The 134133-nt window shown below is 39.7% G+C and overlaps 3 protein-coding genes across 6 annotated transcripts; all 3 read right to left on the reverse strand.

Annotated features, from left to right (window-relative positions):
- Positions 1-12813: 12813 nt before the first annotated feature.
- eng (endoglin) lies at positions 12814-63482 on the reverse strand. Its single transcript, XM_071900893.2, has 14 exons — positions 63425-63482; positions 62073-62256; positions 49365-49507; positions 38133-38246; positions 33087-33261; positions 29609-29789; positions 28499-28604; positions 28007-28202; positions 27168-27319; positions 26582-26812; positions 19385-19451; positions 16366-16476; positions 16211-16258; positions 12814-16116 (listed from the first exon to the last, which is right to left on the reverse strand). Exons 2-14 carry the CDS (start codon positions 62128-62130, stop codon positions 15995-15997), a joined length of 1704 nt encoding a protein of 567 aa, XP_071756994.1. The 5' UTR covers positions 62131-62256; positions 63425-63482; the 3' UTR covers positions 12814-15994.
- Positions 63483-71808: 8326 nt separating this feature from the next.
- Positions 71809-79918, reverse strand: ak1 (adenylate kinase 1). 2 transcript variants are annotated; one of them, XM_071900895.2, is made up of 7 exons: positions 79812-79918; positions 74191-74229; positions 73357-73392; positions 72989-73152; positions 72437-72553; positions 72004-72195; positions 71809-71896 (listed from the first exon to the last, which is right to left on the reverse strand). In XM_071900895.2, exons 2-7 carry the CDS (start codon positions 74195-74197, stop codon positions 71831-71833), a joined length of 582 nt encoding a protein of 193 aa, XP_071756996.1. In that variant the 5' UTR covers positions 74198-74229; positions 79812-79918; the 3' UTR covers positions 71809-71830. The 2 variants fall into 2 exon arrangements, with proteins under 2 accessions (XP_071756996.1, XP_071756995.1); XM_071900894.2 differs by lacking the exon at positions 79812-79918 and adding an exon at positions 75236-75271.
- Positions 79919-80928: 1010 nt separating this feature from the next.
- Positions 80929-121167, reverse strand: gpsm1b (G protein signaling modulator 1b). Of its 3 annotated transcripts, none has more exons than XM_071900890.2 (14): positions 120951-121167; positions 101569-101790; positions 100638-100773; positions 99039-99181; positions 96705-96828; positions 96339-96454; positions 95865-96020; positions 95620-95728; positions 95286-95400; positions 92438-92508; positions 92133-92303; positions 85841-86000; positions 85324-85529; positions 80929-82857 (listed from the first exon to the last, which is right to left on the reverse strand). In XM_071900890.2, exons 1-14 carry the CDS (start codon positions 121010-121012, stop codon positions 82657-82659), a joined length of 1992 nt encoding a protein of 663 aa, XP_071756991.1. In that variant the 5' UTR covers positions 121013-121167; the 3' UTR covers positions 80929-82656. The 3 variants fall into 3 exon arrangements, with proteins under 3 accessions (XP_071756991.1, XP_071756992.1, XP_071756990.1); XM_071900891.2 differs by having other exon boundaries at positions 85880-86003; XM_071900889.2 differs by having other exon boundaries at positions 85841-86003.
- Positions 121168-134133: the final 12966 nt, after the last annotated feature.

Below are 134133 nucleotides of genomic sequence, written 5' to 3' on the forward strand. Positions count from 1 at the left end.
GCAAACATGAAGATGTCAGGGGATTTGCTTAAGAGCCAAACAGGAATGTGCAAATTGCTGTGAAGATGAATGCGAATGATCCCCCATTGTAATGCATCTCAGTGACTGTTCTCTACAAGACCTTCTAAATGATGAACCCTTTTAGTGAAATCAGATTTAGCCCTAATTATGTGAATGACAGGTTCAGATTGGACTCCCTAAGGACAGTGATACATAGAGCTTGTGTAGCTCAAACCAGATATTATGGGACTGTAGTTTGAAACACTCTGCAACATACCTCCCACTGGATTCAAAATGCAATTTGACACGATCACATTAGGATTGCCCGGAAGAGAATGCAGGAAAATGCATGATAAAGACATGATCGAGCCTAAGATCAGATAGGTGTAAGTTTTAACTTAATTTAAAGGATAACACTGGTGTAACTTTACTTTTTTCCTCTCGCCATCATTGCCCATGAAAAGTCTAAACCCACCGATGTACTGTATTTGCCACAGTCAGAAGCTACTACTGTCTGTTCTACTACAGGTTTGCCGTACATATTTGGTCCAATAATTTGGGACATAAATAGTCCTTGTCACTTGTTACTTGGACACATTGGTATTAATTGGCCCATAGGGGGCTATAGTAAGCCCTCAAAGTTTAAGGCTCAGCCCTGCCACATTGTGAGTCGTAGAGATGTGAAACTTGTATTTGGACATATTGAAACATTTTTGCCTCTAGGACCCATAATGTTCACCTATAATATTCAGCTGTCATTTTGCACTTTTTTAAAAACCATTAAAAATGTTCTCATGAACTGCAGGTCAGACGAAATTTGGCAGGTATATTCATTGGGACTACCTTTACTTAGTTTGCAAAAAGCTAAGGGATCGGTCCAGAATTGGCCAATTTATTAACCTATCAATTTTTTTAAAATTGCACAAAAAGTTCCTCTGACAGAGGACAGAGTAATCAATCCACTTGACATTCTACATCAGATACAGAAACATCATGTCAAAGATATCTGCCAAGCCACATTTTGATATGTTGAGATTTGAAGAAAATACAACCATTTGGACTTCTGTTATGTTGTGGTAATTCACAATTCAAAACTTTATCTGTCAAGAGAAACAGTCCCTCTGGAAAGGTGGCAGTGAGAACTTTACTTGTAAGGGCTTAGTATTACTATACTATCAGACCGAGGTACTATTAGTGGGTACTAACTTTTCCTAATATAATTTGTAATTAGGTAACCTGCAGTCTAAGAAAAGGTTAATCTAGTTTGCATATTGAAAGATCTATAGACTGTACGACACCATTCACACTGCCTTTAGTAAGCCATCAATCTGCCAGTTTTTACCCTTTCACACACAATCACTACTGATTTTGTTGCTAAGCAATGCAGGATATGTGCAAGTGTTTGTTTACACTGATCAGCTGTTAAAGATGGCGCCGACTATAGAAGAAGTTATGTTTCCAATATTTTTTTGGTTTGAAAGCGCACTGCGGCAATGGAAGTTATATCTACAGCTACTAGTAATGTAGATCAGTCACAGGCTGTGTTCACACATAGCGTTTTCTTCCCAACTGCCAGCGCAGTCCCATGAAAGTAATGGGAAGCGTCTGCAAGGGGCACAAAAGGCGGCTGTTCCCAAAAAAGCGCTGTGCCTGGCGTTTTTTTTGTTTTTTTTTTGCAGAGTGGAGCGCTTTCAGAAGTTGAAAAATTTTTAACTTTTCAGAAAAGCGGCAGGTGAGGTGTACCGCTTTTTTCTCAGGCAACCAATCACGATGAATGAGAGGCTCGCCGTTTCCCATAACAACAAAGATAGAGGAAGTCAAAGTGCCGGTGGAGAAATTGGCCGTTGTAATAAGTGAATTTCCGTTACCGCAACACCGATCATAAAGGCAGTATGGGATTATACAGGATGTGTGTTGGGAATATCTAGTAAACCTTTGTTTGTTTCACAACACTGTTCTGTCTACTAGAAGTCCTAACCAGCTGGTTAGTGAGCTAGCAGCTGCTCAGCTAACGTCATCTGACGTTATCGTGATCTGCTTTTTATTGCTCCTCACAAAAAGCGCTCCAGGCAGCACTTTTTCCACACAAAAAAACCCTATGTATGAACGCAGCCTTAATCAATCTAAAGTACTTGACCACAGCCAGGAGAAGATATGCAAAAACGAGTCTTCAACTGCACCAGGATCTATAGGCATAGGCTAGTAAGTAAGTAAACATAGGCTACTTGATGGCATATGGTAGTTTAATGGAAAGGTATTTATTTTTATACTGTAGTTTTTGAACATTTTAACAATGACAAAGAGCCTGGTGATATGTGTCTATTTGGTATGCATTTTGTGACTACTCTAGATGATTGATGATTGATTAAAGCTGCATTCCATTGTACTCGGAACTCAAAAAATGACTTCCAACACGGAAAAGTGCAAAGGAACGGTCGTTCAAGTCGGAAAGTCGGACAAAATTATTTCCGCGTTGTCCGACATAAACACAGCTGACGTCACCGCATCAATTTGTACTTAATAAAACTTGATTTTACTTGATATGTAGTTTTTGTTTTATGAAAACGTGTTGTAACAACTTTGTGGTTTCCATTTGTAACGTAATTCAGTTGACTTGCGCTTCGTTAGTAGATAGAAGTCTTTGCTGTATGAACTCGCCTGCTAACATAACTAGAGCTGTCAGATAGCTACCATTAACATTAATGGGTCAAGGCTGTTGCGTCCATGTTTTCCCGAGAAGACGCACTGGAACGCATTTTGATCGGAGGTGGGCCTTGAAGTAGAAAAGGTTGAGAACCCCTGATCTATCTAATGGTGCATTCCATTGGAAGTCGGAGGTCGGTACTTCCGAGTTGGAACCAAATTGTTTTAATATTTATTTATGCAAAACAGTGGTTACTTAAACCTGCAATAAGCGATTTCAGACCCTGTAGCCAATCCTGAAACTAACGTGTGCTACGTGGAGATTTCCGTGAGACGTAATGATATAAACAAATAGCCCCACACACGGACCAGGGGCCTATACTACGAAGCAGGATTTGGGGTTAGCGAGCTAGCTTTGCGTTTAACCCTGGCTTTTCGGTCTCACAAAGGTGGTTCACTTTTAACCGGGGTAAATCACCATGGTAACTTATGCTGGACGGCTAACCTGCTCCGGAGCAGGTTAAGTTCAGGGTATCGGATCAAAACGTATGAAAGGCCCGCCTTCTGACCAATCAGCTCTCTGGAAACAGGGAGTCACCATTCCTACAGGATCCCGATATGGACAAATATACAAATGAAAATCCCAATAAAAAACTGAAACCTGTTATTTTTGAATGAACAGACAGTAAGAAGTGCTGTTCGCAGGGCGACGTGTTTACAGACCAGTAGAATCACGTTGTCTTCCATGATAACTTATTATATCGGAGATATAGCAGGTAGGCTACTTAATTGACCATATTATTGATGGATTAAAGTTACTGTTGCATATATTAATTGCGCTGACTTTATTTAATTTGTTTCCAACAGTGTTTGGTTCAATGTCGGCTATTCATATTCCATTACCGCAGCCCCGAAGAACATGAGGCCGACTTTATGAATAGAAAATCTTTTTACAGCCTCAATGTGTCCACAAGCTATTTTATCAATGAAAAATATGCCCACTGTGTCCTAATGACGGGGCAGTTCCTCCAGTAATCCTCTCTAGCCTTGGAAGCAGAAACAACTTTTACTTTTCGCGGTTATGTTTTGTAATGCTGACAGTTATTCATTATAAGACTTTGTTCTTCTTGAGAGAAGAACCCAATGTTAGTAGCTATCCATTTCTTTCTGATACCCATGTGTTGAAAATGTCAGCAGGAAATATTAGGGCTTATATCATCCTATAATTAGGTCTATTATTTATGGCTTTTATTGTTTGATTAGCCTATTTTATTATTTTCGCCTATTTTTAGGCTATTACTTATTTTTATAGTTTTGCGCTTATATTCTATGTCCTTTTCCCCACTGAATCATATTACTTTTGCTGCACAACTATCTAATTTCCCCACGGGGATCAGTAGTTTCATCTTATCTTATCCGAATTGTCTGATCTGGATCTGTCCATGTTGCATGTGATTGGCTATTTGTTACAAACCCCACCTCTTTCATGTGAACGTGCTCATAGCTGGATAGGTAAATCCTGGGTTGACAGAGCCAGTTGATAACCAGCTACGTGAGACCGGTTATCTGGATCGCCAATGTTAGGTTTAGTGAAGCCGGCTAACTCAAACATACCCTGACTTTGTTGAACTTCCTTCGTAGTATAGGCCCCAGTTTTGTTCTGTGTGTTTACAAATGTGTTGCGGTTTCTGTCACCCTCTAGTGGTCGGAAAATCGCTTAGTGTAACTTTATATAAAAAACAAGGTAATGTTCAGATGTAGGCTTTCAGGGAATGCTGGCTGTATTTCTTACAGCTTTTTTGATGGCAATATTTCTCCGTATGTACGTTTATTTTAGCCATTAGCCTTTATGGCTTGTGGAAAAATCCCATGTGAATCACATGGGCAATATGTGGAAGTGCTTTATTTAAACAAATCTACTGAGGTGTACATTTTGTTCCCCTTGTTAATTTTCCTTAGAGTTGTTTCATTTTAATATCTGCCACAGGGATAATTAAATATATATCACTTGCCGAGAGCAAATACTGAATATGGATTTGTCTGCTGTTTCAGATGTTGCTCAGATAGCATGGAAATACTCAGACCAATCCAAGAAAGAGAAGTAGACAAAGACAGACAGAAAGAGGCAGAGAGAGGCAAACAGGCAGGCTTTGCTTAAAGTAATGATTCGTTGATTAAAAAGAACATTTTGCCTTCCTTGACAAAAATGTGATAGAAGAAACACAAAAGGCAAATCCTTCTGCATCTATATGATTGATTGGCTAATACTGTGGGCTCAGTTCCAATAACCTAAAAAGGCCTTTTCAGCAGGAATCACGATGGTCTATCATTGTGTCCAAATCTAGACAAACCAAATCCAAAGACCAAACTTTTGGAGCTATGTGTCTGGTTTGGTGCTTGTGTTTTTTACTGAGCATTTAAAATGCTAGTATATTATTGTGGATGAGAGTGAATGACTTCAATTTATATCATGTTAAAACTACGATTTATGATGAGTATATGAGTTACACATGTAAAGAAAGAAGATACTATGGATGTCTTTAGTCTCTAATTTTGCTCCAATGTTGACCTGCCATGCTACATATGATTAGTGTGTGTGTGTGTGTGTGTGTGTGTGTGTGTGTGTGTGTGTGTGCACGTGCATGCGTGCGTGCGTGTGCACATTTCTGTGAGTGGATTCTTGCTGCAGAGTAAATCAGTTAGAGGGAAATGTTATGCAGTGCATCCTCCCACTGGTTGACCTGTCAATTGCTGGAGCACAAAATGAGGCATCTTTTTAAGGAGGAAGAGCTTCAAGCCTATGTTCAAGGCTAAAAGCTCTTTTCTCCTCCTTTCTCTCTTCTCATTTTTCCATGGCGCTTCTGTGCTTCCGTTCAGGCTGTTGTCCTTCCAGTTATCTGTTTGATATAATATAGGGTCCAAATGTGCCACCCCAAGCTCTCATTGTAGAATAGCTCTTGCCACAAACGTCAATAATTGCTATACATTGAATGATGGGCATTGTAAAGAATTCTATCTAGAGCTAAAAAGTTTGAATAAGAAATTGAATTTAAAAAAAAAATCATTTCTGTATCTGAGTGCATCTATCATGATGCTACATCTTTATCATCTTTATAATGTACTGTATAAGGCAATTTAGTGCAGCAATTTAATAATCAGTGACACAGTATCTTCAATTTTCTAACAAACCATGTATGTTACATTGTTCTTGTCATGCCCACTGAGAAAACTGAAAAATGATGTGAATGCTAAGTAGATGTATTTTGCCACCATTAATTAATTATACAGTACAGGTAGGGTATGTTACCACATTACCATAAATATTCACATATCCAGCCTGTATAGTGTGATGTGTGTCTTATAATAACTAGAGACATTATAAATATTATTGTACCATGAGCCAGAACATCAAAGTTTAATGACCCATGTCCAATAGCTATAGGAAGTGTGAGAAATCAAAGTGACTCCCATTTCGTCCAGGGAGGAGTGAAATGACTGGAGGAAAAGGAGGAGAAAACAGAAAAGAAGAAAAAGCTATGTTGTATCAATCCTGAAGTGTTTGGGTCACACATCAACTCCAGAGGTCTCTGTATTTTTGAAGGAATGGGATTTGCTTCAAGCACTCAGCACAGCCTATAAGTTAGAGGATTACCTTGGTCCGGATGTGGGTGCTCGGTGAGGTGTGGGCGAGTGTATAGATGTATGTGAGTGAGTGAATGTGAGTGTGTGTGTGTGTGTGTGTGTGTGTGTGACTCTGAACACAATCTCAAATGTGTGTAAACAACCTTGTGTGTAGCACACTGCCTCAGGGTGTGAAATTCTCAGGGAGAGGCAGATTAGTCCAAGTAGCTACAGTTATGCGCACATGTAGCTTCCTGAATTCAAAGTGCCCTCAAGGCTTTATAGGCTCCACAGGCCAGGAACAGTCACAGATTTGTTAACCTGTTATTAGAGCAGTATGTAAATATGTAATCAAATCAAAAAATTTAATCAAATCATTATTTTGTATTGTTTACCAACAATGCTATGGCTCTAGTTACCCAACACTTTCAGGATTTTTTTTTTATATATATACATATATATATATATATATATATATATACACATACATATATTATTTTTTGGCATTTTCACCTTTATTGGACAGATCAAAGTAGAAAGAGACAGGAAGGATAGGGGAAAGAGGCGGATGACATGCAACAAAGGTCCTGGACCGGATTCAAACCCAGGATGTCGCAATTACATGCTACGCGTCTTAGACCACTATAAGCCACCAGGATGCCCCAGTATGTATGTATGTGTTACAGTTTATGTGGAAAAACAGTCAGTACACAAATGTATATTGTGAGGTCTGACTATATGAATATGTCTTGGTGGCTGGACAAAGCAGTCTCTGTGTTGAATTCTCGTAAATGTGGTTTCTGGAAAGGGAAGAGGCTGACGTCAAAATTACATAATGATTCAGCGCATTCTCACCTTCAAAATAAAAGCACCAAAATTGAGTCTTGACAATAGGAATTTCAATATGAATTATTCAGGGAACATATGATTTCAAATGTGTGTGTGAAACCATAATGCATCATTATTTTACAACCTTGTGACATCCAGTCCAATTGCTTAACATCTTGAATTTGTCGCAATTTTTTGGGACAAATTGGGGCTCTGCTAAAACACTGTAATGCACTTAATTGAGACTAATTCACACCATATGAGCCTATAATGAAATATTATTATTAGAGGGCTTTCTAATTTGATGTTGAGTAGGCCTGGAAAATATCTGAATATAAAGCCCATTTTTGATTTATTTCACTACTTTGCCATTGAAGTCACCATTTCCCACTGTCACTTCCCATGCGTAGAGGTTTCTGTAGCAGTACGCACATTCTCAAGACAAGTTAGTTTTAATAAATCCGTCAATCTGCATGAAGAGTACACACTTTTCAGGCTAGTGTTGGGCACACGCAATGTTTCCTGGACAAATACCAGGGAGACAGCATTATAAATCAATACCTTTAACATAAAAAATTACACCTGTGATCATATTCACACATCAATTGGTGCTAAAGTGAAATTATAGCATACAAAAAAAAGTATCACAGCTGGTTACCTTATGCACTTTACAAGACAACTCTAAGGAAAATATGAGGTAGACTCTGTATTTAGCACTTTTTGAATTTGCATGGCAATTCATAGGGGTCTGGACACAAGCCTATCACAAGCCTAGCCTATTTGGACGCAAGCTGATCGTGGATCAGCTTGCGTCCAAACCCCTATGAATCGTCATGCAAATTCAAAAAGTGCTAAAGACTGCGATTCATGAGGGCTGGACACCAAGCAAGCAAAACACAGCTCTGCTAGATCAATCTAGTTGTAACTAAAACATTCGCCAGCAAAAATAATTTTTGTTAGCATAGATTAGGCTAGTTACAAACACACATTTCTACAAACCTTGGTCAAGCAAAGCGCACTCCACACTGGAGAAAGAGAGAAAATAAACAGATTGTAAATTATGGTGGTGTTGGGAATATACCTTTTAAGGCCATATAGAAATTACTCTATTAACAATCTAAAGGTAAGCAGCCTAGGCCCATAAAGTGGTGAACGACCGACAGTGCCATCCTTAGAGCCCCTAAAAAGGGCTAAAAAAAGGTATTATGGATTATTACAAGTTGCGCTCCTATTTTCATACTGGCAATCCCTGGCCAGCAACTTGTTCAGCTGTTGAGGGTGCTCATTCCCTGTTGCGCTTGTGCAATTGGTGTAACTCTGCGTAACGCCATTTCAGGGAGATTTTGCTACCACAAAATATAGTGTTCGCGGATAACTCAAGATGGAAGGCAAGTGTCGGATTGTAAAAAAGTATTTCGAGTCAGCAGGGCTAGACAGCACCACTTCTCGGAGCTTGTGGAATATTCAGTTCACCGCAGGTTGTCTTCAAAATCCTCCCAATGAAAGTGCTCGCACACACACTTGCACATTTTTCAACTTCTCCCTAACGGGATCCGTGATATTCGCTGTTTCCAGTTGCTGTCAGCCATTTTTATCGAAGATCGCTCTTTCTAGACAGACGGTGAAAAAATTTTCTCTATCTCATCTATGTTTGAGCCTTACAGTCTGGCACACAACAATGAGTTGGCATTTTGTTGCTTGGTGGAATACAGTAACCAACTCAACAGAGTTCCTCTTGTTTGGATACATATCCTAGGTTTTTCTCTCCATCTCTCCTGCCAGGTGTAAACAAACACACCCTCTTCCGCCCTTGCTGGGGGGGGGGGGGGCGGGGGTCATGTGCCATCCAGCTACAGACTCACTGAACGGAACGCGCCCCTGGCTGGACAGGCCTCCGGCAGGAAGCAGGAGTCTCCGGCTGCGCGGAAACTCTGTCTGGCTAACTCTCTGTCCCCTTTTGGCTCTGACACCCCCACACGACCTAAACCTTTCTCAAGGTAGAGGAGAACTTGTGAACTTGTGAAGGTAGAGGAGAACTTGTGAAGGTAGAGGAGAACTTGTGAAGGTAGAGGAGAACTTGTGAAGGTAGAGGAGAGCTTGTGAAGGTAGAGGAGAGCTTGTGAACTCTCGGAGACACATGCACCTTGCTCTTTAACCTCTTTTTTTCCTTACCACAAAAATATACCCACAAATACTGCTACTATTCTGTGACACAGAGGGAAGGTCCGCGGTGGAATGATTCAAAATCCGATTATTGAGTTACCTGCCTCGATGCAGAATCGTTCATGAATGAATTGACTGTTTTTCCACATAAACCGTAACATATGTATGTGTATGTAAGTATGTATGCTTTTATTTATTCTGATAATAAGCCTATGTATACAGATTTGTGTTATCCATCATTCTTCTTACACACGGTTTCCTCTCCCTTCCCAAGGTTATGTAGAGAAAATTGCACACCGGGCATCAATATTTCCATATGGGTATAACATTTAAAGATGCGTGGCGGAAAAATGTATCTGGTAAATGCAGCAACATGATGTTTTTAAAGACTAAATTCAGTGTATTTCAGAGCAACCTTGTGGGTACTTTGACAAAAAGGCTCATTGTCTTTTTCTGGTCATAAATAGAAACCATACATACAGAGAAAATAAAAAATGTGGCAGCATCTGGTGGTGGTCAAGGGAACTACATTTATCAAATTCATTGAATATAATAATTAGACATTTCCCTACAACCTCTCCTCACACCATATCACCAGCAAATCTAACACCATAATGAAAGCTGGGTTGGGATATCTTATCTTTTTAATTTGATCATTGTCACCAGTCAGGTGCAATCAATTGACAGCAGGGACGTGCAGAGAGTTCTTCAGGGGCAGGTGCTCAAATGAAAAAAGGAGCATCTACAGTGTCAAACAGTCTGTGGAAGAATCTCTGTGTTTTAGGAGTGCAGCAATGCGGTGTTGTTATATCCCTTTACTTTACTCATCTGTTACATTTGCTTTCATCTCTTGTCTTTCTGTCTCACTGTCCTCTTCTTCATCCCCCTCATCTCTCTGCATTTCTGTCTGCCTGTGCTAAATATTAAATAAAATATCTTAGTGATTAATCCTGTATTATCTTATTATATTTCTATCATAATAGTACAAGCTGAAGACTCTAAACAAAATTTAACAATCTTCATTGGATAGATTTTAAGATAAAGTCACTAAATCTATTTTTTTCCTTGCATGGTGAATATGAAGGTAAGAGAAAGGGGCAATGCACTGTGCCAACAATCTCATTTGTGTTTTGCAGTTGCTCAAATAGTTTTGCTCGTATCGCTACAATTTATTAACTGGAAAATGCCTAAAATAAAATTATACATTTATATTTCACGTCAGATAGAGAATTTTATATCCATGTAACAGCACAATATGGATAACTAATGGCATACATACTATTGAACATCATGAATAACAAAAGAATGATTCTAAGAACATTCAATTGAAAAAGACCTTGAACACTCAAAGACTCATAGTCATAAGGGGGTGGGCTTAAGCCTTGTGATTTTCTTTAAATGAACATTAATATTCTCCTGAGGTTGAACATATATTAAGCTCAATTTAGTTCACTGAAAAAAGCTGTTGGATTCTCAGTGGTCTATTGCTAAATACTAATCTTTAGTGAATTAGCTGCCCTTGAAAACCTAGCAACACACTATGAGGTACTGTAATTCCTCTAATACTGGCCCGGGCCTTTATTTACCTCAACTGCAGAGGGTACCAGGCCTTTATTGGAAGCAGGCTTATATTAGAGACAGGCCTTTATTTCTAACTCCCTCTGTTTGATAAGTATATTTGCTCATATTTTAGTACGAAGCCTCCTTGTTTTCTGATCTGCTTCTGTTGGGGTACGTTAGGTAGCTGTTTTTTTGTTGTTGCCGATGCGTCACCGGGCGTCCGGGGCTTGGATCGGGAGGATCAATGCGGGCCGTGGGCGCGGTGGAGAGGACAGCGGCGGAGAGAGGAGACGGACACGGTGCAGCCATATACTAGGTTTTGACCTAGTCTTGTTTCCTTTGTTTTTTTCCCCGGCCTGTATTTGAGGCCGGCCTTTATTTGTTCGTGTCGACCACGGCCCCGGCCATTATCGGAGACCCGGCTTTTAATTAAGGAAATACGGTATACAGTTGACCACCAACTCTTTGGCAACGACCAGGCAGGTGTTCCACAGGAAATATGGCGTTTACATTCAGTTTGCAGACGCTCAGAACAGAGAATGCACAGCATGTTTTCAGACGAAATGTTCAAAGTGGAGTGCACATAGCTCTGAACAGTACTAACTGCTGATTTCTACATTCACATGTAAACACATACAGACCATATGACAGCATCAAGAAAAAAAGGTTGTCTTTCTTTCTCAAACACACAAAAAACACCTTCATTTTATGCATACTTTACATGTAGGTGAGAACGCTGGTTCGTGCCCTTAAGTTCATTCCTGCATGCTTTTTATGTAGATACACAGATAATACACATAATACACACACTTGTAGGCAGGCACAATTTTGCTGTAACAAGGCGCAGATTTATCAAGAGAACTAAAAAACCTGGAGAAACACACACAAATAGACACACTCTCACATGCACACAAACACAAACACACACATGCGTACAATGGGTCCTGTGCAAGGCCAAACATCTCTATGGTCATATTCGGAGCTCAAGGCAGCTTTATCTGCAAACAGAGAAAACAACCAAAAGGCAGTCCATAAACATGCATTGTGTGTCTCACCCCCATCTCTGAAAACAAGACTGAATTTGTATGTAAGGAGGAAGACTTGATAACCCACTAAAAAATGTAGACTCATACATGGCTCACATCCATAATAATATAATGTTTTCTTGCACAAAAATTCAGTGGTTTCATCGTTTTATGCCAGTCATGAATCAAGCTGTCCTATTGGTCCTAATGTGTATTGTGCTGTGGTATTTTAGAGAAAGTATAACAACTGTGCACAGTCAGCTATGCCAAGCACTGAATCAGATAAAAGACCTACATCATTTTCTGCATGATTAGATGATGTTAATTTAACAAATGATTTCACAAAAGAGAACAAGTGCCACTTTCAATTCAAACCAAATCATCCGTTAGAAAGTGTAATTAAGATGTTGAAATACTAAAAAACACAACTATGATTAAAGATATTTTATCAGCTCTGAATGGAACTATGTTATGCCACTGGCTGCATTTTACATCTCCTATCCTACAATTTCAGCTAAAAAGCTCAAGCTGTGCCTATGTACATGACTTCTGCATGAGGTGAGGTAATGACTCCTATGTAATGTAGATGTATCACCACAAAGGGGCAGAAAAGTCAACATAGTAGCACTAGCCAAGGCAAGGCCTGTCATCAGCTGAAAACACCTGTTTAACATACAGTAGTTGTACCAGGCAAGACCCGTCATCAGCTAACAATTTGACAGCCTGTGTTTAAAAATACACTCCTCTCAGCCCCTGTGGCTCATACAGCTTAAATACATTAACCATCAATGCTAATTTTCCCTGCTCTGATCATAAGTGTTATAGTTAGTATAGACTAAAAGAATGTTGCTGGATTTTTTTGTTTTGTGTGGGAGAGGACTGATATTGTTTGCAGTTTGTTTCTTCCAACATAAGGCTGCAAAAAATATTCAATAACAATCTTATTAATACCAGAAAGAGCATGTTTGTCTTATTCACTTTATTAAGATAATTTCAGACAAAACATATATTTCTTCAAAGAAACAACATAGAAATATGACATCATTTGAATATTGTCTCAACCCAAACGCACATTTTAAATTGTAAAAGGTGCCCCCCTATCTAGTACTACAAGAACACTGCATCTACCACACAGTGTAAAATCAAAACAGCCATTTTCAACAAAATCTGCACATTGTTATCGATCTTGAGCATTCACATCCTTTGTAGATCCATTATACCCACACAATCAAGGTAAGTAAAAATCATGGAGAACCCACTGGAATAATTATAGAGGTGCTTTCTGTTTCACATCTACACATAGATGCACACAGGTGTGTACACACACACACACACACATACATACACACACACACACACACACACACACATTCCATGAGCTGGGTGTGGAATTACTGGCTTGAGTTTATCTCCGAGGAGGAAGCTGTCAGTGGTTGGGCAGGGATCCGCAGGGTTAACAAATGAATTAAATGACAGGCCGTCTGATTTTCCCAGTTTTCTGTCAGTGCTCAGACAGAGCCTGGCAGTCACTGAGGCTGGATTTATACAGGTAGAGAATATAGGATATTTAAAAAACTGAATATGTCAGATATTGCAGGCCTTTCCTCCAAACTTACTAATGTAAATGAATAACCTTTCAGCACTCACAAACCACCACATATTCACCATTCTGAGTTTGCATGGTTCCAGCAAACTAGGTGAGTGTTGCATATAAAAGAACGATGCTATTACGCCAGTCAATCCCCAATCCAATTAAAACTGTTGGAAAAAAAATGTTGAAAGATTCAGCCATTTATAATGTACTTCCCCCATCACACCAACTGAGGATAATACAATGAGTACAACACAATGTCAGGATGTCTGGTGTCAGATTGACAGACAGATTGTGTTATTGGACAGCAGGGGAATCTTGAGGGTGAGGGCAAAAGTCAAGGGGTAAAACCAACCAATGAATGTATTGTCTGTGACATGATCAGTTTACAAAGCATACAGTTTAAACTCAAATCTAAAAGATAGAAATAACCATCTGGTTAGAAAAAAAATACACAAAACAAATGTTCATGTGCATTTGATAAGTGCCTTAATGAGGAATTGTCCCACTTCTTTGAACATAGAAAAGAACAAAACGGATAAGAAAATGGTTAAAAGTAAGAATTTAAACACTTTTACAAAATAAACTACATATAGACATTACATACAAGTTTACCTCATAATATTGCACAAATACTCAAGTGGCAACTGCTCTTGTCCCTCTCTCTCAATTTTTTTCTCTCTCACAGACACATTAAAAAAAATCAGGCATACATGAGTGAGAGACCGAGAGAGAGAATAAACTACATAATTCAAATACAGACAATGGGGAAACATGGTCATTTTACAAATATAGTGTTGGTTTGGAAATGCTGTCATATTCAGTATTTTTGGTATTAAATTTGAAAATTAATAAATTATTTAAAAAAATCCAGATTGGAAGGTGTTTAACTAATTGGAATGTGATTATACAATGAATCAGTAAAAGTAACTCAGTGTATCAAATGTATATAAGAAAACCTTAATCACAATTTCAGTGCTTGTCTTCAGAGCTAAGGCTGTGCTTACAAATGGATTTTTTTGCCCGCCTACTTATACCACATGGCTTGCTGTGTAATGGGAATATTTTAAGAGGTAAAAGAGAGGCAATAAAAATATAAAATACATTTACATTTGTACAGTGAAACAAATAATGGGTTCACACTTACGGATCAACCGTCAATCTACAGTTGTAGCAATCATAGAAGTCCCCATCATGCATCTACCCTGCTTCTATCCAGCATTAGCGCTGCAGTGGCTGATGCAGCCTATCAAATGTAGGAAGCAGTAGTTCATAATTTTAACACAAAAATCATGTCTCTCAAATGACTAGTTCCAGATCATTACTCATGCCTTCTGACAGCTAATAATAAAACTAGATTTTAATTTATTTAACGATATTCCTCATTTGGTTGACTAATGCACTTGCAGTGCATGCAATAAAAAGTGGTACTTACACCATCGTTTCTTCTGTAGTCCTAATTCCTCTGTATGTGGTACTAATTATTCCTCTATTTTAGGTTACAATAATAATTTCTGAGCTCACATGAATAAAATTACTGCTTTTCCTCATGAATCCTAATTCATCGCTACATTTGGGTCATCATTTTGATTGGTCTTGTTTAGTAATGAGGAATGAAAAATACATTTCTCTGTAACTTCCAATAAACATTGAGAAAAAAAAAATACTTTGACGTCAAGGCCTTGATATAGCTATTGGATAGCATGAAAATGGAGTCTTAACTTCTTCTTGTGAGTTAAAAAATGACCTGGAGCAAAACTATATGATGCAACTCAAGTGAAACAGAATAAAAAATGAAAAAAGCAGAAAATAAGATAAGTTCACCAGAGGAATCTAGTGTTAAGTTCAAACTCAACTCCAGACTTCTAAATAATAGGAGGTAGCCTTTACCCATTCTCCTGTAACTCCAATTAAGACAAATACCCCTTGGAGTGAGCATTTTGTTGATTTGTTGGGAAATCCTAAAATGGTAAGCCTTTTAGTCCCCACAATGCTGCTGATGATACCAAACTTATTGGACTGACCTAACCAAGAGCCCTTTGCATTCTTAAGCATGGAGTTGAATGCAAAACTGTCTCTCTTCTAATGTTTTTCAAAGTCAATCTTTCGACTGGTTTGTCTCCTGACTAACTCTTATTGTGCTGCCATCACATAAGCACAATTCATTGAAAGGAATGCAGTGAATTTCCTGTTAGTTCTTGGGGGATATGCTTTGTTTTTCCTGTTGCTGGGAGCCAATGTATTTTTTCTCTTGCCCTCTTTAACTTCCTGTCTGGGAGCTTGGCTGTACAGGGAGGCTGGAGAGGTGAGTGTCAGGAGCCATTGATAAGACTACTGCTGTTCCTCACCGAATCCTTTCTCCCCCACCATTCCAAGTCCCCAGATCACACCCTTTTCAGGCTTGGTGTGTCACAGATGAGGGTTGTGCTTTTTTTTAATGAGAATTTAGGGGCCAGGAAGGGGAGAAATGCTTCTTAAAGCATTACTAAAGAAAACCCAAAGCACAAAACTCATATAAGTGACTTTGAATGGAGATGGTGGTGCTGCTGGTGGTGGATCTCTCTCATGCCATGCTGCTGGTTGGTGTGCTTTGGGTGCTGCCAATGCTAGCATTGGCGCTACTGTTCTCGGAAGGGGAAGGGTTGGTGGAGACAGGTTGTCGCTTTGTCACTGAGCAGGGACATCCTGGAAAACGAGGAGAGAAAAAAACCCAATAAGAATAAGATGAAAAGAAAAGAAAAGAAAAAAAACAGAAAAGAAAAAAAGAAGCATTTCTCACCAGAAAGATTTGCTGCAGTTGAGCTCATGTCCAGTCCGGTTGGGTATCCTGAATCCCATAAAACAGATTGAGAAAATTTCAAATCTAGAGAAATATTATCCCAATTCATAATCTATTTTAGAATGGAAAGATTACATCTTTAGGCAGAAGCTTACCTGTTTTAATTTTGATAAACCACAGAGCTCCAATAAGCAGTACTCCAATCAGGAACCCTCCAAATGCAATGCCCAACACAGCAGGTAGGCCATAATCAAAGCATGGCGGTGCTGAAATATACACATGTGAAAAATGAATGTATGCAAGCCTCACCTAAACATAATGCCACAGAGCTGATTAACTAAAGAGTGATGCTCTTTAATTTTCATTTTGTAACTCATTTGTAATTTTTATTTCCCTACCACAAAGGTACAAGCAAACCTCTGTACAGTAAACATAACAATTTCATTAATTTTGCTGTGGTAGTTCACAGCCTAATTGAGGGCAAAAGTGAATTTGTGAAAATAAAATGACTATCTGTCTCTCTTTTAAAATTAAACAATCCAAATTTGACTTTACAGTAAAGCCCAGAATTGGCAGTGCCCCTTGGGCAAGCTGTGTGCTGATTTACCCCACACAAGCTGTTTCAGTGATTACAGTGATTAGAAAATAAAACAACTTTGGAGCCAGCAGCAAAGGAAAAATCACTCTCCCTCAAAGGAGGTCAGATATCAGTACTGCTGACGAGTAAGAAAACAGACAAACTCTAAAACACGTTCAGGCCTCAGACGTACACATACACACATGCACAAACACAACATTGTCTGAAAACAAGCAGATAAGCAGTGCAATGTTAAGACAGACACACAGTTTCACAGCTTCCTTTCCTCTGCTTCCTGGGGAGATCCTCCAACAGGAATCCTGAACATCTGGGAAGAAGCCAATCATGAGCCTTCTCTCAGCTGCCTCTGCTGCCTCCTGCATCCTGTGCAACTGGGCAACATGCTAGCCTAGGTACTATGCTGGGCTTCATACAATACAGCTCTATTTTCCTGAAGTACAGGAAAGACAGGATACAAGACGGACAGAGGACTGCGTTCTGTTTGTTTGGCAGAACCTTTTGCCACCAGCCATGTGCATTTACATGATCGTTGTTGTTAGGTTGTATTGAAGGTGTTTAAAGTGCCTCTGCAGGGAGGGCAGATGGAATAAGTATTAATGCTGGTGTCAATACATTTTACTGAATGGTATCGACATATGAAGTGGCTGATATAGTACAAATTACTCCACAAGATGTCATTTAAATTATGAAATTATTGAGAGACTAAATTTAAATATTGGCATGCTATTTAAGAGTAATAAGACCAAGGATCCTGGTCCAGCTGGAGCCTTGGCCTAGTGGAACAGCTGAATTAAACTGGAACCAGAGCACTGAAAAATTGTGACATCCCAGAGAGCCAAAAAATGGAACTCAGTTAATTAGTCATTTACTCAGTGAACAACATTCATTTCACTAGGCTTGAACCTAAATGGACCAGAAAAATCACAGTGTATCAAGCAGGCTTTCTATTGAGATTAAAAAAAAACAACCAAAACATCTATAATCAGTTGACGTGGTAGTTTGCGTATGTGCAGCTTTGACAGCAAAGCTGAATAAACAGGGGCAGGAAGCAGAAGCTCCAGTGCAGGTGGAGAGGAGGAGACAGACAGCAGGCCTGTGCTGTGACTCCCAGGAGCCCCCTGTAGGGAAACTACCAAACAGGAAGGATTGCTGAATGAGGAACTCCAGTCACAGGGCGCAAGGCTCCCAGCAGCAAGCGTTCAGCCAGTCTTGCTGATATAACAACCTGTAAGCTCCAACACTGGCAACTGAATAGGACTTCCTAACTTAAGCAATAGAACTGAGAGAGCTGGCATCGATTGATGATGTTTGCAGTTACTTGGTGGGCAAGGAACTTTTATGTCAATGAGCAGTTGCCTGAGTTTAATGGGAGGAAGCGTGTTCCCTTACTACTAGTTCCCTTCCTCTATTTGAACAGGTCCCAGAGTCTCTCCACAAACTTGAATTTCTTGTATTTGACTTTGACATTTGCCAAAATGAACTCAAACAGGACAGGAAAGCATGAATTGATGCACCTACTGTATATCTTTCTCCTCTCATGTGAAATGGAGGAAAAGGGAAGCTTATGGAACAAACAAATCTTTTGTCAATCTGGCAGACAAGTGTGCCAAACCATAGCATGAGTCTCAGGTTCATCAACATTTTCTTTCATTGTCCTTTTGCCAAGAAGTGGCTCCCCCCTGGATGACATGCACTGAGGAATGTGAGATTGGTTCCTGTCTCATCTGTGTGGAGAATGTCCTTTCTTTGAAGAGACACCTTTCCTTGTTTGAGTTCAATGTGTTGAATTCTCTGACAATAGCTCTCGGCCCCATGCCTGTGTTTGGACAGCGATGCAGTCAGACTCCCTTGGAAACAAAAAAGGACCTCACCCCCCTCCCTTGGGGGTCATTACTCCTGATTGTGGCCACAAGGTCAGACTGCAGACCTTCCTAAAGGAGGAGGCCCTGCCCCGCACCCCCTTACTGGCTTCACTCCATATCCTGACCTCATTGCCATGACAACAGCCTGTGCAGCATTCGTTGTGGATGGAAAGCAACAATAGGAATGAAAACAAGAAAGAGCCAGCATCCTGGTATGTGATTTGTAACTGAAAATAAGTGGATTCCATTCCAAAATCTGAATTGTTGGGAGTTGTATGAAGACAATGTAATGAGTCCACCATTTTAATGCTTAACAGAAGTGAGTTTAAATTATTTCATTATTTTGTCTTGTTTGAAAGAGGAGAAAGTGCACTGTACAGTGAAGGCAGAAGTTCATAAAAATACTGATGGTTGAAGGTTGGATGTGAAAATGACCTCATCATAAAATTTCCCAAGACAATATGAATATAAATCTAGTCCTCTGATGGGCAAAAATAACATCTGCCCAAGTCTGATGCCAAAGCTAATTGGACCTTGGTAACAGGACACTGGGTTGGTGAGGCTGGACTAAGTGAACAACTCAATGGGGATGCGCGCTTTGTAATAATTGCAAATTAAGTTGGTCTGCACGGGATTGAAATCACTGAATCACTCCAGTAAACATGAGCACAAATGGAGCACAAATCATGGATTGTAGCTTTAAACTGAACTCACTTGATGGTGGCATATACGGCTGGGTAACCTCCAGATTCCTCTTCACTCTTCCTCCATCGCCACATTTCTAGTGAGAAGGTCAAAGAAAAAATAAACATTACATTTTCTTGGCAGCACATCAACAAAGCTTGAAGGTTACAATGTAAAAAGTTTATAAAGGAAAAGTATATATATATATATATATATATATATATATATATAATATAAGGAACACTAAACTCTAAATGTGGTTAACTTTACTTAACATTCAAATTGTTTTGTGAAAACAATAGTGGGATTGTTGACATGCTGTACATGGTTGTTCAACATCTTAAATTATAAAAACATAAACAATACAGTTGGATGTAATAACATAGCATGTAATTTAGTGATTGAGTAAAATGTGGTGAATTTAGAATAATTTGGTCAGAGCAGACTTTGAGCTTGCATTTAAAAGATGCTGTGAGGATGAAATCAAAAACCAAAAAAAGATAATTATCTGTTTAGTTCATTTCCAACATCTTATGCAGCCATGATAAAAAAAAAAATGCAACTTCTTCATTATTCAACATCTCTGAAATACAGACGACCTAGTTGGTAAGTGCTTTATTTTGTCATTTGCCATCATTTTGCCAACCAAATACTTAAGTTACCTACTATACTGAAACTATTACAATTTGTGTATTTTGTGCTACCATCATGTTATAGGTGTCACTTCAGTGTGGGACCATGATCCGCCTACCTCTGGCATTTTGTTTATAACCTGAATAGAGAAGGCTGATCAATTCCCTACACCACTGCCTTGACATAGGTGAGCTTTTTTTGAGATTTCACAACTGTTTGTTGGGTTGTTGTTTAACATGATACATGCCATTCTTGTATAGAGAGATCGCTATGCTAAACTGTATTAAAAGATTTGGCAATTTCATTTGCTCGGTTTCCGGCAAAGGTACATACACCGTAAAATGTGACTCAAGACCTTTTCTGAATCGTCAGGAGCCTTTCTTCAATCCAGGATACATATAATCCACCATGCATCACTTTATATTAATAAAATGACAACTTTTAGAAATTGTTCACACTGTTCGCTACCGCCACCCACGATGCATTTTTTTTGGGAGAAGATAGTGGGATTAACAGGCAAACCAATTTGAAACACATTGTTGAAATAAATTGCTGCATGGTGGATTATACATATGCCAAGATTCAGAAAATACAGATGTACCTGTGCCAGACACCAGTACCAACATACTCACAAATGGACTATACCACACTGCTATCTAATTTTTACCTTGTCTGTCATTCAACCACACTAGTTCTCATATACTGGCCTGAATAAAACATTTTTATAAATATGCATGCAAGAATCAAATATTGATCTGGTTGAGTGAGAGAGGGTGAACGTGCGCAGGAGTCCTTAGATTCATTAGAAGCTGTTTCCATAGACACTCCAGGGAGATGCAGTAACACATGGTGTAACAGACTGCTGTAACACATTAACAATGAGTCTCATCTACAGTATCATTATTTATTTCCATGACAACATCATGAACATTTCTCTGGAATGGACTAGCACAGTTTAGTCATGTTTAGTCAGTTTATGTCATCTAACTGGAAGCTGTGCTATACTTTGTGGAACAATGAATGAGTTTTATATTCTAATAACGCAACAGCTCTGAACCCACACATAAATCCCTTAATAAAGCTCAAATGACAAATGCCTGGGTCCACAAAGACAGTATCCTGTTCATTGTCTATGAAGCAGCTTTGGCTTTCCCGTCCAGAATATGAAACTGTCCTAGGCCACTGGAATAACATGGGAATTCTGCGACTCAGTGGGACAATTGTGTATTAGTAAAATGACCACTCAAAAATGTGTATATCCATGGGATTGCCTCTTGCATTGATTATTAGCTCTGTCCTGATGTGTATTAACAAATATTTGTATTGATTTGTATGTATTGCATCTTTATTCCAAATCAAAAGGAAAAGAAATGACAAATAAAATGGATTTACAGAGCACACTCAGCACATTGTTTTTGTTTTACTTATACCTCTGAACTGAAGGAAGAAATAAATCAAATTAGAATTGTGATTCAATGTAAATTTGTTACTGCTTAGAATAGACCTATCTGAAAATGTAAAGGGTAACAAGTGAAAACTAGCTTTGTGCTAGTAAGACGCTTGTCACCTGTGGCCTTATGCTGGTCATGATTTGTAAATTGAAACGTCACATAGCTGATGATTAAATGTGTATTGTGAGCATTACAGTGTGCAAACTAATTAATTAACTTCATTTGTTTCAGATGTGCGTGTCTATTAGTACTCAACGTGAGCATACACACAGAAGCCCAATTCAGCTGATAAAGAAATGGTGTACCCACTGCAAATAGTTGACCGTGCAACATGCCGAGGTTGCTAACAAATATTCCTGAATGTTATCAACGGTTGGACAGTTGATAACATTTAAGTTTCATGTGTGACTTGCAGGAGAGTAAAGTTATTCTGTAATTCCAGTGCTACTAGATCGCAGAGTTTGACTGTAAAGAATAATTCCTGCTGACAGATCTACCAATTGGCCACATTAAATAACATGAGGGGAGCCAGTTAACCAGCTAGACTGGCTAGTTGGTTATACACTGATTATTAATATTTACTCATGAGATAAATGGCAGTTGCAATAGTAATAATAATTTTAGGAGCATGGCCGTGCCCTACTACCTAAGTAGTATTTCCACTATTTGCTCTTGTTTTAAATGACATATAAATAAAATTAAAGGGATGAAACAGACACCAATGACAAGGTTTAACATTTTATTTAAATTGTGAGATAAAAGTTGCATATAACCAATCTGAAGGGTATTTAAACCACAGTGTTTCCACTATGCGGAGGCTATTATGTCACTTGTACTTATCAAGTGGAATAATCCAGATATATTAATACTGACTGAGTGCAACCTTATCTTGTATGGAAACATATTTTTAAGTATGCCACTATCTATAGGGGTCAGAGTTGTCCCATATGGCTGTCATCGACCAATCTCGATTGGGATTGCCCAGCATGCATCACAACGGGCTGCCAATCACGAGGCAATTTGATTGACACATGGTGAAACTGCTATTGAATCAAATGAAGTGGCGTTGAAAGCAGCATCAAATTAAACGCGGTAGTGAAAGCATGAATGAATTTAATGAAGCAGTGGCGATTGGAAATGCAGTAAATTGAATTGTTTAAATTGCTTGTAAAATAAATAATGTCATGGTGATCAAATACAATGATGATTTGTAAATAATTAAATTTCACTGTGCAATCATTTAATTTGGTAGTGTTTTAACACTTTAATATTAATTTTAAATGCATTTTATTTGATGTAACATTTAATTATATTTATTTTATTTAATATGATAGCATTTTATTCAATCCACCATTTATTTTGATAGCTATTTAATTGATCCAGTGTTTAATTTATAATTTTTGCTATTCAGAGCATCAGCAGCATTTTCTTGACCAACGAAATAGCGAAATTCTTGAAGATTACAGTCTCTTGAATTGACAAAATGATAAGCCACACTTATAGCTGAGTTTGTGATGAAAAGAACGATATGTGGTATCGTGGTAAACAGAAATAGCAAAATTGCAAAAATGACCTTATACTCCAGTGGGTTTTTAATGAAGATGTTAATTGTGTATATTAAGGAAAACAGTCTCATTACAAACGTGACTACAGGGTAAATTTGATTGGAATAACTGCAGCCAGCAGGCAGCTCTCTGGGTGCGTTCCATTTGGCCAAAATGCGTCTTATCCTCCATCCTCCTGTCCTCGTCTCCTCGCTGACTTGGCATCCAAAAATTAGCTGCTGTCATTAAGGATGTTCCAAATGGTTAAATGACGCATGAAGGAGCCTTCATATCTCCTCGCCTCTGTCCTCTAATGAGCCGTGGCCGGAGGATACACAGGTGTATCCTGATGATGAGACATGTGGCACATGCCTATATAAGCCCACCTCCATACCATCAGAAATGTGTAGAAAAAATAAAAGATAAAATCCACAGTTCTAAGTAGCCCAAAGTATAATGTTATATATTCTCCAAAGAGTAATAGGTTTTAAATCTTAGCGTAACTTTTGTTAAGTGTTATGTTAACTGTTCATATGCTGACAGCTCTGTTTGATTTGTAGGATATAAAACTTTGCCGGTATAGGCAGAAGTAACAGATTGGTCACTTAAGGCTTAAGGCTTGTGAATGTGATTATAGGAACAGAGGAGGAGACGCAGCAGCTGATTAATCTCCAGACTGAAAATCTCCTCTTGGTGACCGGTTTGCTGCATTTGAAAACCTTGATGCGTCTTTCATTCTGTATTAATCACTTGTGAGTGTTTGTGTTGGTTGCCATGGAATTTCCCTTCGGGGATAATACATTTTTACTAAGCCTCATTAACAGCCTTTCATTTTGCACATTATGTTCTTACAGCTAGATCTATGGTCATTTAGGGGTATAAAAAGAATAAAACTTTGGTCCATTGCTAGTGAGATGTCAAATAGCCTATATGATGATCATTGCCTAACCCAAGTCGCAAAAAGGATAAAAGTTTGACAGTAACACACATCAGCTTAATTAATTTCTGTTAGGTGTTGCAAATTTCTTTTAGGTGGTCTACCTCTATGAGGTAGACAAGGCTCATGTGGGGTTAACATAGTTTAGATGAATCCCACATTAATCTTAACTTTGTGAAACGTTTCTATGTGGATAAAATATGAGCCTTAGAATAATTCGACAGCTGTCATCCGTGGAGTGTACGGGAATCCTGCGGGAGGAGCCTCAAACGCCACGCTTCAAATGTCACTTCAATATGTACATTCCAATTCACAGGACACAGTTCACTCGCTTCCTCTCCTCCTCGCATCTTCTCCTCATTTCCCCTGTGACCTTTCACCGAGGAGTCGAGGAGGAGACGAGGATGAGGCGAGGAGAAATCTTTGGGTGCGTCCTGTTTGTCTTCACTACTGCTCGTTTCCTCTCCTCCCTCACTACCACTTCTCTCCTACCAGGAGGTAACTTGGAGAAGTGAACAGAATAGGGACAGCTGTTTCCTTCTGTCATCATAAAAGTCTGAGTCCATTGTAGATGAAGTAGCCCCATCACAAACAAAAATCCTATAGCCAATCACTATTGTTTTATTGCACTATGATAAAGATTATATTAAACAAAATTCTGTCACTAAACCTAGTCTGCATCTAATAAGTAGGATTACATAGCGTAAACTACTGTATGTCGGCCATAGTCTACAAACATTTTATGGAGTTTAGCATTACGCCTACAGGCTAGCCTACATAAATGTTTTCAAGTAAAGAAATGTAATACTCAAAAATATCTAGCCTATAATCTGCAAGCCTATCATTATTAGCCTGTGATATTCTTGCAAGATAATCCTGTCCATATTGTCTTTGTTGCTGATGCTTAAAATTTAGTTGGGAGGGTCTGGGGTGTGGCATGTGAAAATACTTCCTGAAAGAATACTCTGGTGATGGCAAGATGGTGGGGCAAACATCAGCCCCTGGGTCACAAAGGACAGTAGGATGTAGTTGAGGAAAGGAGGAAGGAATTTCTACGGTAGCGGGACGCACCCTTTATGTAATGGAATGCACTCTCTCTCTCCTCCTCAGTGTGCTTGCTCACTCTGTGTGTGATGGTGTGTGTGTGTGTGTGTGTGTGTCCTCATTGGCTGTCACCAGGTTACGGAGTCATGAGCAGGGGAGTGGTGGGAGTCAGACTGATATTTAAAAATGGCCTCTTCCCCTTCTTCAAGCCCTCCTGTCAAATGCAACACATTGTAAAAATATTGCTGTGAATGTGAAGCCTTTTTATTTCATTTAGAAGGAAGTGCAATTATAAAAAATATTTGTGCATTACTGCTGCATTAAAAACTTCATAGTGAAGAGAGGCTGATATGTTGGTAGAGAAAGATCATATGATGTCCCTCTGGAGTTGAACCCAGGATGCCACAGTTACAAGGTGAGCACCTTAGCCAACGAAGCCAACAGCTTGTTTCTCTGTGAGTTCATCCCTACTCTTGTCAGAATCTGTGCACACTGCTTATCTGCTGTATCTGCCAAAGTTTCTCTCTGGCTTTGTTTGTGGTGATGGTGTTGCCTTTTTTTTGCTATAATATTTTATTCATCGTACTATTTGATTAATATTTGCTGCACCACGACCGTGAACCTCGCAACTCTCTAAGAGTTCTTCTTCTTCTTCTTCTTCTTCTTCTTCTTCTTCTTCTGCTTCTAAAAATAATCTTCAATTATATTGGCTTAATGTAATTGGACCCCGCTGATTGCTTGCGGCTGTATTTATTATTTCAAATTATGTACTATGCTGCAGTGCATGATGATCCATACTTGACATCTCGGGTCTGTGTTTTAAAGTTGTGAACACACCAGGCTTGAATTCGCCTGATTATATTAGCTGGAAGTTGGTTGTTGGTTATTAGTTGGAAGTTGGATTAAATCCCAGATTGATTTGTTAGGTTATCTCAAGCTTCCCATCCTCTCAAAACAATACATTAGATAAAACATTGAAACTTAACTGACTCCTCTCTGATCAGTAGTTACTGCAGTGGGATATTGTTTTGAGAAGATGTGCTGTAGCTCTGATTACCTCAATTTAACATGTAGTTTGAGCCTACTGCAGTCATGGTGCTGAAATTTACACAGGTGAAAAATAATCAACTGTTAAAATTCAAGAAAACAGAATTAACTCGCAAGCATTATGCACCAGTCCTGTCTCCACTCTCCAGACAGAAGTAAAACAAAAAAGTGAGGCATACAATATGGCCTGGACTGACACGTAGCCTATTTGCATATTATCATCATAATCCTATCTTAATTGGAACCCTATTTCTATGAAAGGATACATAGTAGCTTACACTAGTCTCTATATCTATAATGATAGATCATATATGATTGATTAAACATCCAGCAAATATGCCTCTTTTCATTTCAACACAGCCCGTGTAGCATTGTCAACTGACTTTAAAGGGAGTGTTCACTCAATGGCCGACACCTGATGGCAATGCCTGACACCCAATGGCTGCAGTGTAGCTGGGCAGAAAGCATCTCATATTCTGTATGTATGTGAGAGGTAAACTATGTGTACATACGCAAGGTAAAGTTTGAATTAGGCTATGTCCTATACGGCAACTCATACATGAATTCCTACCTCACTGTAGCAAAGTTTGACAGTGCATTCCAGGTCCCAGGTGGTGGAGGCCAGCTCTTGAAGCTGATCCAAAGAGAAGCTGACTCGGGTACTGTTGGGACAGACTTTTGTGGAGCAGGCCTCAGGGATGAAGGGCATCTCTTTCACCACGGGGCATGAGCCCTTGGAGCGCACAAAGCAGCTGATCACCTTGATGGTCAGGACAATCTCCCCTAAAGTGTGCCCTGAGATCTATAGGAGACAGAGGAGGACAGAACATAATTTGAGAAATGGAAATGACTTACATCTGTGGGCATCATGCTGGTGCCCTGACAAGAACGTAGCAGATGTGTTCCATCATTTGTGCCCACAGTTATTTCAACAAAGTCATATTACTTTGCTGGATTGATGCACCTGATCTGTCAGTTGATGGCCCTGTAGCTCTACCAACACATTCTCTTTTTACTGTGAATCCATCATAATGTAACTATTGTAGAAGATTGCAAATGTATTTTGAACTTTTATTGAGCAGGAGGTGAGGTGGGAGACTGGTGAGATACAGACAAGAAACGGAAAAGGGTGGCTCTAGGGTGAATGGGGTTCTCACCTCTGCATAAATCCTCTTGTCACTCTGCACCTTAGTGTTGGGGTCCAGGGGAGAACGGTAGTCTGGGGAGGAGTACAGCTCCATCAGCAGGGGCATCTGATGAGGGGCGCTTGTTGTAGTGGAGATGACTGGTTTTTGTGCTGTTTCTGTAACTGAGACAAAAAAAAAAAGCTAATATAATATACAGTATATATACAGTATATATAGGTGCATTACATTATATTATATATATGTAACTTGTTTTTAAAATGAATAAATAAATATATATACCTGTAAATAAAAAAAAATATATATATATATATATACGTATATATGCATGAACGAATAAAAAACATAACAAAAAAACTAAAATCCTCAGAGGTAATTTGCATTGCAGCATAGAACATAATTTGAAATAATAAATACAGCTGCAAGCAATCAGCGGGGTCCAATTACATTAAGCCAATATGATTGAAGATGACTTTTAGAAGCAGAAGAAGGAGAAGGAGAAGGAGAAAAAAAAGGAAACACTATCCTAACCTATTGTTCTTGGTAGTTTATGATTCAAAAAAGACAGGCCAGGGTTTGATCCCACAATCCTGAGCTTGAAAGGCAGGTGCTTTACCTACATACTGAACCAAACACTTCTGATTGAACTCTTGAGGAGAAAATAACTAGAAAGAGAAGTACTGTCATACTGCAGCCTATGATTGAAAGGGTTTAGAACTCTAATAGAGCTCCCCATTAATCAAATTCATCGTGGCCTTGCAAGCATCATCTTGAGAGTACTGCATCTACAACAGTTATAGAGCATCTGTCAAAGATTGTGAACACAACTTCTCCACCTTTCTTCATCTTACCTGAAGGGTTATCTTTTTTTCCCAGCACCAGTGAAACCATGGAGACGTCTAGACTGATTTCAGTGTAGCTGGTGAAAGTATTGGCTTTAAAATGATCCAAAGCCTTCTTCTGCACATCCTCTGCACTGTCACTGTTCAATGTAAGTGAAGGCATGAGTCTATGTGTGATGCTGGTCAGTAGGATTTCATTGTTGGACTGTAGGAAGGGAAGAAAAGTAAAAATAAATCAGTTATGAGTGACATTGATCTAGGGCTGGAATTAATATTAAGTACAGTTTCACTGCCATGGAAAAGCTTATTGTGTGTCAGAGACTGTTTCATCAAGTTATGAAGTGAGTTAGTATATACTGTATATACTGTATAGTGACAGAATGGAAAGTCTTTGACCCCTTAATAAATCCTAAGATATTAAAAATATGTACAGTGGGGTCCTGTTGTGGTTGTGGGACAATAAATATGATGACTATAACTACTGTGTGTAGTGTTGCTTACACCAAACTTTGTGTGTCGTGGGTTATGGAAGCTCCACGTGGTTCCCTGAGGGCCTCGCAGGAACACACTGATTATCTTCTCTGTATCCACATGAACTGATACATAGCTGGAACACAAAGAATTAAAAATTACAAGGCTGCCCATAAATGACTCTCTATACAGTAGTTATATGTTGTCCTGGCGCTAAGGTCAAGGATAATATATTACTTCAACTTATTCTTGACCTTAGTGCCACATTTGACAATCATAGCATCTTAACTGACCATCTCAGAAATTGTGTGGGAATTATAGGTTCTATTTTGAAATGGCTTAAATCTTATGTCTCAAACTTCTCATTTCTCTGTTGTCTTGGGTAGTGGCATGCCTAAATGTTCCACATTGGGTCGCATTTTTGTCTCTATAGATGTTTCATTTAGGTCACGTTATTTGTGAAAATATTTATATTGATAGTTATGCTGATGATACCCAACTTTATATACCTGTAAAACCCAATAATTCAAGTTGTCTAGCAACTTTAAATGACTCGGTCAAACATTAAAGCTGTACTAGGCAAGATTTTTATGGGAAAATACACCCGTCTTATTAGCCTATGTTATGAACACACATAGCCTTACATCAGCAGGCAAGTCCAATTTGAAAATGAAAGCTGATCAGGTTTTGCATTGTTCCCCGGGCTGTTATAGCTCGCCTGATGACATTACATTGGTAGACTAAGTTTGTCTTATATAAACTTACCTTTCATTGTTATATATATTTGTAGATCCATTGTTTTATGATATGTAATATCTAATCTTAATAAGTTACTGATTCATTACCTGTCTCACTGTAGATGTATGTGTATTTTAGTATTTCCTCAAAATTGTATGAATTAAACATTGATTTGTTTCATATTATTGCAATAATTTGATTAACAATAAAACTAAATCCTAAAAAACAAAACAAAAAAAAACTGATGAGATGATACTTGAAAAATTGTGTTGTGTTAGTAAGTCATAAATTGCTAATGTACAGATGCACTGCATTGCAGCTATTAGACATTTTGTCAACAACCATAGCAAAGCCATACTATAATACCATATGATGCTAAGTTTTGCAAATGTCAAGGCTTACCGAATGGTGGCATTCTCTGGGATGTTTATGATGTGAAGCTCCGTTTCATCACTGGGGTTCTGATGTTGCATGGAGCAAGATTTGAATGAAGAAGCTAAGGGTATTGTTTCAAACTCTATAAAGTGCTTAATTGATGGATCTTCATTTTCAAGTGTGCAGTCACTAGAGCCAAGTTTGGTTCCTGTAAAACCACAAATCAAAAAATCAGCATTATAAGTCAATATAATTATACCTGTATGAAAAACCCCACATAGTGAGGAAGACGGTAACTCCCAAGAATGGACTGCCACCACAATCTTCCTTCCTTTATTGTTTAAAACTGACACATTTTGTTATTGAGTCTTTGTCAAAGCTTGCACAGTTTGAATTACCTACTTTTCTTCTCTCTTAGAAAATCAAAGTCAGGTGTGCCAATCACGCTTCAGCAATGGAGATCAATAATATAGAATCACCATTTATTCAAAAGCACATACAACACTAGTTTGAAAATATGGGTTACACAATCTTACATGTCACATACATATACAAACAGTGACAGTGCTCCCGTCATGAAGGCACAGTGGGTATACTTTCCATTGATACAATATTGTGTCATTACATTGAGACTGTGAAAATGTTTTTTATTCTCAAAGTCCTCATGTTCCCCAGGGCTGTGGTGATGGAATATGGGTGCAACATATTGCTTTAATCACTCTCGGGACACCTACGAAAGAATTTCAGTGCACTTAATATGCAACAGTAGATTTCGTAAATAATTGATTACTATAGTCAACTAATTTAAGCTAGCTGCTATTTGATAGAATTCATCTTTTATATCCGGAGTGGGCGGATAGCCTGGAAACACTACAAACATTTATAATATCTCTGATATAATACCCCACTCTCTGTAGCCCTCTGTTACACATTCAGCTAATTAGCTGAGCACTCTTGCTAGTTGTTAGCTTAGTATATTTGATCCAGTTCTTCTAGAGTGGCAGTCTTCCCACACAAAGACTAGCCATAACAGACATAAAGCGTTGAGGCGGCCTATCTTCACTCCACTGGCTCCCATTGGCTTCAACCTTGACCCCTTTTTACTTCACTTTTCTTGTTTAATATGGCACTCTGAATTATCTGGCTACTTACCCTGTTGATGCTTGAGGAATGTTCATTTATGCACTAATTGTAAGTTGCTCTGGATAAGAGTGTCTGCTAAATGCCTATATTGTAATTGTAAATGACTTGGAAGTAGTCAATTTTGGCAATTTGTGTCCCAAGGAAAGAGTCCAAAAAAAAGGGGGGATGAGTTTGTTCAAAATAGGGAGGGAGTGAATGTTTATCAGCAGGTCAAAAATAGTAGTAGATGCTCTCCTGCTTTTGCAAACAAATGGATAAGTAAAACTCCCTAAAAATACAAGGATGTACAATATTCACTATTCCCTCCCACCATATCTGGCATAGGAGGCATTGGCCATTGCACTCTTTTTTTTGGTAACCATTTTCTGCAAACTTCCAGCATATTTGGCAAATGCACGTGATGTGCTTAGTTGCCTGAAATCATTAAGTCATTACATTTTGGCAACTTTTCTTTTAGTGGGAATCATACTTGGAATCAAAACCAGAAGGATATTGCACCCACTGTTCAAATATCTGACACAGCTAGTTCATCTCATACCGCCATACAGGCCAAAAGATAAAACTAAACAGCTTTGTAAACTGTTCCACTGCCAAAGTAATTTACAGTATATCCTCATCTGCTCATATGGACTAATATAGGGAGATCAGACCAAATGTTCCCTAAAATTAAGAGTGGCTGAACACAAAACTTCAATTAGAACCGGCAATGTGCAACATGCCATCACCAGGCATTATAAGAAAGCAAACCATGGCCCCTATATTTTCAAACTAGTGTCGTGTGTACTTTTGCATACATGAAATGGTGACAGTAATTAATCTCTATTGCTGAACCATTCTGCATAATTTATATGTTGTGGTGATTGGCACACCTGACTGTCTATCCACAGGAGAGAAAAATAGTGCGTCCAAATTCAAACTATGCAATCTTTGACAAAGACACAATGTCGAAATACATCAGTTATAGTGAGCGTTATGTATTAAAAAGGAAGATTGTGGTGGCAGTCCATTCTTGGGAGTTGCTGTCTTTCTCACTATGAGGGATTTTTCATACAGATTTGACAGATTTTTGACAACCACCCTATCCCACAAAAAGCTGTTTTGTTGCACCAAACTCAATATAATTATAGTTATGAGTTATAAACTACTGGTTGTAAAGTGCTATACAGTATTGAATATGAAATGATACTATCAGAAACAAACAACACAGATTTGTTTGCTTTGACAACAAATGAGAAAATAAAACGTATAGCAAGATATGCAAACACACATTCATTAATTATTCCGTTCTATATACACAAAATATCTAGCATTTATCTGTATGTGTGTATTCATTGGTTGAGAAATTAGACCATGTGTGGCATTATTCTATCATTAACAGCCAATGTATAACAAATGTACTTTAGTACTCCTTTTCCTGCCAAATTGCGATGGGGCACATTACTGTAAAGTGGAGATGACATAATGGAATTACTTGCTATGAAAATTAAATGCAATAAAAAGAGGAGAAGTTATGTAGATGTAGGGCTAAGCTTAAAATTATGTTCAAAGGCTTTTTAATGCAATGTGACCCTATTCAAGTTATTTTGCCAGTATTTTCATCAGAGAGGGATTTTATTATGCACATTGGGTAAGAGCAGGTAACTGATCAATTTTATAGAGAGAGAGTCTGGAAACAACCATGTGCCCTTTGACTCTGCTCACTGCTGAGATGCAAGCCTGAGCCACAGATAGTGTTCAACACATTCAATATAAAAATCATACTACATGTATTTGCTGATTAACACATTTGACCGGGGACTACTGACAAGGCTAATGAATCAGAAATGCAATGATAGACCTTGACAATATTGTGATGACTGTGGTGATCTGATGTAATCTCAGAATGCTAAACCATTAGAAAGTTTTCATATTGTACAGGCAGTGGGCAGACATATTGGTAATTCATTTTGATGCATTTTGATCATATGCTTCTGCATTGAGAAACCGGTGCATTACAACTAACTGTTGCCAGCTGTGGCCTTCACTAAATCGCTCCACAACCTGCCCAAAATTTGTTTGTTACATTATGTATCTAGTGCTCGTAACCATTACAATTTTGTTTTTTTTGTTGGATTGGTTTGTCACAAAAAGAAACTTGCCACAGGAAGTTTAGCTGTTACCATGACAATGTGAAAAGGGCCTATTAGTCTAGAATTACTGTAATTCCATTCCCATTCTTTCTGAGAACCCATACCTCTACCATCAAGCCAGAAAATTGCCTCCTGAAATGAATTGTTATCACATCTCAAGCACAGCGTCTCTGTTAACACTTCATAACCATATGTAAGTACACTGTGTGCTGGGTTTCACAAATAATTCTCACCCTCTCTTCCAGTAGAGAAGATTGTTTTTGGTGTTCGGACCGTGGTGAATGAGGTCACACCCCCAAACCTCTGTGTCGCCCACTTGACCAGCTCCTCGTTTTCAGTAGGGAAGTCTTGCTTGTGGACATTGTCTCCATGTTCACCATATAAGGTAAGTGTAGAGTCATTGTTTACCTGGAAAGTATAACAAAAATCCTGTTGATTAGCCTCATTAACCCTACAATTAACAGAAAAAGCCCAGAATCAGTCAGAATCACTGTTATTGGAAAGCTATCTAGGAAATGTCCTTAAGGATATAAAAGAATGCAATTAAAACTATTCATCCAGCCACAAGCCTGTCTGTCAACTTATTGCTACCAAAGTATTGAGTGAGTCAGCTTTTTTTTTATAGAACTTTACCTCATGTTTGCTCATTTTTTGTCACAACAAACACGTTTGCCCATCCCTCTCACTCTCTCATTTCTCTGTCACTATGTCTTACCCCCACCCTCCTCTTTCCCTATTCTCTTAGCAGGCTTCTGTTGAAAAGAAATGTTTATTATGGTAAAGTGTCCACGAGCCCAGTTGCACAACCCTGTTGGAGCCAAGGTCTTTCCTTTGCTTCCTGAGTGGGGCCAGGAAATGGGACCTTTTTTAACTTTGTGCGTCAGCAGAGTCGGCTGGAATCTGGCTCTATACAGGGTATAAATATATACATCCATCCCATCGACCAGACGCTCTGCTGTTTCCTTGTCTGGGCCAATGGGAAATAATGGACTTTACATGAATGAGAAGATAGCGGTGGGGGTTGGGAATGAAGGAGGGGGGCCTGTCTACTGGCAGAGTAGACTACTACTTGTTTGTACATAGCTAAACACTCCTATTTACACTCATGAAAAATTAATTTTCCTGAGGGAAACTCTAGTTTTATACAGCACAATTATATCATTAGACCAAACAGAAAGTTTAAGAAAGCAGTGTCCTTTAATATATACGCAGCAGATGAATAAAGTGACTCTTATTGGATTCTGACTCAACAATGACTTTATTTTCTACGTCCCATCAATGTTTTCAACATTATTACCCACTGCATTCCAACTAGTATGCACATCGACATCTTATTTTTGGACCAGGGGTGACCACAAACCACAGGGGTTTTATGTTTTATGACTGGTATTTCACAAAAATGGAGGGTATGCAAAAAACAAGTAATACAAAGCTACATTGCACAAATTCATGGGTGTGCTCTGTGCTATTCCCTGTTCGTTTAGGGTGAAAATAGTGGGATGGTAGTGTGCTGGGAAGATAAACTATTGTATTTTCTTTCTATTTTCTGTATTTTCTTTTCTTTATTGTATTAGTTTTTATCAAGGGTGTGTGTGTGTTTGAGTGACTGAAAGCTCTCTCCTGAGTGGCTTAATGTGGGTGACTATTTGTGTTTATCTGAGTGTATGTGTGTGTGTGTGTGTGTGTGTGTGTGTGTGTGCATGCTCATGTCACGTAGCTGCACGTAGTAGCACGATAGAAAAATGTTGAAAGGGGAGTGGTAGGTCTTTCTACGTTAATATTTTATTTAGGTTGGATCAAAATAGAGTGTGGGGAAACTACAGAATTGAATCACTTTAGAACCAGAAAGAGGCTGAAGGGTTGGAAAAGAGGAGGGAAATAATTACTGTGGAAAATTACAAACTATCTGACATTAGACTCCAGAATCAGTTTGACGTTGTGCAGCCTCACAGTAAAGTTCAAGGATCCCAAGGATATAGTCAGAGCAAGGAGCATCAGTGTCTACCGGAGATTCCAGAAATTTCTGATTAGACTTCCTTCCCCTCAGTATGAGCTGGAATGGGTGGATAAGCTTCAGACAGTAGGCTCCGTGCCTTTCCTCCTTTCTCCTCTCATCTATCATTTACCTTGCATTGACCCTTCCATGACAGTTAGGTGCCATAACCCTGATGACCAGACACCATTATCATGACCCTCACATTTTAGTATTATCTATTCTGAGCTCACAGTTGTCACAGAATACAAGAGTCAGGGAAACAAAAGTCACTTTTATGGCTATGTGTGAGCCTTTTGGAAAAACTTCAAAAATCCAAAAAAGATTAGTATAGGCGTTAAAGCCATTTCTGTGTCTGGTGGTCTATTGCTTTAGTGTGGAATACATCCTGATATATTTCTACTGAGGTATTTGAGAGACTAAGCCAGGCCATAGCATATTATAAAATGTGGGAATTAAGTCAGTTGCATGAAGGTGAAAAATGTGCCATTCATTTTGAGATTCAAAATAAACTGACAAAGTATATTGAAAAAGAGCTATGAGGCCCTACAAGATTGTAAGAAATTGCAAAAATATGCTGATGGCCTTTTTGAATCCGACCCTATGCACTCAGGTTGCCTTTGGGACTCTAAGGAGAATTGTGACTATCACAGCTTTTTTTTTGCCTTTATTAGAGAGTTTCAAAGTAGAGACAGACAGGAAAAGACTGGGAGAGAGGGGGGGGTGGCATGCAACAAAGGTCCTGGGCCGGACTCAAATCCAGGACGTCGCATTTACATGGTACGTGCCTTAGACCACTGAGCCACCACCAGGACACCCGTGACTATCACAGCTTGATAGCGCACTGGGTATGTCCTCAGCCAAGCTGTCAAGCTGGTGACGTACTTCCTCAGACACAGAACAGATGCTGTTGTTCTCAATCTGCCTGCAGTAAAACACTATTACTCCCCCAGTGATACTGCTCATCCCACGAAAACATCCCGTAGTCAGAGGCAATGTTATCCAGGCCCTCAACAGGACATGATACAGGATATGGTATCAAACTGCTGTCAGCACATCAGTAACTGCTGACATTCCTGTAAACATTTCGTCATCCTCACTGGTTTGTGGTGTGTGAAAACAATTCTTCTAAATGAAGTTTAGGCAATCTCACTTATTTAGACCCCTCAATCCTATCAGACCAAGACATGAATTTGTCCTTCGAAACCAAATTGAGGAACTCATTGGGTTGTTGCAATAATAATAGATATTTTTATGCTTGAATCACCTTCATAACCTTATTAGGATGATCACAGATGCCTATTTAAAATATAAAAAAAAAATAAAAAAAATTACTTCAATACAGCACAACTATCAAAATGTAACAGTTGTAGAAGTATTTGTCCTCAATTTAATTAGAAACTCTACTCAAGCAAATGAGAAAAAGTATTGTTTGTGGTTTCCCTGCATTCAACTCACCAGATATAATTTGACAACAGTGTGTAAAAGTCAAAATCTCCAATCTCATTGGAACATAAATGTTACAATAGATGCCATTAGCCCTTCTCATTGCTGACCACTCAAGCACTCATTTTTTGGCCACTTTACCCAGTTTATTGTGTGCAGCAATAAAACGCAAACTCTCTCACAGAGAAGCCATTGGGGAGTGTCAAGAGTAAACAAGGTTAATTGTTTCTCCAAACTGGCCCAGTGGGCTACACATCTGTGATTAGGGTTGGGGTTTGAAAGCATTTTGTTGAATCTGAATTCAGTATCGAATCTGCTTATGGAATACAAATCTTATCAAACCTTTTTACATAATTTATTGGGGAAAAACAACAAAGACAGCTGCTTTTATTGAATTCTGTAGTAGCAACATATTCCTCACTATTCTGCATATTGTTATTCACTGAGCACCTCTGTTCTTTTTCAGTAATGCCCTGCTTTACACTCACACAATTAATTAAAATAAAATATGAACTTATATATAACTTGAAACTAAATACTGAAATGACGGTGGGAGACTGAGCAGGAGGTGCAGTCGCTACCTCGTTACCTGATGGTGAAATGGCTGCACTCGCATCAGGTTGTTAAAAACATGGCACTCATTAACTTTTATGTGATGCTGTGTTAATAAATGCTTACTGTGTGTGTACCCCCACTTAGTCGACAGGGCTGTGCCACAAATAATGTATTTCGCTGTATTCTCACTGAATTTTGGCTAGATGGTGGCACTATAACAAGCAACTTTACATTTTGGCCAATAACTTGGAAACTGATTGAAATTCTTTTTTTTCCACAGATTCCTTGGATCTAGCCTAATGTGCACTTTTCTGAATAACCTATTTTTGCAAACTCCTCCTAGACCGTTGATCCAATATTCCCCAAATTTGGCATGCAGCATCTCTGAACTCACAAGTCTAAAAGTTACCAAAAGATTGTTGGTACCCCAAATTGTTTGGCTGCCATAAGCCAAGCAATTTTGGGAAGTGGCAAAATTAACAATAACTTGTGAACACAAACTTACTCATGAAACTAGGGTTGGGGTTAGGGTAACACCAAGGGGATTGGTGACCTCAATCTAGCCAGCAATCTCCAGAAACATCTGTAGCACAGCTTTAAAGCTACGATCTGCGTTTGATGAAATTGTGCCTCTATTGATATTGCATCGCCCCACTTCTGTGATTGTTTTGAAAACATTGTGTTGGAGAGAATGGTGGGGCGAAGTACAACAGCCACACCTTGAGGTGGCAAACGTTGGAGCTGGATTGAGGATGGATAGGTTCAAATTGGTAACTGACCATCTAAGATTATAGTTAGCAGTAATGATGTCAAACCCAGGACTGTCAGTACATCAACTGATCCTCCACCTACAACTAAGAAGCACTGGATCAATACTCACTAAAATAAAAGGACATGAAGGATGTACTGGAAATAAGCTGCCAGTGCTCAAATGCAGGGAAAGTGCATATATTATTGTAATTCCCTGCACAGCCATAAGTGCACTTGAGCACAAATCTGTGTGGCTCAAGTGGAACTCGATTTCCAACAAAAATTAACAATACTACAACAGAATAATGGCAGCAAAAACAACTTCTCTTGAAAAGTAGGTAGGTGGGTTGTTCCCAAGTTTAGGGGCCTGATTGCAAATGCTTATTGCATCTGCTTATTTTTTAGGTTGAATGTCAGACAGATCAGATTGTATTATTTAGTTTGACTATTCACATTTCTCATGATTTCTATTAAATGAAGTCAGTTAAGAAATGAAAAGACAACAGATAGATAAAACAAAAAAGACTGTACTCACGTAGATGTTAACATCTGTGTTAATGTAGTATGCTGCATAAGACATTTCTGGTGTTGTGAGGATAAGGTTCATTGGCTTGGCAGTGGTCATGTTGAGAGAGAACATCTTGGCATCCTGGGAACAGGGAGGGGGGTACGGGTGGGGGAGGGGGGTAGGGGTGGGGGAGGGGGGGAGGGGTGGGGTGGGGGAGGGGGGTGTCAAGAGAATAACATTTGTTACACGAAACGGACAAAAATAAAATTTTATTGAGATATTGCAAATTCAATTTTTAAAATAACTTTAAAAAATAAAATGTATTTAATTAATAGTGATGGGACGATATGCTTATCTCACAACACGATTCGATATGCGGTTCACGATTCGATACAACCACAATATAATGTAATAAATAAAAGTTCAATGACAAAGTATACAGAATTGTGCTTTTTTCTGAGCCGCAAATCTTTCTAGCAATGGTATTGACTTGCTAGAATGTAAACAACAATTTAAAAATGTCATTACAAAGTGTAAATAATATAATTTGGATGAAGAGCTTGATTCATTTTTCTGCTCCATGATCCGTATTGTCACATTTTTGTATTGCGACAAATTGAGTTTCGATATATCGTCCCAACCCTATTAATTAACTTTAAAATAACAGCGTAACAGGATGATGATGAGATGATAATGAGTTAATAACTGACTTGTGTGTTCATGTCAATTCTGATAGAAAGTTCGAAGAAAAAAAAACAGCATAAACAAAACATCTGAGGATACAATAATCATTATAATACACATCAGCATATCAACAAGGACCAAGAACTCAAAAACTGTGCCACACATGCTACATACAGTAGCTAGAGCAAGTAAGACAGCAAGTAATGTGCATATTAAAACAGGTAAAGAACAGTTACAAAAAAGCTTGCTTATAAAAGTGAGTTTTAAGAAGGGATTTGAAGGACGATACCAAGCCTGCTAGCCTGATCTCCAAGGGCAGGGTGTTCCAAAGTCTGGGGGCATTGATAGCAAAGGCCCGGTCCCTCTTTGTCCTTAGTCTATGAACTTTTTAGGAACTTAGTTTTTTGAATAGCCAGGAGGTTGTTACCCGAGGATCTCAGACTGCGCTCCTGCTCGTAGTGGGATAAAAGATCTGAAATGTAACTAGGGGAAATTCCTCACACTTTACAGGAGATGCTTGAACAGCAGAACCAGGAGGGGAGTGAACAACAGAGTTCTGGTTGGAAAAGAACTTTGCTCTTGCATCTTTAAACAGCCTTCTGGTATCTAATCATGAGATATCGTGGAAGACATGTAGCTTGTTTGACTTCTACCTCCGCTCAGCTTTCCTGCACTTTCTATTAAGGGCACAAATGTTCTCATCAACCCAGGCAGAAACATTAGGTTTAGCTTTTCAGTCCCTCCAGTATTTTGCGATTTCGCGATCGCAATAATTAACGCAAATTCAACCAATCCCTGCGAAATTTGCGTCAGCTTGCAATTTTGTCCAAACACCACAATATTCCCGCATAAAATGGTCAAAGTACACGTCACCAAACTTAGGCTACTTCCTTGTTTCTGGGTCTACGTATGCAGACAACACCGCACATTTCCCATTTACCAATGAAAATTTCTACTAAATTGTTTTGCACCCCGTGCAACATTGTGGTGGACCACAATCAAAAGTTGTCAATTGACAGCCGCTTCTCTACCGCAAAGCACACAGGAGAATGGCTGAAAGACCTAGACAACAGAGAAGGCAAATCACTGTGACAGAGGCTGCTACAACAAGCACTTAGCAAGCGCTAAAAGAACAAATGTGAGTGTTAAGATTCAATTTATCAGGTTCTTGGTAGTGTCAGTGTGTGTGTCTGTGTGTGTGACAGACTGCATGAGCGAGAAAGAGATAAAGTAAATAGTCCAGTGGTAAGAAGTTTGGTTAGATGGTGGGAGAGAGAGAGATACAAGCAAGAATGTGTGTGTGTGTGTGTGTGTGTGTGTGTGTGTGTGTGTGAGTGTGAGAGAGAGAGAGAGAGAGAGAGAGAGAGAGAGAGAGAGAGAGAGAAAACATTGCAAATTGCATTGAAATTTTGGAAAAAAGCCCCTGCAAAATCAAACACTTTAGGCTGCAATAATCAGAAAAAAAGTCTGCGAAATCCTGGTGGGACTGGCTTTTTTGAATTTATATATTATATATTATATTTAATACCATCAAGGATGATTGTGCACGTGCTATTGAAGGAATTTACTCCTTTACTCCTCTGTGCTCTGTGGGTGGATATCTGAGATGGTGACGGCCGATGACTGGAATGCCTCTGAAAATGTCTTTATTGTGAAAGAGGAAGAAGGGGCACATTATGTCAGGGGTGGGAGGGTACCACATTGAACTAATGTCTATGAGTCAGAATGTGTAGGCCCATAAAATTAAAAGACTCAATAAGATTCAATTTTTAAAAAAAAACAGTGGTAAGTGCATTGACACGGCAGCATTTGGGCATAATAATGGACAAGAGCTCATAAAAATCCTGAATAAAATCACCCTTCACCTTTGGTGGTCTGTAGATTAAAGCACAGAGCAGAAGGACTTTACTAGAAATTAGAAAACTCAGACCTTCAAAAGAGTTCAAAGTACCAAATGATACAGGTAAACATTTGAAACAAGCCCTGTGAAAAACTGCCAGTCCTCCACTGCAGCCAGATGGCCGAGGTAGGTGAAAATGATAAAAACCAGATGGTGTTGCCTCAATCAGGGGGGTGGAGTCTCCAAGACTCAGACAGGTTTCAGGAGCCATAAAGAAGTCTTGAGAGTTCTCCACAATAGTCTTTATAGATAAATGACTTATTTGAGAGAGTGATGGTCGAGAGACAGGTGGGTTTCAGAGGAACATGGATCAAGTTGTTGGTAATAGGGAACTGGGCAGTCACGTGCATAGCATGTTTGATTGGTCTATGGTTCACGATCACCAGGATGTGACTGAAGTAATGAGAGGACTTAGGTAAAAGTCAATTTTGTAGGTGTTTATCAATGTTAGCTGATAGCATTTGGGCTAGCATTCTGCCTCTTTAGAATCTCTGAGCCCTGGCGTGAGGAAACGTCATTAGTGCCGGCATGGATAACAACAAACAGGGGTAACTTCTAAGAAGACTAGGCAACAGCCTGCTAATGTAATCTAGGCGAGCCCCTGGGAAACACTCGACAGCGGCCTTGGTGGTTATTACTCGCCGCGCGATGGAGTTGCCAATGATGAAGGCAGCAGGACAGGGAGTCCCACCACAGTGGCGCAGGCCAAAAACACCAACATGTCCTTCTGTAAACAAGACTAACAAGTCTAACAGCCCTGCGACATTGAATTTTGTGGAAGTGTCTTTGTCGGGAATTGAACTCGGGTGTCCCGATTGAGAGTCTGCAATCTAACTCCCTGCACTTTCACCCACGTGACCAAAACTGGTGAACACAGCGACCGACCCACCGACATTGCGATCCATAGAGCCCCTGCTGTCTCGGGGCTACAAACATGACAAGTTTAGCTCTTCATTAAGACCAAAGGGCTTAAGTGTGTTAAGTGTATCGATCCAATATGCCTCTCTGCATAGTAATTTCTTGAAAATTAACTAACCCTAACCCAGAAAACTACAGATTTTCTTTTAATATAATGTTGTGCTATAGCATAATTGAGATTTTTTGTGCTAATTCTAATTTTATTAGAGAATTGTGATTCTTTCTTTTCACCATGACGTAGCAGCAAGAATGATGGGAAATTAGGCAGAGGTGATAGGTCATAGTATTCTCTTATGTTTGCAGACTTGGCACACTTGTGCAACCCCTAGCTCTATGGCTGCTAGCATCAGGTAGAAAGTTCATAGCCAGTTTGCCTGCCAGATAGTAATTATACTATTATACAGACACTGTTTCAACAACCTAGCCACACATTGCAGTCAAGTTAATGTTAATGTTAGTGCTACTTCCAGTTAAATGTTAGCTAGTTGATGTTACTTTTCTCCCTGATGATCTCTTACAATAAATTCATACTATCAATTAACTCCATATCAGTCCTGACTCCTTATCTGAAAAGCACTGCTGAATTAATTAACGGATGATGGCCATTCTGAAGGCAAAGATTTGTGTAGCAAATAGATCTCTGTGTTTGTGCACGGAAGGGGTGCTGCGCTGCACTATTTGTGCTCAGAAATTCTTGCACCTGGGTCCCCTGTGTATCAAATGAAGTGACTCCCAATAAGTTACGTCGCTGTTGCATAATGTGTTAGCTGGGTAATAGGTAGGGATGCACGATACCGTTTTTTTACTGCCGATCCGATAACGATACCAGAATTTTGAGTATCAACCGATACCGAGTACCGATCCGATATTGACCCCTTTTTTTCTTCTGTAATTACACAGCTGCATACAACATGTAAATAACATGGGAACAATAATTTTATTGTTAAAAAAAAGAAAAGCAGCAGGGCAAAAGAACTGACCAAAATAGGAATGACAGTTCCTAGGATATATAAAAGATTGCTGCAATATAGGGATACAGTGCAAAAAAACTCACAAAAGTGCAAAAGAGCAATAAACTGACCAGTGCATACTGCTACAAAACAATATTGAAACAACCATACAGCCTTTGCTTATATTTTTTTTCCTCTTCTTTAGTGTGAATAACTGACAGAAAAAATACTGCTACACATAGGCTTTTTCTGGGCATAACATCCAGTGTGTGCCAAGTCTAGTCTAGTTTTAATCACTTAAGGACAAGAGGCAGGTTTTTCTTCAGAAGCAGAAGCATCTCACCTCTCTCTGCTGTCAGCCTGCTCCTCCGTTCACTGACAGTGTTGACAGTCACTGACGCTGACGCACGCACAGGTCGCGTCAGCGTCATCAGCGCGGTAGCATTAGCTTTAGCCCCCATCTCCAAAAAGCTTCGTTTTGTGAAAACGGAAGACTTAATTGAAACCTTTATGGTGGCGTGTACATGATACTAAGCCCAAGGACACTCGATGTAAGTTTGAGCTAAGGAGCAGGCGTTTGGAAGGCGTCGCCAGATGAAGTTCTTGGTAAAGTGAGTTGGATAAAGATCTTTGGGACGCTAGTAATGGCATAGCCATCTAGCATCCCTTTGTGGCTAAAATAATTCCCAACCGCTGACATGTTTACATCAGCACATTGCCTGCACGCTGGCTTTCTTTTTCCAACTTCTTCACTCACTCGTGTCACGTCACGTGCAAACTCAGGCATGTTTTACGGCAGGCGACTACGCCCGTTTATTACTCCGGGGGCTCGAACTGATTGCTCTGGATCGGATCGGATCGGATTATAACGTTAGCTGCCACCGATGTCCGATCCAGCATTTTAGGCCAATATCGGCCCGATACCGATGCCAAGTATCGGATCGGTGCATCCCTAGTAATAGGTAAAGCAATAATATACAAACACTAATCCACACCAAACTGTGTCCCTGCCAGCACCTGTGGCTACCTGCTTAAGTCTTTTAAGTATAAACAAGTAAACAGTCCATTCCCTTGATAAGCCAGGTCTCCACTAATCAGTCCAACATTAGCAGAGCCAGGCAGGGTCTAAATCTCTCCTGCTGTGTGACTTAGCTCCCAGTAGGCAGAGAGAGGCTTACATCCAGATCCACTCCTATGGTTTCAGGTGACTGCTGGGTAAACATATCCACCGACTAGCCCCACCCACAGAGAATCACTGGGATGATGAATGGCAACATTTTCTTGGGGGGCTAGTAAGCCAGCATGTACTTCAGCCACCACAGTCAAGATTACAGGGTCTCCCATCTGTCTGGCTGTGCCCTGGACACATGCTTAGATTACAGAGTAGAGTGATGCTATAGATGAGTTTCTCTGCAGTGTCACAGCCAAAGTGCACACACAGACCTGGGGGCGGTAGATTCAATTGCCAAAGCAGGAATTCAATCAAATATTTTGTGTTACCCCTGTGTTTTTTTCATTGTATGTGCTCTATGGCAAAAACATGTAAGTATGTTTGTTTATGTTCCTAATGCTCACTGTCTTAGTGTTAGTCATTGTAATTTTAAGCCTATTTATCCTTGCTTCCCAATATGATACCTAGCATGCCATTTTAACATAATCAGAAATTACACATTATCTGTAAATGTAATAAACAAATTGGCTTGTAAGTAAATGATCAGCTAAGGGTGAGTCATTAAGCTAGTTAAGTTGGCAGGTTGGCCACAATTTCTGTGGCTGTATGGAAATATATGAGAAAAAGTCAAATCAGCCAGTTTGACGGATCGAAGATTACAGTGGAGAGCACAAAACAGTATGGGTAAGTACAAACTTCTCTGTCTTCATTTTACCAACAAATTTGTCAAAAACTGTAATATCCAAGTTATGAATTTTTTTATCGCAATATCTAGACACATAGTGAGTTAACCCTTTCATTTTGAGCCAGGAATGATTAGTCTGACATCCAACAGAGACATGATTTTTCATTTCAAATCTAACTCAATTCCAATAAATTCATATTTTTAGTGCCAATTTACGCTTCCATCCATCTGTGACACCTTTTGACTCCAAACACTTTATTCTGTTATATTCCCAATGCCTTGCTTATTTGAAGGTGGATTGTTTTCGCAGCTGGTTTTGTTGGAGAGACACTGAGCATGGCGGGGAAAAAGTGTGAATCGCTATTATTAAATTAATCTTGTTTCTACCTGCTGTTGTCAGTGTGTGATCCAAGAGAACTGTGATGAACTCAAGCCAGAGCTGTGGAAATTGTCAGGCCCATGCGGAGCAAATCAGGTGTAAGGAGACCACTGACAAACTTCAAGACACCAAATTGCCTACGTACAAACTGTAGACGCATTTTGATGCAGAAGCTCACGCACAGAGCCTATAATGGACAGATGGACACACACACACACACACACACACACACACACACACACACACACGCACGCATATATACAGTTACATAGTTGGCTTTGCATGATGGCTGTTGCATCTCACTGTGTTCCAGCATTTTCAAAATTACACTGATTGGCCCAAAGGGGGCACTACAATTACAGGTCAAAAAAAGGTGACACATTTGTTACTGACTGTCCCAGAAGAAGTCTGCATCATTCTGAGGGACAACATGTTTACTGTTGCCTTATTTTTTCTGATCATGATGATGGTCAATTACTTGCTTTGAATAAAAGGCAAGAGGGAATATAACCTTTAAAGCTATTGTATATTTCAGTGTTATGCAGTGTCCATCATAATCACATCAAACTTTTCTTCTCGTCTATCTGTTGCCTTGTCTGATGCAGAGATGAACCCACTCCTAATTAGTCTGGCAGAAAGGAAATTGTCAGAGCCAATCGACAAGGGGGCCAAAATAAAATTCATTCCATTGTGACCTGGGGTTGGCTTCCCTCACAGACTAGAACACAAGCTTAATTTGTGATAAGCTGCGACCTATTTGCCTCTATGAAACCAAATACAAACGCCTGATACAGTTTATAGGTTACTTAAAACAATGTATCCAGTTCCCATCACATAATTGTTAGCTCATACATTTATCGATGAAGTCCTGCATACTGGGTTCATCATAGTCATCCTTAATGCAACTTTGATATCAATTGACATAGACAATGAAAAACAGCCAATCAGGAAAGAGGGAAGGTCATTAATGACATCACCAACCAACAGGAGACTCTCTCTCGAGTCCAATGAGCTGCCACACACCTCAATGTGGTTTCAGAAGCAATAGATATAAACAATCAAAAGGGGAGAGGGGCTTACATGAAACAACCAGGGAACTCTGTTGCCGTCACACATCTTAATGTGAAAAACAGCCTATCAGAAAATGGGGAGGGGCTCAAATGACATCACCAATCAATAGGACAATCTGTCCTGAGTCCGACGAGCCGTCACTCATGTCAGCGTGACTTTGGAATCAGTAGAAATAGAAAATCAATAAGAAGCTCTGTCCTAAGTCCGACAAGCCATCACTCCTGTCAGTGCACGTTTGGGATTTATAGAAATAAACTATTAAACATCTCAGTGCAACTTGGGAGTCAACAGATATAGACAATCAAAATAAAGCCAATCAGGAAAGGGGGGTTTAAATGACATCACCAATTGATAGGAAACTCTTTCCTGAATCTGACGAACCATAACTCATGTCAATGTGACTTTCGGATCAACAGATATAGATGATGAAATCCATCAAAAATTTCCAATAAGCTATCACTCATGTCAATACAACTTGGGGATCAACAGATATAGTCGTGTGTGTGTGTGCGTGTGTGTGCGTGTGTGTGTGTGTGTGTGTGTGTGTCAGATAGAGCTGAGTGATCATTCTTAGTCCTTGGCCTATCACATCAGATTTTGATGAAAGACATTTGCTTTTTATCTTCAGTGCCATCTAAATACATGTATTATGAAAAGAACATAGACTAATTATAAAATGTGTCATGTTCATCATGGGAAGACTCATTCGGAATTGTAATTGGTAAAACACAGTGTCCTACCAGAAATGACAGTTATTTTCCAGCTGAAAATAGCTATTTGGTGTCTGGATTGGTTGGTGCAACACATTGTACGGCGCCCCAAGTGTTCTTACAACATGTTACGCATACGTTTACAGTAAATGAATGAATGTCATTTCCTACGAGTTCAATGTGATTCATACAAAGATAATTTTCTACGAACTCATTGACGTTTCCCTTAAATACTCTCCTCTAACTAGGTTAATTGTCTCTGTCGCTTTCTCTACTTTCCCTCCCCTCGTCCATCTGTGACTTCATTCTTTCATTCTGAACTCTGAAACATTAATGTTGCTGACCCTGATCACTCACCTTTGCTATTTTTGTTCCTGTGCTTTCAAGATACAATTGTTTTCCTTTTCAGACTTTTTTTCTCGAGAGCATTTTTTTGGAGGACCTTTGCTGATGCAGTTTCCAGTTATTCTTTTGGCTCTGTCCCTTAACTTGAGTTGGCTCCGCTGGTCCAGTCTCGGCCTTGTGCCAAGACCCTGACTACCCAAGCCAGTGTGTGACATCAATGGGCCCTGTACAAGCAGCTCCTCCCTTTGAATTCTCCTGCCCTGCGTCGCCCCTTGACTTTCCCTCTCTTTTTCTCTCTACTGTCAAACTGTGAGAGTCAACTGTCACCGGCAGGCCTTAAATCAGTATGAAAAACAAAGGGATGGGTAAGAAGGTGATGAGAAAGGGACAAAGGGAGAGGGAAGCAAGAGCAAGCCTCCCATCTAACTGAACAGTTTGGCAAGAAATGAAGACATTCCCCTTCCTCTGTGTTTACAAGAAAAATCTGTTCTAAACAGACAGTCTAAGGCAGATAAGGGAGCTGTGTTAAGAAATCTTATGTCCACTTGCTTCTTTCATTTCGTAAAACATCCACTCACAGTCCCACAGGAGAACAGGATATGCAAGCTCTGTGGAATGTCCATCGGCTCACACAGATCCCAAGCCAAACTCCTTTCGCAAACACCCACCAGCCCTTCCACTCTTCAAATCTACTACCATCTTTCCCATTTTATAAAACAACTGAAGAATATTTGTTCTCATGCACAACACATTTGAATATGCCTCTTCTGTGATGAAGGGCTATATAAATAAATTCACTTGAAGCCTAATAAAAGGACTTAAAGGAGCATTTCCCTCATATGTTTTAAATTTATCTTGTTATTACACAGATGTTTCTTCTGATGTCTGTCAATTACATGAGACTAAAGACTTATCAAAACCAATTACCCACTCTTTGAGGAGAGGAATGCTACCAAAATCTTCTGCTTTGCAAATGTTAGCACACTGACTCAAAATTAACATCATCTAGCATAGTATCTTTTAAAAGTAAGCATACACTTATCAACTTGAGAGCTGAGAGATTTGTCGTATGTAGTGATAGAAATATTTGTCTCATTCACCAAGTGTGCAATTTTCACACACCGTCTTAGGTGCTAATTCTGCTGGTTAGCTACATTGCTAAGAGTCTTTGTGGTGTATTCCTGTAACTTGACAACTACATTTCTAAAAATGTTTGGGGATATGCACATTTCATTAATTATTATTTTCAAACCAAATTAATGATGGATTGTATGCACGGGGGATATGTACAATGGGATATGTGCGATGAGGTACACACATTAAGTCAGCTTTGCTTATTGGTGGACTTTAAGAGAAAATATATGACAGCATTCAGAAGTAGGAGAGGACCTTGGGGCCTCAATGTGCCTTCATTAATTTCACAGAGGTGAGGGATTCAGTTAGGTGTCTTTGGGTACTGTATCATCCTGTGATGGTGTCTCGGCTGGTGCACATAGCACACTCGTTTACTCCCCTGCCCACAACCGCCACCCCCCACTAAATGAGAAAGAAAGACCAACAGACTGCAAAATAAAAAGAGAGAATAAATAAAAAGAAGTTGTTTAGAATAAGATATATGTGAAAATAGTGCTGGAAGAAGCCTAAGTAAGAAGAAAGAGAGGAAGTAAAGAAGCAGTGTGCACTGACAAAGAAATTACTAATATAATCTGACACAACAATAACAACGTAAAGATTAAGAGTTTACTAGTTAGTTTTCTGTGTCATTCCCTAATGCTAAACATTTTACAATTAAAGTGACCCAATCTGCAATCTACAATTAGGTTATATGTGTTTGTTTAGCTAAAAAATGTATTCTTTATATACACAGCTAGCAGTAGCTTAGTATACAAGCAAGGTTAGTATAAAAAAAAGTGGCCAGACGGGAGACCCAGTCTTTCTGTGATGTCTGGCATCTGTTAATGGTTAGCTAGCTATTAGGCTGATAGATGTTGGAGATGGAGATGTTCCTTGTGTTTACATTTCACCATATGGGGAAGCTAACTTATGCACTAGTTCTGCAGTCATATGGTTTCAATTCAATTTAGTTCTTGGGGAGCCAATAACAAAATATTGACTTGAGAGCTGGACCATTATTACAGTACATTTTATTCAATTGTTAATGCAAATTGAAAGATGAAAATGCAATCCCACAATAGGGGCATTTCCTCTTTGTTGTACCCGTCTCCTTATCATCATCATCATCATCATCATCATCATCATCATCATCATCATCATCTTCTGCCAGCTTTTCTTTTTTGTCATTTCTGCTTTATTTGGACAGTTTTTACAGGTCACAGTGGAGAGAGACAGGAAACACAGGGCAGACAGAGGGGATGACATGCAGCACGGGCCGGATTCAAACCCGTGCCGCTGCGATTAGCACTTTGCCTTAATGGTACTTGCTTACCATTGGGGTGAAGTGCAGGTTAAGGATGTGGACCTCTGTCTTGTCCTCTCCGAGGAAGCTGGTCCAACAGCCAATGGGCATCTCCCTCACCTGGACCCAAGGGTTGTCAGGAACCTCCACTGGGTCACATGTCTGACTGGAGGCTGAAAGAAATAAAGTGCAAATGCAGAGTCAGAAACATAGTATAAACATATGGTAACTCTACATCACTGAATGGGGAACCCAAGAACAAATGGACAATTTGGACGTAGTCTACTTTCTAATACTTTTATATAAACACAGGATCTTATACCTTTAGCAAACTCCCACTGCTTCTTTTGCTCTACATGTTGCCTACATTTGAGCAGCAAAACTGCTCACAACATTTGGGTCCCAGAGAGTAAACGACTAGAGTAGAGAATTAAGTATTCATATCAATTGTCAATTGTTTATTTTTAAGTCTAAAGGTTATGTACAACCTCTAATGTGTTCATAGGTTATGTACAACCTATGAACACATTAGAGATTTTATAACAATATCAGAGCACAATACTCACAAGCAATCACAACACACACATAGGCTACCACTACTAGAGCTTACAATTATGCAAAGTCTGAAATCAATGTTAATCAATGTCTCAGTCCACACTATGGACCTACAATAGGGTGTTGGTTTCCTGTTCTACCTCCTCAATACTCTTTTATCCTTCGCTTTGAGGCTGTCTGGGAGGGCTAAAAGTTATTGTTAGTCATTCTGAAAGCTTTGCCCTGTTCTCTTAATCAGGCTAGGGATGCTAAATGTGTGGGAAGGACTACATTGTTTAACAAACGGATCTACTGGGTCACATTTATCAGACATCTCAGAGTGTTGGGCTGCAGTCATCAATCAAGTTTGCTCATTCTACTCCCTGCTGGGAGGCTCCTGTTTAACCTGGGGATCTGTCACAGAGACTGGATTAATGGAGCTGAGGCTGTGCGGTCGTGAATGTCGTTGGGTACAAATGCCTCGTGTTTGACCTGGGCTAAGCGTGTGTGTGCGTGTATGTGTGTGGGTTTGGAGGTTGGGGATTGCCTGTAGGTAAGACTGAGTATGCATGTGTACATGTGCTCTCATATGGCTGAGGTTTATGAGTATTCTGCCTTGTCGGTTGTCACTAAATATTCTCCACCAATAAACTTCCTCCTTCCTTAAGAGGTACAGTGGAGACCAGGCCTTCGGGATCAGGCCTTAAAGTCTCCTAAACCCAGACTGTCTGTCTCTAGACACTGGGAGATTGGGCTCTGATGGGATCAGAGTCAGGATCTACTCTATCCTGTGCCTAATCACCAGACAGGCAGATCTAAGCTGAATACAATATGGACATGCCCCCACTATAAAGAAGTTGATATTATCATGTAGCCCCAAGCTAAAGAAAAACCATTGCAGTTCAGCAACGGCAATTACTCCATAGATAGCTCTTGTAAACAAAACATATGAAAAATGTATGAATATGATAATACAGTATCAGCTAGAGCAGGTATCTGTTCAGTAACAGCATTAATCACATTTGGAAAGATGGCAATTATGATATCAAAATGGATACACTTCAAAACCCCACTAGGTTTGCAAACAAAGGTTTATTTACTCAACAAGGGATAATCCCTCATAGAGAGCAGATGTGGAGTAAAATAGTGAGATGAAGAAGAAAGGAAGAGAGAGGAGAGGGTTAACAGGAAATTACAAAGTTTGTAAGGTCAACAGGATGTGCCATATTTAGATGGGGCACTAATCGTGACGAAGACCTTGGTTGATGCAATGTTTAGTGATGACATTGCCTCAACCAAGGTCTTTATCACAATGAAGGAGAAGGGACAGAGAGAAAGAGATAGAAAGAGATAAATAGATTGAACAAGAGGGGGGGAAAAAGAGGGGGAGCTACAAATGGTTACAAAATCAGCTCTTTCTCCTGTTTTTCCTCTTTTTTTTATTGTCCTCACAATTAAATCAGGGAGAGTACTATGGATTGGTCTCTTTCTGTTTGTTTAATCATTAATTCCCTCCATATGTGATGCACAATATATCTGATCGGTCAATATCTGCTAATGGGATTTGGATAAAACTTGATCTGTACTGCGTTCTGGCATTTTCAGAATTACATCCATTGACCCAAGAGGGTCACTACACCGCTTGTTTGTTCTCCATGTGCCATACACAATATCTGGGACACCACTGATCAGATTTTGCCAAAACTTGGGGACATGATGCATCTCACCAGTGCATTTTGGCATTTTTTAGCGCAGCGCCAGCAGGGGCTTTAAGGATCCCAATGTCGGTCGGTCGGTCTGTTCACCACTTTTGGTGGGTGAAAATGTGCAGCGAGAGTTAGATTGCAGACTCTCAATCTTCCACAAGATTCAATGTCATGGGGCTGTTAGATTATTAGTCTTGTTAAAATGACACCGATTAGCCCTAGGGGTTGCTATATTATTTGTTTGTCTGTCAATGTGTCATGCACAATATCTTAGATGATGCTAACTGAATTTTGACTAAACTTGTGGAAATGATGCATCTCAACACTGCGTTCTGGTATAACCAAAATTACATTGATTGGCTCAAGGCAGGTGCTATATTTGCAGGTCAAATCAAGGACATATATTTGGTACTGATTGGCCATGAGGGCGTTTGCATAATTAGTGGCACAACATCTTTACTGTTGCCTTGACTGTGCAATCGACTGTAGCTTTCTTTGCAAAGATGAGAGCCATCCTCCTTCTTTGTCATCGCTCTCTTCCTCCCCTAACCCGAAGGTCAAGGCCGGTTTCCTGTTATTCTGGCCCTGTGTGTTGCTCCATATCCATATCCATAAAGTTACTGGCCTCTTGTTCTGTTGAGACAGAGCCAACAGCCCATGACTGCAGTTGCTCGAGAGGTCTTGGTATAAATCACACTCAGTGTGTAAGTGCGTGTGTGTGTGTGTACATGCATGCCAGTGTGCATGTGTGTGATCATGCATATGTTTTCCAGTCACCATAGAATATAAACCATATTCATTCTGTCATCTTAACCCAGGAAATGCCAATGGCCTCACTAAGCGGTTTAGTGGTAAATGAGGTATAGAAGCACAGTTCCATTCCCTCTCCTCTTTATCTACTTTTATCAGTCCCCTCCATTTCCCATTCCATGAGAAGAATCCATTAGGATTTGAGGGGACAAATAATGGGCCTCATTCATGAAATGTGTGTATGATCAGATTTGATCTTAAACTCTTAAACTTATGATCATTTCCACAAATATTTCAGCATTCAGCCTTTCTTCATAATCCTTTCCTACCTGAATTTGTTCTTTGCTATGATCAAAATCTACGTGTGTTGGAAGCATGCGTGACAGCATACATGCTGAAGAGTCAATTTAAGTAGTTACAGACCTTACAACAAAATGTGTATCAAGGTATTTGTAAGCCTAAATAGGCTACTGATAATAACCAACAAATAACAAAGCTATATGAACAAATTCACAGCCATAACAGGCAATTCTATTAAATTGGAAACACATGTTTAGCTGAACGATGAAACACATTTGCTGTTACTGGAGCACCTTAAAGTCTGACCTAGCATGAATTTGGAGCCAATGAAGGGGGGTCAGGATGAATGTAATATGATCACATTTTCTAGTTCTGGTTAATATTTTAGTTGAAGGTTTTTAATGTAGTTAGGTAGGCCAGAAAATAAGACTACAGTATCTTTTCTCCCTGTGTCGTCATTTTCCACCCCCCGGAATAAAACAGAGTGACTTAACTGAGATCAAACCTAAAGCTTAGGTGTTATGTGGATGTTGTTGAGGACAGGCAGGATAGAGTTGAGATGAGACCGCCATTTGTCATTCAGCAATCGCCTGCCTCACCCCCTCCAGCGACTGGTGCACTCAGTTGAATTTAAATTTATTCTATGGTCAGAGGTAGATCTTAAGGATTTTGGGTACAAACCCACTGGACTAGTCCAAGGCAAATGTTCCCTTGGGGACACTTAAGTTTTTCCTGATCTTGATTTTGACTACTAGAGTGAAATTTATACTAGCCTGGACAAATCAGATCATGCTAAAATGATACATCATATTGCAATATATACATTATATTATAGTTATACTGGCAGGCTGAAAACTACACAGTGAATATACCGTATTTCCTCTAATAGTGGCCAATTAAAAGCCGGGTCTCCGATAATGGCCGGGGCCGTGGTCGACACGAACAAATAAAGGCCGGCCCCAAATACAGGCCGGGGAAAAAAACAAAGGAAACAAGACTAGGTCAAAACCTAGTATATGGCTGGACCGTGTCCGTCTCCTCTCTCCGCCGCTGCCTCTCCACCGCGCCCACGGCCCGTACCTATCGGGGACACCCGGTGACGCATCGGCGTCGGGACCCCGCCGAAATCTCGGCCGGATCACCAGGAACAAATCGGCGCCCAGCTATCGGCACTGGCCGGAACCGTGTCCCCGGGAAACTCGAAGCGTCGGCAGCTAATACATCCATGGTCGGCAGTAAGCCCTCGGCGCACCGAAACCTCCATGCCGCCGACAGAACAGAGGGCTGTCAGGTGGACTGAGCTCGCGCATCGAAATAAACGGCGATATGATATAACTGTATAGATTCTACTTTAGCTTCAGTTAGCTTCATCTTACATGCAAACAACGGTGGATACCGGTAAACTCCTGGCGCCTGTTATACATGTAACTGTAGTTTGTAGTAACATACAAGTGCCACAAGATGGCTCGGCCGGCGGAAGTCTCTGGAGCGTGCTGTCGTCGATTACCGTAATTATCGTAATGCATTGCAGTAACAAGAAAACGTCTACCTAACGTACCCCAACAGAAGCAGATCTGAAAACAAGGAGGCTTCGTACTAAAATATGAGCAAATATACTTATCAAACAGAGGAAATTAGAAATAAAGGCCTGTCTCTAATATAAGCCTGCTTCCAATAAAGGCCTGGTACCCTCTGCAGTTGAGGTAAATAAAGGCCCGGGCCAATATTAGAGGAAATACGGTAAGTGAGTTTATCTGTACATCGCCAGTGCCTACTGGTCTTCCAGCTCTCCACAAACACCCATACTATTTTTTTCCTTCATAATTTTTGGAGCACTGTTTCTTCTCTGGAGGTGGTGGTGGTACATTTGCAAAATATCGATACATTTCATTTTTGGATGAGGTTTGTTCCTAGTGCTGCTGCTGCTGGTGTTGTTCATGGACCAGAAGAAATAGAATACAGGCAACTGACTGAGAAGCAGTGAAAGCACCAATTTCACTCACCGATTGAGCTAGTGTTCCCTTTTCACTCGCCTCAGGTGAGCAGGCAAGCTGAATTTCATGCCCGGTCTATGGTTACTCTCATTGCTAATCAACTTCAATAAGAGCATCAGCTAAATGCCTAAAATGTAAGTGGAAATGCAAAATGACGTGACTTATGGCTCTCAAAGCTACACTGTATGCCTGTATTGTGGAAGAGAGAGGGGAAAAAACCAGCTGGGAAAACCCTGGCAGAGGGGAGCATCAAGACCAACTGTCTCCCTTGGTCCCTCAGGGTAGGGTAAACTGTTTGTGTCCAGGGTCGGGCGACGGAGTCATGAGGGGAAAGGGGAGGGAGGGGTCCGTGCTCCTATCAGAGTTAGTTGGAGAGGAGAGAGACGTGAGGGAGCAAGGGAAAGGGGGGCTTCAAGGCTGGTTCAAGTCTCTGTCGGCTAAACACACACACACACACACACACACACACACACACACACACCTATTGTCCCGGCGTTTCCGCAACTGCAGACTGAGGCCTGACCATCCACAGGAAGGTAAACAAGCTCTTATCAGTGCTCTGCAGGGGCCTGCACTGTCCCCTGGCCTCTCACCCCTGCATACTACACATTATGCACTGCATAGTACACACTAGCTTCCTCACCATCTCACCTCCCTCTCATAAGTCCTGAAGTCCCCAAATTCTATCAATTGCTGATTAGTCTTGTCAGTTTTATAGCCTGGGAGCGTGTGCGTGTGTGTGTGTGTGTGTGTGTGTGTGTGTGTGTTTGCGTGTTGAGTCTTGCCTCTAGTGTTTGCTGCAGAGGCACTGAGGATGTGATAGCTGGTCTGGAGACAGCTTGTCTTCACACTAGCTCTGTTTACACCTCTGGGAGCCATTTGTCAGTCGTCTCATCATGTCGGAAGTCGACGGAACAACAAGTCCAACGGTGCATGGAAGGCCTATGGCTCACTCACTCAGTCATTCACTCACTCACTTCATGCCCTGTCTGCTGCTAGTCATTAGGCATTCCACATTCTTTGATGCGGACAAATTTGCTTGTATGAGTTGTTCTTGTTCTGTGTAGACAGGCAGCGGAGTGTTTTGAAGACAGGGATGAAAAATATATCATCTTTTCATCTTGATGCTCACAAATACTCTCAAGTGATCTGATATATACCAGACATTCCGAGATCACCATCCATCTATGCATGATCAAGTCAAGGTAAAAGGAAGTTGAAACATGTTTAGCTTGGTGGTGAGTTGCTTAATGACACGTAAAGCTGGTAGGGGATAAAATTGTCACTTACAATCAACAAAGTAGTGTTGAGTTAAGAGCCGGGCTTTCAGTATAACGTAAGCCAACGTCAACAAAGCAGGAACGGGAGTATTGCGGCGTCCATCAATTACTTTGCGCTTTAAAAAGCTCACCAAAATGGCTGTAAACTAGTCCAAACAAAGTTAAAGTATTCCAGCTTTTCTTCTCATCAGTGTGTCTTCTAGTCATTGCGGGTTATGAATCGGAAGACATTTGATTTGATTATTTAGTTCCTGTTTGCTCATTCCCATCTGTACTGAGTAAATGGTTTCCAAGTATAGGCTAGGTGTAACAGACTAACCTATTACACTAAGTCCAATTTTTCAAAAGGCAGCTACTGTGAATTCTAGGCAAAACACTTTTTTCCACCATATTTAAATGTCTTTTTAATATAGAGTACAGACTTTGTTTTGCTGGACCAAAATAAAACCATTAATTATAGAATACTCATTTGATTTTCCTCATCCTTAGTGCTGTAATAATAAATTATGTATAAAATTGTTGTATCAAAAGCTCAAACCGTTGCATCCCTAGTTGTCATCAGTTTAGCCTAGATGCTGGGAATTATTGGACATTCTGAATGATTGATGTACTTGGGTTTGATACTTTAAGCTGTTATATTGGTCAGCGTCACAGACAAAACTAGCAAAACTAGTTAGTTTTCACTTGTTAGTCTTGTGTCTTCAGATTTCTACACCAATGTGAAGAATTTAATTTATTGCAAAATGAAGAAATATTCTGAAAGAGCACTAGCAAAACTAAATTAATCATCTGAGTGCTAATTAGCTGCGCCGTCTGTGGAAGTACAGACTAATTTAGCAAGCTTCATGCTAACTACGTGCCACCAAAGCAGATTAAGGCTTCAGAGATTCATTGCACACTGGTTGTTCCAAATCATTCAAGATTGATGTAGCTTTGCACAGCATATGCTTCTCATAGAACCAACAGAAATTACCTCGTTTTTTTCTTGACTGATTTTGCCTGTAAATATTAATGGTCTCCAATTTGAGGGTGGCATAGCAATGAAGGCTCTGGCATTTTTTTAAACACATTTGGAGTGAGTTAACTTAAGAAAGTTCTGAATAGTCAGAGATCAAGATAATGTGTGCCTACCCACAGTGTAAGATTTCATTTCAGTCTCCACATTTAAGTAATGGAAGTGTCTTGAGTGGGGACAATTGTTCGACAAGTGTGGCCTTATTCCCTCCAGAGTCTATAAAAAGATTATTAAGTACCCTGAGCCTGACTTTAGGGTTTGTTGTAGTTGTATTACCAGATGAAAAAAACTGTCAGACAATTCAAGGCCCTTTTTTGAGTCACATATTCTACTTTTTGACATATCACAGTAATAAGAGCAAATTAATGTAAATGACAGCTGAAAAGTTTTACTTCACATCCAGTGGGAATTCTCTCAAATTCTGTACTCTTCAGCATCAAATCAGAAACAGATACAGACACAGACACACACACACACACACACACACACACACACACACACACACACACACAGTCAGACATTTGAGAGAGATTTCAGCTCTCTGAATAGAGATTGACCGGTGCGGCACCTGAATCAACAGGAAAGTTACCCACCCAGTCCCAGAATCAAGAGGGCTCTGCCATTATACAGCACTGTGCACGGTACAGTACACTGTACAACACTGACCACTAGACAATTAACAAATTAGTATTTAAAATGGTATGAAGTGTTTCAGAACATAGAACAGATGGAAACACGGTGACGGTTGATTGACTTTTTCATGCCAAAAATATTACGACATGAGAACATTGGGGACCCTCATCAGAGAAGAAATAGCCTACTTTTGTTATCTAGTGAATTAAATGATAGTGAAATGAAGTGATATGAGATGAAATTAAACGATTTCCGATTTTGCTAGATCTCCTAGGAGCAGTCCTAGGGGTGTCTGAAACCTCCACATTCAGCACCTTCCAAACTCATAGGTAGGTCATCTGGCCAACCAAGAGTTTTCCCTCCAATTTATGTCCTAATACACAGGTACATTTCCTTTGTTTGTGCAGACCCCTGGGTCGACCATGGGCCGACGGATCCAGAGATAAGAGCACATAATGCCATGCCTTATCTGAGCAGACAGCAGGCATGTTGACATGGGCACAAGTGGTCGCCATGCTGTCGAGGCATTTATCTTACCCACTACTAATGAGCCGTTCAGTGCTCATGCCACTGCACACTGACAAGCCTGGGCCAGCGGGCACAAGACCTCATAGTCACCAAGAGACACCCATGGTTGGAAGTGTATCTGATGAAGACAGAGTTTCTGCTAAACTGATAAACTGCTAGTTTAGTCATTATTGTCACTCTTAGGGCTCTATTTTCGGCGGCGCATGGAGCATGGAGCATGGCACATGGCAAATGTGTTTGTGTTTGCGCCACCCGTCTGCTCAGACCAGGTCAACGGCGCATGGCCAATGCGCATGGCCACAGTCATGTTCTGTGCTATTTTCATGGCTTTATCAAGTGATGCATGAACAGATCCTATTTAAAAGCTTACCTACCGCTTCTGTGGATGATATGTTGGGCAATTTGACATTGATGTAAATCTCTCAAGCAGGAAAAAACGATATACACACACACACTAACTATATACACATGTGGAAGTGGTTTTAAATGATTGTCATCAAACATAGAACTGTCAGTATGTACTATGATGCCGCCAATTACTGTTTGGCTCTCCAGCTTATATCATGGAACTGTTTCCTACATTCGGCAATGGTTCTCCTAAGTTCAGAGCAACACGGTAACCAAATGTGTTTTCTCCTCCCAATCTAATTTAATTTAAGGCGCTAAATATTTGCTCGTGGCAGTTCTGCACCTCGCACACAAGGACATCAGTTTCCTCATGGGGGAAGCTTCTGTGGCCGATCCGCTCCAGACTGCTCTCTCCATCACAAAATTGTCAGAGCGCCACCGCTCTGACATGCCACTGCACGTGTGAAGGAAAACAGGTGATTTGATTTGTCATGACGACACCAGCATCTGCCACACCTACTGATAATGTATTCCTCATCAACATCAGTTGTCACGCCCTGTGTGCCTGCGCTGTACGCAGTTCACTGTGCTTTGCGCCATATGCCACTGATTCATGAAAATAGAGCTCTTAATGTTTGCCACTGAGATGACAATTAAAGCAGTGTTGAAGTGCTGCTGTTTGTTTGCCATTTAAAATATGCCATAACCAGGCCCAAATGCTCAAAGTGCAAAGTAATAGAAAAATCTCCTTAGGGAAAAATAATCTCTTTAGAGAAAAACAATGATTGCTTGTGTGGGAATAAAACTAAGAAAATAAGATTTTGTAGATATATTTTCAGGATTGAAATGAGCGTATAAGGCTATCATTAGGTAATGCATAACAGCCAATTATTTATTATGGGGTATATTGAATTATTTGTTACGGAGTGAGCGAAATGTGCTTTACACAGATTTGATATATGCCTTCTCATAGGAAGAGAATACCTTATTAGCATCATACATCATAATAACCACAAATCAAAACTGAAAATAGTCATACACTACACACCATTCTATTGCCATGGTTTTTCCAAAGACAAATTACAACACACAACATCATTCATAAGCCACATAACATGCTAGAACCATCTTTATACCAAATCAAGCGTTATCTAGTGTAAACCTTCTAGGGACAAACAACAGAGGAGAGGAACATAACACACTAGTGAGTCTCCTCCACACTGCACTCTGTATTCAAACAGAGGAAAAGCGCGGCGGTCAGAAATGGATTGTTATTTGGGAGGGGCATAACACTGAAGGAGATAGAAATCGGTCTGAGGGAGCGACAAGTGGTCGCGTCTCCCTGCCACCCAGTCTGACTGCAGGGAGGGCCGGCTCACTACAGCACAAGAGGGGAAGTCGATTATTTTGACTCGACGCCATTTTTAACATGAGTATTTTTTTTCTTTCCGTTTGTTCCTCTACAGGCCCTCTGAGGGGCCTTTCTGTCACTTTCCTTTTCTTGCTTTTTTATCTTTTATTTCTTCCATCTCCTGTATAGCAAATTTCTCTTTTTTTAGTCATGATTTTTATTTAGAAATTGTTCTCCTTGTCATTAATTTGCTTGGTCTCTCCATTTTTCTTATTCCTCTATCTTCCTCTTGCTCCTCTCTCTCGCTCCTATTTGTCTCTTTTTTAGATTGCTCTTTACCTCCATTTTCCACCATCTTCCTTCTGTGCCACTTATCTGCTCTTGGACAGTCACATCATTCTGATCCTTCCCCACCCCCCTTCTCTAGCAGTTGTCCTCAGTCTTTATTCTCCATCACCAGTTTCTATCATGGCTTCCTGAGGATGCAGGTCCAGTGGCTCCCTTGTCTGCTGTTGAGCTAGCTCCTCGTGTACTCTCTCTCTCTCTCTCTCTCTCTCTCTCTCTCTCTCTCTCTCTCTCTCTCTCTCTTCTCTCTCTATCATTCTCTCTCTCTCTTCAGTTTTCCCACTGAGGTCCCCTTTCAGACACCCCTCCCTCCCTCCTTCTCCAGCGGCACACTAATCACTTTTGTACTTTTCCTACTGCCCATGGAGAGAGACTCCGGGGTAGGCGGAAGTGCAGCAGGAGGCCGAGCAGTCAACATCATGATGCCAGGCTCCCACAGGGAAGCTTACAGCAGCAGGGAGCTTAAAGTAGAGTAGAGTAGAGTTCAGTTGGACCCATAGACAATTATGACCCCCCATAGTCAGCTACAGTGTATACATTACAAGTGAAGCGTTCTGAAAATAAAATCTCCATGATCTTGCTTCCTCTATGGAGGCGCTATACATCTAGAACTCCCATGCTGTAAGTACTGGGAGACTAGAACCCAAGACTTCCATAAGGTCCAAGTCCTATGAGGGCCAGTCAGCCAAACTATGATACATTTCCAACTGAGCTGCAAGGCAGAGTCAATGGACGGTCCCAGCTGGTCCTGGGGGAAAAAAAATGTCTAATGGTTTGACAACCTGGGACATACTTTCTGTCCTCCAGAACTGGCATGGTTGATTCATTCAGTCACATAATTATCACACCGGTGATTAGCTAAAACTGGTGGGTTGCTTTAGGGCTATAGCTATGACACATTAGTGAAATACACATAATACACATTATTACACCCATAAGGAAAGGCATCAGGCACAAATTAACCTGTAAAACCAACATCCTTTCCTATATCTCATGTTATACGCATGTAGCATTTCTTTTCATAGAGCAGCTGTGACATATTGTATTTTTTAAGCCTTCAGACTCCTAAATCATCTTTCTGCCCATGAAGAATCAGAGTAGGAAAAACTCTCTTTGCTTAGTTGAGTATTCAGTACAGTGTTAGGGAGACTGACGATAAAAAACACATTTACATTTTATGCTGTCACCATTTAACAAGCACTCTTACCAGAATTATTTACAACCAGTGCAACGGTAGAATAAGTTTACATTCCTTGATTACCAACATCACAAGCAACCAGCAGTAAGGAGTGCAGTGGGAGGATGAAGATGAAATCACATACAAAATCTGTGAAGGTCCACATGTTTTAGTGTTTCTTGTCTGCCTGGACTGGCTTTGTTGAAAATATTCCCACCACTAAGACTCTAAAAAAAGAGATAAACGGTTGCCTTGGTGGTTCCATTGTCAGTGAACTGCGTATGGCCTTCGAATACCATTTATTTGCAGCTGCATAGGTTTTATTCTCGGCTCTTATATCATCATATTTATCTCCCTGCTCTGTTTCCTGCCTCTGCTGTCACAGAAACCTATGAAATACTAGAGGGGACTGTCCACTAAAAACTATTTTATGGGAAATATGCTCTGTTTGGTTTTAAGAATGAAATGAGATAAGAATAACAAACTCACGACAGGACAAGGTTAATACCTGCCTTTGAACTTTATGTTGACAGAAAATATGCCCTAGAAGCTCAAGATCAGCTCAAACCAGGAATAGTCTACGGTCTGTTGTCTAAGCTTACATACTTTTGGAGAACCAAATGTCCAAAAGAAAAGTAGAAGACTGCACACTTATATCTTGCAAAATAGATCATCTGTACCCTTCATCAGGGTACAGATGACCAAATGTCCTCACATGAATTCCAGTGACTGAAGATCTAAATGCTGAAAATGTTGAAGATCAACTGATAGACTTACCTGAGGCTGAAGCAGTGATGCATAGAAGCAGGGCTAACAGTGCTGTGTGACCCTCCATCTCTGTAAAGTTTGTGTTTCAGGTCTTGGTTTGAGCTGAGGCTGGTGTGTAGTGTCCGGGCAGTGCAGCAATGACTGTGGCAGTGGATGAGCAGACAATTCCAGTCATAAAAGGTCGAAAGGTCAGCTAGGAGAAGGAGGCGGGGAAACAATGAAGAGACATGAATGGCTGATAAGGACGTGACCAACTGCCAATCATGGATGTCACTGTCATGCTCAATATAAAATATAACATAGTATGCTCAGCATACAATGTAAAACAGAACATTGTATGCACATGGCCAAAGAACATATCCATCCCAGGGGCTGCTGCTGGATGGCCACATGAAGCACAGATTAAATTGAGATTAGCTATGACTAACATGGAGATTAAATGTGCAGTTCACCCTTTACTGAGATCTTTGATTAAAAGCTGTTGCCTAAGCATTTTCACAGAAAGTCAAAAATCATTGACAATGACTGAGTTGCTTTTTGTTTGCTGATCAAATTAGTTTATTTCAATACGATGTTAGGATTTTCTGCTTGAAACGTTCCTACATTCGCTCTTTGTCTTCCTAGTGCACATTGAGCTTCTGAACTCACGGGTTATCTGGTGGTCAGTAACTTCTGGCCGACTTTGTCAGGAAGCACATCGCTTTCTTTAAATAATATCACAATGCCGAGATCTGATAAAAGGGAGACTGCTCATGTTATATGATTCATATAGAAGGAAAGGAAAAGCCTGTGTAAACTGTTTATGCACTTCCAGAGCAAAACATAGCGTCACGTTATTTCCCTGGATTGGAGCTCTTACTGTGGAAAAACATAATAGCCTAGGCTACACCGTGCCTGGGTCTATCTAAACCATCATATCAAGATATAGGCCTGTAGTTACTAAAAAGGATAAGTTAAAAATAGCCTAAATCAAAGGGGCTAAGAAAACAAAGGAAAGAAAACAGTTGCCATATTGATGGCCAAATATGAATAATCGAAAATAATAATCATTGGATCTATGAAGTGTATGAGCGGTATTATGAAATAAAATCCCTCACAGACGACTATTAGTCTGTTTGGCCATGCTTTCTTGGTTTTATAAATCAACTATCCCAGAAGCATTATCAGACTTTCTACTGTTATTATCAGACTTTCTACCGTTATTTAACCGGCTCATTCTGACATTTTTAAACAGACATCAATGGTCGAGAATTCAAGGAAATAGCATAATACTCCTCTCTCCCACATCAGGGAAATAAAATAGGCTACCTATCTCTTACCACATTTAAAAGTGAAAACAAGATGTGAAGCACAGAACTTACTTCAAAAGTAGGGTGCCTCTGTTGAAGTAGGTTTGTAATCCACGGGCGCCGATGTAGCTGCATTCAGTGATATAAACTCTTTCCAAACTTTCTGTGCCGTGTCTGGGCGGGCGCAGATTTACTGTTGTACCCCTCCCACTGGCCACAAGTTGTTCATAAACTCTGCTCATGTCAAAGCGGTGTCTCGTCTGATCAACATGAAAGGGAAGTGCCCTAACGAAAAACCACCACAATATTCCTATAATATTCCACAAGCGACTTTTAGTGTGTTTGTGATAATGAATAGTGGGTTTATACTAATCTTATCGTACTTTATGGTATTTTTATCTCGTATGTTAAAACCATAATATTCCTATAGGGACAACTTTTGAATGCGGGAAAATCAACAGGCCAATAATAGTAAGCCTTTTGGATTCTGAGGCGCAGTATTGTATATCACAATAACCTACACCGTGTGGATCTACAGGTTTAGACTGTAAGCAGCAAGTAGGATATTGTGGGTGAAGGGCGAGAACTAATGCCATGCTTTTAATATTTCCAGATAACTGATGATGATGATGATGATGATAATGATGGTGATGGTGGTGGTGGTGGTGGTGGTGGTGGTGATGATTTGTTGCATACCTCATATCTCTGTTAAGCATCTAGTAGGTACACTCGGGGACGTCGACCTCTCGTGGCGAGAGTAAATCAGGTTTTGTCGTCTAGTCACACTGTGCAAATCATCCATATTATAGACGCTTCAGTCTAACGTTGTGATTTCTATGTAGTCAATTAGGAAGTTGACCAGAGTCTCACAGCTACCACGAGGGACGTGAATTTTGCACACTGCATGAGTCATGACTATGCTATTCATATTTGTCATCAGTTTTCCAACGAGACAGACACTTTATAGTCACCTGGATTAGCAATATCCTACCATTGTCTTGTCCACTTTGACAGGAATGAATTAGATTCTGGACAGTTTATTTCGGGGCAAGTCATAGCCTACATTAGACTATAGTCTTAGTTAAAATAATACTAAAACACACACACACACACACACACACGCACGCACACACACACACACACACACACATGCACACAGAGCTAAATGTCTGTGTAATAGACGTGCTCTCAGAGACAAATACATTTCACTGACCTATTACAGGGCCATTATATATTTAAATTTCGGTCAGTGGGACACTTAACCAAATGAGTGTATGCTGTGCTAATTTTGCAAGCCAATCACATATTGTTACTGGAATGTAGCTGAATATGTGCTGAATATGAAATAAAGGTTTTGATTGGTGTGACATCAGCACGCATGCTGACATAGGGAAAGCTTTTCTAAAATGCCACCAATAATGCAAAAATACATTTCTGTGGTACACACTTGAAGTCTCAGCATTTCAAAATGCACAAAATGTAAGGCTGTGGAGGTCTATATGGAAACGTGTCCATATAGACATATACAGCGCGTTTCGCTGTAGTGTGTAAGGTACCATTTTAAAAATGTTTAAAATCATTTTAAATATTTTTGTAAATTTCTGCAGGATTTTAGGAAAAAAAAAACACATTCATAGCACTGTCCCAACCCATAGCTTGAGTGGAACAGAGGTTTTCATTTAGAGTAGGACTCTATCCAGCTACAAACAGTGCCCAGTATTAGGCTAGTTGTTGTTCATACCATATTAAAATGTATTTCAGGTACCAAAGTCATCTCACTTGAGGGAAGAGAGAATGAGAGAATGAGAAGAGCAATAGAGAAGTTTAAATAAGTGGGTCCAGGGCAGGGTCCAGGTTTAAGGTTTCTGATTTAAGGCGATATGGTTTACAATGTGAACTATCTCTCACACACATGTACATGCATGTACACATGACATTGTTCAAGTCAAGGCCACAGCTTGTTAAATTGTTAAAAATAAGTAAGTATTTCTACTTTACTTCATTGTCACTGTCAAAAAAAAGTTTCATTGCTGAGTAAAGCTTTTGCATTAAAGAGGAGCTTTTTTATTGATAAAAATTAATGGCTGTCCCGCTCACCCAAACCAAAAAGTGTCCCATACCTGATGTCACACTACACATGGCAAGGCAAGGCAAACTTTACATAGCACTTTCATAAATGAGTAAACTTGCCATGTGCATTTCATACGCAAGGCAAATTCAATGTGCTTGACATAAAACACAAAAAGTATATACTCCAGTATAGGAACAATGGTATTTATTATTTAAGGAAAGTGGTTGAACATGGGATGTGATATGATAGTAAGTAATATGATAAGATAACCATGGATACACATTAACATAACTCAAATGAGTAGAACTCAGTCTTCTTAACTTATTCAATAGGCATCAGTCCCTGGATTCAATAATAAGGCATCAGTCCCTGGATTCAATAATAAGGCATCAGTCCCTGGATATATTTGACAACATGCAAGTACATTCTGCATAAACTTTGTCAAATTGTTCAAATCATTCCCGTCACAAATCCAAATAAGAAAAACAGGGTCTACATCGGAGACATCTGCAGAAACATATGCGAGTGGTTTGGCATTTAAAATCCCTTACACCTCAATACCTACAGTCTGAACTGATTCGGTAATAATTTGGTTACCAATCACAACTTGGAGAGCCTTCCATATGATTTCATATTCTGTTTAATGTTTGTTAAAAGGATTGATTTAAAAATTGGCTTCACCAATGCTAAATGCTAAATTAATAATTAGACTATTCTTGGGGTAAACAATATCATCTGTTGCATATACTCTGATTAACTAAGCAGTAAAATGACAACCAGCTTACGTCTTAACTAATCATGCATGAGCGCAATATACCATGAAAAGCATATCTTTGCCTCAGTCATTTTTAAGTGAGCTTTATGCGCACTTGAACTTCAGATACCCAATAGGCCTAATTCACTTAATCCATGCTCGTCAGAGTGCTTAATGATTAGTCGGCATGTTACAGTACTTACACTACTGCAATCATATAAACATTGTAATGAATGCCTTGTATGCTCAGAATAGTTTATATTCTGCTTATTCACATTGTAAATGTGCCTTGACCTCATGCTCTCAGGAATGAACAGTATGTTACTACACAGTAAGGAGAATTTTACTTGACTTGTTTCCTGTGCTGCTTTATAAATCATTGCAACCCTCAAGTTGTTGACACCACTTGGTCATTCATTAAAGGTGCTTCATCACATCTGAGGCTGGCCAAAGGACACATATAGCTCTCTCTTTCGAGGTGTTTCTCTTCTGCCTGAGTGGCAACTGTCAGACAGCCCGCAACTCCACCCCCATTCCTATTGCTTTAGTAGTGTTTCAATAACAGGAAACAATCAGCCATCATCTGTCATCGCAGTTCAACGTGGGTTCCCGCACGGTGCCACTGGGTCTCCGTGTTGCCAGCCAGCCAGCCGCAGCACATCAGTGGTAGAGGAGAGAGAGAATAAAGTGTATTCGCCAGCTCACTGATTTCCCCGTCCTCCAAGGGGGATCTGAAGCATGGCCTTGTGCCAGCAATACCAGAGACTCAGACAATACCAGAGGGGAGATAGCCAGAAGCCTGTCCACCCAGCAAAGTCATTTAATACATCTAATAGCCTAAAAGACAGCTCATCAACGGGGCCTACATTATAGAAACATCCCATTTGCAAAATGTTATCTCATTTATTAATGTAATTTATGATTTTTGCCAGAAGTGCAGTTAGGACTCAGTTATGGCAGTGTTCCTGACAAATTCTGGATGGGAGACACTTTTGCTAAAGTAAGTAATTGTGGGAGCCACACATAATTCTCCGGGACAGTCCAAAGAGGGGTTATTTTCTCATATTCCATATTTTCATATTTCCCATAGTTCTCTCTCATGTGCTACTGTGATTAGGCTCTTTAAAGTGTACACCAACTTTGTCTTTGGTTTGGTTTTAATTTTGGTTTTAAAGAATGTCAGCAAGGGATCCCCTCCAATTCAAGGTAATGAATTTCGGAAAGACTACCTAGGTGCGTGGTAATTAGGACAGTTGGTCCAGTCATTCCATCGTCAGTTGGTAATAACTAGATTGGCGCACCTCAGTTTCTGTTATGGTGCGTTTAGATTACGGGCTACAAAACCTACAAAACGGTCCGGTATACCAAGCTACATTGTCGTCAACGGAGCAGAAAAGTGTTGCCCGGGTGGTCGTTGACGATTCATGTTGTCATCACATTGGGTGCACCAACTAATAATGTCATACTGTCATAGCTTTGTCATAGCTTTATCACAAAGCTTCTCACTACACAGAGGGACCAGGCAAGGATGCCCACTATCACTTTTTGCTGTGTTCATCAAACCACTTGCAGCAGAACTACGACAGAACTCTAACATTAAAGGAATCTAAACTAACCACACACACCATAAGATCGGCTTTTATAAAGACTTTTTCTACAAGACCCATCAAACTCTCTAAAAGAAACCAACAAGCTCATAAACTCATTTTCACAAGTATCTGACTACGCTATAAACTGGACAAAATCAACAGTTTCACCCATATGACAACTGGAATGCTGCAGCTCAAGAACCACTCCCCCGCTCCCCCTCTCAACTGGTAATATTAAATGTCTGGGCATAAACATTTCTGTCAGGCTGTCAGAGTTGTTCCACATAAATTTTATTCCACTTCTAAAAACAGTAGAAGATGACCTAAACTGCTGGACAAACCTGCCTCTCTCTTTAATTGGCAGAATAGCGACCATCAAAACATTCATACTTCCAAAGTCAACTACCTCTTCAAAATGATCCTCACACAACCCACCACTAACTGCTTCCAATCACTAGACTCCATAACTAGAAAACTCTACTGCAAAAAAATTAATAAATTGGCCACCTTACAAAAACACAAAAATCAATGAGGATTAGAAGTACCAAATTTTCATAACTACTATCTATCTAGCCAACTACAATACATCACAAATTGGATTCATCCCAACCAACAGAACATCCCATGGTTAGAAATCAAACAATCATTAAGTAAAGAAATCATTAAGTAAAGAAATCTTCACAACTGCTTTAAAATTACTGTAATTTCAACAACTCTGACAGCCTGGTGGAAAATCAACAAAAGTTTAGGATCCACAATGAAACCCTGTGAATACACTCCACTACGGCATAACGCAGACTTCTTACTCAACAACAACACCACTTCACCGATTCACCACATGGAAACAATCGGTATCACACATCTCCACCACATTTTCCAGACATACAACAGAACATATGGTATCGGGGAAAAAACAATACATTCTACAAACTGTACATTCTAGAATTACCATCAACAGCAACCCAACAGCAACTTAAACAAAAGCTTTCTCTACAGATACAAAAACAGTTTTTCTTGTACAGTCAGGCAACAAATCGTTCAACATTCTTGTCAATACTGGAATATGGTGATACTATTTACGTGCATGCAGCACCATCTACACTTAAATCATTAAAGGTTTTATATCATAGTGCTCTGAGATTTATAACAGATGACTTAGAACACATCACTGTGATTTGTACCAGAGGGTAGGTTATAGTGTCTCACATCACTTCTACAGTACAGGTTAAGGAATTGCATCACAAGATCTCAAGATTGGCTTGTTCTAGAGGTTCCTAATGATAATTTGGCAATAAGCTTTAAATGTTTTGCTCCAGCTAGATGGAATGAATTGCAGCAGGATCTGAAATAAGATCATCTGATTTGACTTTTAATGAGTTTAAACCTCAATGGTTGTGTACTCAATGGTTAAATTTGAGTGATTGGAGACATGGACATCTTGGCTTTGTATGTGTTTTTTGGGTCTTTTCATTTTGTGTTTGTGCCTTTGTGTTTTGTGTTGATGTCTGTTTATTTATTTATTTTAAATATATAGCTCTATATGTTTTTGTAGTCTATTCTTATTGTCTTGTTTTTTCACTCTAATATGTATTATTTGTCCTGTGTACACAAGGTGCACAGTTGCTAACTCTCATTGGACCACCCTGTATAAAAAAAAAGGTTAATTCCTGTACTTGTCTGCTGTACTGTCCAATAAGGCAGAACTGCCATAAAATAATCTTTAAAAAAAATAGTAGTTCATGTGCTACTGATTTAAACCATGCACATGTCCAGCCATTTGTTTATATTCTTAATCAGCACAGAGAAAATATAAATGCTGTAATATTCTCATAGGCTTGTCAATACGAGAATATGAATTAGGGTCTTTGACAAAAGGTTTGAAGCTATAGGACTGTAGCAGTTTCCCAACCTCTGTGCTGATACACCTTGATAGAGAGCAGGCTGAAGTTAGCATTGGTGATGACCAAATGAATTTCCTTTCTTTTGAGGTTTTTGACAAATGTTATCTCTTCACTTAAAACATTTTTTTTTTGTGGTTAATATACTGTTGTATCAGAAAATACAGACAGTCTTAGTAAGTTGCTTTGAACAGCACTATAAATGCCGTATACCCAGTACTCAGGAGGTGGCCTTGCTGGCTAATCCCCACATCGAATTCATAATAACTGGGGTGTTGTGATCCCTGGAAATAACTCAAGTCATTTTTGTAGTTTCAAACAGACAGAAATTATTACAAACTATTGTAAAATTGCAATAAATAGGCTTTAAATTTGGTCAGGATACAGCCCTGTTGGTTGTTGTACACTGAAGGTTCACTGAAGGAGCAGGAGTTTAAGAAGATAAGATATAAGTATGTTGAAATTTTTTAGGTCCTGACTCATAGGCCTGTAGCATTCTGTCTCTCTCACATTCACTCTTGATCTCTCTCTACTGTACGTGGTACATGATACCACTGCCACCTCCCTTCTTCTTTTTAGTTTTTTACCTTTCTTTTAGATAAGAGCAGCATTCCAAGCATTCAAGCAGCATCCCAGCTAACTTTATGAAAGTGCTTACTGATGCCTTTTCTTGATTGACTTTCCGATGGATACATCCTGTCCCCTTCAGCAGCACTTTTCCTCTTCCTCATCCCTACAGCGCCGAGTCATGATCAGAGCACTCCTTGGAGGATAGTCCGGATACATGTTAGAAAGTGTTTGCTAGGCCGATGACAAGTGTTTTGTCTGTGTGCGTGCGTGTGTGTGTGAGGTGTGAGGAACAGGAAGACCTGTTGGTCATCATAAGCTCAGTGGAAAAGTTACAATAACAATACTGGTTGTAGCATCATGTCCTGTATCCTGTTGTGTCAACATGCTCCAGCACCTTGACCCTGTTTTCTGAATATATATATATTCCCTTCTGCAATTTTGAAAACTTTGTCAAGTCCTTTGTTTGTGTGTGTGCGCATGTGTGTGTTATGTGTGTGTTAGTATGTCCACCAGTAAGCAGTACTAATATCAAATTCATGTAATTGTAAAGCGCATCTTTCAGATACCCTTTATGACATAATCAAGAGAATTAATAAAATACAGTATAATGCAATATACAATACAATGTCAAATTTCAAAAATATTTCTTATTGTTTAATTCCTTATTTGTCCATGTGTTACATTACATATACCACTCTACAGATAGCCATGAATGTTACATGTGTACATCTTGATGAATAAAGAACAATGTTTCTGTGTTAAAATATAGATGGATAAATAGAAATGAAGGCATGAAGTGCATTGTAGATTAAAAAAAGTAAATAAGAGGAATTGTCAATAGATAAAAAAAAAACAGTGGTTTACCAATGTGTCTGCTGTGGGTGAGCTGTGTCTGCCATTATTCAGTGTTTAGCACAGATCAGACAGGAGTCTACATATTTTCCCATAAACTCTGGGCTCCATATGCTGCAGGGTGAAGAGAGGTGGAACAGAGAAGTTGTGTAAAGTGCAGGCTGCCCCAGAGTAGGCACTGTACATTTAAGGTTTAGAGACGCAGTGACAGCTCCTGTAAATTCCGGCATCTGAGACTCACGCATCTCTATATCGGTCACTTTGATCACATTAACCTATGCACAATCCTCACACTCGGGTGTTAGAGTGGGAGACTCATTTTAATAAGTCCTGTAACTGCGGGTATTGGGTAAAACATTTTAGGAGGTGATGTTTTAATGAGATAACAAAATTGTTAAGTATCTGGCAGACTTCTATATCCTTCATTTTAAGATGTCACTTGCATGCTCACACACCCACACACACGTTTGTCACAGAGAATGTCGAAAAGACTTGAAGACACAAATGGATTGATCAAATGCTGTTGTAAGCAGACTAATGCGTACATTATTGGTGGTGATCTTTACACTGTAGATACTTATTGCTGGATTAGTAGGGTTAAGGCATCTCAGTTCCTTATTGGCCTTTTAATTATTAAGTAAGATGACTGAGAAGGTTGTTGTTGCTGTTGTTATTTTGTCCTCATGAGATGACACTGAGAAAAAAGACACCCACAGGCGAAGTTCATCCAGTCATGTTGTTTTACTACAGTGCATCAATAGCCTTGGCAACATGGCTAAAGACCTCATCCACTGGCAGCTCAGAGTCAACCTAGGCAAAGAGAGACAGACACAGAATGTATGTGACATGATATGTATGAGATATGACAGAAGATTAGTACATTTCTACAATTTTCTCTGGCATGGCTCCATATTCACCTTCCTGACAATGCCGCGGCTCTCATAATAGGCGATGACTGGCTCAGTGGCTTTGTAATACAAGTCCAGGCGCTTCTTGATGGTCTCCTCATTGTCATCAGCACGGCCACTGGTCTCACCGCGCTTCATAAGCCTCTTGACCATGGTCTCTGCCTTAGCATCAACGTACAGCAGCAGGCAGGGTTTGCCAATCTGTGGTGAAAAAGAAAAGTTTTTCCTTAACTCTTTTCCATGGCTGTGGGTAAAGAATGGAAATATGATGGTTTCATGAAAGGATGATGCAATCTGAATAGCCCAACGAATAACAGAATAGCTCTATTCCTTCATTTTGTGCAAAAAGAACTGACATGAAAGGCCTTTCATGTGTTTTGCCCTCAAAAACTGTGAGTTCTGATAGATTCAGAATCAAGACTAATGTCATCCCCTCTCCTACCTTCTTCTCAAACTCCTCGCCCTGTTTCACCTCACGGGGGTAACCATCAATGAGGAAGCCCTTGGAGACATCAGCCTTGGCAATCATGGCATCCTTGATCATGTCTAAGACTGTGTCCTGAAAGCAGATCCAAAACACTCTTCTCAACCCTTCACATTGATATGGCAAATATTGATAGAAAAATGCATTTCAAGAACTGAGAAATTTCCCACCCATCTGTGTAAAAATTGGTTTATGCACAAGAGGATAAAGGCAGTGGGTCGTGCAAAACAATAAAAGAGTAATTAATTTGCCCAAAACATATTTAATAAATCATATATTCATGCAAAACACCTACTCATTACTGTGTAATTTGCAGTTGTAATATTTTTTGGTTCATAAATTAGAAACGTGTTACTATATTGGTTGATAAATGAGCCCAACGATCATATATATTTGAATCTTATTTCCAATAAGTGTACAAGTGCAGCTATGAAAGTTCATTCTAGAAGTTCATTCTAGGAGTTTTGTGTATGCGGATGTATGCGGTTTAATATAGTTCCACTCTCTCACCAGGGGCACAAGCTCTCCCTTCTGCATGATGGCCTGGAGCTGCTTGCCCCTATCAGAGCCAGAAGCCACCTCAGCACGCAGCAGATCTCCAGATGACAGGTGGGTGTAACCATACTTGGTAACTACCTTCTCACACTGGGTGCCCTTACCAGAGCCAGGCCCGCCTGAAAAGGGCAGACGAAAAAATGAATACACACACATGCACACACACACACACGCACACACACACACACACAGATACGCACGGGTATAAGATGACAATGAGCTGATTTATTGAGGATAGTTTTGTAGCTAGCTAACTGGTAAACGTGTAGCTACTAATGTGTTAAAGTGGTGCAAGATGAGACAAATTGACTGATTCTACTCACCCACGACAAAGATGATCTTGGCGTCTTTGATTTTTTCTGAAATGAGCATGTACAGATCAGATTATGAGTCACGTATTTTTATGCATGATATAACAAGGCTTTCTTCAAACCAAAAGCTAAATTCTCTAACAAAGGATTTTGGTTACAAACCATCTTGAGAGCTGCATGTGTCATGGCCTGCGCTGGCATCAGTGGTAAAACATCCATTTCCCATGATTTTTTTGCAGGGCACTGAGTTCACTCACTCCCTAGGCTGTGTTGACTGTGCTTGCTCTGATGTAGGTTTGTGCCATTCTATTACTCAAACAGTGTTGCCATGGCAACTGTTGTTACCTCATAATGTTGTGTGGCCAGGTAAATTGTGTAGTATAACTGGTCACAGTGAACTACAGGCAAACTTTATCTAAATCTCACTTGCGCACAAAAAAGAAAAAGAAAAGAAAAAGTTGAAAAAGAAAAACAGTGATGCATTATTTTATTGTTTTCAACTATTTTGTATGCTAATATGTGCCTAAAATATCTTTTTTTTTGTAACATGGTTGTTGACTATTTGCAATGGCACAACAATTTAGAACCATTAAAATATATTTTTTTTAAATATAAAAAGCCAGACCTCCATAGTATTCTGAAAAATCACCAAAAGAGGGCAGTATAGACCAAGAAAACACAATTGGTCTACCTATACCATATACAGTACAGTATGTCTAAGTACATTAGACCACTAACCACTGACCATAACCATCATTAATCATCAATAATCAGGCCTCTTTATACATCATTAATCATCATTAAGCAGGCCTCTTTACCTTCAGTTAAACACAATGTATTATTTACCTGCCATTGTGTTGAGTTAGTTGAGGGTTTTTCCTTTAACTGAAAAGAGAAGAGATAGAAAGAAAAGGAAATAAGTGCAGTGCAGCAGATGTTTTGACAAGGGCAGACAGGCTACTATAGAATTTGAGTGTTACATAAATATTCTAACTATTCACAGACTCAGACCCACTCTAAGCATGACCATTCAAAACAACATTACCATTTCCATAGTGAAGTGCTATTGCAATCATCAGGAAGCCCTATTGCTATTCACTTCTCTTGCAGTAGCCTACTCTTTGTAGATTGGGTATCCTTCAACTTCAGACACTTCACTCAGCTGCAGTGCTTCCCTTTTATCATTCAGACATATAAAAACATTATTATTATTAGTTGTAGTATTACGGTAATAGTATTATTATTGTTGTTGTTCTTGTTGTTTTGTTATGGTTGTTATTGCTATCGTAGTTTTCATATGAGTAAGTTCTCTTCAAATACACCAATGCTGATTGTTATTTGAAGAATAATGTTTTAGCCCCGAGAGTGCAGGGGCTCTATGGATCACAATGTCGGTCGGTCGGTCGGTCGGTCGGTCAGTCGCTCTGTTCTCCACTTTTTGTCACGTGGGTTAAAGTGTGTTGCAGCAAATTAGATTGCAGACTCTCAATCGGAAGACCCAAGTTCAGACCATTAAAGCACAGCATCACAATCTGAGACAACATAACACTGATAGATACACTTTCACCACCTGTCACAGCAACAGTCACACACCCACTGCCACTGAGAATGGTGGTGAAGCAAACTCTGTAAGTAAGGAACGTGGTCCAAAGCACTGAAGCATTACTATATGTAGTATTTAGGTTCCATCCCAGATATAAAAAGATCAGTATTATAGTGCACAGCATTAGCTTCAACAGGAATTAATTACTACACTTGTAATTTCTTAACGAGACAAACTAAAATCACCACAAAACAGCAATTATAGTCCCTGAACACTTGAGCAGACGAGATTGCCTATTACTTTTGTATTAATAGTATTGAATATGTCCAAAGAGGAAGACAGCCTTACGGTTGCCTGTGCACCCTGCAACTCTCTTCCGGCCCATGTAAAACGACAGAGAGGAGGAGGAGGGAAGGAGGCTGGGTGAGTCAGTGGTGATGGCATGTGTAAACAGATACCTTAGCTCAAGTAGCTGCTTGCCTGCATCATGTGCCTTGGGTTGTAAATCAGTGTGTTTGACAGTCTAAATTTGCTTTTACTAAGGTCATAGTGAGGGCCTCTAACAAGAGAAGGCAGCACATTACAACCCATTTTAGCCTCTCTCCATTGGTTAAGTAAAGTAAAATTCAGAATTGATTTTAAAATTTGATTAATCACTTTTAAAGCACTCGCAGGGCTGGCTCCTTCTTACATCTCTGATCTTTTAACCCCATATGAGCCAAGGCGCAGTCTAAGATCCTCAGGCACAGGTCTTTTGGTTGTTCCACAGTCAAGGTTGAAAACAAAGGGTGATTGCGCTTTCTCCATTAGGGTCCCCAGACTGTGGAATAGCCTGCCTGGGGAGATTAGGTCAGCCATTTCAGTGTCTTCTTTTAAATCACTTTTAAAAACTCACTTTTACCGTCCGGCTTTTACTTGAACCTTTTACTGGCTTTTACCAATGTGTTTATAACCTCTGATGTCTTACCTTTTTATGTAATTTTGCTTTTTATTGTTATGTCTTGTTATGTACTTATTGTTCTCTATGTTTTGTAAAGCACTTTGTAACTGTGTTTTGATAAGTGCCAATAAATAAAGTTTATTATTATTATATTATTAAAAGAGTTTGGATAGATTTTGGCCTGCTCTACAAGACAACCAAAGTATGTGCAGCCTTCTCCCTCACTTAAACCATCATTTTTCCATTGTGCTTTTGGAATAAAATAGATTTCACCCATCAGGAGCTTTAGATTGATGTACAGAATTCATTTTCAATCGCAATGCCATTTACGCCACCTTTCTGGCTCCCTTTTATGCTCCTAAGATATTCACTTATTCACCCTTATGTTTCAGAGATATTCATCTTTCCATGCAGTTATGCATAGTCCAATTTTTTTTATGGTCCTGCCACCATGCTCAAGAAATTTATTTTTCATCTGTCATTTGAGCTAATGTATTTTTTCACATGAGCACAGCAAATAATGGAGCTATTGAAACCTGATCCAAAATCTTGCCTGTTACAATATATTATGTTATGCAACAATTATTTTACAACTCATAATAAAAGTAGATGCATATTACAGTGTGTCTTCCCTCACTTATAATGATGTAGTTGATCTCACTTAAAGCAAAAATTATGATTTTATGAAAAGGTCATGAATTACATAAGAATACATAAGAATTACACAGCTTCTAATATATTTGATGCCTTGATCTGCCACCAGTAAGGGACAGTATAGGACAGTTGTACAGTATTTTCAATTGAGTTAGGGCAACTATGGTATGGTGTGGGGTTACCGAAAGTGAAAGGGGTTACAGAATGTGGAAGGGGCGTGCGCACACACACACACACACACACACAAACACATCCTGCCCCGACCCCGCCTGCCCCCTCTTTCGTCTAGCACACCAGAACGCTGCTTTGATGATAGATCTCGCTCTCTCTCTCTCTCTCTCTCTCTCTCTCTCTCTCTCTCTCTCTCTCTCTCTCTCTCTCTCTCTCTCTCTCTCCTCTCTCTCCATATGCTCACTGTGGTCTAAGTTCCCTGGTACATGATTAAATGCGACAGAGGGAAAGGGTTTATTTCTCAGGTTACTTGGTGTCTCCTAGCTTGGGTTTAAGTGTCCTGGCATGATCCCCAGGTGATGAAAAGGACATACAGGTGCATCACTTAAAGGAACATTCAATTATGTAATATTCTGAGTATAACCATGGAAAGAGGAAGCATACACAGACCACAAAAAATGTATAATAATAATGAAAATGGGATATGCTGTATATATGCCTCATTATCCTGGCTAATATTGATATATCGCAACTATCACACTCGGATTTGTCTTTATCAAGATAATAGCTGATCCGGGTCTTTATAATGGGAATATGATACACTCCATGTTGATGGTATGATATCCATGGTATGGTATTTCTTGTTGATGGGTGATCCCATACATTATTATTATATGTCGCATGGCACCACTTTACAAGAGATACATACAAGAGTGGGAAAGTGAGTGCATTTAAAACAAATACAGTTTTAAACACAATCAAACAGTTGAATATGGTCACGTGACAATGTGTCTGTTTGCTCACTGGCATATTTTTGCTATGCAAACAAAACAGTTAGTATAGTGCCAGACTGATAAGAATATCTTGAGGGAGGTAGGGTATTAGAAAGGTGACAAAATTGTTTCATTGTAGCGGAAGTACAAGCAGACGTTGGAAATATGTGAATGGCAGAGAAGAAGAGAAATATCCACAGAGAAACATACTGTGACATCTGGGTGGCAAATATGTTTGCTTTCTAAAGTTCTATATATGTCAAATTACTGATGTTTGTGTTTCCAGGACTAAGAGGTGCTCCCTGGTTCACCATGAAAATAAGCCCATGCAGGCCAGGGTATGTGCCAAAGTTGTCAACCCTAATTGTAATTTAATACATCTCCTTGTGCTCTAATCCTCATCAGCACCACTCTTGGTCCTTCTCAGGTGGCTGGTTTTATGTTAAGGGCCGTTAACCCCGTGGTCTTTGTAAATGTCATTTGGAGGCGTGTGTCTGAGTCAGCACCGAGCCTGTTTGGGAATCCCACCCTGGCCTATTATGGTGCCAACTTCAGGGTCTCCTGCCTCTTTGGCATGCCAAACATGTTCTGGTTCTAATACAGTGCAACACTACCTTAACAGCTGGACCTACTATTATGAAATATATGACTGACTTGAAGTATGTGAATTATATTGGAATGACAACTTGAAATGTATGTGAAGCTGTCAATTATAGTTGTAGTGATTAACATTAAATTGCTCTCAGTGTGGCAATCGCACACAATACTGTGTGGAATTATGGAATGGGAACTTACTATACATTGAAATATTAAATGGTTTCTCTGGAATGATCCAATACATTTCCCAACAGAATGTGTATCAGTATCTGGTGAGAAAGTGTCATGTGAGATGTGGCAAGATGTTTGAACTGAGACTTCATCATCATTTGTGGACAAAGCCCTGTTGAAAAGAATGTTGTGGCAGGATTACATGGTTTGATGCATATCGTCCCCCTTAAAATGCGTGAGTCTTTTACAACTACATAAATAAGGCAGTACCATGCAATGAAGTGTACAGTTTGAATAGTATGAGAGAACTTGGTATTTTGGCACAAAGTGGGAGACAAGTTCAACCCATGTTCACAAATCTATGCATTTAGCTCACCTGTTGCAAAACAATAAAAAAATAAATATGATATCAGTTGCTTTGCAACTTTATCCCTATATTGAAATATAGCGATATTTGATTTCACCACAATCCCCCAGCCCACCCTCACTCCTTCTCTCCCATCCCACCCTCAAGCGTTATTACTGTTTTTCAAACATGCAGTCTAGCTATAAAAAGACCCACTGTCAGTCTGCAGCTGTTCTGGGATAGCATATCAACCATTCTCAAAAAGCATGTGGGGATGGACCTTTCACTGGCTCACACTAAAGCCAATGGAAGTGAATACACAATATTTAGCCATAAGCACGATACATTATTACAACTGCAGTCTCCTCATTCACTACTGGCTTCTGTAGTGCTCTGCACTTTTAATGATTGTACTGTCCCTTTAAGGGAGAACAGGAGACCTTTTTGACGTCAGTGCAGTGTGAGATATTCCATGTTGTTTGTGAAAGGATGGAGAGACAGAGATGCACTATTAGTTGTGACTGTTCTTTCATTGAATGTGTAGGAATTCCTGATTGTGTGTGTTTTAAGCTGCAGACTTTGGTTCTCTGGATGTGCATCATCTACTCACAGGAATCAATAACAGTCAGCCCCAAACCAACTGCTAATGACCACTATTGGAATTAGAAGCATGGCAGTGAAATTTAAACACCAATGCAACCTGTGTTGAAAATGGCACTTAATGGATCTCGGCAATTAAGAGGCAGAGGAGCATGTTTGAACATTATTATATTGGAGGCAAAGCAACTGCAATGAATGTCAGAGCAAATATATGTATTTGTCACAAGGCATGAATAAGACTCAATTATATTGATATGTTTGTTTGTTTGTTTTTTAGCAAAATTAAGTATGCCAGATATGGAAATTCTCTGATCCAATTAATCTCTTAGTCGTTATGAATGGCACTCAAAATTACATTTATCTCATTCCCATCGTTAGGCTATGTCAGGATCTGCTCTATACAGAAATGTCAGCTGCCAACATCCATCAACCATCCAAAACAGTGTGCCTATATTAAGTGGCTCAAGAAATCCAATGCCACTCAATTTACCATTCTACTCAGCTTCTCTTACTTTCGCTCTCACATCCCATCAAACAGCCCTGCCCACTCTCTCTGCACACTCTCTCGCTCTGAGATATTTTTATTCTTCACTCCTTCTGACAAAATTATTCCCAGTCTCTGCCATTTCCTGCCTGCTCTTCCTCTATGAATTCTTTGTCCTCTGTACTGACCTCTCTTTCGTGGTGCAGCTCTAGATCCCAGTGCAGGAGGCTGCTGTCCCTGGATCCCTGTGCGTCTGAGCAGTCGTCCCGCTGCACGGCAGCCCTCCCTCCCCCATTCTATGCCTTTTTATAGCTCAGCTCAGCCTGCATTGCATTCTGGGTAAGAGGGAGCAAGAACAGAGAGGGAGAGAGAGGAAGAGGCAGTGGGAAAGTGAAAGGCAGAAGGAGAGAGGGAGGGCTCTGGCAGTATGCACCACTGTAAGTGTTAATTCGGGTCATTAGGTGACGAAAGGCTCCATGTGAATTCACTTCGCTTCACTGCTTCCTTTTAAACTTTAAATTTTGTGCTTCACTTACAGTTGGGAGTTGTCTTGTATTTGATGACAATATATATGTGTATGTGGGAGTGTGTGTGTGTGTTGGGTGTGTTGCTAATCAGGGAGAGACCATGTCAGTGAGGAAGTATGTTGAAAAGGGGCAGATTATCAGCTGTCAGCAGATGGATACTTGGTTCCTTTAATATGGAGACAGAGAGAGTGTGCAGCCACAATTATGGTAGCAGGCACTTATGTACTGTAGATGGTCTGGCCCAGCAAAAAATTGGACACAGGAAATATTTTGTCCTTGCATGGGAGTAGGTCTCATTATCATGATATAGGAGTGGTTTATACAGTATACTACATTTTTAAAGAAAATACCATCCTAACCTAAGGGACTATAAGTGCAACAAAAAGGAAAATGCCCCATGTGTGTATGAAAAAAATGAAAAAACAAGCTGAATAAATAGCATTGCCTTTCATTGCATTTTTTACATTGTTGCTCAATCTTGGTTATGCAAACCAAATGTTTGCTTAGTCCCTTGCGCTTTGTTCCACCAAAGATTACAGATCAACATACCTGGCCAGTCCACTGATTTTGCTGTTCTCTGTACTTCTCTAATGGAGGTGATGATACCCATGTACTTAGTGTTCCTCATGTCATTTTCCTAAGCTTGAAAAGAGGAGTAATTGTCTGCACCTAATATTGGTGTAATCACAACAGTGCATACAAATCAACCCTATTAATTTATCTCACCATGCCTTTCCATTTAACCACCTAGCCAAAACAAAGTGACAGCAGAGCCAAATTAAACATCTGAAACATTTTATTAAAAGCATGGGGGACATCTTCACGTCCTCAAATGGAACATAAATACAAAAAATATATATGTACATATCATGGCAGTGACAAATAGAAGCGTACCGAGTAGTTCTGAAGCATGTTGATCCATGAGGAACAGAAGAAAAATGGAATGATATATTAATTGTACGTCCCTATGAGTTGTTTATCAGACAAAGCGAGATGAATCACACATGAACACCATGTACTTGGTTCATGACCCATTCAGTCAGGTTCATGATACATCCAGGTACAGAACTCAACATCTCTTGAGTTCATAACCTTTGAGGTACAAAAAAGAGGTATGCACTACTTCTGAATGAAATGTAAGCCCCAAAGTGAGGTCAAACATTTTAGTACCATTGCACAGATGTTCTGTACAGCAAACTGTTTCCAACACGATGGAAGCCAAATTTTAATTTTCTTTCTTCAGTTTGTCCCTCTGTTTAGTGGATTTTGCTGTACTTCAGGGGAGTCAGATAACAACAAATGAATAGAAATATACGCTAGGCACTAATTGTTTTTGATGATACACTGTAACCTTTACAAAATCATCTGCAAAAATATCCAACGTAAATGGTACAGTTAGCAAAAGCTTGTCACTGAAATAAGAGGAAAGTGCTCAAAATCATCATACTTACTGAGCATAATATTATTACAACCTTGTCCTTCAAAATATTCAAAAATAAGGAATGCCTTTTATCCCCAATGTCAAATGGACCTCATTCTATATATCAGAGTGTTAGTACAAACTTTTGACCACGGGGAGGCAGTGTATCAGCAGAGTGAAACATCATCATCATCTAAAAGCTAGAATTAGCATGGTTTAACATTGTTCATGGCATCAGACTTCAAGATTTGAGACATCCATCTGCACTGTTTCTAAATTGAATGGATAATGGGATTAAGCAGTAGTCTGTTACCAGTTGTTCAAAACGTTCGTGGAGCTTCATTTATCAAGCTGTTTTTCTTTGCAAAACTCTAATCCTGAATCTATCAAATAAACAGCTCTTTGAAAAGTTTTGTTCAATAATCTAGTAGACTAATACATTTTCCACAAAGATAATTGGGGCTGCCAACAATATGGTGAATTTGTTGATTTAAATGACAATGTCAAATGATGTTCCTTTGTCTAAGTAAGGAAACAATGAATTATCAATGGTGATTTGCAATGCTCTGGTTATCAGTCAATGGATTGTTAGAATTGACTGAAGCTGTTTGTCTAACACTGGATTCCATTTAACTAGGCTACTGATAGCCATCCCTAATACTGCTTACACAAATAACACCAGTTCTCCACATTAATCCTTCATGTTTTATGCCCATCATCTGCTTCTGAACAACACATCTTACAATTGGTAATACAATCTGAGTCTGAAAAAAATGCTGATTAAGGCATTAGATGGGGTAAATATCTATTGTTTGTGTTTATCATGTTAGCATTCCAAATTTTCAACACCCTACCTTAGATCTTCTTTCCCACATGACCTAGCTTAAATTCTGCTTGTTTTGCTATTGCATTTACACACATTTAAAAAATTAATACATTGACCGACATTTGACAGGGCACCACCTATTGCACATGAGATTTGTCTTGTCATTAAAAACCTAGTTAATTCACCCCTTCAATGTTGGCTCATCCTTCTTTCATTTCTTCTGGTTTTATCGTATATTGTGCAGCGTTGTTCACCAAGTCCTAGCTGGAATATCCACTAGGTGGCTCTGGATCAGGGGACGGAGGGCTGTCCTGGTCATCTGTGGGCAGCTGGACGCGCTGCTCGTCCATGCGCTTGGCCTGCACCCTCTGGATTAGACTGAAGAAATCCTCATCAGGCACTGTGGGGGCATGGGGGCCTGCTTCTGGTGGGGAGCACCGCTGATCATCTATCCTCGAGGACTGTAGTCAGAAAGACGTACAAATTGAGAAAATATAGGCAAATGTTTGACAAAGCAAAAATACACTGAAAGCCCGCACTGGACATTATGCAACTTTATAAGTATTCACAATCTGAATTAACTAAGTATTCAAGAGGAAAGTACTGCTTTAGAATCAGTTTTTCTTTCAGATGATTGAATGAGAAGGTGGGCTTGATGGTTCTCCTTATCTGTAGGCAGTGGTGGTCCTGGCATTTTGATGGTCTAGGCAAGATCATGCAAAAAAAATAATCATATGTAACAACGTTGTTACGCTATTTCTTTTGCAAATAAGGCAATTCGCAGCTGTGTCATCTATATACCTGGGTACCAATGCATGTGCTTGTTTCTGTCAGCCCTGACCAAAGAGAATAAGAGATGTTGCAGTGTTGTTGAGGGGCCACTGAGCCAACTATAGACTTTAGGGTTAGGGGCGCCTGGTCGTAGGTCGCAGGTCATGGGAGCTTATTTGAGGGTGTGTTTGTCTGTGGGGGGTGGTGGGGTCGGATTAGTAACAATTTGATTGCTCTGTCACAAGTTGCTGTATTTACAGTATTATTCTACTGCATAAAAGTTGTATTTCTTATAAAGGTATGATAGTAATCTAGTATGTCCAGCCTGTTGTTATGATCTAGTATGTTGTTGCCAATGACTAAGCTTTTCCCCTGTAAATGGTACCGTACACATCCACAACAAATTCTCACTTACTAAATGTTCAATCTGCATGAAAATAAACCACACCCTTTAGCAGTCATGGTAGATGAAGAAACCTTCATTTCCTGCAACCTAACTGTTGTTCCATGGTGTTGAACCTAGTTTGTTAATTTGATAGTTGCAGTTAAGTATACGTGCAAACCATTACTTTCAAAATACATACATATCCTCTCATGTAGTTCTATTATTTAGTATAACTAAAACTACCAAAATGTATGACATAGGTGGAAGCTGTTTTGACAGAAATGGTTACATACCCCACTGACTTGCATTAGCATTGCTAACAAATGCTGGAGGCTGGTGCCATTTTCACAAAAACAAAAGCTCTAGTTAAAAAACTTCTCAAATGTCTTTAGATGAGGTTTTCATAAGTGTAACAGGATAGACTTTAGAATGACTGAACCCCTTTTAAATCTAAATTGCAAGCTAAGGAATATGGTGCTAATACTTAAGGGAAGTTTCAGTGATTTTAGAGGCACTAGCATTGCATTTGTTAGCAATGCTAGTGCAAGTCAATATGGTATGAAACCATTGCTTTCAAAATCCCATTCAAGTGCTTTGAGACAGTTCTATTACATATTCTTACTATTACTACAGCTATGGAAGTATATGGAATGGCTTGCATAGTGATTTTCAGAGGTATGGTTTCGTAACCCATTGACTTGTGCTAGCATTGCTAACAAATAATAATAGGAGGACGTTGTTGATTTCATATAAATGCAAGCTCTTCTTCTCTCTTTTCCTCCGCTAAAAGTGTCTGCAGCGACCATATTTGGCAGGTGGACTCCCAAGGCCCCCCACTGCTCAGACAAAAAAAACAACATCAATTGGTCGCATGGTGGTGCTATAACAAACAACTTTACATTTGTCCTCTGATTGGTATAGGCTGTGTACTGATTATTATGGGCTGTCCTATGATTGCTATGAGCGAGGTATTGTTATTATGGGCTTTATTCTGATTGCTATAGGCTGTGTAATGATTATTATGGGTTGCAGAAACTTAGCTACCACTTTCTCACAACTGGATGTAGCAAATCTCATGAAATTTGATACACATGCTGAGTGTACAAGTAAAAATCAAAATCCAAAATTTGTTCAACATTACACCCGGTGGGCGTGGCCTATGACATTTTAGCTTAGAACTTGGCTTGTGATTGGACAATTGCTATGAAACTTGCTGATCTCCTTAGTAATCCTTTTTGCCCTACTAATACCTACTAAGGTTCATCCCAATCGGTGAAATAATTCTGAATGGCAACGATAATAACCAAGTCTCTCATAGACTTACATTGTATTTATAACTCAGCCACTGACAACAGTAGAAACTCCATTCAAATTTCTAAATACTCATGGCATACTGATCAACTGAATATTATTTCATAATGAAAGCTCATGTATATCTCATAGTTTATGAATTGAATAATGATAGCATTTACACTTTATAAGTTATAAAATACATGCATGTCAATGAGCCGTATCCACATCTACTGTATACTTAGCCATTGTTTACAGCAGGATCTTCATTGTTTACAGCAGGATCTTCATTCAAGTTTATAAATGTTAACTATGAGATAAGTGTTTCATGTCTTCTTCTTCTTCTAAATGTCATCTTCAGTCATATTGGCGTATTGTGCTTGGACCCCTAAGAATCGTTGCTTGTGACTATATTTACTGTAAGAATCTAATTAGAAGATTAAACCTTTGAGGATCTATTGTTTGTAAATTGTGGCCCCACCTGGCACTTGATGAGCATATTGAAGAAGTCATCGCTGGGTTCCTGGTGATCTCCCTCACCCACCAGATGGCCCAGGTTGTTATGTGTAATCCTCAGGCCTGGAAGGTTACCAACATTAACCCGTTGGTCATCAAGACGGCGACTCTGAGAGCTCGCAATCAAGTCAAACAGCTCCTCTGTCTGGGGAGAAGTGGTGATTGCAGGGTCTAGGAGAGAGAAGTAAATTTATTTGCAAATGTATTTGACGCAGTCAGTTTTCTCAGAGACTATAGCTTTCCAAGAAATAAACCTAAGAAATACCATACAAAACACATGATTCTGTTGAAAGTCACACGTCAACAATGATCAACAGTCTGTGCAACTTCTTCTGAAAAAACGGAAGTGGAAATCTCTTGCGGAGTGGAGTTCAGATGTTCTTAAAATAGTCTTCAACTATCTTCGAATACTGAAATCAGCCTGTGAATACGGTTCCCTATTACTATTTAAGGCACTAATGTAAACTAAACATCCAACCAACCTATCATCTCATTTAGGGATGGCATGGAGTTAGCAGCACCTTCTCTGTTGTCTCCATTCTGCGGCTCGTCAAGATGGCAGCGCTGGTCGTCCATGCGGCTGCTCTGGAATTTGCTAAGGAGGTCAAAGAAGCAGTCTTCATCGGAGGGGTCACGGCCTAGCTTCTGAGACAAAAATGGTAAATCAGTACAAAACTCTCATTCTCGTTCAGCCAATACCCCCAACACAAATAGGCCTAGACTGACCCACTTGTCGCTTGAAATCCTGTTTGTGTCTTTTTGTTTAGTTGCTGAATGAAGATGCTTAATAGCATCATATGATAAACATACTTCAGAACATCTACTGGGTGATCAAACATTCTTAGGCTTTCTCTGGGCTCTGAGCCTGATGTTGTTTGTATCTGTCATAGTTATTTTCAGGAGCTGTTGGTGAGATTTTATCTTAACTGAAGTTTTCTATACCGATTACTTAAATTGTTAAGATATACAGTATAATGACTGCATTGGGTCAAGTTCATGAAAGAGAATGTGGTTCATTGAGATTTACTGGACAAGATGAATATGTTGAACTGTTCCTAGAGCCAGCAAACATGATCTGCAAAGGAATGCAATCATCTGAATTATGAAACTTCTAATGCCATTATGAGGGGCATAATGAGGTTTTTCAAGATTGCCAAGTTGTGGTGGAGAAAACGTAATCTGATCAACTCACGTGGGATGGCCTTCCTGGTGAGAGTACCTTGGCCTAGATACTCAAGGTGGTACAATCTCACACAAATATAACATAGTATAAAAATAAACAACCCATTTTTATTCAAGTACAATGGCCCACATGGTGCTAACCTATAAAGACCTCTGGAAATATCAACAGAAATAGCTGTTTAGCAGCCATGCACTGCATTTTGAGGCACCCAGTTTATGCATGTTGATCAGGAATATACGCTAGAATGCTTGGTGTTTAATATTTGCTAGCAGTTTTGGATTTTTTTTTTATGTTTCTGTTATCAGTTTAACTATTGAGGTGAGAGGTTTAATAAAAAAACTTTTTTTCTCCATGGCACAAGACATGGGTATCAGGAGACAAGTTCAGGTCAGTCAGTTGAATAGTCGGTCATCAGACACTCAACCCATATACCAGTGCACTACCAGTCAAACTGACTTGCGGGAAATTGATTTTTTTGTTTGTTTGTTTTCTTAGGTTTATTGAGTAGTATCTAGTTATATCTAATTAAAATAAAAGTAAGTAACAGTTCAAGTATTGTGAACATTTAACATAGTTATGAATTTTCTTCTTATTGACCAGAGGTTTTCAAACTGTGCCACAGCATTTTGAGACCTCCAATGCATTTTACTTATAGTCTTAGCTTCACAAAGTAGCCTATGAGCTTGTATACACAGTCACTTCCTAATATAGGCTATTTTTTTTTTTTTATTATTTTATATTTAATTTTACCCTATTTGCTCAGTCTGAGTGGGCCTGATTTGTTCTCTGTTCAATTTCATTGAGGGAGTGGGGAGAATAATTACTGCGCCGCACATCAGATGATGGGACGTGTTTACAGTGGCTAGCCAGTGACAGCCTTACCAAGCTTATTGTTAATCGGATTTAGGTTGTATGGCATATGGCGTTTTCAATTTTGAAATGTCACAACATCATTTTTTGGCCTCTGTAGCTCCCCCTATTGGCCAATCTCATAGTAATACTAATAATAATCTTTATATAGCAGCTTTTCTAAAAACATGTTTTTCAAAGCGCTTTACAAAACAGAATAACCAAAATTCATAAGGAAATAGTAGATACAATTAATAAACAGTAGAAAAAACATAGTAAATGGAAAAACAAAAAATGTAACTCAATAAAATAAGATAAAATTGAATATATATGCAGCTGAAATCAAGGAATCTGCTGATAGCAGTATTTTGATCCCTAGAAGAAATGGTTCAAGAGTCATGGACTGTAGGAACATGGCTGGATTATGCCACTAGGGGCCCTCTGGTCAAGTATGCGCCCCCAACCCAGTCAATTGCCCAGTCACACCAAATAGTTTACTCTCAGTTCAGAAACTTTGCATTTACCTTTTTACAGTCAGAATCTAACCAGTAAACCCACTGGATTCAAACCAGCAACAAAAATGAAGAAAAATGTAACTAACTAATGTAAAATAATTACCATTTTGCAACTAAGTCAGTTGGGCAAAGCTGCTTTTGAGAGTTTAGGAAGTGGGGCATGCCTATAAGAATATTATGGAAGAATGTGAATTAGGCAGTTATCACCACTAGGGGCTCTGGACTTCAACAGCATGGGATGAATATGATGATTTATTGCCCACTATTTATGTGTGTTTCAACGGATCCTCATGAAACTTGGTACACATGTATATTGTGGTGTTGTAAACATGTGCGGAAATTTTACAAGTGATTAGCCAAAGTCTGACTGAACCCTTATCATCTGTGTGCCACGTGTCAATAAATTCCAAACTTAAGTTGCCGTCATTCAGCCATTTTTTGAGCAATCAACATGACATTTTCACAGTAAGTGACCTCATCAAAGGTACTGTATATAGTTGCAATGTATGAGTTTCAGCAACAGATAAACTAACAAAATTGATAGCTTTCAGCTGTTTCTTAAAACAAAATCCAGATTTTGCTAATTGTCTTCCAGCTTGTTATTCTAATTTCAAGAGCCTATAGTTACAAATGCCCAATCACCTTTTGCTTTTAAACTTTGACTTTGGGACAGTCAAAAAAAGATTTGAGTGCATCAGTGACAATACCCATATACATAGGAAATTGAAATCTCCACAATATAAGCTCTGGCCAAAACTTTAGATGTAATGAATAAAATCTTAAAATTTATTTTCAGCTGGAAGCCAGTACAAGGTAGCTAAAATGGGATTATCTTTTCTTGTTTCTAGTTAAAAGACTGGCTACTTTATGCTAAACTTGCTAGAAGGAGCCTTATGGTTGAGGCAATAATAACAATTAATCAATTTAACAATTACCAAAACATATTATAAAATATAAACATAAGAAATACATAAAAATTTAATATGCAAGAATTAGATGACCGTATTTCTACAAAGATGATTTCAAGGAAAAACATAGAAATTCAATTAATACACAGATTTGATTGCATCAAAATTAACAAGGTTTGTAGAGGGCAGGCCACACTAAAAACATGATATATTATTTTATAATAAATTATGTCTTCTTAAACATTTCAGTCAACTCAGTTAAAATTCTGTTCATAATCAACATAAGATGAGTTAGGAATCTTTTGATTGTTGTTGATAGCACATAATAAAACCAATGTCGTCAATTTACATACTATACACCATTTCCAACCTCAGGAGAAATCAACAGAATTCACTATACTGGAAAAGCTGCATGTGATACCTACACATCACCAACAAAATCCCAATGCAGGTTAATGGAGGACAGGGCAATCAAAGGAGCCAAAGGAGGCATCACAGATCGATAGAGGCTGATGCCATCCCCATTATAAAAGCTCTTTGATTATCGCCCCTGAAAAAGATTCCCCTCCCCCTACCTTAAACCCCAGTAATAATACGCCAGTCGTTATTCACTATGATCATTATTGCTACGTGCAACCAAAACAGAACAACAACATACAGCACATTTAACACTCTCTACTGGATACGAACAAAATAACATTGCCTACAGCATGATTGTGAAGTAGGTCAGCAAAGACAGTTGACTTCAGTCCGTTCCAGTCTCTATGGGAACTTTTTTTTTTGGAACATTTTTGCAATGTTTGTATTGGAAAAATTAAACTGTGCTTCAAACAAAAACAGCAGTTTTATGGCTTTGTAATAAAAGCTCTTAATTGACACAAAATGTGCCTCGACTCCCTAACAAACTGAGTAAAACAGAGGCAGACATGTAGGTCAAAAAATCAAAAGGAAGAAATAGATAATAACCTCCAGTATTCTTCCTATATGGTATTGTTATTCAAAGAATAAGCAAATCATCTTACCATAAGCACCTCGTCTTCCTCTCTCTGTCCAACTCTATCTCTCGTTTCTGTCTGAGCACTCTCCCCTCTTGCTATGTCCACACGCCTGGCTCACACCCCCCTCTCCCCTACTTTCACCCACCACTTTCCACCGCTCTCTCTACTCCCCTGCTCTACACGGCCCCCTCCCTCTCCTTTCCTCTCCTCCTGTGTCCCTCTATCCCAGCCTTGCTTCAGTCTCTACCATCCACTCTCTCTCTCTATCTCATGCTGTCTCAGTCACTCTTTCGTTCTGTGTCTCTCTGCAGGCCATCTTTGTCCCAGCTGTAGCCCGTTCTCCCACTGTGGGAAAACAACTCATTATGGAAAGCAAGGGGTGGCGGGGTAGGGGAGTGGCGGTTCTCTGATCAAGGTCACATTGTCAGCAGAGAGAAGGCTAGGGGGACAAAGAGGAGGAAGGGAGAAAGAGAGGGGAAAGAGGGGTGCAGGGGTACAGTGATGAGTAAGTTGCATGCCATCATGGGCACTCGGCACAGATACTCAGCTACTAGCGAATGACAGGAATAATTAATGTCAACACTCAACTCTTCAAAGACCCATATGAAAAAGCTGTATAACGTCAAATACTCTATAAATTATCCAGAGCTTCACTGACGCACAGATATTAAAAAAACTCAATTTTCTCAGCAATAATTTCACCAAAGGATAATCAGCATATTTGTGGTCCTAGTCTGCATCACCCAAGGGTCCATGTGACTGTAATTTACTTGCTCTCTATGTACTAATCAGCTGCGACTTATCGCAGTTTCTGTCCTCTCTCCTTGGCCTCTTGGTCAATGTCTGGATGTCCTCGCTTCACTCTGTGTATTGTCCAATTACTCAAGTAGGCCACATGGACAGAACAAGTGAGAAAGGAAAGTACGATGACGACAGAGAGAGAGAGAAAGCTGTGCATGTGTGTGTGAACAAGAGAGAGAGAGAGAGGGAGGGTGTGAGTGTGTGAAACAATGAGAATAAAAGAGGAGGGGAAAAGAGGTTCTTCATAAATTATATCACCATTGCTATAGGAACCAGAATTCTAATTTGCACATTCTAACCTCTACTTACAGCGGCACCAGGAGAATAAATACTGGCATTTTCATCTCTCATATTATGACAAAAGAAACGGCATAAATATAGACAAAAGCTCTCATTATTGCCAGGTTTTCGGGATCATTGTCACTGTGAGCCTCACTTAGGAGACCAGAAGACATGAAAAAGATAGGTTTTAATGTCAACAGGCTTTCCAGCTTTCCTGAATGCTTTTTCCAGCCTCTTGTGATGAGCTGTTAACATCAACCCTCATACAGCCCAATGACTTCCTCTCTCATTTCGCATGGCAGCCTGCTGATTACAACAATTAGCACTGTAAAAAAGACACATGATTGGGTGCCATGGGGACCAAATCAGAGCCATGGCAACTTCCATAGGTGACACTTGACAAAAATATCGGGACACAATAGCTGTAAAATGGCATATTCATTTAATTTAAACCAGAATCACTGAACACATTTTGGGATGGAAGGGGGATGGAGTGACAGGAATGAATAAGCACATGACTTGTCAAATTCATAAATGTTGATGACTAAATCCAATCATCAGCATTCCAGAGCGCTTTGAAGCTGTCTCTGAGAAGCTGTTTCCTGGCCACCTAAACCTTTGCTAAACTCATTAGCATCTTGTGTCAGATGGGCGCTCATTGATTGAATAAAGAGGCTGACATATCTAAAATGCAGGGGGAATTTGAGCTTGAGACGGGGTAATGTGTTTTGGAAGAAAGCTTTAACACTCTGAAAGAAGCATGGAATTTAATTTGGAGCTTAAGCAATTATAGGCCACTCAGACATTATATTTATTGTCAGCAAAGTTCAGAGTAAAATACCAACATTTCACATCTTTATCTTTGGGTCTTTATCTTGGAGCGTCTTATCAACTGAAACTGTTATGAAAACATAATCTTTGGAATAGAGTCTTCATATGTGGGCTGATGAGGAGTGGTTGAATTATGATAATTGTGTTATTGGTTATTGGCCACTTAATGTGTTAAGAATGCAGGAATGCGTGGTGTAGGAGAGTATATAAAAACAAACTCAGTCATTTAAATTCATTAAAAAAAGATACATGTTTGCAAGAAAATGATGTGGTTAGGTAGATGATTTTTTGTGAAATCTTTAGGCTGACACAAATAGTTTCAAGCCAGACTTGATACCCCATAATTAACACAATGGTTAAACATTAGAGTAATGGGTTAATAAGGTAGTAAAACTATTGTCACTCACTGGCACTGGAGGTGGGACTTGCACAGTGATGTCATCAGTGTCTATGGGAGAGTCCAACCACTGCCTTTCATCTGATGACTGACTGTCAGGATAGCCTTTCCTTTTACCCGGCTGGGACAGCTGACTCTTGGATCTCCGGGATATACTTTCCAAGTCTTGGCTGTCTCCATTCTACAGGAAAAGTATATATTGTTAGACTGGGATTTATAACTGTTTACCTTTTGGGGAGGAATGGGGGGAATCACATTTACAGGCGCCTTTCCCCATGGGGTACATACTGAAATATGTTAAGAAAGAGAAATCACCTTATCCGAAGAGTACTTCCACAATTCTACACTATCCATGCTGTTTCTCTTGGTGAATTTGGGTCTTGCTCCTACAAAAAAAACATTAAACATTACGTTACAGGACATTAAAACAAGATTTCTCACAACTTTGTGAATAGCTAGAATTTTCTCTCATACAGTTTAGTCTGAAATCTTCTCATGAGCCGATTCATGAGCATTCCTTGTGTGTCTCTTTTCTGCAACAGCCTGTCATGTCAGCACTGGTCCCATGATGCTTGGTGGGGATATGAGGTTTAGGCAGACAACCAGGCAAACAATCTGAATAAGGCTCTCTTTGCCAGCTCTTCACCCATGAGGGAAATGTAGGACATGGGTGTGAGTTTCTGCCCGGAGGTGGGTTCATGGAAACAATCATCAAACAACGGCCTTATGTGAGGGATAAGACAAGATTGCACAGTTTCTCCATGCTTGGTTAAATTCATGTGCTATGCTCGCATTCATGTGACTTGGTGGGACGTTTGAGGGGAGAATATATCTTTGCTCTAAACAAAAACAGTAAAATGCAACCAGACTAATGTTTGAGGTAATGAAAGCTCATGAAACTTCATCATTCCTTCTCAAATCTGAAAAATCAACTCTTCTTATAGATCTAAACACATCAATCCTCCATTTCATTAATGTTAATTTTTCTTTTTTTTTTGTAATGATACGCAATGTTCACCCATTCCTGCTATGAAGTATTTGTTTAGTAAATGTGCTGATGGCACAAAGCAACCATAGAGAAGACTGGTTCAGCTTGCGCAAAAAATGTACACACTCCTTGCTTTCTCCCAAATTTAGCCTCAATTCCCTCTACTTTTAAATGTATCGTCTATGTTATGTCTGTCTCACCTTTAGTTAGTTTCATACTTAATTTGGCCACCTTGTGTACACTGATACCAGTGGGCTCGCTCTAGCCCAGACATGCTATTTTTGTTAAACATGGAAGTAAAAACAGTGGAATGTATGTCATTTTGACATGGATTTCACTGTCTGTTTTCAGTATTTTTAAGTGACAGAGAAATGTCCACTTACTAAATAGCTCAGTGAACTGTTTGTATTTAAAACTCCTAATTTAAGCAAATTCATGCTAGCTCAATAGACATTCTTTTTGTTCTTTTTTCTATGAGATGGGAGTGCAAGTATATCACCAAGTCAGTTTCTCCTAACCACAGTTTGCACAGTGTGGGTCTGCTCCAAACAGACAGCCCTGTTTCAAATAAACATTCACATATTCACGCGCGTGCACGCGCACACACCCACACACACACACACACACACAGTTGGGCTTGCCGCACCCTTTCCCCCACACCATGGAGAAGACACAGTGGCCTTAAGTGACTGAAAGCCATCAATCCGGCTAGTCTCCATTCCATAACTTCTATATCATTCTCAAACTTCACATCTACTATATGGTGAACATGTAGAAGTTTTAAATACAAAACCTTTAGTCCTATATGTGAAATCCATTCTGTATTGTGCGCAACACAACAGAAGGATAAATAGTACATGAGGAGAGATGCCAACATGAATATCATTACAGCAGTCCATCCAAACCTACATCTCCATCATCTCACCTTTGACACCAAATTTAAACAGCTTAAAATGATATGTGCTAATTCAATTATTACTCTATAAGGACCTGCACCCTATTTATCTTACTTTTCAATCAGGTTCCTTTTAAATATGCATTTACATTATGGAAAGGGTGTTAGGGCACACTTTATTTGGATAGTCCAATGTTGATACTCAACTTACTATCAAGTGACTATAATGTATTGCTTACTGAAAGTCTATTTAGATTCAAGTGATACTCATAATTGTGTGAAAAGTAGTCTGTAGATATTCAATGTATGGGCTAGGGTTAATCTTGAAGTTGGGATTAATGCTAGAATTAGGGTCAGTTTAGTGTTGGGATTAGGTTTAAAATAGGGTCAGGTTGGGGTTAGGCAAAGGTCAGAGTTCGGGTTACATAGTCTACGGAGATGCAGCAAATAGGCAAGTGACACTTTAACATTTACTTTTTGTCACCTGACAGTTGAGTATCAACACTGGACTGTCCAAATAAAGTGTTACCAGATGCTATACTAGCCCTAGAGAGGCATTGCAGCATATTCCATTGACAGACACACAAAGTTACATTTCCTACCAACTATAATGTATCTTTGAGCTATAGAGTTTAGGGCCATTTGTACTGTAGGCAGTGGCGTGAGTGAGGAGAGGTGTGGAGTACAATACAGCAGTGTTACTGCTTGTGAACCAGGACTTATTTAGGACTTCTTTATTTACAGGACTTTTAGCAGCAAATGAATCATGAATCTCAAGAGGGCCATAAACAGAGAAATAGTGCAATCAATACCCACTAAAGTACACCATGTGTTCATGGCATTAGAGTAAAATTGTACTATGAGGATGTCATTGTAGACTGAGTTAGACCTTACCCAAGTCTGCATTATTATAACTAAAGTCACTTTTATTTAATATAGCTAGCAGTACATTGCCAGTACACATTTTAAGTACAGTGTGTATAACATCCAGCAGAAATCAAATCCATAACCTTGCCTGGAATTTCAGTGTATTTTGACTTTTTTGGTTGTATTTTGGCTCAACTTATTGTCTCACACTTTTCTCTCCTCTTTTTTCCTGCCCTAGAAATACCATGATATACTTACATTGAGCTATACTAAAGTATAATTTGAGGGCTTAGCGTGCCCAAAAATCAGGGAAATATACAGATATTTTGTCATACACCACTCACTTGCTTTGTGAGCCTCACATACAGCCTTTGATGACCATACAAAGTCAAGGACACTCAGTTAGTTCTCACCTTGCATCTCAAACTCTGAACCGCAGGGTGAAAGGTCACTCTCATTGACCCCAAGGGCCTCCATCAGTTGCTCAACATTCATTCTGGCTGTCAGTTCTCCATTTCTATCCCCAATCTGATGGAAAGAGGGGAAGAGAGACATACACAGAAACAAAGACAGGGACAGAGAGACAAAGATAGGAGAGAGCGATATAAAGGGCAATGGAAGGAGAGACAAACAAGACACAGAAAGAGAGATAATGAGATGATGGAATGTAAGCACCTTAAACTTGACCAAAGGTGTGTGTGTTCTTTTTTTAACCAAATAATTATTGTGTTTGTAAAAATGTCCCACCTCTTTGGAGATGTCCAGGTGCTTTCGGGCATAGTGGAGAGCTTGTCTGTGGTTCCCTAAAGACACATAAGCATTTCCCAGGCTCCAGCAGGCGCGGCCCTCTCCAACCCTATTGACACATGAACACACACACACACACACACAAACACACATGTAATTTATTTACTACAAGTGTGTGCGTAATACATGTATGCATGTTTGTGTGTGTATGCAAGTGCATACGCATTATGTACTGTTCATTCTACCTATCAGTAAGCTCCTGGGCTATAAACAGGTGTTTGAGGTGGTAGTCTATGGCCCTCTCATACTGCTGCAAAAGAGTGTAGGTGTTTCCCAGGCTGTAACAGGCCTGAGCCTCCATCACCTGGTCCCTCAGCTGCCTAGACAACTGCAGGGTTTTCCTACAGACAGGGAGACAGAGGGATCCAAGAGATGAGTGAAGGAGAGAAGAGGGTGTTGAGAGAGGAATAAGAGATAGGGAGGTGAAAGAGAAAAGGAGGTTTCATATAGTGAGGTAGGGTGGATAAAGATGGAGACACAAAAATGGAGGAGAGAAGTAAAGAATGACAAAATTAAACAATGCTCAAATTCAGTCTTGGAGCTTGGATTATAGATTCTCATCTCATGCATTAAACCAATGGCTCTAATATTCAATATGTGGCCTCAGTTGGGTTCACTTCATCTTCCCTCCACTAGATGTCAGTGCCCTCTCTCCTCACCTGTAGTACTCGGTGGCTGTGTTGAACTGGCCTAGGAATATCAGAGCATTGCCAAGGTTACTGTAGGCTCGCCGCTCTGCTGCTTTGTCACCAAATTCTTTGGCGATGGACAGTCGCTGTAAATGACAGAACATCAATGTCAGCTCAACCCATGCAGAAACCTGCAAAATACTCTGAAATGTTATTAACAAAAGGAAAATGTCTCTTCATTTTGCTTCTTCATTCATGCAACCAAGTTACACCCATGGCCAAATACGGTACTCACTTATCACTTGATATCTCTATTTATGCATTTTTACTTGGATGCATTTTTTTTACTATGCATTTTTTTACTATGATACTGGTAAACAGCCATGGATTTCTCACCTGGCGGTGGAACTTGATTGCTTCAACAAAGTTTCCCAGCAGATAGTGGGTGTTGCCTAGGTTACCAAAGGCCCTCCCCTGGGCAGCTCGGTCACCAAGTTCTTTGACCAAACACAAGTTCATCCTACAGAGATGAGTAGATACAGCAATTTAGATTACATAGCTAGTAAATGAAGTTATAGTAGGGTTGTTGGCACAGTGGTACATAGTATGTAAACCTGATTTTATTTGTCCATTAAAAGAGTAATTTAGTTATCAAATACTACAATGTCAAAGTCTGCTTATGTCCTATGGAGTCTGTGTTTTTCTCTCTAATGTGGAGTTAAATAACACATACATTCATGTAGACAGTAGCCTGAATATAATAAAAAATATATTGGTGTGAGTCATTACTCCATCGCACAGCTGTCGTACCAAATAATCCCCTGTATGTCCATGGGGGATTGTGTGCAGTTCTAATTGCCTTTTACTGTAAAAACAAGTGCACTTCAATTTGCACTTTCTGATATGTAGAGGCAAGCCTCTTTTGTATCATCTTTGGCAGTTTCACCTCTTGATTTAATCGCTCACAGTTAATAGTGAATGGGCTTTAATAGGGCCTAGATAATAGCTCAGTGTGATGGGCTGTTATTATGGGCTTTTTGAATATTTATTCATCCATGGAAAGTTGACTGAGCATTTTTCAGCACTACCCTGCTTCACATTGAGTTCCAGACATTCCCACCAGGGAATTGCCCAGAACAACCTCTTCTACAATCCTTTCAGAAAGTATTTAAGCCCCTTGACTTTTTCTGCATTTTGTCATGTTACAGCCTGAATTCAAAATGGATTAAACTAGAATTTTTTTTCAAGGAACACTGAAATGTTTGGAGTCAATAAGTATTCACCTTCTTTGCAGTGACACTCCAAATTGAGTTGCATTCAAATGCATTTGAATGTCCTTGAGATGTCTCTACAACGTCATTGGAGTCGACCTGTGGCCAATTCAATTGATTGGACATGATTTAAGAAACACATATGTCTATATAAGGTCCCACAGATGCATGTTGAGAGCAGAAACCCTACCATGATGTCCAAGAAAATATCTATAGAATTCATAGATCTGGGGAAGAGTTTAAATCAATTTCTCAAGTGTTGGGAGTTCACAAGAGCACAGTGAGCTCAATGATTAGGAAATAGAAAAAACACGGAACCTCCCAAAAGCTGGTCATCTGTTCAAACTGAGCAACCGATCAAGAAGGACCTTGAGGTGACCGAGAACACAAGGACCACTTGGACATAACTACAGAGTTGCTTGGCTGCGATGGGGAATCTTGCCCAAAGAACAACAGTCATTGCAGCACTTCACAAATCTGGGCTGTATGTCAGAGTGGTCAGACGGAAGGCATTCCTGGAAAATGCCCATGACAGGAGGAATTTGGCAAAAGGCACGTGAAACACTGACAGCATGAAGCAAAAAGTCTTCAGCTGTAATTTAAAGTGATACTTTGGCAGAAGCCGGCACAGCTAACACCATCCCTACCGTGAAGTATGGTAGTGGGAGCATGCTGTGGGCTTGGCTTTTCAGCGGCAGGGACAGGGAGATTTGTATGGATAGAGGGAACAATGAATGGAACCAAATACAAGCAAATCCCTGCATTAGAGTGACAAAGACATTAGACTGTGGCAACTATTGATTTTCCACCAGGACAGTGGCCCTAAACATAAAGCCAAATTGACACCAGAATTGTTTCTTGACAAGAATGTCAAAATAGGATCTGCTATGGGGTCTTGTGTAGACAACAAAGAGGGAAATTGTAGGGAAATATATGCCCATTCATTGTCTGATGTGTATGCTCTGATGAAGGTCGTATACACTGAAAGCTTACCCAATATAAAAAGTGTGCAGATGTTCCTTTTTAAATTCACTTTTTTAACTCCAGCACCTTAACAAAGCTTTGGGCGGGTGAGCATCCTTGTGGGTTTTTTGGTGTAGATTGTTGATAACAAATCTCAATTTAATCCATTTTGAATTCAGGCTATAACACCACAAAATGCAGAAAAATCAAGGGGGTTGAATACTTTTTGAAGGCACTGTATTGTTGGTCCCTGAGAAGCTCCACTAGAGTAGTTGAGGGTTAAAGCCTTACTCAAAGGAACCTTGGTGGAAGGAGGGGAGAACATTACTTATTCACTTTCCCCACCCAACCTTTCCTAGTTAGTCAAGAGTTTTGAAATGACAACCTTACAGTCACAAACCTGCTTCTCTAACTAGGCTACCAATGTACAGCATATGTGTATGTGCTGTACATGTGTCTGTATGTACTTGTACAGTCCACTGTTAGCAATACATACTCATAAAAGCCAGTAGCTCTTTGCAGTGTGTCTCTGACATCAGGAGGCAGGTCCCCAGGTTCCTGGGTGCAACCCCATAGCTGCTGCTTGCCCTTAGCGTGGAACACGTTCCCAATGTTGTACAACGCTCTGGCCTCTCCCACCTACAGCCAGACATTAAAGGGACATAGGAAAGAGGTTAGAGATGCAGAAATATCTCTGTAGATATGTGTGGATGTATAGTATGAACATTTTTAGATATTTTTTCCATATGTTGCATGCGTGTGGGGTCTGTGTCTATGTAAATGCATGTGTGCCTGCAGTTGTATGTGCATGCATTTAGTAATAATACACTTTATTTATATAGCTCTTTTCATGATACTAAAACACTTTACATAAACCAGAGGGTTTTTATTAAAAAAAACATAAAATAAAACGTCACAAAGAATTAAGACTACTTAAATAAATACATAAATAAATAAGATGAGATAAAAAGATGAAATTAAGGGTTAGGGTTAGAGAAGTAAGTTTTGAGGGCTTTTTCAGAAGAGGGGGGTGTATTACAGTTCCTTATGTGTGTGAGTTCCAGAGGGAGGGAGTGGTGACAGAAAAAGCTCTATCACCCCAGGTTTGGTAATTGTTTAGGATCAGGAGGTGTGATGACCGAGAAGTTCAGTAAGCTAGAAGGGGCCTGGTTGTGGAGGGCTTTATGGGTGGAGAGAAGGAGTTTGAACTGGGAGCCAGTGAAGGTTTTGAAGGAGGAGGTGTGATGTGCTCTCACGAACGGTAGCAAGTGAGCATATGGGCAGCAGAGATCTTGGCTGCATTCAGATCCACATTACCATGTTGTCTTCCCTTGATGTCTTCCCTTCAGTGAGCCCCCTAGTGACGGAATGTCTGATGTACAACAAATAAACCCTTCTGGTTCTCATTAAGGGAAGAAAGGCAAGGGATCAACACTGGGGTCAAAGGGGTCAAAACTGAACAGCCCTCACAACTTTATATAGGAAGGAAGTCCTATACATTTACTCCCAGAAACAAAATAAAAAAATGCCTTTCCAGTGAGAAGTTTTACTCATGTTTGAAACCAAATAAAACTGCAGCTAAAATTGTTTAATCTCTATTTAGTAAAGGCTTTTTGAGAATATTGGGTAATTGAAATACTTAAAACATTGCATCTTTTGACAACCTGCCCACTTTTGAATGGTGCAGAATTACGAAAAAATGAAATGCAGAAACTACATCAAAACTGGAAGCTGCCAAATCAGCTTACATTCATAGGATATGCACAATTTCAGCCATCCTGTTACATTCAGCGTGGATTCAGTGACCCACGCAGAGCGGTGGATTGTGGGATACACTTCATGGTGGAAGCTTGCATTTTCCACCCTTTGTGCAAGGGAAGAAAAACGAGGTAACGAGGGAGAATAAATGCTCCCTTGTTTAACAGAAGTTGGAACCAAATTCCACTTTGTCCTGGCATTTTGGGGGATTCCCCCCTCGATTCAGGTAAGGCAACATCCAGAAGAAAATATTTTATGTGGAACCGAATGCAGCCATGGACATATTGCAGCTTTTTGAGGACTTATGGGGAGGTGCCCTAAAGAGGGTACATGTTACCTTGTCACCCTGTTCTTGAGAGATATCCAGGTGTCTCTGGCAGCAGACAACCGCCTCATCAAAGCGCCCCAACACCTTTAATGTGTTACCAAGGTTACCACTGGCTTTGCCTTCTCCAATTCTGTCTCCTATTGTCCTGAGAATGAAAAAAAAAAGACTTTTTGGCAAGTGCTCCCAAAAACAAGGGGAGGGACATAAGACCATAATTGTTTTTTATTTTTTTTATAAAGCCATGACAGTACTGGAATATGGTTTAATGATGAGATTCTGTATGGTAGAGTTTTAATTGGCTCCTTCCTAAGAGCAGGTACCAGTGGTCCTGCTGAGACTGTAATGTAACAAGGTAAAGCTCCCTGGGGTCTTTAATCGCTTCCCTGCTGGAACACCAACTGCACTCCTCTCTGCAGGGGATCGGATTATTCATACAAGCTAAATATCCAGCTGGTGGTTGGTCACTGTAGACTGTATGAAAGCCCTATCACTTTTTTCTCAGAATGGGCCTCGTCTAAATCCATGTCATAATGATCCAGAAAAAAGTATTTTCATGTCATGTCCTGATGGGTGACAATTCATATTTGATCACTGGATAATCTATGTGTAGATTGTTAATGGCTTTTTACACTCATGAGCTTCAGTATGGGACTTCCCAGCTACACATTCCACAGCTAAAAAATCATTACAACATTTCACACTACAGGATCATAATTTTGGGATGTTAAAATCAAATTGGTTTGATGATATTGGTAGCATTTGGACAGTTCAAAAACAGCACTGACGATCTCTTACTAAATAACTCTAAGCTGAAGACGTGCTAAAAGCAGGCAGCAACCTCTGCCTTGGACTTAATGGAAGTCATCAAATTTAGTCTAGAACAGAAAATCACAACTTTTATTATGGAGTATACAGTAAGTATTACAGGTATTGTCCTCACCTGGCCAAAGTGAGGTCATGTTTGTGGTACTCCAGGGCTTTACCGTACTCCTTCAGGTAGAAATAGGCATTGCCAAGCTGGCTGTAGATGGCACTGAGGGTCTTCAGGTCTTCTGTGCCTACCTGCACGGCTGCCTCGAAGAACGCTGTTCCCCCTTTAAAGTCTCCTGCCTTGCACAGCCTCTCTCCTTCCAAGGCCAACTCCAAGCAAGAGGCTTCCATCCTGAATGGTGCATATACAAACATACACAAACACAGATACAGAAAACAGCATAAGCATGTGCAGTATCCGAGATGAAAACAATGTCATACGGACACTTATTACAGTGGCAACGTAGGATCTTCTCATCACAATGGGGGAAATATTGCCAGTATCGCCTTGGCAACAAGGTCTGTAGCCATGTCAATGGACTGTTGCCTTGGCAACAGAGTCCTACCCTATCTCTCTAAAATGAGCACCTTAAAGACGTGTTGCACTTGTAGCTCATTCTTGCGCATAACAGACTGTTTTTCCATAAGGCACAAGTCTGAGTTGATGTTTTGATTGAGCTCACAAGGCTTCTTGCATTTTGAGGTCTATTAGGTCTGCATCCCATGAGGACATAGTTGTTGGACTCAGAGGATCAAACATACCTGTCCACAAAATAACACTGTCCAAATTTGACTGGAATTTGAGGTTATTCTGACTAGGTGTCAATAAAAAAAAATCAGTTGCTGCAAGCAATACACATTTGGGTAATTCATCAACCAAACCAATATTGTATTTTACATGCTGTAAAATAAGCAAATTAATACTGTAAGTCAGTATTGTAGCAATACTTGATGATGTGAACATGCTCTATGATTACCTACCTTGCTGTGCTGAATTATAATAGAAGGCATGTGTGCCAGAAATAACTAAGAAGAGAAGAGCCAAGTCAGAGTGGTCTGACTTGGCTTGGTTACCATGGCAACTGCTGTGTCAGTGAAGCTGATTTGGGGTGTGTGGAAAGGATGTTTACCTGGTGTCCATCAACAAGTCCCTTATTGTAAAGGAGATAACTCTATAAAATTATATGGTGGAGCTTTTTTCATTTGAAAAACAAGTAAATATTGTAATATCCGGTGTACATGCCATATATACAAATAATGATGGTAAGACATACTATTTCAGAGATGTTTGTTTGAAATAAATCAGGAGAGGGTTTTCTAGAAAATAGTTCACAGTAATCATATTTTCAGGCTCATTACAAGTCATCAGTCATTTCACCAACGGTTTGAGAAACATAACATGGTCAAAGCTGTTTGGTTTCAAGAGAAATGTGAGTCATACCATACTACCATGGGCTCTTTTAAAATGAATTTCACACATATCTGGCACAATCACAACAGGGCCTCATTAGTGAGTTGTTTCCAAAAAACTATTCACCCCACATTCATTGGGTAATCGTGGGTGAACAAAAGACCAGCCAGTTTGAATCCAGTTCCAATTTCCAGATAGTGCTAGAGTGTGCAAATGAGTGAAGATTAGTCTACAATCTAATCTGTATTACAAATGGCAGCATAAAAAATATAGCAAAGGGGGTGTGTACTATGTATTTCGATTTAGGTTTGGCTCAGTGCAAGTGTTTTTTTTTTATTTGTTTCCCTGGTGCATTCAAGAAATGCATCATGTCCTTCACTCGCCTACCTTAATCGACCTGTTCTCCCTGGCTCTCCATTCTCTACCTAGCACTTCACCATCATGCATGATTATTCTAGGGACACAGGAATATTTGTTACTATTGTCTGTGGCTTTGACCTTTACATTGGTTGCTTGTTATGTTGGGAATTTAAGCATATTTTACTGTTTCACTCAGCATAAGCCACTCTGGATTTAGAGTGTCAGCTGAAAATGTAAATGCAAATGTAAAATATATCCCTGGTGCTTGCCAAAAACTTGACTGATAATTGCAATGGTCATAATTTTTCAGTACCCAAGGCATTTGTTGGCACTGGTAACTGACAGTAATTGTAATTGAGTACGACTTTATCTGAGTAAAATTACCAAGTAGCACAACGATGCTGAACTCATGATTCTTTGTCAATTCAAACTACCATTCAAATGTTATCCAGCCATCCTTGAAATAGGCTAATGTATCAGGCCCTGCCTGACAGCAATAGTATGGCTAGGGGAGGACTGGTAATGTAGTTTTTACTGAAGCGATTCAGTGATTTCAATCTCATGCGGGTCAACGCTATTCGTGATTATTACAGAGCATGTGTCCCTGCGGGAGTAATACTTAGCAAGCAAATAACCTACTTTTTAGGGTTTTTCAGCAAACTCCCTCAGCCTCTGTAAATTCCACTCCGCATCAATACTGTGATTCATAAATTACAAATACTTGGTATGCATGGTACATGTATTCTGAAATCTGACAGGAATGATACGCCCCCCTTGATCACAGACGTCCAATGTACTAAATTACATTACTAATGTTCTGCAAAATTATTCCCGTCCAGACAGCATTAACCTCATTATTGGCAACTTCAGTTCATTTGATTTGTAGAACTTTGCTTGCCAAACAACTATGGTGGACAAACTAGCACAGAAATGGTCCTTCCAGCAGTACCTGCATTTTTGCTTGGTTCGTGTTTTGTCCACATACTCCTGTAGCTCCAGGTGTAAAGGCCTTAGCATAGCTTGGGGTCGGGGCCCACGATGGACCAGTCTACACATAGCCCTTTCTGCCCCAGTCAGAGGGCATGACTCTGATGCCATGGGGGCAAAGAACAGTTTATCAACTATGTCAAACTTGAATAATGATCAGCTCTGTAGATGTAAGGTTGCAGTGATTCCAGCACAACACATATCATTGATGTAATCATGTAATGCTACACTAAACATTGCTGAGATTAACAGAGATAACAATTTCAAATGAAACTCTCAGCTGCCAGTTTCTCTTTTTCCAAATGATGTCTATATGAAGGCAAAAATCCACAAGTCCTGGTTGTTCATTGAATTACTCCAGTAGAATGCACAATGTCAGCAATGTTGCAGCCAACCTGGACACAATCCAACTGGAAGCTCTATGCAGAGTCCCAGGCCAGCCAAGAATCACATCTGCTCTTCAAGTCCTCCAAAACTTTCCAAAAACCAAATGGTGAACTTCTCCAGAAGCCAGGACAGTCAAGAGTGAATAGTAGAAACTCCCACACAAGAATAGTTCCAATTACATTTCTAGTTCTTACCAAAAAACAATTTGCACTAAAAGTCCACAGTGGTCATGTTTCAGTAATTCAGCTGAATCTATTCAAGTAAGAAGTTGACATGTCAGCAGTTGGATAATGACAGTCAGTCCTCACTACCCGCAATAGAAATGCATCCTTGTCTCTCTTGATCCTCTCCAACCTCTCCTCAGCCGTGACTGCAGGAACCATTGTTCTCCATACCAATGAGGAGCCATGCGTTAACTGCTAAAGAGGAAGTGTCCTGCAGCAAACATTCTGGGTGACAGCAGGGGGACAGTGAGTGACGACAGAGTGACACCAGCACCTCTCAGCATGACCACTGCCCCGGTGAGTGAGAGAGAAAGAGACAGACAGACAGACAGAGAGAGACATCTGCTCAATCGCTAATCCAGTGACCTGCACCTCCTTGGTGGAGAGCACACAAGTGCAGTGAGCAGCCCAGGCTAATCCATCTATCTGCTGACCCTGGCAGAAACATTAGGTCACCAGGAAAGACACACAAGACTGGGCATTACAGGTAGGGACCTACAGGGCAAGAAGAGATAAAATGTCAATAGTGTACATGCATACATTTTCAATTATCATCACTGAAAACTAACAAATGACTGGATAATGACGCAGTGATGTCCACCATTCACTGTCAACTGAATCCTCATTGGAAAGATGTATGAAGATTCTTTAAGTATAACGCAAGACAGGGTTATCACTTCCAAATTATGAAAAATTAAAATGTAGTGGTCAAGATATTGCATTCACATCTAAATGAAACCAATCTTCATTGGATTATTGGGTTACTGAATTGAGAAGGTTGAGAAGGATTATCTGAGTGGATCCCCACCCCCTAAGGACTGAGTTACTATGATTTGCATTAAGGCAAAATCTGACTCTCACCATTCACACTGGTTGCTTCAGTCTTTTTACTCCATACAGCCAAAAGCAGCGTAGTATCCATTCAGAAAAATGTACTTATTATACAAAAAATAGGTAAGCAGAAGGTAATGGAAAAATATATGCTGACAAGCTTACATACTGATCACAAAGACCATCCACAAAACCAGTGACAAAGGTGTTGTGCCATTATCAAACAACAAATCTAGCTGTACTGCTGACACAGATATGATAAAACCATTCAATGCCAAACAAAATGTTGTTCAATTTTGCAATGTTAAATGTTGATCTGGGTTTGATGCATGATCAAATTACACCACTGTGTAAATGCCAGGAGCAAATGGGGTCTTTGGTCCCTCTCCAGTGAAGAGGAGAACCCTCTTTTTTGGCTGTGTTTTACCATAGCTCTGTGTTGGTTATGCGGTTACGGTCAGAGCACACCAGAACACTGCTTTGTTGACAGATAGGTCTCTCTCTCACTCTCTTTCTCTCTCATTCCCAATAGGCTTGGATGTCTTACTGTTGAGATCATAGCCGGAGAGAACCATATCCTCTTTGATCTGACTTAAAAATTGCCTGTCAGTGAAATAGTGAAAAGTCTGCACACCATTTGCAAAAAGAGGACTTAAAAAGATTGTTGTGAGATCATGCTTTGATAAAAAGCTGCAGAGTGCAAAGTGCAGTTGTTTTGGTCTCAGCTGATTTTCCACAGTGCATGAATTCCATTCCAAACAAAAAAAAACGAAAACTAAAACAAAAAATTGGCTTTTGTAAACTCCTGGATTACCATCCATGGGACAAACGTGCAGCCACCAGAGAGCCATAAGCCATAGCACTACTGTACATAATGTCAGATGGTCAGGTTTTGTATGGAAAAAACCTACTCTACTCTTTGGGTCAAATAGATCCACAACACCTAGGCAGTTCCTAATCTCAAATTAAGGAAAATAGGTTTAGGAATCCAGCAGGATTAACACGGGGAAGGTAATTAGTTGAGATGGGTTAGGGTTAGAGTTAGGAGATAGACACTACTTGGCTGACCATATTACCAAATAGAATCCTGGAATACAGTGAGGAATACAAGAGTCATTAATGAGACTGACATCAGACATGTGGCATGCATGATGCATGATGAGCCAGTAAGCTTGCAAACAACCACAAAGGCCTAGACAAGAAAATGTCAACGGGAAGAAATAGTGGCAAAAGGTGAATTTGAAGGAGGGATGGAGAACCCTTGACCTGGAACTGTAGGTGGAGTGTAGATACTCTGCTCGATGTGTTTGGGTACAGGTTTGACGAAATTTCCTCCAAGAAGGCTGCATGGAAATAATAATGAAGTGATATTTTATTGATACTTGTTGGGAAATTCTCTTTTTGCTTGCCCTCGTTTGCAGGGAGGTCAGCACACCTGGTGGTGGTAAGGGTTCAGGGAATTGCTCAAGGACACATAAGTAGGGCAGATGCTTGCTGACACAGGGGCTTGAACCAGAGTCTTCTAGGTGGAGGATAGTCCCCCTATTCACTATGCCACTTTACTACCCCGCACCATCTTGCTGCAGAGTGCTGGTGCAGGAGGGAGAAGAACATCCTGCAGATGTTCCAGGAACAGTGACAGCTAAAAAATGTCTCCAATGTGGAAACTGAGGGACTGAAAATGTCCTGGATGAATATCAAGTAGGGGCTCACCATCTTATAAAGGGAGTAATGCATCAAACATTTCTACAAAAGGAAAGAGCAATAGAGGGCTAATTTCTTCAGAGATCAGGCTTGGGACCTGATAGAAGATAAGAAAAGCAGCAAACTGGAGGTTCCTAAGAAGTAGCTTGAGAAATATGTCAGGCACCAATATGGTGACCCTGGGGCCCACCAAGGACCCTGAATACCTAACCAAAAACTAACAAAAAGCTCTGTAGACCCATTCAAGTGTCAAGACTGTATCAAAAGCTTGGTATCCAGCTACTTAAGATGTGTTTCAGATGTCACAATTGTACAGCCATCTGGCACCAGCTACAGCTGAGAATAGTGCTGGAATGCTCCATTTACCTGTTTGTAGCAACCTTTTAATTCATCCTCATTTGGGCAAAGCAAATGGTAGAAGGTGCTGCCTTCAATCTTGCCAGAAGCTGCATGACTTGCAGAGCCACTGAATGGAATGGGTGAGAATAAACATTAAGCATCCAAGCTTTCCAAGCTCCACAGTCTCTCCATTCAGAAAGGGATCTAAAATTACCAAATTGTCTTCTTTGCTCACACTATTTCTCTGACAAATAGATGGGTAAAACTGGTTTCAAGCAACTTTCAGCAGGCCTGGCAAGAACAGATGAAAGCCATCTACCTGGAAAGTAGAAGGTGTAGTGTTACCAGTTCACCCTGTATATAACAGTTAATGTGGCCCCTGAAAATGTGTGAGGTCAACTCCTTGGCATTCAACAAAATTATCTTAAATGTCAACAATTACATCTGCAAAAAGCAGGCATTTTAGGAGGGAACACCCTGCATCTCTGAAATCCTTCAGCAGGGAAAAAGCCAGACTGGTTGACAATGCCAACAACCAGATCTGAACAAGCCGCAAGTGGAAGGCCTGCAAAGTAGTAGATTAGGCCATTAGCAGCCCTGGCCAACGTTACTCTTTTTTTGGGGGGTATTGGGGAAACACCAAGGCTATGGTACAGAGCCAACAGGAAAGAGAGGGTAGAGCACAAGGCAACAGAGGTAACCAAAATGAAGGATGAAAGGTACATGGTCAAGGCACACACAAAGATGACAGAGGGAAAGCATTTGTAACCAAACCATCAGATTGTCTACTACGTGGAAGACACAAGACAAATTCAGCATCTTAATTAGGTGTACATACGACGCCCTCCTCTGTCCCCACAACTGGCATTAGTGGTATGGCATCCTTTCTGATGCCCTCAACACAAGTCTTCAGCACATCCTATTAGTCTGAATGACAGCTGTGTCCCAAGTGCTGTGCAGGTGGCAGCACTACCTGCCATGTCCTGCAAAAGCTTGGGGGCAAGCAGACAAGCAGGCAAGAAGCAAACAGAGGTTTCCTCCAATCACAACATAATATCCACTTTGTCAGGCAAGAAAGGGCAAGGGCAAAGTCATACCACATTATTAAGATAAGGCGGGAATACTTGTGGCAGAGAACTGGACTATCCCCAAATAGGGATCAGATTTATTGGACTCGCTGCACATTTAATTGAAAATGTGTTTTGTATTTACCTGCAACTGGTTCCTTTCAGTCCAGTTGTAGCAGCCTGTTTTCGCTCAGAGTGCACAAGTGAGAGATTGCTCCATGTGATGAAGGATTGGAAGCATTTGATTGTAATGCCAGGATTGCCCTCCATTGCAGACCAACTCCATCTAAGTCTGACAAAAGACAGCTAAACGTGACTCAAGTCCATCTAAATCTGACAAATGTCATCTAAGTCTGACAAAAGAAACCTGCCGCAAGTCCAGCTAAATCTGACAAAATACATCTACAAATGAAAAAGGTGGCTATGGATGTCCTAATGGTCACTGTAGTAAGGACTGGTGTTATGGGCCTAATATTATGGTGTAGTCTGCTGTAGCAAATTACAACAGACCACACCATAAAATGGTCATCAAGCAGGCCATCCCATGGCAGGACTCAATGGACCAATCGAGATAACACACAATAAAAAAAGAATGAAATGTTTTGATCTGGCAACGGAATGCAAGGAGACAGGACGGAGGCTTAGCATCTATTCAATCAAAGACAGATGCCAAGGCTTTGCAAGTACATAAATCCAGCCTCTTCGTGGGGATGTGAGAGTGACGGGACCAAAGCTGACGCAGGTAACTAAAGAACTGCTGGAGGAAACTTCTGGCTGTTGTTATAGAGAAAGGACAGGAGTTGAGAAGAAAATAAGACCCAAGATCCTGAGTCCAGCTGGGGGTGGTGCTGGGGCCTCTGCTAAACCACCAGGAGATGTTCCAGGAGTGGGAATGAAGCTTCAAGGATTATAGTTCCCAGCTGTTGACCCTGCAGCTCTCCCATGGTCGCTGGTGGAGGCACAGTAGGTAGCAATACCAAGCAGGTAAACACTAAAATGTATGCTCATTATGCTAAGTAGTGACTGACTTTGCTAAGTAGTGACTGACTGAAATTTCTCACAGTCCATGTACCATACTCCAACTTCTGACACCCATGATAGCAATGACCAGGTCTCTCTTGAAAAAGAGATTGCATCTCAATGAGACAACCTGGTAAAATAAAGGTTAAAAAAAAAAAAAAAAAAAAAACCCACCTCATTCTAGAGTAGAGTATGTATAATCAAAAAAGCCAGTACTGTACAGTGTACAGTGAGTACATGTGCAGTGAGTAATTTCACACTGCACATGTGAAAGTCTAGTGCTGAAATTTGTTTCTTTGTCTGCTGCTGTGTATTAAAATAAATGTTATATTTGGTAAATATTTGGTAGTGTGGACTTCACTCTTTTTTGTAACTAACTAATAACTACTTATTTACTTAAATAACAGAACAGATAACCTGAAATTTAATAGCCGGATAACCTGAAATTAAATCAATATTTGCCTGGCCATGAAATATCTAAATTCTTATTTGAACTATTAAGTTACTAAAGATGGCAAATCTGGTCTATGGTAAAAGTCAGAAAACAGTAATTAACATTTGGACCAATCCAAGAATATTTAAGAAATGGCTGAAATGCACTTCAAAGAGAACAAAATGGAGTTTAGACCAGGATCAAGGGGGGGATATGGAAATACAGGCCAAAAATAGTACCTTACACAGAAGAATAATATTTTCCTTTGATGGTTGCTCTCCACATGCTAACACTAAATCAACACAGACTTTCCATATTATCCCTGTGGAGAAGGCTAAACTATAGCTTTCATTTTCAGATGCTGTAGGCAAGCATAGGCATTATAAAATTAAGGCTTGGCTTAAAGAGGGATTTAGGTTGTTTTAGCTGGCGACTTTTCATTTTTGACCCTGAATGTTGTCATGAAGCATAGTGTTTATAATTTTAAAGCAAAAAAATCAAGGAAAGAACTTGGTGAGGTGACAGAGAGCTGACAACTTGAAGGAAACGGACTGAGAGAAGACAGACAAAGCCACAGCTTGAGGAGGGACAGCAGTCAGGTGGGAGTACTGCATTGAATGTTGTGCATTGTGTATTGTGTAACTGCCATTTCTAATTAGCTCAAACCACTGATGTAGAGGGATTACAGACAAACAGTCACAATGTGTCATTCATCACATCATGCTACTGAGCTGTAAAACAGAATACGGAAAAAGGGTGTAGCCTAAAGGAAGTCTGGCGACATGCTTTAGAACCTTGAGCTGTGCAGTTATAAAAGCAGAGGCCAATTTATCAGCAGTTTCCAAAGCAATAAGGATACTTGGGTTTCTCTTTACTTGTATAAAGAGCCCTGATGTGGGAAGCTGTGGGAAGTGACATATCCACTTTTGGGTATAACATTATGTCAGCAATATGAGAAACTACATCATTTGCAATTGCACAGGTAGAGGGTCCAGTGAATAAGAAAAGGAAACATATTTTGGTTCTCAACCAGCTTAATGATCAAGATGAAATGCCTCAATAAATGTATTATAAATGATCATACTGAAATAGTATGCAAAAATATGATATGCACTGTATACGTTTATGTTTTGATTGTGTATTGAGATTTATTTTCATATGACATTTCCCTTGGGGAAAAAAGCAGAGAGAGAGAGTCATTGGGAATAGCTCAACAAGTTCAATAGTTCAACAAGTTAAGAATGCCATTTACAGAGATACAAAAAAGGAAAAGACAGACATACATAACGAGATATTCAGATATATGGGATGTAAATCTTCTTATCTTCTTATATATCTTCTTATGAAACCAGAAGACAAAGGAATTGGGAAGAGAAAGACCTTTGTTTTTTTGATGAGGGTGAAATAAACAGTGCAGAAGATAGCAAGAGAGCTAGTTAATAGAGAAACATCAGAGAAGGACAATAGAACAGGAAGATCCAGAGTGAGAAAAAGACAAATGGAGAAAGACATTTAAAGAAAGGGAAAGCAAAGAGATGACAAGACATAAACAAAAAAGGGTATTAGTCTCTGTGGGAGGATTTTCAGAAATGGACTTTTATTTTTGCCATCTTTGTGGTTGGCGTAAGAATGGATATGTGCGGTACAGTCTGCCATTCTCTCCTCTGATTACCACTCTAATTGGTCTGTTTGGGAGACATTCATACCATAATAGCCTGCCTGTGGTCTATGTTGTATGCTGTTACCATGGCAGCACAGGGTAAATGAGACCTATTGGACAGATTTCAGGAAGTAAGTTAGGAAAGTAGAAGTGAGGTTTGTGCGTAAGCTGAACTTTGTTATGTGTAATAATCAGTGTTGGGATACTGTAATCACATTACTTTTCCCAGTAACGCAGTAGTGTAACGCACCGTCCAAGCACTTGATCAGACAACACCGCCGCATGAAACTGGTAGCGCAAGATTACCGACCACATCCCACAGATGATGCCGAGAATGCTTCAAGCCCTCCTAAAAAGGCAAAGATTGAATTTATCATCCATATCCATACCCTCTGTTGTCATTAATAATTTCTCTCATTGAAATATTTTACTTTGAGCCAGCTTTCGAAGCAAGTATATAAAAAATAGGCTTATGTTGGCCTATTAAATAGACCTGTTGTTTCATCCTGACCACACATATTGGCTATGCCTTGTTCTGTCCAAAGGCAGTAATGCCTTAATGTTTACTTACTTTGCATTAGGCTATTATTTGCTTAATAAGGCACAAAAAGAAAGGAGAAAAAAATGTGTCTGTCAATGTACTCTCCATTGTAGTAAGGATTAGAGGATTAGTATGTTATAGAAAGTAACGTAAAAGTAAAGTAATGAGTAATGTGATTACTTCCTCAGGGAGTAATGAGTAAAGTAATCTCAGAACAATTTAGAGAGAGTAATGAGTAGTTGGTAATGGATTACTTTTTCTGAGTAAACTCCCCAACACTGGTAATAATATGTCCATTGAATGCAAAATGTGAATGGTGAACTTGTCCAACACAGTCTCATAAAATGTAAATGTGAAATCTGAAATGCAGATTACATGTTGTGGACATGAATAATGTGAAGATTACATTCCCCCACTACAAAAAGATTGTGGCAATACTGCAAATTGAATTGTGAAACAATGGTTCAAATTGGACCATTTTTGCGTGTTCATCACGTGAAAAGGTTAGCTACCAGTTAAGTTTAGGCAAGTAAAACAACTTTCGTTATGGATAGGGTTAAGGTTAGGGTTTGGTTTAGGCAACAAAAACGTTGCTTACGGTTAGGGAAAGGTTTTGGTAATGGGTAACTAAGAAATACTTAAGCTAAAAATAAAACTTCACTCACAGTTGAATGAACCTTAGTTGCCGGAGCTGAGGGCAAATCTATACATCCATCCACCACCCCACTGCCACACCCTTAATTTCCACCATGCTATTTCATTGTAAGATTACTGCCTATTTCTAGTCGTGTGCACTTGGTTTTAGAGCGGTCAGTGCAGGAGAAAGGAGCTTTGCTCTGACAGAGCCTCCTGTTGTGAAAATGAAAGTGAAACCTAAAATTCTACAGTTTGCTCAAAACTCGTTTATAACGGTGTTTGCAGGGTGCGAACTACAGGGGAGCCAGGGGGAGCTTGGCTCCCCTTAATAAGACATGAGCTCCCCTGAAAACATGATTTGTGAAATTTTGGGGGGTCTCTAAAATATTGACAATATGCTATTTTTGTCATGCATTTCTATTGTTCTGTATCTTCATCATCATGGATCATGTGTAAAATTAGGCTATTATTGATGTATGATTCATGCATGAGGGTGATTCATCACTAATTCACTTTAATAAAGATACCAGCATGCATGCTTTTCTTGCCATCACCATTGAAGTGTGGCGGCACAATATCAAACTTCACTCACTTTAACTCAAAGATCAGCCGAGAAATTATTGTGCTCATCTGTATGTGATGGGTAACTTTAACCGTTGTTGATGAGGACTCGATCCCTTGTAGGCAGCCTGGCGTGCTCTGTTTTTGATTTAATGCTCATACATTTGTGTGTTTATAGGCTGTTTTGCTGTTTGACCTATCCATGTCTTATTTGTGCCAATAAACTATAGAATATAGTACATCACTCTGCAGAGTATACTGTGCCCTGCTTTAATTGGCCGTATTGTATCATACTGTGATGTTTGGTTTTGATACCCGTGTGGAGGTTTGATAAACAGTAACTTGTCACCTTTTAGTTATTGCAGATGAGTTAAACTGCCCAACACACAGTTAACATGAGTGCAATGCAAAGACTTGCAAATTACCCCTGCCATTGGATTCCACCTAACACACTGCTCTCACTGTAGGTGAGAACAAGTAGCCTAACTAAAAGATGACAGGCTGTGATATACTAAGTCACATATAAGGTGCGTTGTCTGCAGCTGTTTGTTTAGGCAAAACAAACTGCGTGCCACTTTAGTGGTAGATTAGGGTAGTTTACATTAGTAACTCCAGTCTTCTGAGACAGGGTTTCATCTATCTGCTGTAATTTACTGTTTGTAGTCATCTACCTAACCTGTATTCATCCGCCTAATACTTGCATACGAATGCTCAGTGCTCATTATTAAACTGAAATGTAAACCATACAGTTTCTGTAGTAAGTAAACAGTAAAAAGTATACTACAGAGAAATGCTGATATTTAGCACCTTATAGAGCGATAAGACTAAGAAGGAAATCAAACACAAAATGACACACGCACACACACTGAAAGCAAAAGAATGTGGGCTATGTCATTCAAATCAAACTCATGAAAATCTCCTATTTAAAGTCACCAAAATTATCCCCAAAAATGCCTCAAACAAAAATCCAAACCGGCGCCCCTATCTGCCCCCCCCCTCCCACAATAAAGTTTCAACATGCCTGTGGTGGGGAAACATACTCTACACTCTTTTCATGCTGTGAGCATGTATTTGCATTTTAAGACATTGTCAGGATTGTCCTCATCTTGTCTCATGTCTTAGATGGCTAATACATGGACAGTAAAAAAGGACAATATAAAATAAATGGTTTTTTCTCTTTACATATGAATAATCGGCTCTCTGTTCGGCTATGTGTTCTTCTGTCATTGTATATTCTATTTTTATTTTTGTTTTTTTTATTATATGGTCCATTTTTAGAACTGTGTTATCAAGGTGCATTGCTGCTAATCTCTTTATTTTATCTTCGGCTCCATGGTGCTATTTTTTTGTATTTCTTCTTTCATTCTGGGTTCTGTACTTCTCCCTTTGGTGGATTCCTGGTTTAGCTGGGGAACTCTGTGCTCAGAGTACTAATCCAGCCATAATTACAGAGTGCCAAGGCTAGTTGTCAGGGAAACCAAAGAGAAACTCTAGGAATGCTTTTCCCCTTGCCATACATGTCTCTTTCAGTCTTCCTTTCTTCTTTTCTCTAATTCTCCTGAAACATTGCATCTTTTACTCTTTCCTTCTCTCTCTCTCTCTGTTATCTATTGCTGTGTTAATACAGCAGCATCATGTAAGGAGGAATATCACATTACACAAAGACAATTTAGACAATTTTCAGAATTGTAATATTGTCATAATTTCTAGATTTTAAGTGGTTGAGATGACACACACTGGAGGGCGATTGCAGCATTTGGTTTAAACTTCAGCATGTCTGTATTCTTTTCATAAGCAGTCATCTCTGAGATACTGGATAAAGCCTCTCTGAAGAACATTCCAGTGTCAGGCAGTTATCCTTTTACAACCCAGGGACATTTAAGGACAACTCCTTTTGAATGCTCTAAACCTCCAGCTATTATGTGGAGTTATATTTCCCCCAAAACAAATCATGCATAAATCCAAGATTGTGAAATGGTTCAATCATAAAAAACTAATTTGAAAACCCAAAGTCAGTTCTGTAAATCTATAAACAGGATTGTAACCCATTTTACAAATGATATCCTTATGTAACTATTTATACCTCCCCTTCTCTTTTTGCATCTGCGTTTATACATTTACAGATTACTTTTTTTACGTTAAGACTTTTGGCTGTTTGTATCCTCACTCATAAAACACCATTTGTAGGTACACAGCGTTTTCCTGATTCTGACCCAGAAGTAATGTGTTTTTTAATGTGGTTTCCACATTGACATTTTCAAAATAAAAGTTCTGGTTTAACCTAGACATTTTCATTACTACACCAGAAGATGGCAGTAGGCTACAACTTTGTCACATTTGTTTTTATTATTATTATTGTTATTATTTACACGCTTTGTTTTAGTTAGCTTGTCATTTTGGTTTTCTGGGATCAGGCCTAAACTAGGATTGTGTAGTAGCACACATAAATGGATTAAATAAGAAATATATCTTACCTTACCATATTTTCATATATATGTAATCATATATGTCATATATCTAGGATGTGGTAAAATTATAATCTGCTGGTCCTATCCACATCGCAAATTATTATTCAATTCACAGCCTAACTTCAACATCGTATCTAGGGGCCTGTCTCAGAAAGCAAATTCAACATAGTCAGGGTATCTTTGCGATAGCTGGCTTCACAAAACCTAACCTTCCATCCAGCTAAGCTATAAGCACATTCACATAACGGTGAGCTTTTAACAAATAGCCAATCAAATGCAACATGGACAGATCCGGAGCAGCGTTTTTAAAGATAAGAGAAGACTGAGGTCATTGCAGTGGCAAAAGTAGTATGATTTTGCAGGGAAAATTAAATAGAATAGGATAAGCTCACATAGCTACAGAATATAAAAACTATGCAATAAACAATAAAATAAAACAGTAAAAGCAATAAATCAGACTATGAACAATTGTGGGGTTATGTAAACATGCTGCTGACAATTTCAACACATTAGACTGTAGTAGTGGGAAGGATGGAGGAAAAATGGATTACTAAAAAAGAAAAAAACTAAAACTAAAAAATACAAAAAAAATATAAGACCAGAAAATAACACAGTTTCTGCTGCCATGGCTAGAGAGGATTGCAAAGGGAAAATTGCAGATAGCAGAAATGCGTAAATAAATTGGCTTATCACTGCCACATTGTTAAGGCACATTTTATTGATACAGTATTGTGTCATTACATTGAGAATATAAAAAGATTTCATATTCATAAGTTTGCCTCATGTTCCCCAGGGCTGCGGTGATGGAATATGAGTGCAATCTATTGCACCAATCACTCACTTTCTGCTCCACTATCCTCCCCAATGGAAAACAAAGACCAGAATGAGACTTTTACTTTGAAAAAACCCATCAACATCCTTGTGTTATTATTGTGTTATGGTTACTTCCTGTTGAGTTGTAGGCTAAAAGCGCCTTATGAGTTATGTTTCTCTTTTTGCTGAGATATGCCCTCCAAAACTGAGGAATGTAATCATGTGTTTCCAGAGTTGTAAAACACAATCTGTGTCTGTCTTTATAGACATAAATGGTGATTCGTAATCATAAACTGAGGATTGTATCTGCAAAATGTGGGTTGCAATCCAGTTTATAGATTTACAGAACTGAGTTTGGGTTTTTAAATAACTTTTTTATGCTTGAGGCATTCCACAATGTTGAGTTTACATACAATTTGTTTTGAGGGAAATATACCTGATTCAAAGCAAGAGGACTAGATAGTTAGATACCGAATATGTCAAATATGAGATAAAGCTGTGTTTTGCTCTTCTCAGTCATAAAACGGCCACATACAGGAATAAGTCTAACTAAGGGTTCAGCGCAGACATTAACATCTAATTTAATAGAGTAGATATCTGATGTAATGCTTGCACATATAGAAACTTTAAAACGAGTCAAGAATATTTATATAGTCCTTCATCACAGGCATGTCACAAAGGATTTTACAGAGAACGAGCCTACATAGATCTAACTTATCACCAATCAAACACAAACAAAAATGATGTAACACATTATGCAACAAAATAAAACACAAGGAAACAAAACAAAGACACAAAATAACATGTCGGAAAGACATAACAGGCCAATCTATCCTACCTAGCCTAGCCTCGCCCACACTGCACCACCAAACTTAGACAGACAAGGTCAAGTCAGAGAGGGATACCCCACCAGGATGACTGAGCATGCAATAGGTGCCAAGACACAACAATGGGTAAAACGAACAATGACATGAACAATCACAATGAGAAGAAAACAAATGAGACAAGAGAAACATGATGAGGAAGAATGATGGGACTTCGGCCAGCGCAAACGTCCACAAAAACTAGAGCCAGCACCCGCGTCCACTGCCAGGTAAAACCAATGTTTGCAACAGGTGTCTAAAAGAGAGCAAGGACAAACAGACAGCCACACATACACACAGCCTTTCTAAGCATGACCCACACACTTGGAGCAGACATATTCAGCCATGGACACACTCATACAGACAGCAGACAGGCAGTGAGTGTAATGATGCAGACAAACCAAGAGGCAGCCCTAGGTTTCCCAATGACTGGTTCCTCTATTATGCTGTCAAAGCTAAGGTAAACTAAGGTAGCAGAAGAGACCGTGCCAGTCCCACAATACACAGAGCTAGGGTTGGTCATATGACAACGAAAAGCGATAGGTTCTGAGTTTGGATTAGAAGATTTCCAAAGAATTAGCTTCCTTAATCGCAAGAGGAAGATGATTCCAAAGATAGGGAGCTTGGTCAGCGTCAGCCATATTTAATAATCTTTGCTTTGTTGCAAAGGTGGAAAAAGGCTATCTCCGTGATATCCTTGATGTGAGAGTCAAACGAGAGAGTTGGACCAAATGTGACGCCATGATTTTTAACTGTGGGATCCTGGATAATTAGAAAATCCCCAAAGTTTAAAGTGACGTCCGTGACATAAGACCTTTGTGCTTTTGGGCCAGCAACTAACATCTGTTTTGTTGGCATTTAGTAGCAGGAAATTTGATGACATCCCTTTTTTGACAGTAGATAAGCATGTTTCTAGTTTTGCAAGTTGTGATCAGTTGTTATGTATGTAGATTGGAGTATCATAAACATAGAAGTGAAAATTGACGTGATAATTACGGATAATTTCACCAAGAGGTAGCATGTAAATAGAGAATAGCAAAGGGCTGTAATGAACACTACGTGTTCTATCTAAAACGATAAGACTTAAACCATGTAAGTGCGGGGCTGCGGATGCCTGTTGTTCGCTAGGTGGTTTAGAATCATATTATGATTTACTGTATCGAAGGCCACGCTCAAATCAAGTAAAACTAAAGGAAGAGTAGGAATCTGAGGTAAGGTCATTTACCACCTTTGTAAATATGGTCTATGAAACGACCTGAAGCCAGATTGAAATGGTTTGAATAGACCATTCAATAGATAGAACTGATAGATAATCAGTTAATTGGGCAGCTTCTATTCTTTCCAGGACTTCAGATAGAAAGGGAAAATTTTAAATTGTTAATTATTAAATACATTAGGATCAAGGTTAGATTTTTTAAGCAAAGGCTGTGTTTGATTGGAATGGAGAGACAAATAGGTACGCACAAGCTGTAACAGACACACACAGCCCTCATTCTAGAAAGGTTATGTATTGACTTTATCTGTATGTGAAATAGTGGGAATGCTATCACAGAGGGTAGGCCTGGTCATATGATGGAAACAAACAAGTGTGTGACTGTGTGTGTGTGCATGTGTGTGTGTGTGTGTCTGTCTGTCCCAGGGACATGACAACCTTGCAGGGCTTGTGAATGTCAATTCACAACTCAACAGTCATTAACATTCCCAGCAGCCCCTTCTGTGTCACAGTCACTGGGCTTCAAAGGTGGGGGGCTGTAATGTCATAATATTTTTGGTATAGGAAGATGCTGTGTGTTTGTTGACTGTCACCACCCATCATTGAAGCCTGATATCAAGTTATTAGCACCATCAAAAAATAAATATTTGCAATATTTGACATCAGTGCTACTGTCAATTTTGAGAAAATACAATGCCAGATGATCAAAAAAAACAACAACAACAACAACCTTAAATTGAGCTTTGATAGCCAACAACTAATAAATGTAACAAGGTAGAAGTAATTGTAAGTGAATGAGACAGTCCACCTCATGGAAAATCAGGAAATGGAAACTCATGGAAAATAACATATACATCACCTTGTTTTGACTTGTAATTGTAGTGTCCCCCTTGGACTAATCAGTGTATGAGTTATCATGCTTGACAGTGACACATGGACAAACAAATTATGTAAATCCCCCTTTCAGCTAATCAGAGTAATTTTGAAAATGCCGAAATGCAAAAGTGAGATGCATCATTCTCCCAAGATTCACCGAAATCTGATCAGTGGTGTCTGAGATGTGGCCCATGACACATGGACAAACAAACAAACAATGTAGCCCCCCCCCCCCCCCCCTCAGTGTAATTTTGAAAATGTCACAATGCAGTACTAACATTCATCAACCCCCAAGTTGTGTCAAAATCCAATCACCAGAAGAAACCAATCCATAGTACTTCCCCCAATTTCACTGTGGGGGACAATGAAAGATATTAAGTTAATACGGTTTCAAGATGTGCAGATAGCACAATGAAACAGATAGCAGTGAGGCAGAGAGAGAGAATTTGCAGATGAGAGGGAGCGTGGTTGTCTCATAGATGCAAAGTATGCAAAGATAGGGAAGAACTGATAACCCCTTTGACAGATACTGTTATATAGAAATCTATCCACCCCCACACTGCAAAGCAGCCTGCCTGGTGTGTGTGTGTGTGTGTGTGTTGTGAGTGTCGTTCTCTTACATGTGTTCTCTTGAGTTCACTCTATACACATGGTGTGATTCTGTGCCCACATGGCATGTTTAAACTGAAGCCATGTGTAAGTGAGTCCATGTGCCCAATCTGGAGCCACTTCCTAGCCCCAGTCAGCTGAGACACTCCTTGCTATATTCCTCCCATGTCCACATCTTACGTGGCTCCTTTCAGTCTGCACATTCCAGCCACAGCCAGACCAGCAGTTCATTCAGGCTGAGACTCAGTGACCCAAGCCAGGGGTGAGGCTTGGAACAGGGGCTTTGGCTGGTGCTGTGGCTGGATCTTGAGCTTTAATGCAATGAGAACTGGCTGGACAAGTTCCCCTTGCCTAGCTCCTCCTCAGTCAGCCGAGCTCTGAGCTGGCAGCCCCCCCTTTCTCTCCGTTCAGCCGCTCCCTCCCTTTCTCTTCCCTTTTTCCTAACAGCCATCCAAGGACAGGCTGAAAAACTGACCCCCTGTTTCGCGATGTCCCCCCTAGGGTCCTACCTCGAGTGGAGCCTCTTGCTGGCCAGATCCTGGTCCACACCGTTAGCAGCCGACTGAGCCATAGAAGTGCTGCTAATCTGCCTGCTTCCTTGCCTGCTTCCTCCTGCTTTGGGGCCCCTTCACAAATATTTCCTTCTCTAGCTGCTACCCACGCCTTCTTGTGTCGCTCAGCTGCTTATTTCTCTCCTCTCTCTCTCTCTCTCTCCCTCTTCTTTCCTCATTCAGCACAGCAATGGCAGCTGCTGAGGAAGTGAGGTATTGTGCAAACAAACCATAAAAAGACAAACCCCTCCCCCGAAGTTACGTCACAGGCTGGGGAGTAGTATATGTGTGTGAGTGACAATGAGCATGCTTGCGCTAGCTGGTGAGACAAAAGGGTAAATTGTATTTTTCACATGTGAAAACACACAAAGATATTATCATATATATCATTATTTTCTCACTTTTTCATTGCTCATCCTACAACTCACATCCTACAATATGTCTTTTACAAAATTAAAGTTTTCTGTTTTTAAGAACATTCTTCCACAGCCAAATATTTAATGTCTCAAATTATATTGGTCTCTTGAGACCAACTCAAGAGGTTGGGGGGGTAGTGAGTAGGGAGGCTGTCCTTCAACTGGAATGACCCTGATTCAAGCCCCCCGGACACTTGTGAGATGTGAGTGTCTTTGACACTGAATTGAGAGGTGCCTTTGTGTTGCTGACCCTGCACACTATGGTGCACTTTCCTCAATCACAGTTATACAAGGTCCATGCCTAAACAATTTGTTTTTGGAAAAGGTATATTTTTTCAATTAAATGGTATTTCCCTAGTATAATGTTATGTTGTATAGCTTCAGTGCCAGTCCACAATAAAACTCAAAGTTATATTAATTTTGATTTCCAAACTCCTTTCCAAACTGATGTGACTCCAATACCTTTATGTTGGCTGAGCTTATGTTAACAGCGACTTGTAAAATGTTACTTTAAACTTGTATGGTTTTGTCAATGTGAGTGAAAGTGTAAAGTAAAGTGTATAGTAAAAGTCCTGCCCTGACTGATAGACGGGCATATGGACCCATGATGGGAATACAATTACTTGTCAACTCAAGAGGGCAACATAGTTGGAGATTTTTTGGAATCCTGGTCCTCGAGACCCAGAGAACTGGTGGTTTTCTATCTTACTAGCTACTTAATTGCATTCACCTGGCATCTCAGAGGTAAAATAGACCCTGATGGCTAGAATGAAAACCAGCAGCAGAGTTCCCACAGGACCAGGATTGAGAACCTCTGCCCTAAATGTATCTAAAAGAAACTGTGCTGACATAAAACGTGTCAGATGGGGGGGTTACACACATGTGGCAAGTTTCAGTCTGTGTCTGCTCTGTACCTGAAATTCAATGAATCACCACACACACTGGGAGCAAATCCGGGGATGTGTGGTTCATGTAGCCTAATACAAATGACGGTGCACAAGTCGGTAATTGTGTGAAACACCAGTCAATCTAGACAGGGTTAAAATGACCCAAAGACGTCAAAGTTCACACAATACAGTAGGTAGGTAATTTCAGCCAGATTTTTTATCGGGATAACCGGAAAAAATCACTGACAATTAATGTTGGGCTACTAGAGGAGGTCTGGTATTCACTCCGGTTTCGCGCAAAATCGAAGCGAACTTTTGAAAAGTTTACAACTTAAAAATGTGAATCAGGTGCGTTTCCATTAACGGCTTTTAAGCGAATAAGTAGGTTTGCATGTGAGGTGAAAACAGCAACACAGCTGGCCCGCTTGTGTGGCTATTTGTTTATATCATTACGTCTCAAGGAAATCTCCACATAGGACACGTTAGTTTCAGGATTGGTTATAGGGTTTCACTAACCATCTATGGTTAACTGTGGGAGTATGAGGCTTGTGCATGTGCGTACCATTCCAAGATTTTGGGGATTTACAAAGGGGGAATTGAGAGCCGGTGTGAATATGCACGGTTTTATCAATCGCTTATTTTTGTCTGTACGTACTTTTCCTCTTTTGTGTGCGTGTAAACTTTTAGTGGGGAATATACACACACTTTTATAAATGAGGCCCCAGGACAGAACCACTGGTTTAGGAGATTTTTCACTGACTGAGGCAAAGAGAATACTTAAGTGTATTGTTCAGGGAGACTCAGACATAGAATTATCAGATGATGGTGATCAGGAGGAAGAATTTGAGGGAGAGGAGAGCTCAAAGGAGGTGGCTTCAGCTGAGGAAGGGCAAGATTTTTTTTCTCGTCATCCCCTTCGGGTTAAAAAATAACATGCATTGTTCTAAGGTATATTTACCGTACAACAACAAAAACACTTGTCATGTGGTTTACAAACGTGTGCAAGGAGGTACGAACACGGCACGAGCACAGACGTGACGTAGTACACAATATTGCATGGAGAGTGAGGACTTTAGGGCCTGTGCACCATTCCAGGTTGTTTTTCTTCTCTGCTCACTAAGTAACCATGTTGGCAGAAGAAACGAAAACCTGATCGTAATGTTGAGCATCAGAAGAGGCATTGTGTTAATACTGGAGAAGCTTTTTCTTTGGAGAAAAGTGAAGCACTTTGTACCTACGTAGCATTCTTCTTGCTTGACTGGTAAGTTAGCTTGCTAGCTAGTCTAGCTTGTTATTTGTGTTCCAGTCCTATATTGAGCTCTAGTATTCTAGTAAATTACGTGTCAATGGGTGAAATAGCTGGTACGGTTACCTTAGGCCATCAGTTAAATGAAGGGGTGGGAGCTTCCTCTCCAAGCCACTGCACTGAGGCCTTGTCCACACTAATCCAGGTCAATTTGAAAACAGGATTTTTGTGTTGTTTGGGTTTCCGTCCACATTCGTGTTTCCAGGCCGTTTTCAAAAGGTTTCCCGTCCACACTGATATGCAAAAAACATACGAAAACGGTGAAATCTACCCTATTGGGCATGCGCAAGCTTCTGACCCCATGACCTTTATGTCATTACCACTGTTTACGGAAGTGTTGTCAGGGCTGCAGTAGCAGAGTGCCTTCAGCGCCAACAAGATGTCCAAATCACTTAGACTTCTTTGTCTGGACAGACGATGAAGTTGAGCTGTTTTTGAAAGTTAACGAACGACTACAAGACCGCCAAAGCCATGGACAATATAGATGTTATAGCGTTAATGTTATAGCGTTAATGTTATAGCGTTAATATTATAGCGTTTTGGAAAAGCCCCGTTTTCCCCGTCCACACTACAACATGAAACCGGCAAATTTATCCACTTTCAGAAAGCTCCATTTTGGTGGTTGAAAACGGTGTCTTAGTGTGGATGGAAGGCCAAAACGGAGAAATAAAGATGCGTTTTCAAATTTACCCGGGTTAGTGTGGACAAGGCCTGAGATCCAGATGTAAACATGGTAGACTTATAACCATTACAAATTAAAACATTCCAAGTATCTTTGAAGGCAATACATTTATTCAACATAGTTGTTGGGGTCTAAAAACATACTCTACGTCTGCATGAGTAAAATTATGAATGTAAACAAATCCAAATTGTTTACAAGGGAAACTCCGTTGTTCATCTTTAAAGGGGCATTAAGTCATCTATTAACTTTATTCACCTCTGTCGGCAACCAGGGTGAATTACAACAACATCAATACATAAGACCCTTGCTTTCTGATAAAAGCAAGAAAAACTTAATTTATCAGAAAGAAAATAGTATTTTCAGGTATCAAAATTGTTCTTATGACTAGGACTGTTTTAATCAACATAGGTAACCTCTTATTTTATTAGAGTTATAGTTATTTGCTTTTTTTGCTTGAGGCTTTTAGCATTCGTAGAAATGTCTTGCGACACCACTTGCTCACATTATCCCCCCCAAAAAAATAAAAAAATTCATTCTGAGAGCAAGAGAGAAAAAAAAAAATGTAATGCAACACTCAACAGCAAAAAGGTATATTCTAGTATTTAAGGTTTAAAATGAATGAAAATGCATTATTTCATTGAACCTATATAGTTGGATAATATAGATTTTTTTTTTTGTAGAATAGAGACCGTGCACTACAGAAGACATTCCATAATTAAATAAAAATATGTTTTGTATACCCCAAACACTCATGACATAAAAAAAAAAGTCAAAATTGCAAAACCATTTTTGTGCTGGGTCTCAGGAGGATGTTGGGCCCAATCTATTACTTAGGGTTAGACAATTATATTATAATATTTTACATTTTAAATAATAAGATATATATATATATATTTATAGGTTTTTATTTTAAAATATTTGAACAACATTCATATATCCAAGCTTTACTGATGGGCATAGAAAATTTATGATCCAATTCTGAAAAGAATTGTGTCTCACATAAAAAAAACCCTGTGCCAGAAAGCATCAATTCCTATTCATATACTTGTTTTTAAGATTCATTGAATAAACTCAATCAATCTATCTGAAACAAGGAAACTGAAAGGCCATCAGCTACAGTCTACTATTTGCATAGTGCAGGCTTAATTGTCAACATGTTACTTAGACACAAAAGCCTGTTCTGTTCTTTTGCTCTGTTTAGATATTCCACAACACCACTGTTGAAAACAATTTCAGATCAGCTTTGAGTGCAGTACTTGAGATGTACCATAAGAGAGCAGTGTTACACTAGTGAACAAGGCTGAAGGAATACGATTTGTTTCCCCACTTTTCAGGGTCTCAGAGGTACTCACAGGAAAACATGAAAGGAACTGTTTTATTTGTGTCTTTTTAATAATATCTATACTATGATCTTAATCTTAATTTTTCCATTTTCTATCTCTATTTTCTTAATTATCTTAATTGTCCTTTATTAATAAATGAAAGATCATAAAATCAGCATTCATTAAATAGGATAAGTTAGTTTACAGAACCAGCATATAGTCATGCAGTGTCAGCACAAGAACCATAACCGTTTTATGCTTTTTGCCATTGTCTTCATATCTATTGTCACTTGTCTCTCTCTCTCTCTCTCTCTCTCTCTCTCTCTCTCTCACACACACACACACACACACACACACTCACTCACTCTCACACACTTTGTAGCAAACCTGGTAGTTTCATCTGAAGGCTGATATTTCGCCATGCAAATCGTTTTTTTTGGTGTGGTCTCTGTATGCCTTCATGGAATTGTTATAGAGCTCAGGAATCAATTTTCCTCCATTTTGGACTGGCAGCTGTACAGTCATGTGTAGGCCTACAGTACCGTCATTGGCTGTGCTCTCAATGGTTCAAAGTTCAACATACATCAGTGCAGCACTCCAGCCAGCAAAAAAAATCAGCCTCCATTCAACACAATGGTCAAGACGCGCACAAAACCTTTGTGAACGTTCCTTTAGGCTCCAAGCTGTTGTGGTGTTTACAATCCTATTGTTTTTGTTGCAGCGTATTAGGTCTTAAGGCTTTTCAACAAATCCCATCACCACTACTCGTACACACACACACATGTATAGATACACACACACCCCTCTATGGTATGAATGTACAGATGGCAACACTGATACAGATATTAAAAATGCTATCAATGTGTATATGCTCACATCCACCAACTTCCGAGCCCCCTTCACCCGCCAATAGTGTTCCGCAATAAATATTAAATACATTTGATGAGCTTAAAGGATCATCATTTGTCAATCCTGTCAAATGCAGGTCTTCTGTGATTTCTATAATTTGATAGTAGTAGCAACATAAGACATGGTATGTTTTCTTTTTTGGGCGGTGGAGCAATTCCTTATATATTATCTCTTGTAGACTTATAGCACAAATTGCCTGTTCATATTGTGTGAATCAGTTTTTCTTTTCCTTCTACTTTTTCTACTCATCATTTGATAGACATGAGCTATTTTTATGTTTAAGTTTAGTTTAGTTTTTCAATTTTTTTTTTCAAATTACATTAATATATTATCAATCTTACATTAATGTGATAACAATGTTAAGTATTTTATTAAAAAATGTCTTATGTTGTTTAGAACTCCGGGTTTGACAAACTAAGGATGTACAACTCAATTAGGAAATGAGTCTAGAGGGCACAAGACCATACGCTAATGTCCAGACTATGTTTATAGCTGAATTTGTTTTTGTGTAAGACATTATTATCTGTGTGAGATATTTGTATTTTGTTATATTCTTGCAGTAGAAACCACTTATTTTAATGAGAATATATTCCTGCTCCATTTCCAGATTCAGTATAATAGTTTTTCGAGACACCTATTTCATCGCTCCTAAATTCCACCCCACCCCACCCCTAAAAAAAAAATGTTTTCCCCTGGTCTGTTGCTTTACATTTTTATGTTTTCGCCTTAATCCTCAAGCCATATCAGTTGGATCTTCTCCATGCCCAGCACTAGGAACAGCTCATTACAGGCAGCAATGAACAACTACAGCAAAATGAGATTGAGGTAAGCTGATTTTAGATTTAAACTGGGCAACTCGAATTTGTTTCTACTTTTATGTGCCCATTCCACAACAAGAACCATCTGCCTGTATCTATTAGCTACTCTTTAATACATTTTTATTGTTTTTTCTCCATGAGACAGGGCTGAATGAACTGAAGTCAGAATGTACTGAAAAGGCATGAATTTTCCTCACTCCATTTGTATACCATTTACTGCATTTATTCTATGTGAAAAAACACAATGTGGAGGAGATTCACATGACTGCACATGCGCAACCATTTTTTGAAAACAACTGGCTGTAGTGAAGATTTGCGCTCAGTAATGGTGTAAATATTGGTTTTTTCCACTCACTGTGCGATCGTTGGCTTAAAATCAATCAGCCAGGGTGGCCAAACTGAAATATTTTGCATTTAATTTGTACTTAGCTTGATGCACATAAAGTGAAAAAAAAAGTTGCACACTTCTTGATTTGCAGTGACATTTATTGCACCGTTTCAGGTGTACTTGGCAAATTGCAACATGAAGTGCAGAGATAAAATGTAACAGCTGTTTAAAATCTTAAATGTAACGTCAACTACTTGAAGGCACCTAATAACAAAATCTGATGAGCCTTTTAAGACAAAAATCTGTATTTCTGCTTATTTTCATAACAAACAACAGGGTCCTCTGAAAATAGCAAGAATGGTAAAGAAGTTAGATATTGTGATTGTTAGACATTGCTTTCATCCCCCATCACTAATAACAATGTTAAAACATTTCAAAATGCATGTGGTTGTTAAAATGGGTTGGAACAAAGGATTCTGATGACTGACAAAATAAGCACAACAGTGGCCTACAGCATTCATTAGACTAGGCCAAAGGCTGTGTCACGTTGCTATGCATGCCTTCAGATCACTGCTGAAATCAGTTGGTGGAAGTTGGTGTGGTGCCCTGGTAGACGAAGAGACATGAAACAAGTCGATGCTTTGGGGAGATTACCGTTCACCACCTCCACCTGCAAATCTGAAGACGGGATCTCCCATCCTGTCCAGAACCTGAGGTCCCTGAGTGTCTCTGGGGATGCTATAAGACAGGTAAAAATATATGTTACATGATAAGGATTTTTTTTTTTTTGGTAAAACATAGTAAGAAGTTTGTTTGCATGTTAAGTTAAATTAAAAAGTGATATCCAACCACCTGAGGGCACAACAACAAGATAGCCTGTCCAGACTCTGAATCATACATGACAAAGACTCTGAATTTAGTCAAACAAAAGTTGTCATGTTTAATGTCTAATGTCTCTAATGCAGGGTGGGTTGCGGTTGGGTTAATAAAAACTGCAGATGGGTTCGGCTGGCTCCAAAGCTGACTTGCTTTTTTGCCTCAAGTTTGCCTCAAGTGAACAAACGTTAGCTATTAGCTAGCTAGCTAGCTAGCTAATAGATGACTGGCTAGCTAGACATAATAATAGACAGCTGGAGATGTGACTTCTGGAGAACTCTGAGATGACTAGTGAATATGAGATAGCTAGATAGATAACGATATATAATATAACGTTATAACGTCAGTTAGCTGTAACGTTAGCTGGTTAGCTGTCATTCCGAGCTCTCAGAATGATAGTGCCTTCGTTAAAAATAATAATGTTAATCGATAATTCACAGACTTGGCTGGCTTGTTAGAATTCCAATAACATTTTTCTACTATACGCCCGGTATAAAAAAAATAGCAGAAACGCATGTGTATTTTGAAGAAAGCCCTTTTAACCTTTTTTGTTTGCAGCCACAGTAAGTGCAATCAAACATTAGCGAGCTACTTACTGGCAGTCAAGGAGCGTCTGCCATTGTCTGAGCTTGTTGTCATCTGCTAGTGGAAGCAGGTAGAAGCCTGGAAGGCTGACCGGGCTTTCACACCAAACGTGCAATCGCGGCATTGCACAGAGCAAATAATGAAGGACGCGGCAGAGCTCTCCTAAACAGCTGCGCAGCCGAAAGCGACGCGCCAGTTGAAAATTGTGTTACTTAGTTCATAAGTTTGTTAGTCCATAACACACAGGGAAGTTGCCAGCACAACTCTGTAGCAGCCTTCTCCAAACAAAACTGAAGTCAATAGTGGCCAGGTCTTTAGAGTTGCATCACACAGACTGAGAGAGCTCTGCTCAAAGAGCCTCATTCGGACCTAACGTTACCTTTTCGGTTTTTGGTCTGTTACCTAGCTATTGTAGCTTCTCTCCTTAGTGCCAATAATTTAAAAATTATTTGAGTGAGTGCTCTTCCTGCAGACTTCAACAGAGAGAAGCCTGTGAGACATCATCGCGGGATGCAACTGTGACTTTTCACAAAAAACTACTACTGCATGACCCAGAGAGGCTGTGGTTAATCGCTGTATGACAACTTCTCCGTCCCTCTGTATAGTCCGGATGTATAGTGAACATTACTCCTCACACAATTACCATCCAAAAGTGTAATATCAGGCCTGACTTGGTATCAAGCCTGACTTCACTTGGTAGCACTGTTGTCTTTCCCCCTTTCATTAGATAAGATTAGTAGGGAGTACTAATCTTATCTAACCACACACACATCGAGGTACACATTCCCAATCAAGCTGCAAAACCATTAATTTCTGACAGAAAATTAATTGGGCCTTGTGCTTCATTATTTTAGTGTCAAAAACACATTATGTTTATGCTGCCTGTCCACCACGGCCACAGGAAAATCCTTGATATCCGTCATTGGCCTCAACAGTGAACCTGCTGGACAGGCAGTCAAGCACTTAATATGGGGCCCTTCTAACTTTCCAGTAGGTTCACTTTTCTAGTAGAGTGGTGCAATAGTTACATCCGCGATGCAATTTAATTTTCATACAATACAAATTGTCTTTGTTCTTGTCTCAAGTACATTAAATCGCATATAACATCACATTCATACAATAGAATTATAAACATACAATTATATAGCCAGGGCATCCTGGTGGCTCATCTAAGGCGTGTACCATGTAAACGTGATGTCCTGGTTTTGAATGTCACATGTCACATGTCATCCCCCTCTCTCTCCCAATCTTTCCTGTCTTTCTCTACTTTGATCTGTCTAATAAAGGTAAAGATACCCCACAAAATAATGAAAAACAAAAAAAACAAGCAAAAACTTCCTTCATTCTCAAAACAAAACAAATGCAGGACGGCACTTTGAAACAATCATAAAACAACAAAACAGTAAAATGAGATGAGACAAGACACAGGGTCAGCAGCAGCCTACGCCCCCGAATGTTGCAGCCAATGATACTTAATTTAAGTGAAACTTAAAAAATCCTGAAGCTTCAGCACTTGAACTCAGTTTTTTAGGAAATTCATTTTTAGGGAATCTGCACTGACATCATTTAGGTATAGGTGAACGCTGTTGTGAATCCATTGGAACAATGTTGTTTCTCTTACAATGTTGTTTCTTTTGACAATAACTTATGATTATCTCAGACTGCTAACTTATGGGCTCTCTACAATTTCTGAATTGGTCTCAGAGCTGATAGCAGGGCAGCAGGCCTATGTGGGTGGTTGTAATACACTAGATTAGTATCTGGCTACATTTTCTGTGTCGTTTGGCACTGATAAGAAAGCGATCTCTCAGCAAACCTAAGTGATGCCAGGGGGCTTGGGAAGGAAAAACCAATTTGCATAATGGAAAAGTCAGACCTAATCTTTTCCAGAGCTCGGCCTGGGAGCTTCGGGAGAGATGAAGAGAGGGAGGGAAGGGGAAAAGCGATGGATGAGCCTTTAAATCTGCGGCATTGTTGCCATTGCTCTTCTGTGTGTCCGAAGGGTCCAACTGGAGCTGAAGTCTCTTAGCCTTACCCTTAAACCTCTTTAAATGCCTGGTCTGCTGGAGCAATCCCCAAGACAATGCTTTGGCCTCCACCAATCTCCTTAGTATAATGGCACATTTGCCTCGACTCAGGTTTGCTTCAATTTCCCATAATGCCTTTTCACCCATTCTGTAAACTGGTCAGAGCGTACACAGCTTGCCTTGTGGATATGAAGACATGTCCCTGTCATGTGCAGGGACACATGTAGCTCAAATGCACTGAGAGCAGTTTCAAACAGCCCAGCTGGGTGTTCTTGTCTCTGTGTAATTTCTGTAAATCATATTATAGATGTTATTGTCATCATTTGTTAGTTTTTTCTTACTTTGATTTATATCAGATTGCCATATCTGCAGAGGCAAAATTCTCATTAGAACTTTTAAGATTCCTTTTCCCTAGACAATTTTGATTTAATTCAGTTGATGCTCAGAAAATGTGTTTGGATACACAATATCTGTTTTTAAAATAGTTTTCTAGCAAATGAAAATGTATACCCAAAGCAGTGTGTCCAACTTTCTATATAATACCTAAACAGTATAATATATAGTAGCTATAAGCCTATTTAATTTTCTTCATTTTGTTGTTATATGTGACTTTTATCTACACCATGTAAGAAAAAGGGTCCTTGATCCAGAAGGACTGGGTTCAGGCCCCATGACAGCAAGCATCTACCCTGCTGAAGTGTCCTTGAGCAAGACACTAAAGACTGTAGTTCTGTAGCTGAGCCTGACCTCTGACCTCCATGTGGAGGGGGACCAGTGAAAGAGAATTCCACTTTTAATAGGGATTAATATCACAAAAGACAGGATAGAAAAAAAGAGAAAAAGGGTCAAACTAAATCATTATAAAAAATATAAAAAAATCATCATCTGTCTATTCTCTATCTCTCTCTAACCTGCTCACTACATGATAGGTGGGAATGATGGAAATGAACACTGTACAAACAATATTTAAAATTATTGGTTTTTTTGTCATTGTACTATAACATGTAATTACATTTTTATGCTCTCTTTAGGGATGTTAGTGTATTTAAACAATGGTATACCAAATACCTTAATCTAGTGTTTTTCATAATAGGTCAATAGGTGAATTTTCTCCAGACTACCAAAAGGGGGCAGTGTTGTTTATTCTTCTATTGCATGGGTTTTTTCAAGGTGGTGATTTTAAAACATCTGCAGTCACAATTGTTTAGGTGAAATTATTACAGCATGAAGCAGATTACTCAGCACATAGATATTAAAGAAATGCCTACATGAGTTGCATATAGTCTAATATTAAAGCCTGACAAAACAAAAGCAACACAGTTTTGGAGATTGTTTTTTTTAAAGTTGTTTATGTGCTGTTCTTGCTTAACGATTTGACTGACATTGTCATGATGTTGCAGATAATGCTATATGCCTTGTCTGCAAGCGTTCATACCTGATTGATAAATAATCTGAGCATTTTTAAAGCGTTTCTAAAGATGTCACCATCCTTGTTCATTAAACTGACCATTTGAATTTAACTACAATGTTTCGATGGGAGGGATTATTTCAGGTGCTGTGTCTGTCTGTCTGTCTATGTGTTGACCACTTGGCCTATGTTACATAAACAATTACTGAATGAACACTGTATTAGGCTGTCATGTCTTTAGTTACACCTTTCATCAAGGTAGCCACTCTCAAACACTGGTTTCCATGGGGACGGGCCCAGTTGCTAAGTCCGCTGCCCCACTTCCTCAACTCTGCTTCCACCCCTGTCTTTTAAAGTTGCCATTTCACAGTGTATCCCTCCACAGATTTTTGGACTAGGTTGATGTTCAGCCATATATCAAATGAATATCAAAAATGAAAACAAAATGAATACAGTATGTCACTTGATCATCTGTGCAAGCTGACAAGTGGCTGAAAACAGCATATGGGAATGAGATTTAGAAAATTATTGATTTGTGTTCACAGCTTATACTCAGCCCTTCCTGTCTTACTATAAACAGGGTGTTATCTCCCATCGGGCCCCTCTGCACTCATAGAAAGTTATCCTCTAATCTGGGGAACCTGGAAGAAATGCTGGAGTGGAGCCAGTCTGTTCGCACGCCCACTGGGCCAGTCAAACAGTAAAAGGTGACTGCTGTAGGATAGGAAAGGAGGCCTTAAAAGGTTGGAGAAGAAGGTGGCAGGAGAAAGTGTGTGTACTCGACTCTGCATTGTAGGAGGAGTGCAAGAAAGGGGTCAGGGAAGCAAGTGTGTGTGCATGTGTGTGCGCGTGTGTGTGTGCGCACGTGTGTGTATGTCTTATAGTTAGGGCTGTATGTTTTTCAGGCATCTGGGTGTGTCTGTATGTCAGCTTGTCGCATGTGTGTCTATATATCAGCTTATATATCATCTGTCTATGTGTGTGTGTGTGTGTGTGTGTGTGTGTGTGTGTGTGCCAGTCTGTCTGTCTGTCTGGCAGCATGATAATGCTGAGCCGTATGAAGCTGCTTGCCTCTCTGCTGTGGCTCCTTGTTCTTGGCCTACTTTGGGAGAGGTGAATTGAGGGCAACTCGAGTCTATGGGTAAGGGGATTAGGTCTCCAAACACGCTCCTCTCCAGTTTGGGATTTTGCCCCAATGCCAGACACTTAAAGTCTGCCAGGGATTAAGAGAGAGAAGTAAGGGCGGCGTGTATTGTGGTGTGCGTGGGGAGATGTTTTCAACAACAAAAAAACCCCAGCTAAAAATGAGGAGGGGGGCGTGAATGAATAAAAGAAAATAAACAAGATGTACAGTGGTGATATGATCTAATGCATCAGTGCGGCATTTGTTGACCTATTTGCCTTGTGGCACGTGCCGTGATGTCGGTCAGTATGTTTTCAAGGGATAAGATAGAATACAAGAGAAGCTGTTTTATTCGCTTTGTATTGGTGGATGATCTCTGCTTAATTCACTATTAAGAATTAAGAAATGGCTTGGATCCTTGCTCAGTATTTTTGGTCTCACCATTTCCCGGTTG

This window comes from Centroberyx gerrardi, chromosome 2, assembly GCF_048128805.1.
Source record: "Centroberyx gerrardi isolate f3 chromosome 2, fCenGer3.hap1.cur.20231027, whole genome shotgun sequence".
Classification (NCBI taxonomy): Eukaryota; Metazoa; Chordata; class Actinopteri; order Beryciformes; family Berycidae; genus Centroberyx; species Centroberyx gerrardi.

Excerpts from the sequence above, each read along its gene's own strand:
- gpsm1b (XM_071900889.2), bottom strand. The coding sequence starts at position 121,012 with ATGGCTCAGTCGGCTGCTAACGGTGTGGACCAGGATCTGGCCAGCAAG. Across the intron at positions 99,182-100,637 it reads CTCAAGAACAGGGTGACAAG|GTGGGAGAGGCCAGAGCGTT; the intron begins GTAACATGTACC and ends GTCTGGCTGTAG. Across the intron at positions 92,509-95,285 it reads TTCAGAGTTTGAGATGCAAG|GAGCAAGACCCAAATTCACC; the intron begins GTGAGAACTAAC and ends TTTTTTTTGTAG.
- eng (XM_071900893.2), bottom strand. The coding sequence starts at position 62,130 with ATGGAGGGTCACACAGCACTGTTAGCCCTGCTTCTATGCATCACTGCT. Across the intron at positions 28,605-29,608 it reads CCAGAGAATGCCACCATTCG|CTATGTATCAGTTCATGTGG; the intron begins GTAAGCCTTGAC and ends TTTGTGTTCCAG. Across the intron at positions 16,259-16,365 it reads GTTTATCAAAATTAAAACAG|GATACCCAACCGGACTGGAC; the intron begins GTAAGCTTCTGC and ends TATGGGATTCAG.
- ak1 (XM_071900895.2), bottom strand. Across the intron at positions 73,153-73,356 it reads CAAGATCATCTTTGTCGTGG|GCGGGCCTGGCTCTGGTAAG; the intron begins GTGAGTAGAATC and ends TGCCCTTTTCAG. Across the intron at positions 72,196-72,436 it reads GCGAGGAGTTTGAGAAGAAG|ATTGGCAAACCCTGCCTGCT; the intron begins GTAGGAGAGGGG and ends TTTTCACCACAG.